Here is a 101638-nt window from a genome sequence, read left to right as displayed (position 1 = left end):
TCTTGTGAACACATATAATGGAGTAGTGTTGTAGGTTTGAAGGATGTCTGTGTGTCTTTCCAAGTTGAAATATGGGTAAGAGCTACTAAGATTTCTGTGAAGTACGTTTTGATTTGCAAAACACCATCATGTCTCTCTAACCACCTTGTCTGACAAAGTCCAGATAACTGTTGTTCTAGTATATTCTTGATAACAAAGTTTCAATTTGCAGACACATAAAAAAATGAAGTAACGGATTTCATAATGTGAACTGCGTTTCTGACATTCACTACTGTACTAGATTTTTACGGAGAATTGTTCAGGCCTTGGTTATAACACGGTACCCAATATGAATTAGTTGCTTGACCATTTATTTCTTTACAGCCCCTACAGCTTCACAGGACATTACGCTATAATTTTTTGTCTGTCCCTATGCCGACACATAAATTGAGGTCAAGATTTAGTTTCTTCATCATATTCAAAACGATCGTTCCCAGTGCTTTCCCAGAGAGCTTGCGCTCGTTTAGTGGGTCACCATCAGGTTTAGTCATATATGGGTCCGCATACACATCTACAAACAAAAGTTTTCTCGTATAACTCCATAAAAAATATACCGAACGCTGAAGGATAGTTGTTCAACATTGGAAATAACAGTGTTCTTGTTGAATAAAATTGAATAATATCCTGCTTGATGAATCTTTTTAATGATTGCTTTGATAATATATTGACCACAGCAGTTGATTATCTCATTTTGGGTATTTTTACCAATGTAAATTGCTTTTGCTGAGATAGTTGCCAGATGCATTTTCAAATTATAGTGTAGGATGCACACGATCATAACAACGTCATGGACAAAGTGGGTCGATAGACGATACCGTCCGTTGTGCTCTTTACTCAGTAGTCAGTAGCGTCTTAGAGAATATATAAACACGCCTGCATAGAGAAGACATTATTTTAACAGCCTGAATTAAACTACTGTTTCAGCTCTATATGATTAAGTTCGTCTCGAAGAACCTAGGTGTCGTTAGTGTCGGACAATAAGTATTCTAGCGACGGTTTGCAAGTAGCTTTGGATCAATCCCTCTAAAGTCTTCTAGACAATTTGTGTCATATAGACAGCACTTGACACAAATATTACTGTTAGTAGTTATTTTTATACACATTACCGAGGCTAGCGCGCCCTAGATGTTAGCTGTTGTATTTTCATATGCACATGATATAACTCGTGGCAAATAGGTTAGCCGAAATACGCACCACGGACACACACAAAGGGACACATGGTGTCAGGGCCATTTCATGTCTATATGGCGAGAATTGCGCCATCCTTGAGTTTGTTGCCACAAGCCGGTTCTTCTTGTCCATATTTTCGTTTTACACAAGCACACTGTTTTTTTAGCAATACATGGCACTTTCAACCAAGGAAGGCATAGCGAGAGCGAGAGAGAGAATTAGATACATTTATTCATGTGCTTTAGATCAAACAATAGTATTTCTTTCCTATTAAATGTTGATGTTGCTGAATATCGCAACAAGGTAGATATGGTAAAATCTTAACGAAAATTTGAATGTTTTCTTCTCTTATTAAAAAGTTACAAAAACATTGTCATCTGGGATTTTTATGTCGAGTACAAAAATACTCTTTTATACAACATTATGCATTTATATGCCCTCTTACACGCTGTTGTAATCCAGATGCTGAGGTCAGACACGTGCTGTGCTGTGCTCATGCACAGAGTAGCAATATATAAGGAGGCCCGGCAAAATTAAAAATTAGATTTTTCATATTATTTGCAAAGTATAAGAGTAGTTATGTCTTTCTTATATTTCTCATGAGTCCTACGATTATAAGGAAGTCTGAATGGGTGCAGCGCACTGTAACATACACATATTTATATGTGATATTATTATAGAGGGATTCCGAAGTCCAATACTCTCAGATCAAAAAGTTTAGACATATAAAGCAACAATAACTTCTACTTTTATTTTTATAACAACAGATAAAGTTAACAGTTTTTTGGCGCTTTTAAGCCAAACTGAACGTTACTCAGAAGCCTGTGATCCGATTAAGACCAATTTTTTTTATAATTATGATTTTAAATTCGAGATAAAAATATATTAGCTTTAAGGCTGAAATGAATGGTGACATCACTACTTATAATATTATAATAAGTGTAAGAAACTTGTTCAATGTTTATACAAAGTGTATTTGTCCAAGACACCAGTCCAAGACAGTAGAATTCTTATCGCTAAGTTTATTTCACTGTCCAAGGCTGATTTAGCACTAACAAATAGCCCCAAGTCATCTGCAAAGAGATAAGTATATTTACACAGCTGTTATTTAGATTTCCTGGGAAGTAATTTATATAAAGAATAAATAATGTTGGCCCCAGTATTGAGCCTTGCGGCACTCCAAAGTTTAGTTACAGAATATGAGCCGTGACCTATTTGTCAGATAAGAGTTCAAAAGATCTAAAGCTAATTGATTAATTAAAACCATAAAATTTCAGTTTATTGACTAGAATACTATGTTCAACAGTATCAAAAGCCTTTGAAAGGTCGTAACTTCTAAAGTTAACAAAATCTTTTTTGTTCAAGGCCATCAAAACAAGCACCTACAAGAGCCTGTACCGCTTTTATGGTACTGCAATTAGAACGGAAACCAAACTGAGTCACTAAACAACTTATTTGACTCTAAATAATCTTCAGTTTGTTTATGTGTACCAACCGTTCAAAGACCTTCGACACTGCCGGAATAATAGAAATAGGTCTATAGAAGCAATGCTTGCTCATAGGACCTTTCTTATGAACAGGAATAACCTTACTAATCTTAAATATATCAGGAAAAGTTCCACTATTAATACATTCATTATACAAGTAAATCAAGACCTCACAAATATGTTCGGCAGCAGCTTTTAATACATTTGTGGATTGATACCAAAATCATCAAAACATGTGCTATTGCTTAGACTAAGAATAGCTCCATAGGTTTCCTTCATCTTAATTTCCTTAAAATTAAAGTTAAAATTTATAGTCTCTGAGTTACAGGACTTCTCAAGATAATACAAATAATCATAGGTACTATTACCAATGTTTCTTCCACAGAAGAGACAAAAAATCATTAAAAGTGTCAGGTTGAAGGAAATAAGACTTAGGAACTGGCCTGCTGTTGACTTTGGCTGACTTCTTTACTATGCCCCAAGCAGCTTTGCTTTTATTTTGGGATCTGTCTATTATATTATTGTTATGACTAAGTTTAGCTCTATTAATCTCACTCTTGTAAACTGCTTTGAGACTTCTATATTTTGCCTTCACATCCTTATTATCATTGGTATTTTGAGTAATAAAATATAACCTATCCAGCTCAGACTTAATTTTAACAAGACCATCATGATACCATTTAGTACATGAACTTTTAGCTTTTAATTTCAATTTTTTTAATTAGAGCATCACAATTTAAGGCTCATAAAAGAAGGTCAAGAAACATTTTAAACTTGATATTGATACTTAAATTTAGCCTATATACATCTAACCAGTTAATTTGGCTAAGATAATGCACAAAAGGATACCCCAGACAAGCTCAAAGATCTAGTTAAGTGTTTTAAGATGAGACCACTTCCCGTAGATCCATCAGTCTCGATATCTGCAACAAAGAAGATGTTGTGACCAGAATCGGGATTATGGAGCACTGACGATTGTCCTCTATCAGGACGTGAGAAAGATAGTAGGTTGTCAATGCAGCTACCCACAGTTCAACAAGAGTTGGTATTTGGCCGCGTGATATCCGACACAGTCACATTCAATCCAAAACTGTCAATTAAGTTTAATAGTTCATGGGTCTCTTCACTGTCTGCCATAAAGTTTATATTGAAGTCCCCAACTACAATAATGTTCATTTTGATGTCATATAAAAAAGCAAAAAACATCATGCAAATTTTCATAAAAAGAGGCTAGACTACCTGCAGAAGATCTATAAATCGCAACAACAACCGTCTTAACACTGGTAGCACAACAGCTGCCAACTCACAAGTCATCTCCTCCGAGTAGCCAAGAACTTGGTCCAAAATGGAGAACTCAATACCTTGCTTGACACAAATAAGCACTCCACCGTGCAAGTGATGTTCCCTTTCAAAATAGCTTGCAACACTATACTCTGGAATTACCAAATGCTGGACTTCAGAGGAAGCTAGCCAATTCTCCGCAATGCACAAGACATCAGAATTAAGTTGGTTGTTCAATAGTTCAATGCTACTAAGTTTATTCGTTAAACTACAAACATTCCAAAAAGTCCATTTAAAATTAAAATTACACCCAATTATTGTATCTGCATCACAGGAGGTAACTTTCAGGTTAGGCCTATGAACACAAAGTTCAGTTACTATTAAATTGTTAGCTACTAGACTTTTGCTCCAGAACATCACCTAAAAGTGAAAGATCTATTTCCCTCTATTTGTCCCTTGACTGGGATCCAAAAAAGAAGGTACTGAATCACTTTTATGTGGGTACATAAATCGACTCAAATAGGTTCCCATTTGCCAAAAGTCCGGGTCATAAACCTTGTCCCAAAGAGAGGAACCCCGATTTGAAAGGGAACTGCGGCCAGGGTACCTGGTTTTTAATTTTGTTATGACAAAATTACCACCATCAGAACTGTCTTTCAGGTATTGCCTTAGATCTTCACACTCCATATCTTCATAAAATCTTGAAACGAAAACGTCTGTTTTTTTCAACAATTTTTAATTTCTTACTGTTAACAGTAGCACTACCAGTCTAAAACAGACATATTTTACCTATCCTGGGCCTACTCTGACCCGACATTTTGTAATTAACCTCAACAAACAGGTTATTTGCATTCTCCTTTCTTGTTTCAGAAGACTCGGGCTCCCTTGCATCATAATCAGACGGTTCCTCACCACCACGGACCGTCGAAACCGAACTCAAAGCTAAAGAATTAATCGATCCTGGGGCATAGAGTTATTTCCATGTAGCTCAGCCTGCCCTTTTCCAGATTCACAGCCAGTGCCAACCACTGCCGACTTGATAAACTTGTGTTTTACATTTTCAGAAGTTATTTTCTTTCTTACCGAAGCAGGTGGTAGCAATGCATTTTATTGTGTGACTTTCCTAGCAGACAAGAAATCAGGTTTATTCCCTGCCATAGTAAAGTTTTGTTTACGAACTGTACCATCAATTTTAACATTACTGTCCTCATTAAACTTGTCTATCACAGTCAAAGAACTTAAATTATCAGAGCTAGACCTTAAAACACTAGCATAAGTCAAATGGTTAGAATAATTTGTTAAAATGTCACCAATGGCCATATGACTGTTCAAGATAGAAACAAGTTTAGCATTTTCAGCCCTCATTACACCCAACTGAAGTTCACGTTGATTCTTAGATCAAATATCTGATCTATCAAAACATTCACAATTTACGTGAAAATTTTCAGAAACAGTTTCTGAAACGAAGGTTACTCACTGTACTGTTAAGTTGCTCCTGTAGTTCATAACTATTATTACACAAAAAATTTGGCTTTTCGCCTTTTGAAAAGGAGTATTCACTTTTTGACTTTCCACCACATTCAAAATAATACCATTTCGCACAGTTTCCCTCTTACTTAATTCCCCGAGAGCTATTTGTCACTCTTTTAGGGCAAACTCCACAGACTGGATTTTGACTCGCCTTCATCTATCTTGGTGGTAGACAAGCAAAAGATGGTAGTGGCATGGCAGTACGGTACATATTATACGAGATGAACATACCCTTGACCTTGTTCCACCCAATTGTGATAATAGACTATGCATCGTAAATATAGACCGTTAAAAATAGTTCTTATAGATCCATATTAATGACTACCTGAAGGTTATATCTGAATAATAAAACATACTTTACTCTGATTATTTGTTTATTTATAAAGTCAACATTATTTCTCTTTTATGGTAAAGTAACTGGGTTTGCTGATAATACAGCTTTATCTTATAGCGCCCCAACTAAACGACTTATACATACAAGATCTATACGATCTTCGATTATGGTTAAGTAACAATGGACTTGCATTAAATGCTCAGAAATCATATATACATTTTTCATTAACTCAAACTTTCAATTATGTGGAAAGTACAGTTAAAAATAATTAGAACATATCTACTGGCAGTTCTTAGAAAATTTTATTTTATTAGACAACTTTGTCATGACGATGTATTAATAAAAATGTATCATGCATTTGTTCACTCTAAATTAAACTATGGACTGTCATGCTGGGGCAGTGCATTTTATCACATTTAAACAAAATGACAACTATTCAGAAATCATTTATCAGAATTATTTTTCTGAAAAATATTTAAGCTAAAAATATTTCCACTGCGGCATTTTTGTCTTTAAAGTGTTATGTTCATTTTTCCAAATTAGTGGTAATCCAAGAGTCACTGTTGCTCTGTAAACAAGACGTGGAGAATATATTATCAGACAAATGGATACCATCAGACCAACTAAAGTGAATAGCTTTGTGTTGCAGAAGTCTTTTATATCCCTTGGACCCAAGTTTTTCAATAGTTCACTCGTTTACATTAAAAGTTCACATACAATGAGAACCTTAAAAAACCATGTCAAGGTTTGGCTCTTGAATCATGATATTAATCAATTAGAACAATTGTTTACTGTGTTACTCTAGTTACTACCTACATTTTATGAAAAAAATAATAATAATAACAAGTAAAATAATATGTTCCTCTAAAGAAAATCTATTGTAAAACAAATTTGTATAAGTAAATTTACTTTTGCGTAAATTATTTTTGCCTCAAAAGTAGTAGAGAGACACAACCAAATAGTTATGGCTAAAAAAAGGATAGTGTGAGGGAGACGGAGGTGATCAGAGATGTTACATGCAATAATATTACGTGTGATAATAGTATACACATGCTTTATATGTGATAGCATGTTTTCATATCGTATGTGTGGTTGAGGCTTCATGGGTGTCTGTAATAGTAACTGTGCGCGGGTGTGTGTTGTATGTGTGTGTATTTCTGTGGCTACGCTAACAGGAGACACCAGTAAAAATCAAAATTGAAAATATAAAATATTGATGACTCCCGCACAAAAACAGAAGAACTTATCTTCTCTTGCATGTGCAATTTATTCTCTCAACAGTTCTGCAACAGCTTATATTTCTGGTTCATTTTATGAATTCTATTGTATCATTTTTTTTTAAGAATATAAACATATATTGCAATTAACACTTTATTTGGCCAAAAACTAGGTATAGGAAAATAATATTATTGTTTTGTTAAAATTCATTGATTGTGAAGAGAAAATAAATGTTTTAATTTCATATATATATATATCCAATAATCCAGCATATTTGATAATTCAGCATGCATCAAGTACTAACTGTGTTAGGTTTACTGTGCATTAATTAAATGGAATTGTATAAATCATAAGGTGGCATAAATAAAATATTAAACTAATATTGAAGAAATGGATTAAGTGATAGGACAAAGTTTTTTTAAACTTAATTAAGTGACTATTCAAAACACAATGATAAATAAAGAAATTGAAACTATTGTTAAAATTACGTCAAAGGTGGGATGATGCGGATACTTAAGTATGTAACACATTGAATACAGTAATTGTTAAATAAATTAGGAAAATGAAACCAGGATGAAAACAATGCAAAGAATTTTATTAAATACACATTGGCAGTCTGCTGGCAGACAGATAAGAGGCACTATAACTTATCCAGGAAGTACGGCTGGCCGTTGCGCTGGGCTCGCGCAGTGAGTATCTCCACACCAGTGTCAGTCACGAGCAGTGTATGTTCGAATTGGGCTGACAACATTCCATCAGCTGTCACTGCTGTCCACTTGTCGGGCCACAGCTCATCGCGCCAAGTCCCTAAATCATCATCCGGGTGTAAGGTATGGGAGTAATCATATAATAAAATACAACATTTATATATTTTTATATCTCTTAAAGAGGATATTATCTTTATCATTAGTTTCATCACATTTTATTTAGCGCGTTTAAAAAACGAAAAATATTAGTAGGCATACATTGAAATACATATATTCACACAATTGTTATATAAACAAGTTTTTTAGGATGGAAAAAATAATTTTACAATGGAAAATTAATACATATGATATACCATTTTATTTTGAACAAACTACGTGTTTGTTTAAGTAGGTTTTAACATAAAAAAGTTATGATGTAACACACTGGGAAATAGAAATATAAGCGACTTTCAGTTAAGGTAAAATTGCAGGTAATTTTTATGCACAGAAAGAAAATAATTTCTTTTTACAATGATTTATTTGCACACAAACAGTATAGTAACATAAGTAGAATTTTATTAAAGTTGAAAATTTGTTGGTGCATCCATGGACGTCAGTCTTGGAGGATGAAATCTGTACCATACAGTACAGTTTTTAGCGACAATTGGTCCATGACTAAGCCCCTTTGTTGGAATCAGACAAGTACTTGTGTCTAGTATTTGTCAGTGGACCGTCAGCTGGATCAGAACCATGGCCAAATGCAGTTAGCGGACCGGGTTGATACTTTCGTTTTATGTTTAATCATTGGGGCCTGACCATCTCACCTATCCCTACCTACACCACCCTCTGCTAGCTTCAGGCTCAAGCTGATTAATTTGTTCAGTTTACGAAGATCTCTGAAGCATCCAGATTAAAGTAATTAGCGTGCCTGTGCAAATCTCCAATAGTCATCAATTGCAAGTCGCTGCCTGATTCCAAAATTTTATTTTAATATTTAAATTGTAAAAAAATAATAATTTTCCTGGTAACTTGATAATCTTGAAAATGTTAGATATTAAAATGACAAGTTTCCTGTTTAATGTTGATCAATGTGTAACACAACTGTTTAGCTTCAGGAGACTTTCAGAGTAATTTTAAACTTTTAGATTTATAACCTTTTGGAGTTTTGAACTTTTAATATTGTATAGCTTTGATATATTTAAATATTTATTACAATTTTAACAAGTATTTAATGTTAAAAAATTTTAATTTTCAATCTTTTTAAAGTAATGTTAAATAGTAATTAGTCATTGATCAATATTTGTAAAGAAGATTGAGATTGATTTTGTGAAGAATTTTTATTACAAGAAATTTTTATTTTGGAAGATAGCCAGGTTTTTTATTTAGTTTTTTGTGTGTGAGTGAATTTTATATTCAAAACAAGATATACTGTAAAAAACCTGTATTTTTGGAAAAAAAGGCTGAATGATAATAAATGCAAAGTTAAAGTGACTTGACTCGATATCCAGCAATTAAACTTACAATTGATCCAAATTTAAATGAATGTGTATTGTAATTCATTAAGAACACAGTACAAAATATATACACAATGCAAGTCACTAGCCATTGATTTATTAATAAGCTGATATAGTACAGCATAAGCATTCTAGTGGAAAATAATGTTCTACCTAATACAGTTGAAATAGAAATCATCGATTCAATAAAATTATGTTAACCCACATTCTTCAGAAGTGCGGTGATCCACACTCAAAATGTCCAATAAATACGAAATTTGTATAAATAGTAGACCCTTATTAACGACACTACAACCAGTGTCAGATCGGAGATTTATGTTCAGACCTTGTATCCTGTTATTTTACCCTTTCAGTGTTAACGTCCAGGTAACCAGATGTTTTAGAAATATGCATAAATTGCCAACATCCTGTTTAACAGACGTTTTTAAGAAAATATATAATACATAATATTTTTATGTGTATTTCATATCAATCCGTATTAAAAAATAAAAATACTTTCTGTTAAGTATTATATAGTGCACAGATACAGCTGATCCAATTAGAAACGATAATGAAAGTTTACGATCAGGTTGTCAATGACGTCTTAGCTAAGACGCTTTGTTTTCATAGTTGTTAGTCTTCTGTTTTGGCGAGTGCTCTGTTAGAACCAAATTGTGTGTGTGTGTAATTTAGGCGTGTAATGAAATATTATAAATCGTTCGAGGTCCCCACTGAGTGCAAATACTCTTACAAGAATAGTGAAGGAATAGTACCAGGAGGAATAGTAGAGTTGTAGGAGGATGACAACTTTTTAACTGATATTTCTGTTATCCTTTAAATATTTGTAAATAACCAAAATCATGTCAAGCCTATTCTATTGTTGTTCTATCCTAAAATCACTTATAACAAAAGTAGTAAAGTTAGTAAAGGACATGGACATTTGCCAATCAAGATATGCCTATGAACACTAAGGGTCCTGAAATAAGCACAGGACTGTTGGAGGTGGAATTAAAGAAAGAGAACACAATTAGGTTGAGCAAAATTATGAGTAAAATATGCTCAACCAATAACCAGTGTTCAAAAATTGTTATACGAACACCACTTTTATGAGGTGTTTGTATAAAAAAAATGAGTAATATACAACTTACAAAAAATGTTTAAATTGTATGTTTGAATTTACAATGTTTTATAACAAAGACAGATTTAATATTATTTTTGAATTTCGTCTGAACAAATGCTTGAATAAAATATAAAGTAAAATAATAAATAAAATAATTAACACCTTATAATAGATAAAATAACTCATACTTCTGACATACCCTGTGATATCATTGGCTCGATGGTGAAACAATGACCTGCTTTCATGACACCCACTGCTTTATTTTCTGAAAAATAAATAAACACTTCAAACACTGGAATGAGAACAGAAGAACAAGTATTTTTCTTTAGTCATGATGAATGTTTTGAATCCCAAGTTTATTTCGCAGTGATACTCTCCTGGTCTGAGTGCTAAGCCACAAAATAGTTATTTTTACTATTATGATATTATAACTATCAGTTTTATTCTAATTTAATTTTTGGTGAAAATTATCTTTCATAAATAAAAATTATTGGTAAATGTATTAGTAAGAGCAAAACTCGAGAATCGCTGGACCAACTTCCTCAAACATAATTCTAATTCAACAGAAACTTAACACCTGCTGACACTGTCCGCTGAAGTTTGTGAAAGAGACTGAAACATGTTTACAATATATAATCTTGAAAATGTAACAACACTTCTATTTTAACCTTTTCTATAATCACTGTTGAACACAGAGTTTATCAATATAGAAAAAAATTTCAGTGAAGACATTCTTCTAACTGTAAGTTTTAGAAAATATTAAGTATACTTTGATGTAACACTTAATCAGTAGTAGTAATGCGGATAGCAAAGACAAAGTTACTACATCACTTTTACTCCAGATTGGGCCAGTAACAAACAAACAATTTATTACATTGAAAATACTCTTAAACACTATTATAAAACCTGCTTTTATAAACAAAACTGTGAATGTTTGCACATAACGTACTCCAAACTGGTTGACCTCTTTGATATTGTTATCATTTTTACAGTAGCCTAAGGAAAAACAGAGTAATAGACACTAATATTCCTTAACGAGCCATTCTTTCCGACATAACAGTCCAAAAACAACATGACTTCTAACACACAAAAACTGTTATAAACAACTATTTTGTATGTTGCATGAACTTAATGAGGATTTAGTTCTTTTCCCCTTATACTAGAAGTAGATTATAAGCACTGGAGGTAATTCTTTGACTGAAAGAGGCTCCTCAAGCCTATGTCAAATCAACCATGCCAACAGGATATCTTAGGACTGGAAGTAGATTACAATAGCTAGAAGACACTTTTTGACCAAATTCTACATATGTAATAAGTATTCTTAATTTGGACAACAAGGCAAAATAAACTATGGCACCAGAAATACCTTAAACAGGAAGTAATAGACACTTTTGTGCTGAAATAGGCTTTTTAGACTTACGTATTGTATATTTTCTTTACCAGAGCAACAAAACAAACTCAATTATGGTGTTGGAAATGTAATTCATTATATTCAATATAATTCAGAACTAATAGTGCCCCTATAAGTGCAAAACCTGAAATAAGAGCCAGGTTTTAAAAAGGCCTCTGAAGCTCTTAAACCATGCATACTGAAAGAATAATATGTATGTAACTACTGTTTCAAAATTATCTTATTATATACATAATTAAAAAACTGCAGACTTCAACTTTAGTAGCATTCATATTTAGAAATCAATTCAAGTTATTTCATTGGTAATTTAAAAACGGTTTCATTTTCCAACTTCAGTAACCCAAAAAACTGCTCTATAAACCTAATGTCTATTTAATCTCAAATGGATCAGGAGATTGGAATATCTTCTAGTAATCATAACTTATCTCAGGTGTGTTTGATGTCATTCAAAAAGGATACACCTGTGGCATCCCTGTTATTTAACAGGAAATTGTGTACAAAGTTGTGTGTACTAGTGGTAAATTACAATATAAGGAATAAAAATTGAATATATTTTGGTATTGTGTTTTTAACATCAATATGTAAAAAAGTGTATACAAAACCAAAAATGCCATATTATTTATGATAACAAATAATGGTTTTTACAGATTGCTTATGCCATGATATGCTAACGGACTCAAAGGGTTAAACCTATTTTAATAATTCTGAAATAGACTGTTGAACAATAAACAGATTAAAATTATATTATAAACAATATATAGTATAAAAAAAGTGATGGTATATGATACTGACTGGCGTAGTGCGGTATACTAGGCGCTGTATGAAACAACTGATGGATGCCATGGCCGCAGTAACTCCTCACCACAGAGAACCCATGAGCTTGAGCGTGTTTCTGAATCACGTTGCCAATCTCACGGTACTTCTCTCCCGGCCTCACTGAAACCAAAATTTCATTAATGCCTACTTCACAAAGCAGTTCAGCTTAGGCTAGAATTTGTGAACATATGTATATAACACCTATAATACATAAAGAATACAAATAACAAAAAATGTATAAGATTGTTAAAGGTAATAAGGCAAAGAGGAGTGAATAGAAAATAAAAAAACCATGCAAGATAGAAAAAATTAAGATAAGGTTACAAATAGAATGAAGAGAGTACAAGACACAGAGGTAGTTTAAAGGTCTAATGGAGTGTGGGAGTGATGTTATGTAGGGAGGACCTATGTGGTAAGATTATTTAAATAATAGGAAGTATTATAACAGACTCCATAGATAATACAACAATATGAGTTTCTTTCTTATTATTACATATTGTGTTATTATAATTGTTCTTACATATTAGGGTGTAAAAATAATGTAATTTCTTTAATCACTCCACTCTTTCCCCACCTAATAATATATGGTTACGGTTTTGACAATTTTAAACATGGCATTACATTTTTGTATCAAAAGATGTTTATACAAGTAAAGAATTGAAGGTACTTTACGATTAAACAGAGGCCACCGATAATAAACGGGATTTAGCAACTTTGGGTGAGCAGTTACACAACAACTACTAATGGTTAGAATAGGTCAGATTAGGCGATTTAGGTTTTTAGTCTTTTTTCAGTGTTCAGCGGATTATTTTAGTGGTGTACCCGGTCTTTCTTTTTTCGAAATCCATTCTACAAGGGATTTCGTAAGTAAGTAGAAATTTTATAGTCGAATTACAATTTTTATAAGGGAAATTTGTTGTCCACTAATGTTAGCTCTCTTTTACAGGGATTATTGTACTATATTGATACAAAAAACTCAGACGAAATCGGAATGTACTGAATTAACCTGTTGACGAGTGCGCACGGCATTTGCCGTGCTGCTATGACGGTCCATACTGAGTACCTCACTGACCAGTGACAGACTTTTATGGAGTAAAATAAACAAAATCTTTTAAATGTTAATAAACTTGTTTATTATAGTTTAAATGCATATAAAAATACATTGTAGATTGTTAAAAGCAGTAATCTCGTTTTAAAACTTTACTAGTGTGTGATACTGCTCAAAACAAGGATATATACAAAGGGCGACATCACATGTTGAACATTCATAGCTGGTTTCTATTCTTCTTTGTCCAGTTCGAGTGGTGTGTTTGCACACAGCACTGCCTGAGTAGTTTACGCCTCTTTGTGTCATTCTGGGGGAGTGGCCTTATAAAATGGCGACCTTGGAGGCGTAGCGGGTCTTGTGTCCCGTCACCGTAAAATAGTTTTAAAAGTTATCACCAGGTGGCATCACAATACAGGACTAGCAACACTGTACAGAGACACTATTAGGAACAACTTAAAAGTTCCAAAAATCTGCTAGACGTCACAGGAAGTCAGTGAAAACGAACTGACAGTCATTAGTCTGAACGGAAAATGCCGTGCTCCCTCATATGGGACCAAACGGCAAATGCTGTGCACACTCATTTGGGTATGTTTTGCGGCACTCGTCAACAGGTTAATAATGCAACATTGCAAGAGAGTACAAGTTACTTTAATATTAGTTAAAGACTACTTTCAATAGAAATTTAATATTTAACAGAAAATAGTTTACTTACAGTTTTCACTTTTAGTCTGTGCCAATAGTAACAGAAAGTGACACGAGGAAGTCTTCAGTAACTTTTAATCCTTTTTTAGTTCAGTTTCCAATTGCTTACATAGCTTCGCTTTATTTAAGCAATTGGAAATTAAATATTTAACATCTCATATAAAGATTATTTTATTAACCCTTTGAGTGCCACGGGTACTTTCCGAAGGCATATGCATAAAGTGCCACTCTGTTTTTCGCATATTTGTAAGCTTTTGGGAAAAAAGCTGTTGTAAAATAACTACCAAACAGATTTCCATCATTTTGTTGTTGTTTTTTTTTTCTTATTAAATGCAGAATATGATACATATCGTTACAAATAAAATTTGATTTTAAAAATATAAAAATTTCAGTATTTATAAAAAAAGTGTTTTACTTTTGTATAAAAAGTTAAGTTTCGACCTAATGTGTGTGTATACGGTATTTTTAAGATTTTTTTTCTTTATACCATGATAAAGGCCATATGATTATAAATAAAACCCATGTGTAATATCTTATTCTAGAATTTTAAAAACATGGCATTATATGTATTAACAAAATGCTGCCCGGTACCGACATTTTATAAACTGTACTTCATTTGTCAGAGTTTAGAAATTACTTAGTAATGATGTAGTTTTCCCAATAAATCTAATAAAACATTAATACAACACAAATAATTATGATTAGTAAATTTAGAAACTAATACTTGCTAACATATTTACATAAAAGTTTACATTTACTAAATAATAACCCTAATAATATTTACACTGAAAAATTCACGTTTTTCGCTTGAACACAACTCAAATCATACATTACTTTTGTAAAGAAATACAGTAAAATACTATATAAGTTACTATTTTATTTTGTATTTACTCAAATGCTTGGTTATCGGCACATAAACAACAAGAAAGGCCGTTACGCAACACGGTACTCGTCCGCTACGTCACGTGACTGTAAGACAGAATCATCGTACAGGTACTTATCACAGCCCACTATTTTTGGACGAGTTTTCCTTATCAGAGATCAAAATAAACTTCATTATACGTTCCTTCTTCCATAATGAATCGAAAAATACTCGATGAGTCATACTTCTTATCTTGAAATCGTCTCCAAATAGACACACACGAATGACCTGACATTTCCGAATAATGAAACGTTGTTCTTATAGTTTTTGATTTAATTGATTGTCGTAATAACTTGTACATTCCAAAATAGGTTAAATAAAGTCAGTTGTTTTTAACAATGTAATTTATTTTGTCCCCGATAAGGAAAACTCGTCCAAAAATAGTGGCATCTTGATAAGTACACAAACAACATAAGTTTCACAGATAAAATAGTAGAGAAACAACATAAAACTCGTATTTATTGATAGTTTGGAACCTATTGAATACAGCCGTCTGATTATTTGGCCAAAATAATCTTGTACTATATAAAATACTATCGAAATACAAAACGTCAAAATTGGCGACGCTGGCACTTTATGCACTTTTTGTAGCGTCAAAATTAGCGACGCTGTGGCACTCAAAGGGTTAAATGCCAATTTTAATCATGAAGTTTTAATTAACTGCTTTTTAATAAACAAATTTTTAAGTAATTAGAGAAATTATTCTAAAAGTAATCCTGACTATATATACCCATAACTAATACATAATTTTAAACTGGAATCATAAGCGCTGAGACTAATAACAAAATTATGTCGAGATTTTGTGGGTTTTTCCGATCTCTACACATGTACATCCTTTCCTATTTTTGTATTAAAAATTCTATTATGTTCTCAGTATCATTAACTACTGGAATAAGTTTTCTTAACATATTCACGACGACGTGTACCTCATCGGGTACATGCGAACTTTCACAACTGCCGTAGTGTACCCGTTCGGCATCTGTAAAGTGCGTTGTGCGCCCAATGGGGTACGCGTTGCTATGCATTTCATTATTGCGTTTTTATTGTTTGCCTATCTTGGTGGTTTATTAAATTTGATCCCACACTTAATAAATACCTCAGACTATTGTGTACCCCGTTGGGTGCACGATAGCTTAATTTTAAGGTAAATTAATTGTAACCCTTTGAGTACATAGGGAAAAATTTTAAAAAACATAATAAAATAATTGTTTTTATACAAAATTGTGAAGCCTACATACCTTTCTCATTATACTTAAAGACGTTTGAAGTTAAAAAAACTTATTACCATTACTACATTACAATTTTGTGTATAGATCCTCTAAAACTGGGGAAGCATGTACACAAAGTTACCAATGTTAATCGCTTTGTCCAGACACTCCCACGTGACCTGGACCAGTTTCTTGGCTGCTGGACTCACATCTCCCACCAAGAACGTCTCGTTGAGGTCTCCATGGAAGTTACGATGATACACTGTCACGTCCACTGCAATATAAAATACTCAAATTACTGACTCTCCTCTATACTTGAAAATATATAGTAACACAATATTTTCTTAATACTTCTGTAAGTTTTTTTACTACACATAATTTGACATTATATAAACTAGACGTTAACTACATGTTTTATTGATAAAGAGAAAATTTGGCAAATACAACAATTTTCCACTAGCAAAATATAATATTATTATTGACTAACCATTACAGATATCACCGTTGGCAAGAGGCCTCAGGTCCGGAATGCCGTGGCAAATTACTTCGTTAACAGAGGTACAACACGATCTGGGGAACTGATAGTAGTTGAGTGGTGACGGATAACAGTCCCGTTCGATACAAGCTTCATGGACGACTCTGTCTATCTCATCTGTTGTCACACCGACATCGACCACCTTGGCCGCTTCGTCTAGCACCTCTCTGCCCAACTAAAAATAAATTGCTGGATGGCTTATAGATTTCTGTGAAAGGGAGAGGTTGTCTTGCCTCAGACTTAAACCTATTTTAATATTGTAGATACAACAGACTGATTGCAAGTTATTTCATATTATATTTGTTTATTTCTTAAATAATACTGTGTTGAGTTGATTTTATAATTTATATTTCAAAGTTAAATAAAAGAAATTTATAAAATTGTAGTTCAAATTAAATAAACTTGCAGGATTGTTAACAAATACATACAACCATACAGAAAATATCCTACACAAATAAGATAATATATTACAAAAATAAACATAGAACACAACAATGTATTTTAATTGTGTAGATTTAATTTGTCATACATATTAAGAAATCCAAAAAACTTTAATTACTTACTTACTGAAAATAAAAACATTTACTTTATAGTCAATTTATTAGTACATTTGAAAGATCAATAGAAAACCTATATTGAGGTTAACACGTAAAAGGTTGCAAGAGGGTAATTTTATCATGCTCACTTTTCATCATATTTTTTGGTTTTACTTCAGTAGGAAATCTCAAAATATCTTGTGATTAGTTTGACTAACCGTGTCTCAAAATATAGTACTTTAATTTAACTGCAAACAAAACTGTGTCAATAAAACATAGATTGCAAGTATCGTGAAATTTGCTGTAAAATTTAGGCAACGCAGGAGGTCAAGTGATAGCTAATTGCAGGTGCTTTTTTAAGCATGGAAATAAAAAGATTTGTTTGTACTTCAAAAGAAAATATGTCTAATCAAAGAACAACTAGCAAAATGTAAATTCAGTTTATAAGTGAGTGATTGTATTTATAAATATAAATGTTTGTATAATGGAATTGTGTGAAGGGGACAACAAAATGTTAATAACTTTGAAAAGATAGTTACAGAACAGATGTGAAGATGTTGTGAAGAAATATATGAAAAGAGATCAGACGAGTTCCTAAACACTGATATTGTTAATCACAATAATACTACAGAATTTTGAAAATTGCTACAAACTGCTGCAGGTGCGACTCTAGCGTGTTAACAATAAAAAAACAGTCCAATGCCTATATAACTGTACTGTTCAGTATTGCAGTACATTGTTGCATAACATATCTAATTACTTTTAATAAGTTGCAGTAATTAGAAAACTTACTAAATTGACTTAATTCAAAGTTAAATTTACTTAGGCTTCATATGTAATTTCTATTACCACAGATGCCATGGTTAATCCCCACAACATACAAACTCTCTCTGAATAATGAAGAGTATACTGTATCTAAATTGAAATAAAAACAATGAGTTTATTCAGTTACAAAATACAATATAACAAATTACATTCATTTCAATATTTAATAAACCTACAAGCACTTGAAACATTTTGAGATCTGAAGTTTATAACTGTATTATAACAACCTAATATCTCTTACCTTACAAGCGACTCTCATGCCCTCAATCTCTTCATCTGACAGTGTTTTTATTTGAGCAACTTGTTTGACCTGCTGTTCCGATACGGGTAGCCCTGTGGGATGAGTGGCGTAGTCAGGGCGGGGGATGTGGGATGGCACACACCGTGCAGGCGTCTGGGGGAATGGCCGCAGTTTTCCCGTAAATTTTTGATGTGGCCATGGGTCGTACTGGTCCGGATATCCTGGACCTTCTACACCCTCACCTTCTGTAACACGGGCGAGTACTGACTTCCTTCCATAGGAAAAGAAAAAGTGGGATGGTGACAAATTAGATTAGTAATGAAATTAAAGTAAGTTTATAATCGTATTTATTCATTAATTGCAAACCCAGATAAAAGTAAACGGCCATACTTGTGGTGTTCTAAGAAGGGACCTGATTGAATGTCAGAAGTCATTTTAGAACAGGACCTGATTGAATGTCAGAAGTCATTTTAGAACAAAGTTTATTTTTTTGTTCAACAATGAGTTCTCTGTTGCAAGCATAAAGCATTACAAAGTTTTGTAAATACTCAACTAACATTCATATTTTAAAAATTTGCATTTTAAATAAATTTAAAAAAAGTGGTGTAATTTTGATTTGATAGAGGGATAAAGTGGATACATGTATCATTGCTTAAAAGGTGTGCCAAATAACCCAAAACTGTGTAGCTCCCCTAGTATATTATATATAGCAACTAGTGGAATATTTGACAGATATATTAAATTTGACATTAAATAACTTGAGCAAGTAATTAAAATCTGAAATAGTTCTTCCAACTCAGTTGAAAGAAGTATTTTTGGGTTTTTGGGGGACAGATATCAATCTACAAACCACTTAATATAGTGCTTATATCTACAAACTTTAGAAAGAGGGTAGTTTGGGCTCTGGTACACAAAATCTACTTAAAATTAATTAAAATATAATCACATTTTGTTAAGTGTTTTATTGAGATGATTCAAGGAATAGCAGAATTACAGACACTGACCATAACTATGTATTCAGGTAACATGTTCACATACAACTTTTCTGTTGTTACGGCATGTTCAGGATTATGATACTGGATTTATTATGTTAGATGCATGCTTAACCCCTAAAAAAAATCAAAACAGTTGTATTTACAACTTTAATAAACTTTCCTTTGGTGGTAAGCATTTTTTTAAATAGAGGATTAATCTCTTACTACTGTTAATGCTACAACATTTTAAATATATAATAACTCTAATTAACTAGCTGGTAATAAAGAACTTTAACTGAAATGAACAGAAGTTTGGCTCTATTCATAAAATAAACTTACTTGCAATTTTGTGTAACACTTTGTGATCTTTCCAATTTCCTTTGAAGCATTCCTGTAAAAAGTCATAATAATGGTATTAGTCCAACAATTTATTGATTTTTAAAATTTAATCACCAATCAAGGCTATTTTGGGAATAGAATTTTGTACTTATAATTATAAAGATAATAACAAATATTGTAGAAGATATCTTTTTGAAAAGAATGGTGTTTGTGTGAAGACTCAATTTAACCCTAATGTCAGCGAAGCATAAAATCGCTAGATTCTCATGAAAATAAAATGAGGCCGCCACGCATAAACAGTGTAAGATCAAATTATTTAATAATAATTTTTGAACCTCTTATGACTATAGTAAAAACATATAAAAAATCCAAATATTTTAAAATGGTCAAGCAACCATTATTGGATCAGTTCATATGAACTGACCCTTTAGGTATTGTGAATATTTTATTGCATAAATATTTCCCACAACTATTATAATCAAGCATATTTCGTGCTAAATAGAAATTAAATCTTAAAATTTGTTGTATAATAATAAAAATGTTTTTTGCAAAGATCTGTAGAAGGGTAAAATAAAATTTCCGCAACAATCAGTGCAGGCTGCGGTAACCATGCTAAACCTCCATAGAGGATTACTATGTTAGCTTCATTCGACACCTGAATTTAACATTTTTAGTTTATTAGGTCGTTTCAACACATGATTATCATAAATGTTAATAAAAACAGTTTAGTAATTGTAATAAATTCAAATTGAAAAAAACCTGAAGTTGATACAATACTTGTAAAAAAGTATTTTTCCTTAGCTTATTTGGAAATTAATATTCTGGAACTACGACGATAATGCTTTACTGTATTTTAATGATGAAAAACAATAAAGACTAGGCCTATGGTATAAGAAATACATTAATTTGTTTCTTAAAATTTTCTATAGATAAATAATGTAACATAATAATGCAATAATGTTTTTCTATTAAAAATAATGTATTGCTCACCACTGTAATAGTTAAACATATTTATTTATAACTATAATGTAGCTATGGTGGGAAGGGTTGATTTAATACAGATTTTGAGTTCAGCTTAATTTCACCTTCCATTTAATGCAGTCTGAAATTTGCTTAGATGGACATTGATTCCACGTTTCAGGAATGACAGCATCAGATTTCAGACACTGCAATAGTGGAAGGTTAAAATGCTGCCAACTCAACATTTGTATAACTAATTATGCCACTGCAAGGCTGATTATGAAACCTCAAATTTAACTCTCTATGGCTCTGCTATTAACAGCTGTCGTTGTTGGATTTGGAATATTCAAAGAACACCCCTCCAGGCACAAAGGACCTGCAGATAATGGACTGATCCATTACAACAGGTTAGAGACATGAACACTGTACTTTATAGAGCATTAGCATTAAAGAGATTTAAAGACTTTTCCGATAAGACAAGAACTTTTCTGATTCATGTTCAGCGATGATTTTACATGGAAATAGGCTAGTTACAAAAATACTGATTCCTCCACAAGTACCTATTAACTGCATTGTGAAAAGTTTACAAAATTGGATTGTTTAATCCTCCTAAGGAGTTGAAAAGGGAGTAAAAATGCATGTCATATACTAACCGTAGGGCCTAGAAACATACATATAGGCCTCAATAATAAAGGAGACATGGGAAATGGGCTAACTACCAGAGCCAGAGGGTTAAGACTAATGGCCTTAATCTTTTTTTTAGACAAAACAAAATGTTTGTTAGTGTCCTCAGTCTAAGCTACTTCATTATTTTGGAGTACCCATTACCAAAGCCTGTTTGAAATCACTCTCAAGTCATATCTGTAGACTACTATTAATATTCGGGAGGATGAATAGCATAAGGTAAAACATCAAAATAATAGTTACAGACACTGACAGTTAACTTCACAAATACTTAAGTTAAGAAATGCTTAACCTTTATATTATTAAAACATTTTTTAATATTTTATCAATATATTATGGCTACTGAATAGAGGCAACCTTTTTGCAATGCTATCATTAACAAAACCTTATGGTATTGTCAAAAATGGGTTATTTTTATTCTAAAATCTGTTCAGTAAATATTACATTGATCTGTTTATAGAACATAGGCTTATCTCAGAAAGTTCATAATCCTTGCTTAGGTGTACTAAAAATAGAACTAAGCCTAGGTTCTGTAAATAAAGCAGGTTAAGGCAAAATACCTAGTGTTATAAAGAAAGTGTATGTTATGAAAACTAAAAAATTACCTGTGAACAAAAATATGAACCTTGAATTCCTAGTTTAACACAAGTTGGACACTGTAATTTCGCAATTTCATTGCACCCGGGTGATTCACATACTCTAGATGCAGCCGAAGCCATTTTAATACCTCTACGGCTCTACCTCTTCACTTCTAAAAGTTAAAAGTAAATTCTCTGATTCTTTTTTTAACATATTGTAACGTCTTTAATACTTCTATGGAACATAGAAGATATAAACACAAATACCCACTCAACGAAAATGCAGCTCGACATCTTAGACTTTAATGTTTCGTTAGGTTTTATGTATATATATATATATATATATATACATACATATATATATACATACATATATATATATATATACATACATACATATATATATATATATGTATATATATATATATATATATATATATATATATATATATATTTAACCGAACGCACACACAGACACGTATATCTATATGTATTGTTTAAATATCTTTAAAGTTAATTGTATTTTCAGTGCGTGAATTTCCTAATTCACAAAAACACACTGTAGTCCACCCTCTGTACAAGAGAAGAGCGAGGAACGTTTGTAGTAATTTCAGACCTATTTCGCTCGTTACAACCTTTTCTAAGATATTTGAGAGAATGTTTCTGGATATATTGTTGTCTTTTCTGGCGAGGAATGGAGTTCTTTCTGCAAGTCAGTTTTGTTTCATTAAAGGAAAATCAACCTCTGACGCAGTTGACTCTGTTATTTAATTTTTGACACAAGCTCTAGACTCGGGCAATTCAGCTATGGGATTGTTTTTCGACTTGACCAAGGCCTTTGATATGGTTAATCACAACATTTTGCTAAAAAGACTCCACCTACTTGGCATTAGAGGTGTATCATACTGTTGGATTTCATCTTACCTACGTGGGAGGACGCAATCAGTTCAGCTTCCTTTTTTGGACAGCTATAGCTGTCAAAGAACAGCCTATTAAGAGGAATCCCGCAGGGTTCAGTACTAGAACCAATCCTGTTCCTCTTGTTTGTGAATGACCTTCCAAACTGCATCTCTGGTCCCAATGCCAAAATTTGTCTTTTTGCAGACGATACATCCCTCGCAGTGAAAGCCCCAAACCACTTGGACCTCATGACTCTGGCTTCTGAAGAAACACAAAAAATATCTCTGTGGTTTCAGCATAACCAACTCGTAGTAAATAACGTGAAAACTCAAATGATTAATTTTTGCATCAGAAGTTCTCAGGATTTGGAGGAAATTACATTCCGTTTGGGGGATGTTTCTAGGCGAGAGAGAGAGAGAGAGAGAGAGAGAGAGAGAGAGAGAGAGAGAGAGAGAGAGAGAGAGAGAGATTCTTTATTTACAATCTTAAAGATTGAAATTGTGTCAAAAATTAATACATTCAGTAAAACAGTCTTATTTAGCGAGATCACCTCCAACAGGTAAATGTTCACCACAGTAAGTATGCGCCACTTTCTGAAAGGCTCTCGACAGCTCTCCTTCCAGTTCAGGCCAGCCATTACTCTTAGTGCTCTCTTTTGCAGGACTAGCACACGTTGGATGTTATGGAGAGAGGTGCTTCCTCAAAGCTGGATCCCATACCTGAGGTGACTTTCGAAGAGGGAGTGGTAAGGGATTTTAAGGGCTTCTACTGTACTAATAGATTTAATGCGTCTCAGAGCGAATATAGCACTGCTTAGTCTTCTGCACAGCTCGTCCACGTGATCAACCCATGACAGTCTGTTGTCTATAATTAAGCCAAGATGTTTTGTAGCTTCGACGACCTGAAGACCTTGACACCCTCTGATCTCGTCTCTCTTGTTGCCCATATTCATTTGCTTGGTTTTTCCTTCATTGAAGACGAGGTCATTCATGGAGCAATATTCAATGGCCAAGTTAAGTGCAACGTAGGATTTCACTTCTATATCTTCTATGGTTTTGCTTGAGGCAACGAGCACAGTATCATCGGCGTACATGATTGATTTGATGAATGGAACAGTGTATGATGGAAGGTCATATGTAAACAGAGTGAATATTACTGGCCCCAAAACAGACCCCTGGGGTACGCCCCTTGTAACAGGTAGCAGTTGTGACCTGCATGTAGTAATTCTCCCATTCACTTTCTTCTTCAGTTCAACAAGTTGGGTTCGGCCTGTCAAATAGCTCTGGAACCATTCTAAGGCGACACTCTGAAAGCCAAGTTCTTCACGCTTTGTCAAGACAAGACTGTGGCTAAGGCAATCGAAAGCCTTACTTAGATCAAGGTATATACTGGTAATGTTCTCCCCATCTTCGAGCTTATCCACAACCTATTCAACCATCTCGACTAGAGCTGTGACAGTGGACTTATACTTTTGCAAGCCATGTTGGCTATTTAGACTGATCCTGTTGCTTTCCAGGTGATTTGCGATTCTAATCAGGACAATCTTCTCGATAAGTTTAGAAAAGGTAGACACTAAGGAGGTAGGTCTGTAATTCCCCAACTCATGTCTACTACCTTTCTTATGTAATGGAATCACTTTTGACGTTTTCATCTTGCTCGGAAAGATGCCCTGAGACAAACTTAAATTGACTATATACAGCAGAGGTGTCAACAATTCTTCTTGGCAGTGCTTGACCATAATAGAGGAGAAATCATCTAGGTCCGATGAAGTCTTGCTATTTAGACTGCTAATAGTGTTGAGCAATTCTTGCTGAAAGGTAGGAATCAACGCTGTCATTGGGGTTGCCACATCAAGTTCTGTATGCTGTTCACTACGGGGTTTCCGGTCTTGAATGATCTTAAGAATCTCCTCAGCTACAGATGAGAAGTGGACATTGAAACAATTAGCAAGCTCCATAGGATCTTCAACTCTGAGTATGTCTCTTACCATCAGGTATGTTACGTCCTCAGGTTCTTGTTGTTTGGACTTCCTTTCGCTATTGATCACATTCCAGATCGCCTTGGATTTTATCAAGGACTTGGAAATGTAGCTGGCAGTAGCTTCACGTCTCAGTGACCTAAGCTTAAGGTCATAGCCTTTTTTTAGGTTATTTGACATTAATTTGTCTTCTTCTTTTCCACTTAAAATAAATCCGTCCGTAAAATAAAACCTATCAAAGTTTTCTAATACCAGAGTGACCTTGGCTGCTTACTATGGGCTTATCTACCCATTTCTCACGTATGCGGTAGTCATTTGGTGATGTGAAAGTGTACTTACAAAATTCGTTTTTAAACTCCAGAAAAGGGCGTTAAGGGCGGTTTTTGGGAAACCGTGTAGAACTTCTTGTAGGTCGCTTTTTAGGGAGGCAAAAGTTCTAACATTCTCATCGATATATATCTTATACTGTGTGACATTTGTTCACAAAAACCTCCACCTTTTCAACTCTCACAATCCCCAACATCGTCACAATCTACGCCACTCCAGTATAATTACCATTCCTGCCCATAGAACAAGTTTTTTTAAAAGACATTTATTAATCAGCGGCATTAAACTATATAACGCACTCACAGACTCTATGAAAACAAAAACAAGTCCTTCTTTTGAGAGGGAGGTCAAGCGGCATTTGGTACAGCGGGCTTATTACAGTGTCAGGGACTTTGTCGAGTTCTCTGGTCAGACTAGCTTATATTGAGCTTTATGTTAAGACTAACCACCTATGTAAGCTTTAGTTTATTTTATTTTTATTGACAAATACTTTAATTCTATTTGAATTAATATGACGTTTTTATATTTAATTTAATTAGGCTATTCTGAAAATCACTTAATGTAATTAACTATTACATATTATTGTTGACGCTATTTTGCAGTGATATACTGTCTGACAATAAAGAATTTATGATTTCTAATAACAATATTACAGTGTTAGCCTGGTGGTGAAATGCCGCGCGCGCGCGCTTATGTGTATAAATGAACGTTTGCTTAGTGTTTTTATGAATTTTCGTATATCTAAGTATACTTTTCTCAAACAAAAGTCTATACATATGTACATGCATAAAAATACTAAATTGACAAGGAAGGTTTACTTTCATTCTAAAATAAACAGTACAAAATTTATTCACGGCTGATGTTTCATCAGAAATTTCAAAGAAATGTAGCTAGGAATTAAACAGAAGCATTAATACCAGTTAAACATATGTCAAAATAACCCCTTTCCTTTTATGAAGATCTCATTGAAAGCTAATCTTCATCCTTCGTATGAAAATACTGAAAATGTCATATGATTAACGTTCGCAGAATACAATGTTTGTATACTCTTTCATTTTTCTTGGCGACAACATGAATACTTATAAGACAAATTTAAGCAGGGTAATTTACTCAACAGACGGAAATCGGGACTCCTAATGGACCAATGTTTACCATTTTTAATATCGACGTAAGGGCAATACAATACAAGTAAAGCTTCACACAAAATTGTTAGCACTTCACTCGAGAGTTGCCTTGCGCATAAACACACAGAAATTGGATGTCTTTAATTAGCGACTGGCGGAAGAGGCTTCAGATATTAGTTAGAAAATAATTGACTGTTCAATAATATTGACCACATTACGCTAAAAGAAGTGGCTCTTAATTTACTTTTAATATATATTGTTTCAGACATCAGTACACATTCAGCGTGATCACTGTATTTTAAAATACAGATCTACAGAGTTTAATCCTGCGTTTTAGACCTCATTCTTACTGAACTGTTTATATTATAGTCTTATAAATCTAAATGGTCATACCATTTCACCTTACTGAGCTCCCACGTTCACTCCTTATAAATCACCTCATCCTCCATATTCATCAAGAGTCAACCTCTTCCCGACTTAAAGGTCTCAAGTAAGCCGTAAAAGAGGATGGACTGCTCCTGGACTTACAAGGTTTAGTCAAACGTAATCACAAATCCATGCTTAAGTGGTATATAATGGAACAGATATACAGTGCTTTAAACTTAACCATATAAAACAGGTTCTGAACTCGAATTACTTTTTCACGCTTTGGAACAATTAAGCACATGTAGATGTACAACAGTAATAAAATTCTGAAACAAACTTTACTAAAACATCCAGCCACAACTACGGATGTTGTGGTATACATTTGATGTATTACCTCGGCAAATGTATATCTCGAGATTTAGATTAAAATATTAAAACTGTTCAGTTTATGCTTAGAGATGATGCGATATCTTTTGTATGTTAGTGTGTTCACTATTGTTTCATAAATCCAGACGGAAAATTGTCATTGAATATTCCTTCGAGCCTCCTTTTGGGTCATGTAGTTTTTAATATTTCGTGCTCCCTAACTGTCGTAATTTCTTTTTGCAATTTGTTGTTTTCTTTGACGTATACTCATCTAAATAAAATATTCAGACCCAATGATTCCAGTTTTTAAAATGTATTAATTCACTAGTCATTAAGTTGCAGACAGCCCTTTTGTTTTAGAGACTTCGACGGGTGAGTTTTAATTTGAGAACGAAACCAAGGAGATGGCTCCCGAAACAAATTATTAAAAATATGAGTGCCCGTCATATAATCTAGCATTTCACCAAAGTAGTCCATTTTGGAACTTTATGCATCCCACCCATATCTACGTACTGTTACTTTATTATTATAGAACATGGTTTTCCTAGCTTTCTAGATCGTTGTACGATTTTAATCAAACGTGTGACCTGGTAAATACTGAAATTACAACTTCTACTGTAAAAATATTATTGATAAAATTAAGTGATAAACAACCAATGCAGCGTTATTGCTATTAAAAAGTGGATCTTATAATGTTGATCTATTTACAGCGCAAACCATTAGTTTTTATTTTATGAGTTTGAAGCTACCATATATATCTTATAAAAATAATGCAGAAAATAAAATAAAGCATCTATCGCATAAATGAAACAATTTCAGATACCTTAGATAGAAAAGTTTTCTTAGTAAAATATAACACTGTATAGTATATGTTAAAAAGGTTAAAATCAAATTTTTGAGATTGTGATTATAAAATGTTCATTAATATTATTATCTTAATTTTTTAATACGACACGTATTAAATAATGCTGGCTTTTAAGAACGTTGTAATATCCCAAGGAGAAAACCGGATACTGTGAAAACACCACATGCAATTTTTGTGTATACTGCAGGATCTCATGGAACAAACCAACTTCCTTTGAACGGTCCGTCAATCTCTAAGTGTACTGATTCTCTAACTCGTGTAAGTTTTTGTATTTTAGTTTATATTTAATATAGTTAATAGTTTAACAATTATTTTACAATTAAATTGGCGAGCATTGTTATTATATTTTCACTAATTTCCCTATGGAAGAAAAGATGAAATCTTGCGGATGGAAATCGATATGAATAGCCTATAACCTCAGTAATTAAAATACTATCTGATAAAAGTTATTTTTTGAACGTAGGCCATATTAATATCCTACTACAGAATTGTGTTTTAATGGCATATACGATTACCACCACATACTGTAGTTCATTTAACAAAATCAGAATAAGGTTAAGGTTGGTGAGGTGAGGTTAGGTTGATATTTTAAATCTCAAATCAAGCAGAGTGGCCGTTGTTTACAAATCTTACTTCACACGTTTAGTTTTAATTGCAAATGAAATTTGCTTAAATATGATGAATTTCTAGTTACTTTAAATCTAAGGATGTTAATATTTTAAAAGTAATAGTGATCCATAATATAGGACTATGATATTAGGGTAATGAGGATTTGCATATCCTTTAAATCACTTAAGTGTTGGGTGTCTTAATTTTTGGCAGTGAAGACTATACTATATGATTCATTTTGAAATGATAGACGTTTGATAGTTACATTCATTTAACCAAACAATTATTTGTGCAATTGTGTTATGGATTATGTCAATGAATTTTTTTACATTTAACCTATTTTAAATATCAATACTATCAATTATGACATTTGATAAAAGTCTGCAATTTTTTAAGAAACGCCAAATAAATTTGTTGCCAACTTTTCGTGTTGCCAACAAAATCCTCGAGTTGCAGACAGAATTGCCATTCTGAATTTCCATTCAGAGTCGGTAAATATTTCAACTTTCTTTTGATCTTTGTCTGCAACAAAAGTAAACGCCAAAAGTTGCCAACATTTTAGTTGCCGACTTTTATCTGCCTCCTTGCGCAGGCGCGTGCGCAGCGACTCCACTGGTCTCTCGTTGCGTCTGTCTCTGAACCTAACCTACCTGTATTCGTGTGTTCTATTCGTTGTTCTCCTATTTGTGCTTTTGTGGTTGTGTTGTGGTTCAGTTGTTATATTATATATTCAGTTGTGGTTCAGTTGTGCTGATGATGGAGGATGCTGCTGAAGGAGCCTTCGACGAATTGGTTTGGTCTAAGGACAAAGTATTGAAACTAATACAAATGTACAGGGAAAGGCAGCTTCTTTGGAACGCCACAAACAGCTTCTATAAAGACAAAAATAAGAAAAATTATGCTCGACTGGAGATCGCTGATGAACTAATTGCAACGAAAGCAGATGTCAAAACAAAAATTCGAAATTTAACAACTCAATTCAAGTTGCACAAGAAGCGCTTTCTGTAATGAAGAATTTAGGAGACAAAATAAAACCAAGGGACGAGTTTGATGCTTTTGGGGAGTACGTCGCTGGCCAATTACGTAAATGTACTGATCTACGGCAAATGGCAGTGACAAAACACAGGAATAACCAGGCACTATTTGATCTGGAAATTGCCAACCTTCCCTCGAACCAGCCAACTCCTAACATCTCTATGCCTTCAAGAATGTCATATGAAACAGATGAATTTGTGTCTTTGCTTGATAATTTTCTTTCTGACGATACAGAAACTCCAACTTACACTTTGACTAATTTGTAAATAACTTTATATAACTATTTTGTTAATTTGATTGAATAAATACAATTTTTTAAAGTAATTACTGTACTTACTTTTATGTTGTCCTTCAGCACATCTATTAATGCCTCGCACACTTGTGGAACAAACTCCGAAATAGCACTTTTGGAGATTTAAATAAGTAACTTAGGCTTGTGTAGGAATCACCACTGGCTAAAAAATGTATTTTCTTTTGCGGGAAGGGCAAGTCGATAATTAGTGTCTTTTCTGACAATCCTTGGTACAACTGAAAGTAGCAAATGTTCAAAGTCACTACTTGCCATTCTTAAAAAGTTCTTGAAACTCCCATCGGTTTTCAGTTCAGCTGACATTGGATCAGTGTCATCATTTTTCAAATCATCCAAAAGCGCACTACCACTATATCTACTTCAACCCAGAATCTTCTTGGCGTTGGTTGCGTAGCTAAAATGTAGCAAGCACTTGCAGCAGCAACCACATCCTGCACTTTCCACATCTTGATAGAAACTAGCCTAGTCCCTAAAAAGGTTGCAAACAGTGCAAAATAGCGCACACTAAATTGTTGGCAATTTTTGTGTTGCCAACAATTAAATCTGCAACTAAAAAGTTGCAAACATTCCTAAAAATTGCAGACTGCGGTGTGAACGCGCCTTGAAACTAGTGATGTCATTACCAGCTGTTGTTGTTTCGTTCATGTAGGAGAAGGCTAGTGACAACTACAACAACAATGGTGATGAATATGCAAAAATTGGCTCAAAATGTTTTTTAACACTAAGAAATGTTTTAAATGGTCTGGCTATAAGAGAAGGAGCTTGCTCCTTAAATCTGAAGTATCCTGTTTGTAGTGAGGGGATGAAAACTAGAATTAAAGGTGGAAACTAAATAGTGTTTCGTTTTAAGAAAAGTCAGAACAAACACAATGTTGCAAAAAACACTCTTTAGATGACTTTTTGAACATTCTTAATTTGGTATTATGAATATATCGAAAATCATGTACTATTTTAGTTGAAATCAAACAAACTATGCCATTTTACGGGTAGAGTACGATAAGCGGACCCGGTTTTTTATACCGAAATTGGCAAACGAAATTACTTAATCATAACCATCGATATAATCAATCGATAATGATTAATTATTTTGAACCATTAACTTAAATAATCTACATCAACAGCTGTAAACACTTTCAAATAATACTCGTAATGTAATGTTTCAATTATTTATAAGTAACATTTTAATATTAAAAATGACAGTCAATTTTAGAAAACTAAATGATATTGCTTTGAAAGGTGATAAGACATGTTTTTTGTGTGACCAACATGTTGGACTCGTACCGAAAAACCCATTATGTGAAGTTTGTGGGAAAGAAACAACTGTAACTGTGAGAGGAGCAAATATGGTCGTCTTCAGTTTTCCTAATTTTGGTTAGGCTGTAATAATTTGTTTGATCAATGTAAATATTACATTCATATTTTAATTTAAAACATATGATTGTTATTGAAGACTATAGATACTTTTATATCGATTGATAGTGTAGGATTTGAGATACAAATATTAGTTATCGATGATTACATTCTTCGATATAAAAAACCGGGTCCGCTTATCGTACCCTACCCCATTTTACTTAATGAATGTAGTTTTGACGGCATCAGAACCTGCAGAAATACCATTTCAGAAAGTTTAATCATAAGTATTACGCTGCTCAAACGTAGTTTAACCCTATGGCTGGCGCGCATTTGAGCATTGACTGGCACCCTGTTTTGAAGCTTTGTGCAGAGTTTTTAATTTTTTATCCTGTACAATTAATTATTGGAGAATACAAAAAAGTGTTATACATCAAATTACTCTGCAGAATATGTTGTACAATATAAACATAATTATAATTTGACTTACCTGAATAATGGTGGATGTTTGATGGTCAGAACTCAAAACTTAGTTTTTCAAAAAACCCTTTTTTATATTATGCCATTAAAAAAAATTCAAAATTAATTTTATTTAAAAATCTAAAATATGCAAAATGTTCACTTACTTATGCACAAAAAGAAAATACATAGTTATAAACACTTTTATTTACAAATAAAATTACCGAACAGCTGATTGGAACACTAACAGTTGCAGAGTCGCATCACGCGGAAGTAGTCTGGAGCTTTTAGCGGCCAGTAAAAGAACAAATATTCATATATATATATATATAAGTGAATACATTATTAGAAGGCTTGGGATCTTGTGATTAAAGTGATATAACTTTTATGCGATTCGAGCGGTAATTATCGGAACTATGACGTAATTAGTAGACGATGTTTAATGAGTTGTATATTACGAGTCTGCCAGTTCACAGCGGGAAAAAATGAGTCGTAATTTACGACATTGCCAGCCGGAGGATTAAATAAACTTATGTTATTTTATGTGATATGAAACGAATACATTTATTTTACATATAAATGGGTAGCTTTTCCATATTAACATTTTTAAAGCCTCAAACATAGTTCTGTACTTTCTCATTAAACAGAGGTCACCTATTCAAAGCAGGCTGCGGCTGATGTGGTTAGACGGTTTAGGTTTACTAACGTAACCTAGTCTAACATAACCCCTAATCTAACCTTCGTACCTAATCTAACATAACACCTTTCCTAGACTAGTCTAATCTAACCCCCAACCGTTAGTATAAATTGTGTAACTGCCCACCCAAAATTGCTAAATTCCTTTTATTATCAGTGGCCTCTGTTTAATCAGAAAGTACTCATAGTTCACCACAGTACTCAATCAAAATTTATTCAAAGTAAAAACATATATAGAAATAAACTAAAAATTAAAATCATGTTTTTCGCTATTGACTAATGGTGGCAAGAACAGTTATGTGTCTTCTTTGTTTCAAAAAATAAAAATCAAGTTTAAGGTAAAATAACTATTATAAAAGAAATTATATTGAAATTTCAATACTTACGTGATAAAGATAATTTAAAAAGAACCCAAAATCACGTGTAATAACCTAATATTGTACCATAAACAAAATCTTTATAAATTGTTGGTTGCTAGAGATTATTTTTACTAATACGCATGGTTTCAGAAAAAAATCTATTTAAAATTTATTTTTGTTCACAAAACTTCTTTTTAAATTGTTTTAAAGGCAATTGAATTGTCCATCTGAAAATTTATACATGTAAGATGTTTATATAGGTAAAAAAAATTAAAAATCACTTTAGGTAGTGACTTTTCTACGGAAACAAAATAAAAATCTAGTTTAAGGTGAAAGAGCTAACATAAGAACATTTATTTTTAAATCTTAATACTTTTATGATAAAGATAATTTAAAACACCCTAAAATCATGTGTAATAAACTAATATTGTACAATAAACACAAATATAAAAATTATTCAAGTGCTAGAGGTTTGTTTTGCTGAAAAGCTTAGGGTTTTGAAAAATATTCATTTAAGTTTATTTTTCAACATAAAAAGTTTTTTTTTTAATTCTTTTCGAAACTTTAATACCTTAATGATAAAAGCCATAACAATGCAAAATCATGTGTAATATAACAATAATTACTAAAACGAAACTCAAAACATAAACATAACCTTATTCAAGCAATTTTCAAAGAAACTCTACAACACTGTCTTTATGGAAACTCGGAAGTGACTGTCATCACTTTTTTTATTAATTTTAATATCTAATGTAACTTAAAACATTTCAAATTAATAAAAATGCACAATTATATAACCTCGAAAATGCTCCGCTACTCGTCACGACACGCGATCGCGATCCAACTGAGAAAGTGTTGTATTTTAGTTAGTTGTTTACGTCACCTAACAGCATTAATAAGTAGAAATAATAGTTGAAAATTTTAGTTTAGTTAATGTATTGACCTTTGGTATGATATCAGACAGTATGGGATAAGTCATAGAGATACTACAAATGAAATAGGAATCGTCTCATTCCGATATTCCAGCACTCTTTGCGTAGGAACGTCTCGTCTCTGAGTGAGACCTTTGGTGTGTTGTTTCATCGTCTCGTAACAAGATCCCTGGCACTAAAAGGGTTAATATTTTTACTTTTATTTCTACGATTGAAAATTAGCAGACCATATTGTTCTTTGAAATATCTCCTACGTTTTTTGGTTTCAGTTCTTTAAATGGTCACGAATATTGATGATTCCATATCATTCGATAATCGTCATCTAATTGTGTTAGAGCGCTTTTGGTCTTCCGATCATATGTTAGTTTGCTTATTTAAACGCATATGTGACAGATACGGCCAAATACAAAATAATTGAATCGGAAAAAGTAAGCGCTCTGTGGTGTAATGGTAGCACATTCACCCGGCAAGTGAGAGATCCGGGTTCGACTCCCGGCGGAGCAAGTACTTTTTGTGATTCAATGTTTATTGAAATTAAATAAGGCTATTGCCATTTATACTGTTTTATATTGAAGAAATATTGTTCTACGCTAATTTAGTAATCAGTAGAAGCAAAATGTCAAATAACTATTCATGTCTGGGCGTGGTCGGTATAATCCCATAGTACCACTTTTTGTTTTGTTTTGCTCTAAACAATGTGCTTTAAATTAATACTGAAAAAGAAATTTACTACAACATGCATTAAAAATATAAAACCAGAAAAACTTTTACTTACATAACATTTTATGATGAATTTTTCAGTTTGGTGTAAATATAAGGCCAGTAAAAAATCCTTGTTCCATAAATTGAGTATGTGTTTGAATCTCCACATAAAAAAAACATTTTACATCTATCTTCAAAAATAAAGGTTTTGTCATTGTTTTTCAAAAATAACGCGTATTTGGATTTTTCGCACATCTTGCTAAACACTGTTTTTACTTTATAAAATTATGTATTAGGCAAATATTGAGAAAAAATAGCCTATTTCAAGTTTAAAATTACACAATTAATAAACACTTATAGCCTATTTAAAAGTTTTTTTATTTGAATGAGAAAAAAATTAACACATGAAATGGTAAACAATATGGGTGGAGTCCCCTTTTGCATGTTTTGCAAGCAAATGTGGCCTTTTTCCTCCAGCCTGAGTACTTTTCTTACTACAGACAGAGCAATTAAGTTATTTTTTATTTGCCAATTTGTTCAAGAACATTGTCCAATCGGGATCACCACTGCCGTTATTAGCCGCATTACCCTCCCTGCTGTTTCCAGGTGAAGTATACAACATAGGCCTCCTTTCTTGGAGGGCCAGCCATTCAGTGGAAAGTTCTACTAGTGCCACAGTGTACTCTAGTCTAGGAAGGGGTTTGTCAGTATTTTTCTTATAAATTATATAAGAATTGAGTACCATGCGCCCAAAGATATTAAAAGTAACTTTCCTCTAAAACCGGAGTGCTTTCCTCTCATCAAGGTATGAATTTAACATTTGGTCCCCTCCCATAAAATCATTATATCTCCTTATAACTTTTGGCTTATTAGTAATTTTGATGTGATTTCCAAATTTTTTGCTCCTTTTTTCATCTTAAACTGTGCCATCTGTAGTTAAAACTAATACTTGTTTTGTCTGGGACTGCTTTTCTCTAAATGCTAATAAAGTCATCTCATTTTTCTTGAAGTACTTCTTTTCTCCCACTTTGAACTTAGGTTTTACTGAATCAGGAAGTCCTTTGCGGTTTATACGCATGGTACCCGTCAAAAATGTACATTTACTGTAAAGATATTTAGCAAGCTTTAGAGAAGTAAAGAAATTATCACAGAAAATGTGATAGCCTTTATTTAATAGACCAGCCATTTCCAAAAGCCTTTTCACAACAAAATAGCCCAATCCATTAGATTTAATTTCATCTTTGTCACTGCCATTCACCTCTTTATAGACAAAGAAATTCAAGCAGTAGTGGGTGACCGAGTCACATAGCATCCAAAGCTTTATTCCCCACCGATGTCGCTTCTTTGGTAAGTACTGCCTCTGCTGACTGTGCGATTTGGAACTTATAGTACTCACGTCAATCGCAAGGTTCTGACCGGGGGAAAAATGAAATTTAAAAACCCTATTTACATGGTCAATCAGTGGTTTGAACCGAGCGCACGCATCATAATCTGGCTCACCTGGTTTTGCAAGCGGAACTGTGTCGACCGTATGCAAAAATCTCAATATTGCTTGAAATCTATTCTTGGTAAACGTTCTTGGTAACCAGGCAATGAATTGACTAGAACTGGTCCACCAGTAACTGTAAATAGTTGGCTGTTTTTTTATACCCATATTTATTAGTACTGCTAAAAAGGCCTGCATCTCTAAGAGAGACACAGGTTTCCAGGAGTTTGCCCGGCTGTGTGGTTTCAATGGACTTTTATTTATAAATTCTGTGGCATACTTATTGGTTAATTTTACAAATGTTTCTAGGAGGGCTGTTGTAAAAAAAGTTTGAAATAATTTGACGGGGAGGAGTTACGAGGAGGAGCATGTTTTAGACCCGTTAGCTTATCAAATGAAAACTAATGGCAAAAACTAATATTCCCATCCATTTCTACCTCATCCCATCCCATACCATCCTCAGAATCTGAAGAGGAGGTTTCAGACAATTGATAAAGGCCTACATTACTTGGCCGACCTCTTGGCCTTGTTTGTAGGTTAAGCCTAGGTCTAGGGGGACTTTCAAAGTCAAGTCCTATGTCTGGGGCATCATCCTCAGATGACGAAAGATCATTATGAACATTTGCTCTAAATAACAAGTTATCTAGTATAGGCCTACTATTATTTGAAGTTGAAGGCAACTCAGGGTGATAATCCGGGTCACTGTCTGTGTTCTCATAACCTAAACTAGAAGACTCTTCACTCTCCGTTTCACTATCACTCACAACAACATCACTATCGTCTTCTAACACTCTCTGTAAAGTGTTTTCACTAAGAGGTGATGCACTACGCTTCATTTTGTAAACATTTTACAACAATAAACTAAACAACAACAAGTTAGCTCGGCGAAACTGCGTAGTTGGTTAGTAAACAACAGACGACAGCTGACTCAGACTAACGACGTCCACAGCCACTTGTATTTTGTTTTATTTATAACACTAATGTAATGGAAATACATTCAACTGAATGGTTTTTATTAGTTTATATCTTTATAAATACAATTATAACAAAATTAGGATTGTTTAGATATTTGTTGTATTTTTTACGAATATTTTAAAACACGTCCGTGTAGTCGGACGCTGGCTTTTCTTGCATATTTTATGTACGTCCATGTTGTCGGACACTGGCTCTTCTTGCACATTTTATGTACGTCCGTGTAGTCGGATGTTGGCACTGAAAGGGTTAAATAAAAACTAATTAGAATTTTTGAAAACCCCTCCTTATTTTTGTTGAGAGCACTAAAAAGAATAACCATAATTGTACCAATGTGAATAAAAACTAGGATATTGGGAAAGCAGGTTTTATTGAAGATAAAGTTTACTCACAAAACAATCAACTAAAATAGGCCTGCACCATACTCTGGATTTGCATAATTCATTTCTTCATCTTCCAGCTTCCTTTTGATATTTCTCTTTGCCTTTTTTGCCTTCTTTTTGAGCTCCTCAAAAGCTCTTTCCGCATCTTTTACTCGCCTCACATCTTGAATCTTGTTTTTATAGGCCTAACACCCAGTTGGATCCCGCTTCTCCACACAAGTTTTCCAAAACACTGACTTTACTTAAAGCCCCCTTATTATAACATAACACAGCACAGCATCTAACACTCCAAGTTTTATTGTCAGTCCATTCATAAATGTAGTTTTAGGTAGCCTATACCAAACCAGTTGATTATAAGCTTCATTACAATTCTGTGTCATACTGAGCAAACAGCGATTGAGTAGGCTATTATTAGTGAGGTCTGTATAAACAGGTGTGATGACTTCCATTACAGCTGATGGCAAGGAGTTAGTGTGTTCAGGACATGGAAGTCCTCTTGCTGCTGCTCTGTTATATTTGCACCATGAATCCCCACCAATGCGGCACATACCATGTTGTGGTTCAGTAACAGTTTTGCCTAAGGTAGATCTTATTGCATTACCATAATACTGTTGTAATTTTTGAATTGTGTCATCAGTCCACCTGCCACATCCACCCAGAGCCTTACCATCAGACAGTGTTTGTAAGTATGTCGCAAAAGTCTTAAGACGTGTGCCTAAACGCTTTTGAACATGTGCTACACATCCAAGCCTAGTTATAGCCACACTATCACCATATGGTTTGTGGGCCACTATAATATCATAGGCCTTGCTGTCTCCATCCCCCAAAAATTGGGTGTACCTAACAGGTATTTTATGTTTGTCAGACCACTGGAAGATTTGCTAAACACCGGCAGCCTCCATACTGCCACTTGTCCCTTAGTAGTTTTCCTAAGCAATTGTCATAATCTTTTTTTTTTCATTTTTACAAACTGGACAGTACTTACTAAAAGACAAAACATCCAAAACTGCTATTTTCCACACTAGTCACTGTAATAACTCCATGTTTGGAACTGTGTCCGCGTTTTTGCCACGTTCCATCTACTGCAACGCAAATGTCACTATTTCCACCATTTCCTACCACTTTTATCATGCGTGGCAGTTATCATGGAATCAGTACTTGCTTTTTCAATACTTTTCAAAAGTACATTGTTGTTTCTGAACAACTTACAAGGTGGTGGAGGGCATATTCATGACAACATTTTAGCCGGCGCTTGGCTCTTTCTGATACTTCGAAGACCATACACACTGGAAGGCGCAAGTTCTCATAATGGGAAGAGCTTGTATTTTCGATAATATAAAAGATGTCTTTTCATCCCATTCACAACAGGACAAAACTAACTGGAAACAATGCCCTTACGTCTAGTTGTACGGTACCTTACGGTCCTGAACAACTACGACAAACTGCAAAGTTAGCAATTTATTTACATAATATTTCTAAGTCTACTAGGGTGTTACATTTACACATTTCCTCTTGAACATACTCAGATTTGTCCCCTGTCATAGTCAGATATTTCAACTTTCTTTTAGATACACTATTTTTAGACTCAGGACTTGATGGCCTAGGCCTAGGTGTACTTTCTGTACTGGGCAAGTCTGTTGACAATGAATCATTAGATCTAACCCTTTCTTCAGTCTGGGTAAAAGAATTTCTATTTCCAACAAAACGTCTTTTATTATACTTTTTTATCGAACGCATCTGAAATACTCAAGATAAACTATATGAGTTCACAAGAATTACTGCTTGAAGAAACAGTAATAGATTGTACAGAACATAAACACAAACAAGATGTAAGCAATAGTAATATGTGTCAGATGTCAGACTACAGACTGCCGATAAATTTCTATATTGTAAACAGAGTAGCCAACCTACAACACGAAATTGTAATTGTATTATTAGTTTGTATACTAAGACGTCTATCGTGCCGTCTGTTTACATATACGATTCTTAAGATTTCTTTATGTGGTCACATTTCTTCTAACAATTAACATTAATGATATTAAATTATTCCACTTATTTCACACTGTCATCTGTATTCTGTACATTCTTGTTTTAAATATATTCTTTGATAGATGTCCTTATTAATTTAATTAGATTGAGATATGGGTGGTAAGACTAACTAATGTCTCAAAACTGAATGGATCAACTGCAAAAGTAGTTAATTCTAAACCATTTGTACTTAGGTTTATTCATTTTATTAATTTGTGCAGATCTGGTTTCAACATAAATTAAAATTTATTTCTCTTTCTAGCCAGAAAATAAGCCATTTAATCACTTGCTCTTTTAAGGTGTTGGAAATTGGTGCTGGGTTGATAACTATTGCGCCATATATTGTAATATGGTGCATTATCTATAACTACAGCACATCCAGTTTTCAAGTTAAAAATTAATTTTTCATTAACCCACTTTTCATAGTTGTTAATTCACATTTTTTTATAATCACCAGTTTCACTAGATTTGAAAATAAGAAGTACATGTGGTATAAAACCATTGCCAGCGTGTAGAACTTTTACTAGCGGTTCAACTTTTTTCTGCAAAAGTACTACTATAAAAATAGGTTGTGTACATGCCCATGATTGGGTAGCCTGCTTCCCTGTCACCATTCAATGTTCTCAAATATTCCTCTTTTAAGTTATTGATGTTAATGACGATTTTTTTAACTATTTTGAGTTTTTCGCACCTAAATCCAAGCTTTTTAATTATCCCTCTAAAAGTAGATTCACTTGTTTTAGTTTATTTTTTGTCTGGCTGTACGTTTTCCTTTACAAGTTGGTCGTGCGTTTTCATTTTGATGGATTAAATGTGTACTGTTCTATGAGTGCACTGATCAAAATCATCCAAATTAGCTTTATTTGTCTTTCTAGGCCTTTTTTTTTCTTGGAATGAAAAAGGTTTTTGAGTCACTGTGTGATTTGTCTTCTTTAGGCTAATTATGCTAATTATTGACGTACAAAACAATACCACAAGCTTTTCAGACACATTCAGATGTTCTTTTTAAATATATTTGCATACATTGTAAACTAATTGTGGACTGTGCATTATCTTTATTCCTCTTTCTGCATTTTTGCAGGCCCATTGTTACTTACATAAAAATAATATTTCCTTAATTAAGAAAAAACAGTGTAGCTTTAGTCGGCTTCTAATGTTATTATACTAGCTAGTTACACTACAGTTCTGAGAGTGAACAGCGGTCGCACCGACAGTTGCGGTGTGGAAGGGAGTGACTTGCGCATGTACATCATGCTTCTGTTCAAGTGACAATCATAAATAAGTTCAATTATCTATACAGGTGTTTTGACATATGTCAACACTGACATTGTGATTGATATATCACTACAATCTGCAAGAGCTGGAGCAGATTTTAGTAGTATATTTTGTATTGCTAGTTTTACAATGATTTGTATATATATATATATATATATATATATATATATATTTATAATTTTTAGCTACCATCTGTATCTTAGGCTTGCTCTAGCATTTTTTGAACTAATATCAAGTACACCTCCATAAACCATGAACAACATTGTACATTTTCCGACACTAGATAAAATTTGTAATATTTTTCTAGGAAGTTTGGTCTAAAAAAAATCAAGCTTAACGATTCTGTATTATTCACACATGATATATAGCATAATATCATATATAATTGTGCTCATATATTTATTTTTATGTTTTCAGATTACTGTAATTTGGGTTTTAGGTGTTAGTGTGAAAAACATACTTAAAATGGACGATTTCATGTGAAGTTTAAAAATTGCCTAGTAGGCTGGGGAATAAAATTTGGTGTATTAGAAGAGGCGCTTAAAGATAAAAAAAATCCTGAACTGCTATGATTTATTTATTTATGAGTATTTCACCAGATATGTTTTTCTAGCCCTTTATATACAGTGATGTCAGTATATTAACTGATACTGTGATATAGACAGGTAAACTGTTGTCAGTTCAGAAGAAGATGCTTTAACATTGTATATTAAAGTAGTAACTTAATGTTCTGTGTTTGTTTGATGTGCATATACTGATAAGAGTAAATATTTTATAGGCCCCATGGCGCCAAGAAAAGGAAAACAACAACAGGAGCAGGTACAGGTTTCACTTGGTCCTCAAGTGAGGGAAGGTGAAATCGTGTTTGGAGTCGCCCATATTTTTGCCAGTTTTAATGACACATTTGTACATGTGACAGATTTGTCTGGGAAGTAAGTATTACATCTTAATGTAAACAAAATAAAACTTGTATTTAATTTCTTCTGTTTTCATTGAAGATTAATTTGTATATTGTACTCAAAATTAAAATCTAAATCATATATCAAGTAAAGAAATCAGGACCAAATCATTCAAAACAAATCTTTTCCTCCTATCCAGAGCATAGTTGATGAATTTATAGAGCATAACATTTTATCAATAATAGAATTTACAATTTTTTATATTAAATTTCCTAATTATAGAATTATTTGCATAGCTCCAAGGTTATATACATTATTTGATTTATTTTTGATATAAACAAGTTATTAAATTGTAGAAAGACGTCAGTAAATTGAAATTGTCGACATTGCTTACACAACTTAATTTTGTAAATATCAGTAAAAATGTTGAAAAAAAAAATTGTATCCCTAAATGATGGCAAATATCTGGAAAAGTTCTGTTTCGTATACAATTATTCCATTGTCAAATTTTCACAAATTCTTTAAATTTACAAAAGTTGTATTTTTATAACATAACTAAAATTTGTTATTTCTTCCACTTCAATTATAATTTTACCATTACTAATAAAACATTATTAAATATTTCAATTTTAGGCAATACGTAGAGTATACAATAACAAATCTTTAACTACAAAAAAACCAATGTTAATGTGACCATAACATTACTACCCTTAAAATTAATATAACAACAAAGGATTTGATCAAATAGTGTTTGGTGTAATGTTTGTTGGAAATTAAGACAGTTTTTATGTTGCAATATGTCATGACTTTATTGTCTGCAACTATCTTTCTCCAGTAGTTAATTTCTATAAATATTTAAATAGAAATTTTGACTTAATATTCATTCTTAAATCTAGTGCAATTTCTCCTCTTAATTTGTTTTAAATTTTAATTAAATCTTAAGGGAGTACTAAATACTAGTCCATGAACCAAATTGACAATTTAAATTCAAATACTGCATAGTAAATTATTTTCTCTATATTTACTAAAAATTTGTTAGTTTTATTACTTTTAATACAACCTGATCTGATAAAACATGATTATTTCTTTTTTGACACTGTAACTGAACATACATATAAAGTACTTCACATTTATTTTTATATAAGAAATAAATAGCTCTAGATATTTTAATTGTATGTGTAACTATTTAATCATAAAAAATATTTTTTTACTATCATGAAATTGTATATTTACTAAGTAACTTAGGTATGCATGCTAGAATATTAATACTTATTATGTTTTCAAAATAGTTTTAATGAAATGCAACTGTGAACGATTTATAATGGTTAGTTTAATCTGGAACACCACCTTGGTTCACCAAAATTATGTTGATTTGAAGCACATTGGTGAATCTTTTAAATAAATATTCAATTAAGAACCTAACAGCTCTCTCGCTACATAAAACAAAATGAATGTCATTTTAACCAATTCGTAGCTTATGTTTTAATTGTATTGGTTGTAGTTAATTTATGTTGTAATACCATGGTTTACTCTTTTCTATTTTGTCTAATGTTGGTGTGACAATTATTATAGAATGTCCTATTTTTATAAAGACTTGTATTGGACAATTGGAAAGACTTTGTAACTTTCAATGTATTGGATTAATACGTATTCTGTAATATGTCTTTGTCATGATAGCCTTGTCCAACACATGACTCACAGAGTAATAACAAATACACACATATATACATATATATTTTCATGTAGTTTAGAAACCTAAAATGTTATGGTATTCCAGAGAAACAATTGCCAGAGTGACTGGTGGCATGAAGGTAAAAGCCGACAGAGATGAGGCATCACCCTACGCTGCGATGTTGGCTGCTCAGGTTGGTTTATTACTAAGGTTTTTATTGTTAGTTAAATAAAAAAACAATCTTACAAAATGATTTGTATTCACCTTCAACTTAGGTTTCTGTATATTATATATATGCGTGGTATTTGTGGTGTAATTTCCATAGTTTTGTATGTTTCCTTTAACAAATAATTTAATCTATACCTTATCACGATATGTACGTGAAATATTTTTGTGGTGTTATTAAGGTACTGTTGTTGGTCAATATTGATATGCATTAAGCAAGTTGTGAAACAAGAATGATCCAAGACATTAAGGTTATAACTTCCTAACCTACTAATGAACTAAATCTCAATACATTTAAATGGCACTATTATCTTTTTATATTTTACAATACATTATGTTGCCTAATAGTTTTACCAGACCCTAATTAATTCAATTAGTAATTCATAAATATGTAAGTATCAATTAATTAGCAGAAGAAATTAAATATGGACTAGTTGTGTTTTACATGTGATATATAGTTACAAAAACGAACAATACAGTATAACCGCAGTGTTGGTATTTTACACAAATTGTAATAACTGACAACAATAAAATATATCACCACAGTGTAGTTGGAAGAGAGAGAGAGAGAGAGAGAGTTCAATTGTGTTGCTGTTTCTCAAAATTTCAAATTGAAAATGCATTTTTAGTTTTTAAGATTTTTTTGTTTAACACTAAATAGTATGTTGAATTTGTAATGGTCTACATGTTATTATAATATTTACGAAAATTTAGAAGATTTATCAATCTTTAAATTTTGTAAGATTTTAAAACAGTTAAAAGCATCTTAGTGGTTTTAAAAAGTGTATATGTATAGCGTGTTAAATAAAAGCTCATGACCTGTATAAAAGTTATTTGTATGATTGCTGAGGACTATAGTAGGTTAGCGAGTGAAATGGATCTAAAAAGAATGTGATCACACTGGATCTAGGATAAAATGAATAAATACCTTTATAAACAAAAGTATGCCTTGTGTATTTTTGTTTCTTATCATAAAAACTAATCACAATATTAATAATAGTCAGTTATAATCTTTTTGATTGGTAAATAGGATGACACGTCATTTAAATATTACGGATATTTATTTTAGTTATTACTTTTAATAATTTATCTTGGAATGTTTTTACGAGACTAGTAATTTTTCAATATAAAATCACTAGAATTCAGTTAGAATTGGATTCTTACAACATTGGTTTCTTGCAGGATGTGGCTGAAAAGTGCAAAAGTCTGGGAATAACCGCTCTTCATATCAAATTGAGAGCTACTGGTGGCAACAAAACAAAAACTCCTGGTCCTGGAGCACAGTCTGCCTTGCGAGCTCTTGCACGTTCTAACATGAAAATTGGGCGGATCGAAGATGTAACACCTATTCCATCTGATTCAACAAGAAGGAAGGGAGGTCGTCGTGGTAGGCGATTGTAATTACCAGGAATTTTTGTTTATTGTTTGGTTGTTCACATATGAATAAATTTTCTTGGTAATTTTTCTTTGCCTTTTTAATTTACACCTTTTGTATAGAAGTAGAATTACTGTCAGAAACTTGTACGGTTAAATTTATTTGTGAGGTTATGTTTGGTGACAGTAAATTTTTTCGTGAGGAAAGTTTCACCAAACTGCTTGGCTATGGAAAATGTTATTGAACAAGAGGCTGCTATGTAGCACCATCATCAACAAGGGTGCAACTGAAAAGTAATAAGACTGTTTTTGGCAGTTTTATTGAAATTTTTGGATCATACAACTAATACTGCTCAAAATAACCCTTGTGCTTCAAATACACCGCTGATAGCAGTTCTTCCATTGTTGGCAACATCCTCCGGGATCGCCTGAGCTCGTCCATCACAGCTTTTTGGATTGCTCCAATGGAGTCGAAACGCCTTCCCTTTAAACTTCCTGTTAACGAGTGGGAATAAGAAAAAGTCTTTAAAAGACATTTATTCCAAAAATCAATCTACGAGATTCGACATTAGAAACTTAAGAGTCGCCACATCATTAGTGCTCATTGTCAGAATATAAATCACCCATTCCATTACAAAAACGTTTTTGTCATATTTTGTGTTTGAAAAATTGTAAATAGATAATCTTACTAAAAGACAGTCGAAGTTTCTAAAATAGTATTTTGCTTGCAGTTAATATTAAATTTACATTTGTATATCGCCATAAGTCTGCTGCATATCTTCCTGGCATGTAAATTACTGATAATGAAAAAGTTATTATGTTGAACTTTGTGTGTGAATAACTGTAGATAGATAACCTAATTAACAAATTATCCTACTTCAGTAAACCATATTTTGCTTGTAGATCTGTATTTGCAAGTATGTGCGTAAATCACTGAATCTGCTGTGTATATTCGTGGATGACAGTTAATCTGCAGTACTTGAGGTACCTATCGCTGAAACGTGTTTATCGTTGTACCTTGTGTTTGAAAATCAGTAGAGTAGATAAATATCCTAATCAAAAAATTATCCTACTTTTGTAAATATTTTGCTTGCAGTTGTGTATATATGACATGCATCACCATGAGTAAGTATGCTGCGTATATTCACGGGCTGCAGCTGATCGGCAGTATCCCGATCACTGAAACATGTACTTGTGTATAATAAAGTGTAGTTAGATTACAAAATTGTAGTTTTTTCTCAATAATATTTTTTTCAGCTGGTATTTTTTTATTTTTGTAGTAAAAATTATTTTAATATTTTATAAGTATTAAAAAGCGATGAATTAAATTGATTGGTCTACTGAATACTAATTAATAATACACACAGTAAGATAATATTATTGTTGTAAAAAGTATTCATATATTTCGCAGTTTAATAAGCAAAATATGCCCTAAAATGTTGGTTTTGTACATAACTTTTGTAATGATTTGTAAAACAGAACTCAGATTTTTTTGCTTCAAAGGTCATCAAAAGTTACTTTTCAGTAGTAGACACCAGTAGTATACTATTGCCGTTTCTGGGACAAAGCACCTGAGACCGATTCTGGGACAAACCATGTGAGACCGATTCTGGGACAGAATTGTTAGAGAGCGGTTCAGCGACTAAGAGTGTGAGAGTGGATCTATGGTTTTGTGACGCTCCAGAGATGAGTATGGTCACCACCGCGCATCTCATCGCTCTCCCATCACCGCCACCGTGCAGACATCATGCGTGTGTTTATTTACCACAATTGTGAGTACGTATGTGTTTGTGATTTACTGATCAGATCTAAATAGACGATGTTGTTTACATGGTTGTTCTGGAGCAGTTGGTTGTTTTGGTCGAAAAGTGTGACTGTGATCTGTTGAATCTTTCGTAAACCACTCCGAAGAGGTATGTAGTGTTTTTCTTGAGGTGATTGAGATATTTTGTAGCCGTGTGGTACAGATAGAATAATATCTGGGCGCGCGGGCCGGTCGGTGGTAGGCTATGGTGCGGGGGGAAGAGGGATGTGTGAATCGCTCATTCCTGAAAACATCACGCCCGCACCACGGTGGCGGACTTCAAGGTCGGGCCAGCCGGAAGGGCTTGGCTGACTTGTGACTCATCTTTCCCTCCAAACAATATAATACCAGTGTGACATCTGTTGTCATAGAGTGAGCATCGTTAAACTTCAGTATTAACAGTGAGTTGTTCTAAGCTGTGTGTATTTACTGTGTGCAGTTAACTGTGAATAATTATTACGTTCAGTGTTTTTGTATTGTGTTATTTTGTTTTAGTAAGAAGCTTATTTCATAAGCAATATGTGTGACCGCGTGAAATCAAAACTGTAGAGTTTTGCACAGTCAAAGTCGTGAAATTGTCAGTAATGTATATACATTCATGAAAAAGAAGGCTGATGAAAAAACTTTAAGTATTCCCTTGGCAAAGGCCCGTGTCCGAACAGCAGTAGCTACAGGCGTCTCAGAACGTGAAATCTCAAGAATTAATAAAGAGCTTAAAAATTTAACCGTTAATAATGACAATGGTGAAAGTAGCTTTCTCACCCCAAACAAATTGAAAAGGAATCGTAAAAAGCCTATTACAGGATTGGATGACTTTGACAAAGCTCTGATAAGGCGAGTTGTGTACGAGTTCCATCTTCTAAAAAACAAGCTACCAACTGCATCTTTGTTACATGAAGAATTGAAACAGCGGATCGACTTTAAAGGATCAAAATCAGCCTCAACAACATTCTTAAAGAACTTGGTTTTCGATGGAGAAGGACACAAAATAACCGCAAGCTTTTGATCAAGACTAATGAAATAAGAGAAAAAATAATTTCGTATTTAAGAGCACTCAAATGTTACAGAGATGAAGGACGTCCAATTATATACTTAGACGAGTCTTATATACTGACAAGTCATTTGTCAAGTTCATCGTGGTCTGACGAATCAAGTAAAGGAATGCGTGTTCCCATTTTGAAAGGGGAACGGTTAATCATGATACACGCAGGAAGTAAAGCTGGTTTTGTTCCCAATGCATTGACAATGTGGAAGGCATCGAGTCATTCGGGTGATTACCACGATAACGTGAATACGGAATCAATGATGAAATGGATGAGAGAAAAACTTCTGCCTAACATACCACCAAGATCAGTTATTGTTGTTGATAATGCCCCCTATCACAATGCACAAAAAGACTAGCACCTACTTCAAAAAGTAAGAAACAATTGATGAAAGATTTGCTTTCTAAACATCAAATACCTTTTTCAGATGATTTGCTAGTCCCGGAGCTGTGCAGGGTTATTCTCCTAAATAAACCGAGGTTTGTGAGGTATGAGCTTGATGAACTAGTGACCAGCAGTGGAGGACATGTGCTTCGGCTCCCACCATACCACCCGGACTTAAACCCTATTGAACTTATTTGGGCTGAAGTGAAAAACTACGTAGCCAGTAGAAATATTCAGTGCAGTTTTTCAAGTATTAATTCTTTAGCGGAAGAAAAGTTTTCACTTATAGGTGCAGAGGAATGGGCCAGAAAGTGCGAACACGTGAATAAAATTGAAAATGATTATGCTTCAGCTGAGCCCCAAATCGACAATCTCGTGGAATCAATGATCATTTCACTCGGCAGCAGTGACAGTGAAAGCAGTGAAAACGTGCCAGATGACTTGAGCGGCATTGAAGACTTGGGTGATTTGAGCGGCATTGAAGATTTGGATTGAAGCGTATGTATTAACTTTGTCCATAATTTTATTATTATTTATTAACATGTTTTAAATTACTTCTGTCATTAAAAAACTGTGGAGAATGTTGAATACAACACTGTTCTGTTCTATTCTATTATGTAAGGATCTAGCTTTATATTTAAGCCATTTAAAGACAGTTTAAGATTTAAAATGTTAAAACTGAACTTTTATCCGTATTTTATCCTAGAAAATATATTAGGTGAGGTTTATAGGTAAGCCAAAATGTTATTGCTTTCACGCTAAAAGAACTGAAGACCATACTGAGACTGGGAGAAGCTCGCGCCGAGTGTTTATAAATATTAAGATAACGCTTAATTTCCCCCGGAATGAGGGGTCGTAGAAAAAAGTTTTTTAGACAAAAAATGCAGTTTAATCGATTTTCTAAAACTTTTCCACGGGAAGTTTGATACTGACCGGATAATAAAAAACTTCCTTGCAGAGCGAAAATTTCATGTCATAAAATTAACCAAACTAAAACTGTACTTGGTTTTTACTAATTTAGACATTATTATTTTAGAATTGACATTTTTTATACGTATTGGTTGGAAAGACAAGAATGTTCTTTAATTTGATATAACTTTTATTATGATAAAGTAATGGCAAAATGCTCATTTCATGTGTTGAATGGAATGAGTTTTGTGAAACGTTGCGCGTGACAGCGAAATAGAACCTCGAGCGAGCCGAACCTTAGTTGAACGGCTAGTAGTGCCAGAGCCGCGCGCCCAGACTAATTATTTCATCTGTACAGTTCGAGGACTTTAGCTGTGCGCGTGACCTTGAGTGTTTGGTGATAGACGGGAGGGGTGGCGGGGTAGCATTATGCACTGCGTCCCGAAAACATTTTCTGTGACTCATGGGTAAAACTCTCCTTTCGGGAATCGTATTGGCCTAAATAACTCACCACACTCACTACAATCAGTCTGTTTAGTGACAGTGCTGATTGTGGTGGAATTAAATAATAAGATAATAACGAATAATATCAATAATAGGATCCTTGTTTTTTAGTTGTTATAGTGTTGTTTAACGTGTTTTTGAAAATAACGTATTTGTCAATACTAATCTGCAAATCGAAATCGTGAGTTTAAGCGATTGTTGCGCCTTCATCTCAGCGGCTAGCACGTAAACGCAACCCGCCACACATATAGCGTTTATTTGTTGAAAGGGTAGTATTAGGGCCATACGAGCACAGCTAAATTCCTCCAACTGTACATTAGGGGAAAAGGAGTAGAGGATTGCTATCTCCAAATGTTTGTGAGAGTGAACATCATGATTGACAAGACTGTTGTTGACAATATTGCAGTGTATCTCAATGACATCAACGGCTCTGAGATTCGGTGGATTCTATGCAATTACATTTTCATTTGAGTTGAAGTAAGACGATTCTTTTTGTAAGTTTGTTGCATCAGATTTTTCAAAACCTAAGTGATCACTAACGGTTTTATCCAAGTAGAATTTAATTGGAGAATTAATTGATATTTTGTCACCATCTTTAAAGATCTTGAAATCGTCAGAATTTACACTAAGATTCAACGATTTTATGTAATCTCTGAAACTCTTTTCAAGTTGTTCAATGGTCCAGTAACCACATTGAAGTATCAGTGGTTTCGGAATGAAATGTATTCCAAGTCCCAAAAATAGACTTTTGCATGTTGCAACAAGTTGTATATGTTGTTCTCAGAGTAAAATCCAACAAGAGCCATATAATACTCTGCGTTTGAATCCAAGTGGATGGGGTGTTCTAGATGGAGAGTCAGTACAGACTCAGTTCCAGTTAGTTTGAGTAATGGCATGGTTGCAGTTTTTATATACTTATAATTCTATACAAGTTTTAGATGAAGTTACTTCCATCATGTAAGTTTTCAAAACTTCTTTCCATATATTTTTTATTTAGTTGTTGATTTTTTTCTGCATGATGTATATCTTGCCTTCTAATTCACTCAATTGAACTTTGACAACCACATCATATGGCTCCACTGCTTTGCTCACTTGACAATTCTCTGGTGGTTTTTCGGTAGGAAGCTGCCCCATATCTTTTCACCATTTACGGTACTAATGGGGACAATCTCGATCGCATTTATTATTTTTTCCGATTTTACCAAATGCGATTCCAATAATTTCTTGACTTCGGATAAATCTTGTGAGACTTTTGATACATCACTTGCAAGCTCAATTATCTCGTCAGGAGAAGGGTCTGAATTGGGTTGAGTTGGTATTGACCCAATTTCAATTTCGTCTCCAAATCTGTTGAAAATAAAACCACGGTTTCCATGCATTTTTATTGTTTCTTATATTACAAAGAATATGTTCCCAGTCCTCACCAGCTGAATCTCGTCGTAGAACCTCCAGGCACAGATGTCCACAGATAGGAGGATCGTCAAACCCCTGAATACGCTCTGAGTTATAAACCAACCCTTTTGGCCCCAAGTACTGACTACTTCTATTGGAGGATTGACATCGCCATATGAATCAAAATAGAATTTCTTTTCACCACGTTTCACATAACACATCCAGTGAGTACCACCAGATGAAAGGTCACCAAGATTTACAATACCACTTTCAATATTTGTAGGTTTGTCTGGAAGTAACTGTCGCATGAAAACACCTCTAAACCCATTAATGTTTAATATACCTGCTAATTTTTCTATTTCACCGAAAGACAGCGGGAAGATCTCTTTTTTTTATTCACAGACAACAATGCATCAAGCTTCCAACCAATACGTCGTTTTAACCCTCTACCCGTAGAGTCTTTTTCAATAATGGTGTCCAACTCCTCATCGACTAAACTCTTTAACCAAGGCATAAATTTTTCTCTCAGTAAAGGAGCCACTTTTCTTCTTATTAATGGAGAGATGAAGCGTTTACCTCCAGGAACTGACGAATCCACCATTTCCATAATTTCCTTCAAAAACCCTCCTTGTTTATTAGATACGAGTTGGTTGTAACTTAGAAGCAATTGTAAACCTTTTTTGTTCTTAACAGCTCTAGAAACGGCTTTGTGTTGCTCTCCAGAAAGAAGTATACGATCACTTCCGTGAGACAGCTGTTCATTAGATAATCTGATTACTGTAGATTTCCGTTGTTTGTACGCTGTACGAAGCTTACGTTTTTGAGCTTTGGATAGCCGAACTGTATAATTATGCTGACTTTCCATTCTATACGCTTTCTTATATACAAAACACTGACATGAAAACAATAATTGCCCCTACTAATGAAAAAAATAAAACATTTTTATTTTACTTTTTTTTGTTTTTTGCTTAGTCCGACCGATGTACGTGCTCTAAAAAACCCCCAGAAGAAACCATGTCCAAAATGCAGTAAGGAAATAACGGTTTCCAACATGGCTCGGCACCAAAAATCTCAGAAATGTGCTAGCAACCAGCGTGGTATGACATATAACGAACGTCTGAAAAAGATGGAAATCAAACCAGCTCCTAAAAGTAAAATGTGTTGGAATTGTGAAACACCAATAGTCATCCAACTGGAACCGTCACAAATAATCGAAACGCCATATCCGTTTGTCAGCACTTCATGAAGGTCCTCGATACAGGAGTGAAATATTACCCATTACGAGACAGACACCAAGACTGCCGGCACCTACTCCAGACATCAACATGCTGGTAAAGAAATACCCAATACGACCAAGGGAAGTCAAACAAGTACCGAAGGTCAATACAAACGACATAGCTCTTGAAGCGATGATTCGAAAACCGACTAGACCACAAAAGATTCCTACAGGTGTGAAAAAGATTATTAGTGAGACACCGACTAGTACAATTAATAGTGAGAAATTGATTAGTCCTACCATGGAAGAGACACAGCTTCTGTCTGAAACAGAATCACCTTCAACACCTCATCTGATTCCGGTACGTACTCCAGAGGAGTCACAGACAATACTTGATGAAATATCAGAAGTCCAAGATTGAAAACGTATGTGATTATGAACAAACGTGGGATCAAAGATCCAAAAATGTTTCTTGAGATATGCAAACCACTCGTTGTTGAAAAACTTCAGGAAGCTGTAAAAGAAAAACTCTTAAGGTAAACATGGTTTATCATGCTGAATTCAAGAAAATAATAAACGATGTGGAGGTGACTCAAGTCATGAACTTTAAAACAAAAAATGAAATTCTTTACTCGACAACGTCTCTGTCTGACTATTATAACTCAGCAAAACTTAAAATGTTGTTTGAGATGGAGGAGTTGGAAGCAAACGGTTCTCAATGGTCACTAAAAAGTGTGAAAGACTTGGAGATCAGAGTCAACCGATACGTTCCTTTTCACGGATCCAGCTATGTGGTTCTACCAAAACAGATTCAATCCAAAAAGGCTGTTGTTAATGTAAAAAACGAAGATCAGAAATGTTTTATGTGGTCTATTCTGGCAGCTTTACATCCAGTTAAGGTTCATCCAGAAAGAATCAGCAATTACGAACCTTTCAAACGAGAGCTGCTTCATGCACTAGCAACGTGCGAATGCCCCATGAAACTTGACGATATAGCAAAGTTTGAAAGACAAAGTGGAATTTCTGTTAATGTCTATGCTTATGATGACAAATTCGATATATTCCCGCTGAGAATAACTGATAACGAGATGGAAAAACATGTTAATCTACTGTTTATCAGAGAAAAAGCAAACACTCACTACTGCTGGATCAAAGATATGTCCCGATTGGTTAGTTCACAGATCTCACAAAAGGGACATAAGATGTGGATATGCAATAGGTGTTTGCAACACTTTACGAGAGAGGATTTACTCATCAAGCATAGAGAAGACTGTAACACACACGATGCTGTGAAATTGGAACTACCAGAGCCAGGAACTGTAATTAGATTTAAAGATTTCAATTGCTCAATTAGAGTGCCCTTTGTGTATTACTCAGACTTTGAATGCTGTCTAGCACCCATTTCAACATGTCAACCATGTAAAGTGGATTGTAATGGTAATCATCAGTCGTTCACTATTAAATATCAGAAACATAATGCCATTTCTTTCTGTATGTATGGGGTGTCAGAGGACGGCTTTTCCAAACCACCGATTAAATACTTTGGAGACAATGCTGCACATGTATTTGTAAAATCATTGATGGAGGAGTTGATAAGGATTAATGAACTTTACAAGAGTGAAGCAATAGTCCCCATGCAGTTGATGACAAAAGAGCAACAGCAAATGTTTGCATCTACTACTACGTGTCATATCTGTGGAAATTATCTTGGTGATGATCGTGTTAGAGACCATAACCATTTGACGGGTTTGTTTAGAGGAGCAGCTCACAACAAGTGTAACATCAATTTAAAAAAACCTAGGTTTATTCCTGTTTTCATTCATAATTTGGCAGGTTACGACACTCATCTATTCATTAAAGAGTTTGGTAAGTTCAAAAATCGCATATCATTGATACCCAACAACGAGGAGCGGTACATTTCCTTTACGGTCAGTGTGGAAGGTGGAATTGAACTACGATTCATCGATTCATTCAAGTTTATGTCACAAAGTCTCGATAGGTTGGCAAAGAATCTGACTAGATCTCAATTCAAACACATCTCAACATATTACAATGGTAAGGACCTCAATTTATTGCTACAAAAAGGAGTGTACCCTTACAACTACATGGACAGTATAGAAAAATATAGTGAAACATCACTACCTAGTTAAGAAGAATTTTACAATAGACTGAAGAAACAACACATAACAAATGAAGATTACAAACATGCGTGCGATGTATGGACCGCCTTTAACATTCAGAACATGAAAGAATATACAATGCTGTATAACGAAACCGATGTCTTGCTGCTTGCAGATGTTATGGAAAACTTCAGGGATGTATGTCTCAATATATACAAATTAGATCCTGCATGGTATTTCACAGCACCTGGGTTGGCTTGGAACGCAATGCTAAAAATTACAAAAGTCGAACTGTCCCTATTGACTGACATCAATATGGTACTCATGGTTGAAAAGGGTATTCGTGGTGGTATTTCACAGTGTTGTCATCGATATGCTAAGGCAAACAATCCCTACATGAAAGAATACGACAAATCGAAACCAAACAATTACCTCATGTACTTGGATGCAAACAACCTGTATGGGTAGGCAATGTCTGTAAAACTATCGTATGCAAACTTTCAGTGGAGCAGTACAGACATCGATGTAATGAAAGTTAGTGACGATTCACCCACAGGCTACATATTAAAAGTTGATTTGGAATATCCTGAAGAACTACACGACGTACACTCTGATCTACCTCTCGCTCCAGAACGTAAAGTCCCACCAGGATCGAAAATGGCAAAGCTTCTGACAACTCTCTACAGCAAAGAAAAGTATGTCGTACACTACAAAAATTTAAAGCTTTATTTGAGTCTGGGTATGAAACTAAAACATGTTCATAGAGTTCTTAGTTTCAGTCAAAGCAATTGGTTGCAACCGTACATTAATCTGAATACCATGGAGCGTACAAAGGCGAAAACTGATTTTGAGAAAGACTTTTTCAAACTAATGAACAACTCAGTTTTTGGTAAAACTATGGAAAATATGAGAAATCGTGTGGACATTCGTTTGGGTACTAAATCCAAATTAGTGGAATGATGGGTTAGCAAACCGAACTTTAAGAGTCGGACCATCTTTACAGAAAACCTAGTTGCTGTACATTTTAGTAAGAAAAAACTTTTGTTAAATAAACCTATTTACGTAGGTATGAGTATTCTAGACATATCAAAGACACTGATGTATGATTTCCACTACAATGTAATGTAAGAGAAGTATGGATCTAATATAAAAATGGTGTACACCGATACAGATTCCCTGATATATGACATCAAAACGAAAAACTTCTATGAAGACATGAAACATTTAATTGGATTATTTGATACAAGTGACTACCCCAACCCCAACCAATTTGAGCTTCCCCACGTAAACAAAAAAGTTCAGGGTAAAATGAAAGATGAACGTAATGGTCGAATCATGTGAGAGTTTGTAGGACTACGATCCAAGATGTATGCGAGCAATATAGAAGACAACCATTTCATAAAGAAGTCTAAGGGCGTGAAAAAAGCTGTAGTTGAAAATGAAATTACCTTTAGCAACTATAAAGACTGTTTGTTTAGTAACATCGAGCACTACAAAACGATGAATACAATTCGGAGTCAAGCACACAAACTCTACAGCGTAGAACTCCATAAAGTGGTACTTTCATCAAAGGACGACAAGCGTTTCGTACTCGAAGACAACATCCGAACCCTAGCATGAGGTCATTATAGAATATGCGAAAACTGTTAAATTGTAAATGTATGTAAGAGAACATACTATGGAAATTCAAGTGTATTGCAAAGATAAATTCGAAGACCAATTTTTACCTAGACCGTTACAGTGTCTTATTGTAGGACTGTCTGGGAGTGGTAAAACGAACTTGTTATTGAATTTCATTTACAACAAAGATGGAGTTCCGTTCAAGAATCTATACGTGTTTAGTCGTTCAATAGAATAACCTGCATATGTAGATCTGCGTGAACAATACAGTAGATTAGAAAAAAACCTTAGAAGACATAGCGTTTTTCTATTCATCCTGTCAAGATCTCATTTCTATCGATGACTGCAAACCAAACTCACTTGTGGTATTCGATGACTGCCTCCTAGAAGAGCAAACTAAAATCAAAGACTATTTCATTAGAGGACGTCATAAAGGGATTTCTTGTGTCTACCTGCAGAGCTATGGTCGGGTTAATATGCAGGTCATACGAAACAATGTTAATCTGTTGTGTCTGTTTACAATGAACAAGTACTATACAAAGAGAGTGTTCCAGGACTTTGTAGGCTCTGACATGACTTTAAACCAATTTGAAGCTCTCTCATAAGTCATAAGTCATAAACCTTTATTGTCTGTAAGCAAAACACATAAAGTACATGCAATAGACAACGTCAATGGCCATCAACATATAGATTGATGAAATACAAAACAGTACAGTATTTTGATTAAAATTTAAAGCATTTACAAAAAGTTATAAAGATTTAAAAAGTCACAAAGTTAACAAAGATAAAATTTACAAATTTACAGATCTAAGGCTAAAAAATTCATTTAAATCATAAAAAGGATTTAAGCTTAACCAATTGTAACATTTGAACTTAAATAGTTTAAAATCTAAGAGTTTACTTTCATTGTGCAACTTGTTAAATATTTTCAGACTTACAATATAAAAGCTATTTTTACATTTACTTAACCTACTGTATGGCACATCTAACTGGAGTTGATTTCTGGTATTGTGATTATGTACATCAGATCTATGTACAACTAAACCTAAATTAAATTTCCTCTTCATATACAATAAACATACATAAATATACAAGTTTATCACAGTCAAAATCTTACATTTAATAAATAATGGTTTACAATGTTCTTTGAAAGTTGCCCTATTCATTATTCTTAAAGCTTTTTTCTGTAACACTAATATCCTATTAACATGACAGCTATTTCCCCATAGAATTAGGCCATAGTTTATCACAGACTGAAAGAATCCAAAGTAAGCTGTTCTTACATAATTCTCTGGAACAATGCTCATAAGGGATCTTAACAAAAATATAACTCTGGACAATCTAATACAAACAAATTCTACATGTGATATCCAAGACAATGAATGATCAAATATCACACCGAGGATTTTTACGTTACTATTTTCTATTAAACTATGGTTAGTGTTTTTAAGGCTACAAAGTAGGTTCTGGGTTTTATCATTATTTAAAAGAAGGCTGTTTGCACTAAACCAGGAGCAGGCTCTTTCAAGAGTGTCGTCAAAATTTAATTTTAAGAGGCTTTCATCTGAATGCACACTTAAAAAAGTAGTGTCGTCTGCAAACATGATGGTTGATGAGGCAATGATATTAGTCTCCAAGTCATTAATAACAACTATAAAAAGGAGAGGCCCCAGCACAGACCCCTGAGGCACCCCAAAAATGACCTCGGAACAATTTGATCTCTTACCACCTACGTCAACAAACTGAGTTCTGCCTTTCAGGTAAGATTTGAAAAAATTTAGGTGGAGACCACAGATACCATAGTACTCCAACTTACCCAAAAGTATATCGTGATCTATACAATCGAAAGCCCTGCTCAGATCACAAGCAGTAATCTGGGCATGACTTCCGCCCTCAAAAGCAGAGAGAATTCCAGAGACCAAATGCTCCAGGGCATCTGTGGTAGACATTCCTTTGCGGAAACCAAACTGGCATCCCGACAAAAGTTGTTGGGATTCCAGAAAACGGTTTATCTGAGTTTTTACAACTGCCTCAATGATCTTACCTAAGACAGGCACTAGAGAAATTGGACGGTAATTTTTAACCTGACACCTGTCCCCTTTTTTAAAAACTGGGACAACTCTTGAGATTTTTTGAGAGCTGGGGAATACACCTTCTAGCAGGTAGGAGTTAATACAAATTACAAGTGGTAATAAGATTGCATTAACAACATACCTTACAATGTTAGCTGAAATACCATACACATCTTTGCTTTTAGAAGCTTTCATTTTCGACACAACACTAATCACATTTTCACTGGTCACATTTTCCCATTCGAAGAGTGAGGTGGGTCGCTTGGCTCGTTGCAGCAAATCCTCAGAAGAGGTTGATGGTGGCGGTATGCTGTTTCTTGCCTCGCTGACCGACTCAATGAAGTAGCTGTTGAAGTCCTCCGCGCTGATTGAATCATCTGCAATCTGCCGTCCCTGAGCTGACACCTTCCTGACCAAGGTCCAGGCAGCCTGACATTTGTTAGCTGAGAGTTCAATAAATTTCACGTTTGCATTCAGTTTAGTTTTATTTACCTCTTGTTTATATAAATTTCTGAGATGTTTGTAGGCCCTATGTGACTCTTGACTTTTAATGCACAAGTAAACTGTGCGATAGGCCATAACATTATCTTTCATTTTCTTTAGTTCCGGAGTGTACCAATTTGATGTTGATTTTGTTTTTCTAGCCTGTTTGTTCTTCTTTGTCAACATTTTCAAAGGGCAAGCTTCGTTGAACAACTCCAAGAATTTGGTAAAAAATAAAGCAAACTTGTCTTCAGCAGGCAAATGGTTTTCCTCGAGTAGTTTCACCCAATCCACACTACCTAAGAGTTCCGAAAAATTGTCCAGGCAACGAGAAGAAAGGTTACGGAATACATAATTTTTGTAGTTATTGGAGTCAGGAACAGATGATATTTTCAGACTTGTCTCTAGGCCACTATGATCACTAAAATCAACAGGAACTACACAGGTACTACTCAGCTCGAATGGAATATTGGTAAAAATGTTATCGAGGCAGGAATTAAAACGAGTAGGCTTATTATTAAGATATTTACAATCAAACTGCCTGAGAAGGTTTAATAATTTTCTCACACTAGGTTGATCTCGTGTAACATCAAACTTAGAGTTAACATCACCACCAATCAGGATGTGGGTTTTCATTCGGCTGAGATTTGTTAATAGCAGCTCTAAATTGTTCAAAAATATATTTTCATCACCAGCTGGAGAATGGTATATACTAACAACGATGAGTCTAGGATTTTCAACAGCAACACATTCAAAGTTTATTTCGTCACACAGCCACTCAAAATCAAGTACATTGCACATAAATTGTTTGTTTTCACAAGCAAAAATTCCAACACCACCTCTGATATGGTTCTTGCGACAGTACATTGTCAAAGGTATATATCCCTCCACTTGAAGGTAATGAGCTTCATCTGCCAGCAGCCAATGTTCACTGATACATAAAAAATCATATTTACTATCAGAACCCAGTAGACTTAGTAAATTTTCTTTGCTGTTTAGGCCCTGGATGTTCAAGTAAAGAACCCTTGTTTTACTCGCATCTTCTACTGGGTTTAGGCTATCTTTGACCCAGTGTCTACCTTTATTTGTGAGTTTAAATTGCGTCTGTGTTTAGGAAGATTAAAAGTACTTATTAGAGTACCCTCTGGCCAAAATTCTTCACTGAAAATATCCTCCCACAGATTTTCTGGTACCCCCACTTTGAAGGAACTATAAGTTGGATATTTTGTGGTTAATTTTTCTACCACATAGCTGCCTTGTTTATTTGCTTTCAAAAAGCTTTCTATGTCATTTTTTTCAACTGTCGGTTCCAATCTTGAAACAAATATAAACTTAGTCCTTTTGATTGTGCTGAGGTTATTTTTGGTAACTGATTTTCCAGTCAAAATCTTTTGGGTAGACCGGTTTATTAGCCTAGGTTTGGCAATCCCCTTATTTAGGTTATGTCCATTTAGAACTTGATTTCTTTTATTTACAACTGTTTTCCACGGATTTTGGTTTACACTAATACCAACGGAATCTTGAAGGAACGGAAAATCTTCGTTTTCTGGGCGTTTCAAATGAGTTTCACGTTCTTCATCGTATTTTACTGTGTTATGATTCCAAACAGAAGACACCGAATTTGAACACTCGATTTCCGATGAACAATTATCGATGATTGAACTCGAATTCGGGACATCGATTGACGATTGCACTTTCCTAGTGCTCGTTTTGGACGTCTTTGAGCAATTCCTGTTTGAAGCGTTGACAGAATTTAACTTGTCAACGTCAACGGTTTTACCGGCAGACGAAAACACTTGACCTAACCTCAAATTACTCTCAGTTATCTCGTCAATTTTATTATTTAATGCTAAATTGTCTTTTACCAGCCCTTTAACAACGGTAACTAAATTCTCAACAACTGATTGTAAATTTATAAGGTCATCCACATTCCAAACACTAGCAACTAACCTGTCGATCTTCTCGGCACAAGCTGTACAGTACCACTTCACATTTTCTGAAACTTCATTTATGAGTTTATATCTATGATCAGAAATGTCCACACAAGATGGGTGATACCACTTCTTGCAAAACCCGTCACAATAAAGTCCTTTTCCATTTCCAGGAATAATTAAATTGCAGACTGAACACGGAGCATCTTCTGGTTCACCCGCCATTTTTTCAATCCCTCTGCTTTGAGTGCTGGAAAACATCTCATGGATTCATATCTATTAATACAACAGCTAAACCACAAAAAAGGAAATATATGTGCAATTTAAAATGGAAACTAAGTGTTGAATAATACTTCGTTGTAAAACGTTACAGCAAACTTGATTTGACGTTCCAGTATAAACGTGATTTAGCGTTCTCCAAACGTAATTTGACGTTCTAGTGTAAACGTAATTTGACGTTCCAGTGTAAACGTAATTTGACGTTCTAGTGTAAACGTAATTTGACGTTTCAGTATAAACGTGATTTGACGTTCCAGTGTAAACGTTATTTGACGTTCTCTAAACGTAGTTTAACGTTCCAGTATAAACGTGATTTGACGTTTAAGTGTAAACGTAATTTGACGTTCTAGTGTAAACGTGATTTGACGTTCCAGTATAAACGTGATTTGACGTTCCAGTGTAAACGTAATTTGACGTTCCAGTGTAAACGTGATTTGAAATTTTTGAAGAATAACTGAATCTATTACTATAAGTATACAACATGGCGAACAAACTAGATGCAAAAGAAGCAAGGCGACTTGAAAAAATTCAGAGTGTCTTGGCTGCAAAGTTCAAACGTGCTGAACAGGATGAATTAAAAAACTTCTCAAACAAAAATACTATATCTTCAAATGCTAATGAGACGTCTACCAATCGTAACATATCAATAACACATGATCAACCGCTCACTGTTTCTAAAGCTATAAAGTTGGAAGAGTTCAACCGGAAATTACAAAGTGAGTTTGCTCAGACCCATTTCAAAGAGTTAGAAGATGTTCGTGAAAATGAGAAAAAGTACGAACCAATCACCAGAGCCATTAGGGAACAACAACATAGAGAATTGGAAACACAAAAGATACGTAGTCAAAACCGTATGAAACAGTTGGTAAGATTTCAGCCTCAAGCATCAGATCGTCGAACGTTTGAGGATGTAGATTACGATGATGAGCCAGAAGTACAACCTCAAGAGCAATCGATGGAACAGTTGATGGATTCTAAATTAGTTTGGTTCTCTAGGAGCCCGATACCTTCCAAAATCCAACGGCAAACAGTTTGGTATTTGGTACGATGAAAATCTAGAGCATCCGATGATCGGTTCCGAACCGATTACATTTGATTATGATGACATTATATTAATCAGCTCTGAAAAGAAATACAAAGGGACTGAGGGTCTTTGGAGATTGCTGATGAAAAACAATATAGTAGAGAAGTATCTGTACACTGATGAAGACTGGAACTCTTACAAGGACATTGGTGAGGACAAGCTCGCTTTTCCAAAGAAACAATCCCAAAATTAGTCCCAAATCAAGTCAAGGACTAAAGTGGAAACATATGATAAAACCTATTTGGGATGAGTTGGTGAATGGAAAAGTGGCAACAGTTGATTCAGGGTTAAAGGTTTACAATGAAAATCCGGTCGAATATAGGTACATCAAGAACTTTAAAGACCTCATTGACAGATTACACTACATTCAAGCTCAGGAAGAAGCTGGGAACAACAACTTTCATAATGAAAAACTGTCTGTGGTTGATTTCCTTCACGATGAAATGGAAGACCTAATTGCTACACCTAAAGGGTTGAAGTATCTAGTCAGATGTTTGTCTGTTTTGCCTGAACATGTTATAGAAGGTAAAGGGCTTTTGAACGACATCATTAACAAGTTACCATTCGAGTTACATGCGCCCAAGAACTATAATCTTGATACGTACAACTACTGTGGGCCCGGCACCCTGCTTGACAAGAGACTTGCTAGGGGAGATAAGGGAATTAATCCCCTCGATGAAGCTTGTAAGAAGCATGATATATGGTATAGGGATCATAAAAACACAGAAGACAGGTGGGAGGCGGACAAAATATTACAAAAGAAAGCTTGGGAGAGGGTTACCTCAGGTGATGCTGACTTGAATGAGCGTATGGTCAGCCTAGCAACAACAGGAGGAATGTGGTTGAAACGTAAACTTGGTATGGGGTTAGGAACTTCAGGATGTATCTACCCTTTAGATATATAAAGCAATGAAAGCAAATATTTTTTACCATATATATAAGAGAGGATATATTAGAACAGTGATCAGTGGTAAAACCAATGATGGAGAAACTGTATATTGAATTTTCGAGCGGTATAGCAAGAAGTGAGTATAACTGTAGAACTGTAATGCCAGTTTCAGAGCTCAACTTCAATGCACCCAACAACAATACAACATTCAAACTGGATCATGGAGACGCATTTTATGATTCACGCATAATGTACCACATTCAAGGAAAGTGCAAAAATCTTATGGATCTGATTATCAAACTAACTCTACCGTCAAACTGGTAGACAACTTCGCGGCCTTCTTGTTTTCAAGAATAGAGCTGAGGAAACATAATACATTGATCGAGACAGTAGAACTCCCCGGCATCACCAGCACTATAAAGGGGATTGTTAGTTACAGTAACACCGAAAAACAAACGCTCTCAAGTAGTGGTTTCTCATCATCGTTTACAGGAGGTGGGAAGTTTGAGGCACTCGGTACACTTGGGCATTTAGGATTAGGGTTCTTTGACCACCTACGTTACCCGATGTACAAGGGAGGTTTTGAAATCACATTTACTAGGAATGAAGATAATGATGCGTTGTTTCACTGGAAAGGGGCAGGGTCCACAGCAACGGATCCTGGCGATGGGAACATTGTGATAAGAGTCGTGTGTGTTACAAGTCCCCATAGTCGATTATACCAGCACTTCCAAAATCCAGTTAATTGATAGTTTGAAACATTTGAGTGACAAGGATGCTTTAGTCTACAACTTCTTTCAATGGCAATGCATCGACAAAAGAGGGGTGTTCGGTTCATCGTTCAGCTTCGATATTACAAGTGTTTACAGAAATGTGTAGAATCCTAGATTTGTTATAATCGCACTTCACACAAACAGAACAAACACTCAGGCAAAAGATCCTAGTAGATTTGACAGCTGCAACATCAAAAATGTGTCTGTGAAAATTAATGGAGAAAGGTACCCTCAGGAATTGCAGAATTTTGATATTACTAATGGTATATACAGGATCATGTACGATCAGTACCTAGGGTTCCGAAAAATGAACTTCGGAGACAATAACGTGTTATTAAACCTGGAAGAATTTATTGATAACTCACCTTTGGTTGTAATTGACACACGTCTACATCAACCAACAACAGACAGATCTCGAAGTGACATTCAGATTGAATTAGATTTTGTAAAAGGTAGTCCATCTCCACAGGGGAGCAGCGGCACCACAGCATATGTTGTTGTATCTGAGGCACATTTCTCATATGGCATTACTCGAAACATAAAACGACGTATTGGTCGGAAGCTTGATGCATTGTTGTCTGTGAATAAAAAAAAAGAGATATTCCCGCTGTCTCTTGGTGAAATAGAAAAATTAGCAGGTATATTAAACATTAATGGGTTTAGAGGTGTTTTCATGCGACGGTTACTTCCAGACAAACCTTCAACTGAAAATCCCATAAGTTGTTAAATGCAGTCGGTAATACATTTTTTGTTGGCTAAGGACAGTAAATCAATTGATATTAATTGCCAAGTCTGTGAAGTTTATGGGAACGATGTGATTACTTAAGGGCGAGTGCATTAGTGGTGCATTAGGTTTAAAAATGGTCAAACTAATGTGCATGATGATGAACAAAGTGGACAGCCAGCATTGTGACTGATGAAATTGTCTGGTGATGTAGTTAGGTTACTATAAATTTTGTGCACAATGGGTACTGAAAATCTTAACAGAAATCTATAAAAATCAGTGTATGGCTGCTTTATTGACATTTTTGGACACATGAAAAGGATCATGTCCTGCTGCTCGATTGAATCATTACAGGAGACGAGGCCTCAGTAAAACACGTGAATTTACAAAACCAAATTACAGTCTATTGAGTGGGGGCACACACACACACACAACATGGAGCTGTGGAAGTGTGCAACTACCTGGTTGAAGTCTCAAGGGGTAGAATTTCATAACGCTAGAATATCAAAACTAGTTTACTGCTATGATATTGCCTAAATTTGTATAGTGACTATGTAGAAAAATAGTATTTTAGAGTCACTATCAAATGTATGTAATACAATTTTTTTCTAGTGGTTTGTTTTTAGTTTATATCAAAACGTAATATACTTTCTTGATAGCCCTCGAATTAAATGTTTCAGAATTATGGATGAATGTAATGGGTTGGTTAAAGAAAGGCTTTTTATATAATAAAACGTTTAATATTATACCTAATAAATTAATAGTACATGACGGACGGAGTTTAATTTTCATGTATAGCAGTATTGTTACAAAGATGAATAAAAATATAATAATACATTAACAATATAGTATCACAAAATAAACATACATGTAAGTGGCAATTGGAATGTTAATCATTCATATTTATTGAGCAGGCTTATAGTAACACCAACTCCATCTATATAAGAACGTTAAAAAAATATTTATACATGAAATAAAACTTAATTTAAGTAAAATATTATGGGTCAATAATTTGATTAAATTATTTAAAAGCTTATAAAATAAACATATAATATTATAGTAATTAACTCTAGATCTGGCAGTCTATATTGGCAGGTCCACTTTTGCTGCTTTTCAAGCTATATAAAAAAAAGTAATAGAACCTTTTTCATACTTAACACGTATAATATATGTAATAGTCTTGTATAACAATGTCTGAATATTTAAGGAGAAGAATGGGAAAATAAGCTTAGATTGTATTAGTAAAAGTGTATAACTAGTGGAATCAAAGATTGAATAATAACTAAACTAGAATTTAAATTAGGCTGTAAAAAAATTTAAAAGTATGTGTCTATAAGAATCATAAATAAAATTTACATTTAAAATATTTTATTTTAGGTACAGTAAAAACCAACAATACCATAAAAGCTCCTTTTGATGTTTTTTTGAAAGATAACTAAATAATATGGTTGTAGTTACTTTAAATAACTCTTGCTATAATCTTTTTAATACTATTTTCTATTCTCCAAATTTTATAATTCACCCTTGTAAAAAAGAGCACTATAAAAAAAGCATGGATTTTCTCACTCAAGAACCGATGTGACTGAGGTGGCCCAAGATTTGAAAAAGATATCCAAAAAAAAATTCAAAAATGAGTTCAAACATCCTTAAAAAATGAACTTATGCTTTATTTTTATGAAACTAAAATTAAAACATGTTAAACCAAGCTAAAAAATCATTAGAGGAAAACGAAATACTCTAGAATAAATTTGTTTGTTAATGCTGTTATAAATTAAACATATAGTTTCCACCAATGATTCTTAGAGGACGATTCCAGTTCTATAATGAGATCAATGGTAAAAACTGATACCTTACTTAAATGTTGAAAGTCTTGTAATATACAATTCTTTATCTTACATGTAACAAGTGTAGGTTATAATTAAAATAGGTTGATACTAAGTAAAGTTAGTGAGCCTATTATGTATATTGAGAGTAACTGCTTGAACAACAAATGTATTTTATCAATCAGTGTTCTAAACTAAACAAAAATACTTCCATAAGATTAACATTGGAACTTCGGAAGCCAAAGAGCATATTTTGAATATTTAAGTATTTATTTTTTACGCTACAAAACAGGCAAAAGTCCAATTAAGTCACAGAAGTTCTACAAAATAATATAACAAAAAAGGGAACTAGAGTAGCAGCAAAATAATAACAATAACATAAACACACGATAAGAACTTTCAACTGATACCAAAATGTATATATAAAGTAGTATTTTTAGATACCTAAAAAGTCATACAAAAATCAATAAATTCTTTTAATAATGAACATACCAATGCTGCTACTTCAATCGTTTAACAAATACAATTATTACCAAAGTCAACAAAATATACACCGTCACAATTGGTAAAAAAATAAAGTCTCTAAGATTAGCAACTTTTTTAACTAAATACCAACATAAAAATCAGAACAAACTTTTGTTGAACGAATTAGATGTTTTTTTAAGTACTTTTTTCCTTAGGTTTTATTATCTACAATGAATACATAAAATATTAAATGTTCTATACTTTATTAACTACGAAATAATTTGTTGGTATAATTGTTGTATTATTTGTTGGTATATTTAATAAAATGTAAAACTAGATTAAACCTTGTCTAAAATAACTATACAGATTTCTTAAGTTATGATTAGATAATCCCAGACTTGACATGCTAAACAAAGAGAGTAATTTCCTAACTGAAAATTCCTTGGAACACTCCAACTAAAAGAAAATAAACACAGTAAAATAAACTTTTACTTATAATTTCATTTTGTGCATTTTTAAGGTGAATATATCGAATTTAATTATTCTTTTAGTTTTGTTCTTTTTGTAAAAACTTATATCTACATTATACATATTATGAAGTATGATGTTGCTTAATCATATTAAAAGTAAAAACTAAATTTGTATAATTCATATTTAACTGTATACACAATTTATTTTACATTTACATTCACTTGGTGAGTGTGAATGTATGTGATTATAACATATAAAATAAATATATAGTTAATAAAAATAAAATGGGCTTTTTATTTGTAGTCTTTTAGATCTAATTTCTAGACCGTTCTCTTTAACCATCACCTGTACCTCATACAAAACTATTTTCACTTAAAGATAAACATCCAACAATGCTCTATGATTTGCTTATTGGTACTAAACAATAATCGGGCAAGATATTATCACTCGGTTTTATCTTTTTACAGTAAATTAATATCCATTCCTTTAGATATTATTACGTTATTATTTGGTCTACATGTATGTAAACTATAAATAAAAAACACCTTCAACCAATTTTGGAAGCTCTTTTGACAACTATTTCACAACATCAAGGCACACAACCTGAATCATTAATTCTATATGAGGTTCTAAACTTAAACGTTGTACATTTTGTACAGTTCTAAAAATAAAACTATATTTTTTTTGATTGAACTCTATATGACTAAATGTAACCACAGCATAACTTTGCCATCTTTGTATTAATTCTAAAACTAGAAACTATGATTTAATTTAAACTTGTATATAATCAAACTGTTAAAGTCCTCCTATGAACAGTTTTACTACCTGTGTAGAAATGTACAGGGTGACCGCCGGGAACCGGACGTTTTTGGAATTGCTAGTACACGCTCAGCCAAGATGGGAGAGGGGGGAGAGTGTGGTGAATGACTTCGCTATACAATGCCATTTCAGTAGCCATGGAGCAGTGGACAGTGGAGCATCGCATGTTTGCATACGACGCGTTTGTGCAAAATGGCGAATCTGTTACAACGGTACAACGGATTTTTCGCACTCATTTCAACCTTGGACGCCATGGTACGGTTCCTACCCGCAATACTATTCTCAGGTGGGTTTAAAATCTGAGAACGACAGGAGTTATTTTAAAGAAAAAATCTCCTGGCCCAAGGAAGACCGTAAGGACGCCGGAAAACGTCGAGAGGGTGAGACTAGCCCTCATTCGGAGCCCAAGTCGTTCAGCAAGAAGACATGCAAGTGAACAAAGGTTAAAGCGTGAATCAGTGCGGAAAATTTTGCAAAGTTCATCCCTATAAAATGTGTGTTGTTCAGAAGCTATAGGAAAGAGATTACGCTCAGCGAGAGGACTTCGCCGTTCACATGCAAGTGTTGCTCGAAGATAATGACAGCACAATAATCATTATGAGTGATGAGGCACATTTTAATTTAAATGGAGAAGTTAACAAGCAAAATCCTGTCTAGAGGTCTAGACAGAAATGAACACGTTTATTTTCAACAAGATGGTGCCACACCGCATACTGCTCGCTTGTCAATGGCTGTGGTCCGTCGGATGTTTCCAGGAAGGCTCATTTCCCGTTTCGGCGACATCCAGTGGCCCCAAGGTCACCAGACTTGACGACTTGTGACTTTTTTTGTGGGGGTACCTCAAATCACAAGTCTGCAACAACAAACCTCGCACCTTGGCAGAGCTAAAGGATGCAATCAAGACAAAAGTGGCAGCAATTGATCAAGAGCTTCTCGAACGTGTACATGCGGATTTTCTTAAAAGGTTAGGAACCTTTAAGAAAATGGACACCATCTATTTGACGTTATATTCCATAAGTAACATTGTTCCCTAAATGGCATGTAATTACAAACATTTCTATGTAATAAAATAAGTTTTATGTTAAAAAATAAGTGGTTTATGCTTATTTAAAAAAACGTCCGGTTCCCGGTGGTCACCCTGTATAAGTAAGGGTGTTATGAAAAGTATATAAAGAAGATACATTTTTATATTACTTATTTCTACATAACTTCACTGAAGATGCCTCCCAGAACCCAAAACCACTTCTGTTCTAAGTTTATATAAATATAGTACATAACACGGCTTCCAAAAATAGCCCAAACTAGTTCAAACTTGATACTAAAATTGATTTTGTAAATATCTAGTAAGTTACTAGAACACCAGCTTGGAACACCATTTTGTTCCAATATGGTGGCCGTGACTTTTAAAAATGTATCACTGTTATATAAGGACCAAGTGAAAAAAAGTGTTCTGGAATGCTTACAATACTTCCTACACTTATTCTAAGAAGTAATTTTGTTGTATCTTGAATGGTTTTTGAGAATCAATTACAGATAAATGATTAACATAATTGTGACATTCACATTTTGTTATTAGTTTAATAGCTCTAATACCAATAAAATAGTTATGGACCTTTTTTCAGAAGAAGTACACCTGTATGAACATTTATAAAATGTTTAACCATGTTTGGTTAATTCTTTTAGAAGATTTAATTTTTTTATAATTTACAGTATATACGATAAAACTAGTATATGAAGGATCTTCACTTGCGTTGTTACTACCTAATAAACTATCTGGTCAGCTATAATTCTCTTAACTGATCTTATTCAAAGTTGAATTTTATATGACCAAAACCTCTCTTACCGCTGCTGCAATACAAAACCAGATATAATTACCTAAAAAAGAGAAAATATAAAAATGTAGTCAAATTGACTTTGATTGCTTGATTTTGTTCTGCAACAATAATGTTCATATTGAAACTAAAAAAGTAGAACTACATTAAAAGTATAGTATTCCCCAAATGTTTGTTTTACATCAGATGTCCAGCGGTTCCAGAGCCAGAAGTAGTCTTTGACGTCAGACATCTGGTGTTTGCCATATTGAGGGTTAATCATTTACATATATTACAAACAATACTTGCATTAATTACCCAAACAGAGTTACAAATCGTTGTTCTGGATGAACCGGTTCCCTTCAGAGTGTTTCCCAACATATCGGAATCTACATTTCCCATACATGCCTGAAAAACATACAGACTACAATGAAATAATTACTAGAAGATACCAAATTGGATCATGTCAAAACAATCTTTTTATTTTACTTAGTAATTCAAGAGAGATGATGATCAACTTTCATAGGATTAACACAATGTATTTCAAATAAAACACCTACTGAGGTGGAAACAATACTAGAAAATATTACTTACATCCTTCCATTTGTAATTTTGTCTTTCTTGGGTAAATTAACTCTTAATATAAAGTAAACGGTCATACAACTTTAAGTTGGCAGTCTGTCTTTTGGTGTAATATGTTATTATGTAAAATTATACAGTAATAAAGTAGACTCTCACTTATCCGGCAGATATCAGACCTCGGTATTGCTGGATTATTGGAAGGCCATAAATAAAAATGTACAAAATGTGTGTTTTACTACACCGGATACTAATCAAAATTACTATAACAGTACTTGTGTACTAAATTTAAATGAAAAGCATTAAAACATTTTCTTTACACATTCTTTTTACCTATTTAAAAATTGGATTTTATCAGTGCTGTACCACACTAGAATTAAATATAATTGTAACTTATGGTAGGTCTATTCCATTAGAGTAAAAAATACTTTGATTTTCTTTTGTTGGCTTGAAAAGACACTTTTAATACTTTCTCTTGAAGTCTCTTTAAACAAGAATATCACTAGTAGACACAAGTTGCAAAGGCATTCATAGCAGCATTGTTGCTGCAATCAACACCATATTCATTTGTGAGGTTACCTGAATGCCCCACTCTACACCCATCAAAATACGCCGGATTACTGGAATGCCAAACTGACGCAGTGCCTGATTATAGAGGGTCTACTGAATATAAGTCAGAAATTAAAATGTTGTTACCTGTTAAATCAATAGCTGTTGAGTTTATATTTAAAAGAGAAATGATATAACCTATTCAGTTTCATTATTTAGAATCAAAATACTAACAGTGGTACAAAACAAAAGGTTCCTGTTGAAGGAAGTGAATTCCTTCAAAAAATTGAACATGAATATCAAAGTTTGACAACAATGGTAAAAGATGTCACGATAAAGGAATTTTCGAAAGGAATAAAGGATTCTCGAGTAATTTTGACGTACAACTTCCTCAGATTTAGAAGATTAACAAAAATTTAATGTGCATGATTAAGTTTATGCCTTACGAGTTTATGCCATAAGTTTTTGACATATGATGAAGAGAATAAAACACTAAAAACGTAGTGTACTAATTTCATAACATTTGGAGCATAACAAACCTTGATGTTCTCTTCCATCCCTGTTGGCTGGAGGAAGTGGAGAGTATGAACTGGAACAATCATCATCACACTGTCTCTCTGTCTGTAACATACAACCATACGGTGGTCAAGTGAACTACTCAGTACAAAAATAACTTAACGGTCTCTTCCATCGCTGTTGTCTGCCAGACAATCTTCTTCACAGAATCTGTCTGACTGTAACATACAACCATACGGTGGTCAAGTGAACTACTCAGTACAAAAATAACTTAACGGTCTTTTCCATCGCTGTTGTCTGCCAGACAATCTTCTTCACAGAATCTGTCTGACTGTAACATACAACCATACGGTGGTCAAGTGAATTACTCAGTACAAAAATAACTTAACGGTCTCTTCCATCGCTGTTGTCTGCCAGACAATCTTCTTCACAGAATCTGTCTGACTGTAACATACAACCATACGGTGGTCAAGTGAACTACTCAGTACAAAAATAACTTAACGGTCTCTTCCATCGCTGTTGTCTGCCAGACAATCTTCTTCACAGAATCTGTCTGACTGTAACATACAACCATACGGTGGTCAAGTGAACTACTCAGTACAAAAATAACTTAACGGTCTCTTCCATCGCTGTTGTCTGCCAGACAATCTTCTTCACAGAGTCTCTCTGACTGTAACATACAACCATACGGTGGTCAAGTGAACTATTCAGTACAAAAATAACTTAACGGTCTCTTCCATCGCTGTTGTCTGCCAGACAATCTTCTTCACAGAGTCTGTCTGACTGTAACATACAACCATACGGTGGTCAAGTGAACTATTCAGTACAAAAATAACTTAACGGTCTCTTCCATCGCTGTTGTCTGCCAGACAATCTTCTTCACAGAGTCTGTCTGACTGTAACATACAACCATACGGTGGTCAAGTGAACTATTCAGTACAAAAATAACTTAACGGTCTCTTCCATCGCTGTTGTCTGCCAGACAATCTTCTTCACAGAGTCTGTCTGACTGTAACATACAACCATACGGTGGTCAAGTGAAACTATTCAGTACAAAAATAACAACGGTCTCTTCCATCGCTGTTGTCTGCCAGACAATCTTCTTCACAGAGTCTGTCTGACTGTAACATACAACCATACGGTGGTCAAGTGAACTATTCAGTACAAAAATAACTTAACGGTCTCTTCCATCGCTGTTGTCTGCCAGACAATCTTCTTCACAGAGTCTGTCTGACTGTAACATACAACCATACGGTGGTCAAGTGAACTATTCAGTACAAAAATAACAACGGTCTCTTCCATCGCTGTTGTCTGCCAGACAATCTTCTTCACAGAGTCTGTCTGACTGTAACATACAACCATACGGTGGTCAAGTGAACTATTCAGTACAAAAATAACTTAACGGTCTCTTCCATCGCTGTTGTCTGCCAGACAATCTTCTTCACAGAGTCTGTCTGACTGTAACATACAACCATACGGTGGTCAAGTGAACTATTCAGTACAAAAATAACTTAACGGTCTCTTCCATCGCTGTTGTCTGCCAGACAATCTTCTTCACAGAGTCTGTCTGACTGTAACATACAACCATACGGTGGTCAAGTGAACTATTCAGTACAAAAATAACTTAACGGTCTCTTCCATCGCTGTTGTCTGCCAGACAATCTTCTTCACAGAGTCTGTCTGACTGTAACATACAACCATACGGTGGTCAAGTGAACTATTCAGTACAAAATAAACTTAACGGTCTCTTCCATCGCTGTTGTCTGCCAGACAATCTTCTTCACAGAGTCTCTCTGTCTGTAACATACAACCATACGGTGGTCAAGTAAACTATTCAGTACAAAAATAACAACGGTCTCTTCCATCGCTGTTGTCTGCCAGACAATCTTCTTCACAGAGTCTGTCTGACTGTAACATACAACCATACGGTGGTCAAGTGAACTATTCAGTACAAAAATAACAACGGTCTCTTCCATCGCTGTTGTCTGCCAGACAATCTTCTTCACAGAGTCTGTCTGACTGTAACATACAACCATACGGTGGTCAAGTGAACTATTCAGTACAAAAATAACTTAACGGTCTCTTCCATCGCTGTTGTCTGCCAGACAATCTTCTTCACAGAGTCTGTCTGACTGTAACATACAACCATACGGTGGTCAAGTGAACTATTCAGTACAAAAATAACAACGGTCTCTTCCATCGCTGTTGTCTGCCAGACAATCTTCTTCACAGAGTCTGTCTGACTGTAACATACAACCATACGGTGGTCAAGTGAACTATTCAGTACAAAAATAACTTAACGGTCTCTTCCATCGCTGTTGTCTGCCAGACAATCTTCTTCACAGAGTCTGTCTGACTGTAACATACAACCATACGGTGGTCAAGTGAACTATTCAGTACAAAAATAACAACGGTCTCTTCCATCGCTGTTGTCTGCCAGACAATCTTCTTCACAGAGTCTGTCTGACTGTAACATACAACCATACGGTGGTCAAGTGAACTATTCAGTACAAAAATAACAACGGTCTCTTCCATCGCTGTTGTCTGCCAGACAATCTTCTTCACAGAGTCTGTCTGACTGTAACATACAACCATACGGTGGTCAAGTGAACTATTCAGTACAAAAATAACTTAACGGTCTCTTCCATCGCTGTTGTCTGCCAGACAATCTTCTTCACAGAGTCTGTCTGACTGTAACATACAACCATACGGTGGTCAAGTGAACTATTCAGTACAAAAATAACAACGGTCTCTTCCATCGCTGTTGTCTGCCAGACAATCTTCTTCACAGAGTCTGTCTGACTGTAACATACAACCATACGGTGGTCAAGTGAACTATTCAGTACAAAAATAACTTAACGGTCTCTTCCATCGCTGTTGTCTGCCAGACAATCTTCTTCACAGAGTCTGTCTGACTGTAACATACAACCATACGGTGGTCAAGTGAACTATTCAGTACAAAAATAACAACGGTCTCTTCCATCGCTGTTGTCTGCCAGACAATCTTCTTCACAGAGTCTGTCTGACTGTAACATACAACCATACGGTGGTCAAGTGAACTATTCAGTACAAAAATAACTTAACGGTCTCTTCCATCGCTGTTGTCTGCCAGACAATCTTCTTCACAGAGTCTGTCTGACTGTAACATACAACCATACGGTGGTCAAGTGAACTATTCAGTACAAAAATAACTTAACGGTCTCTTCCATCGCTGTTGTCTGCCAGACAATCTTCTTCACAGAGTCTCTCTGACTGTAACATACAACCATACGGTGGTCAAGTAAACTATTCAGTACAAAAATAACAACGGTCTCTTCCATCGCTGTTGTCTGCCAGACAATCTTCTTCACAGAGTCTGTCTGACTGTAACATACAACCATACGGTGGTCAAGTGAACTATTCAGTACAAAAATAACAACGGTCTCTTCCATCGCTGTTGTCTGCCAGACAATCTTCTTCACAGAGTCTGTCTGACTGTAACATACAACCATACGGTGGTCAAGTGAACTATTCAGTACAAAAATAACAACGGTCTCTTCCATCGCTGTTGTCTGCCAGACAATCTTCTTCACAGAGTCTGTCTGACTGTAACATACAACCATACGGTGGTCAAGTGAACTATTCAGTACAAAAATAACTTAACGGTCTCTTCCATCGCTGTTGTCTGCCAGACAATCTTCTTCACAGAGTCTGTCTGACTGTAACATACAACCATACGGTGGTCAAGTGAACTATTCAGTACAAAAATAACTTAACGGTCTCTTCCATCGCTGTTGTCTGCCAGACAATCTTCTTCACAGAGTCTGTCTGACTGTAACATACAACCATACGGTGGTCAAGTGAACTATTCAGTACAAAAATAACTTAACGGTCTCTTCCATCGCTGTTGTCTGCCAGACAATCTTCTTCACAGAGTCTGTCTGACTGTAACATACAACCATACGGTGGTCAAGTGAACTATTCAGTACAAAAATAACAACGGTCTCTTCCATCGCTGTTGTCTGCCAGACAATCTTCTTCACAGAGTCTGTCTGACTGTAACATACAACCATACGGTGGTCAAGTGAACTATTCAGTACAAAAATAACAACGGTCTCTTCCATCGCTGTTGTCTGCCAGACAATCTTCTTCACAGAGTCTGTCTGACTGTAACATACAACCATACGGTGGTCAAGTGAACTATTCAGTACAAAAATAACTTAACGGTCTCTTCCATCGCTGTTGTCTGCCAGACAATCTTCTTCACAGAGTCTGTCTGACTGTAACATACAACCATACGGTGGTCAAGTGAACTATTCAGTACAAAAATAAACTTAACGGTCTCTTCCATCGCTGTTGTCTGCCAGACAATCTTCTTCACAGAGTCTGTCTGACTGTAACATACAACCATACGGTGGTCAAGTGAACTATTCAGTACAAAAATAACAACGGTCTCTTCCATCGCTGTTGTCTGCCAGACAATCTTCTTCACAGAGTCTGTCTGACTGTAACATACAACCATACGGTGGTCAAGTGAACTATTCAGTACAAAAATAACAACGGTCTCTTCCATCGCTGTTGTCTGCCAGACAATCTTCTTCACAGAGTCTGTCTGACTGTAACATACAACCATACGGTGGTCAAGTGAACTATTCAGTACAAAAATAACAACGGTCTCTTCCATCGCTGTTGTCTGCCAGACAATCTTCTTCACAGAGTCTGTCTGACTGTAACATACAACCATACGGTGGTCAAGTGAACTATTCAGTACAAAAATAACAACGGTCTCTTCCATCGCTGTTGTCTGCCAGACAATCTTCTTCACAGAGTCTGTCTGACTGTAACATACAACCATACGGTGGTCAAGTGAACTATTCAGTACAAAAATAACAACGGTCTCTTCCATCGCTGTTGTCTGCCAGACAATCTTCTTCACAGAGTCTGTCTGACTGTAACATACAACCATACGGTGGTCAAGTGAACTATTCAGTACAAAAATAACAACGGTCTCTTCCATCGCTGTTGTCTGCCAGACAATCTTCTTCACAGAGTCTGTCTGACTGTAACATACAACCATACGGTGGTCAAGTGAACTATTCAGTACAAAAATAACTTAACGGTCTCTTCCATCGCTGTTGTCTGCCAGACAATCTTCTTCACAGAGTCTGTCTGACTGTAACATACAACCATACGGTGGTCAAGTGAACTATTCAGTACAAAAATAACAACGGTCTCTTCCATCGCTGTTGTCTGCCAGACAATCTTCTTCACAGAGTCTGTCTGACTGTAACATACAACCATACGGTGGTCAAGTGAACTATTCAGTACAAAAATAACTTAACGGTTTCTTCCATCGCTGTTGTCTGCCAGACAATCTTCTTCACAGAGTCTGTCTGACTGTAACATACAACCATACGGTGGTCAAGTGAACTATTCAGTACAAAAATAACAACGGTCTCTTCCATCGCTGTTGTCTGCCAGACAATCTTCTTCACAGAGTCTGTCTGACTGTAACATACAACCATACGGTGGTCAAGTGAACTATTCAGTACAAAAATAACAACGGTCTCTTCCATCGCTGTTGTCTGCCAGACAATCTTTTTCACAGAGTCTGTCTGACTGTAACATACAACCATACGGTGGTCAAGTAAACTATTCAGTACAAAAATAACTTAACGGTCTCTTCCATCGCTGTTGTCTGCCAGACAATCTTCTTCACAGAGTCTGTCTGACTGTAATATACAACAAAACGATCAAATGACACTATTCAGTATATAAAAAAACTTATGGTCTCTTCTATCTCTGATGGCTGGCCAACAGTCGCCTTCACAGTGCTTGTCTGCCCATAACATACAACAATATGGTCAAGTAAAACTATTCAGAACAAAAAAAAACCTTATTGGTTTTTTTCAATTTCCATTGGCTAGCCAACAGTCATCTTCACAGTGTCTGTGTGACTTTTATATACAACAATAAGATCTAGTGGAGTTATTCAGAACATAATAATCCTTGATGGTCTCTTCCGTTCCCGTTGGCTGGAGGAAGTGCAGAGTAATTAGTATGCAGATATGGAGAATGGACAGTCCTCTGATGTTGAAACAATGAAAATGTTTCGTTTTGAGCATCTTTGTAGTTGACTTTCTTTGGATCTCTTCAGATGAACATGACTCTGGATTCCAGGAGTCAAGTTTGATACAGTGTCAGATACCAGACGCAATAAAAGGAATGTAAACTGGAAAAACTCAAAATTCAAAACAAATCTTGATTGTTTGTTCCAGACCTGATGACTGGTGGAAGTGGAGATTCCACTGGCTTTAGAGGAGAGGCACTACTTGTGAATTTGAAGACTAGTGCAACACAGTACAATTATCAATAATCAAACTATTTCTAATTTAAAACTCTTCCAAATCTTGATTTGGATTTAATTTAACAAGTAACTCTAAATATGTGATTTAACCAGTTTATAAAACAAGTTAATAAAGAATGGGGTCTAAGAGCTTTAACTCCATTGAACCTCAAATCCTTGCTATTTTGAAAAACACAATTTTTTGGACACCTTTAATATTTTTTATTAACCCATTGGCCTACTAGTATTTCCAGCCTCTCAACTCCACAGTAAATCCAATTAATTTGGCCCAAAATGGAGAATTTTACTTAAAATTCCATTACTCTAGTTGTACTGTTTAGATTTTAATAAAACTTGGGATATTTAATAAAAGTATCCTAAACTATATTTTCCACAAAAAAAAAATTAAAAAGTTAATGTTAATTTTGTTAATTTATGTTAATTTTGTTAATTTATGTTAGTTACAAAATAAACACTTTTTATTTTTTACTGACAATTATTTATTATTACAATTTTTTAAGTATACAAATACCGTCGACTTAAAAATAGTAAGTTAATGTTAATTTTGGTTAATTTTAAGTTAATTTAAAAATAAAAATCTTTTTTTGGAAATTTCGTAGACAAATTTATTTTGTTTTATTGTTTTAAATATTTTATAGCTGATTCCAAGAAAATATCATATAATTTTTAATTTCAGTATTTGTAAATTTTTAATTTTGGGTTAATTTTGTGTTAATTTCTACATAAATTGCATTTTTGTGCAAAATTACTTATTACAATATATTATTGTTACATTGCCATAGTTACTAGAATAAATGAAGAAACATACCTTTTACTTTCATGAATAATTGTCCAAATTATCTTCAGCTCCAAACCTTTTACTATACACTATATACATTATACACACACACAAAATTGTATGACTTTTGGGCCTAGAACTTTTGAAGTGTATGGTACACTTCAAAGCACTCAATGTGGAGGCCTACTACACACTGTTTGCACTGGATCCTGCTTTCCTTTCTCAGTCCATGCTCTTTGCACACTGCACACCTTTTTGTAGGGAATTCCTTCTGCGGTGTTGGAGGAATGGACTGTGGAAAATGCCGGCCCTTTAGTCTCATAGGATTGCTTGTAGATGGTCTCCCAGGTGATGGCCTAGCTCTCTGTTCCAATGATGCAAGCATCTGTTCTGCGACACCAATTTTAAAATCTACAAAGTGTGGCTTTTTCCCTCCTTTTATTTGGTAATATGCTACATACGCATTGAAGAGGCACATGTCAAACATATAAAAAAACAGTTTCTTATAGCCCTTACTGTACCGTCTAATGACCGGGTCATAGGCCAGTACTTGATCTTGACGGTCCACAGCCAACATACCATTGTTATAGTCCATGATCATCTTAGGCTTCATTATTTCCCACCGTTCTGGACGTTTCCTAGTTGGGATGGTAAACCTGCCAGTTGGTTGGTAGTCGATGTCAGTATGACATGTGCTGATGCAGTAGACCATTTTCTTGTCCATCCATTTCACTACTAGTAACCCACCAAGGCTTCTGCGTTGTGCCTCACCAACTTCTAGCTTTCCTGTTTTGAGCTCATTAGGCATGTTTTTTCTACTAGGTCGAACAGTGCCTACTGCATAGGTATTGTGTTCTAAAAGCCTAAGAAATAAATTCGGTGACGAATACCAATTGTCGATGTGGCAGCAGTAACCTTTTTCCAAATATGGTTGTAAGAGTTCCATTACAACTTCCTCACTTACCATCATTCCTTCAGGAACAACCTTTTTACCAGTGTATATTTGGAAACCAGAACAGTACCCACTTTTTGACTCGCAAATTTTAAAAAACTTTATACCAAATCTTTTGGTTCGATTGAATTGGACATAAGATAGCCTCCCACGAAATTTCATCAAACTTTCATCAACTGATACGTCTCTATCGGGGGTGTAGTTTTCTTTGAAAATTTGGTTGAAAAAAGTTATTATAGGTCTAATTTTTTTCAACTGATCGTCTTCAATAGTTTCAGTCTCATCATTATTATTTGCTAAGTGAAGGAACCTCATTAGAAGCTGAAACCTTTTGAATGACATAACTTCTGTAAAGATACATGTTTCAATTACTTTCCTTTTCGTCCAATAACTTTGGAGTGTTGGTTTTTGCACTACAGCCATAAGTATGATCAGAGCAAAAAATGCTTTCATCTCGTTTACTGTGCATTCAACCCATTTATTATCAACCTTTTTTTTCTTTGTTTCATCAGCAAAGCATTGGGTAGCATACACATTTGTTTGCTGAACAATATGCTCCAAAATCTCAATAGTAAAAAATTTTTCAAAACAATCTAGTTCAGTTTTTATTTGGTCAAGATTTCGAATATTTACTCCTACCTGATTGCCTAAAAACACAATATTTTTAGGTTTGTTTCGCTCGTCATTCCATATTGGAAAATTCCATAATCCAGTTACACCAGAAGCCACACTGCTAATAACGTCTTCAACATTCCGTAAATGTAAATCATTCATAGGATCATTGGCATTGTTTAGGCCTACGTCCATTTCTTCAAAATCAATATCTGAGAGGGCATTGTCAGACTCACCGTCGCTAAATTCTTCATCACCATCAATCCTACACTCTTCTTCCACATGATTAGAACCGATTTCACCATCAGATTAATTTAAAATAAATCCGTCATCGTCAATATAACGATCAATTTCACTACTACGTAAAGCTCCATGTCGCGCCATTGTACACACGCTTAGTTTGTTTACTCGAGTCAGCTGTTTACTTGTTCCGATCGTCTATTTATGTTCCCCTTCCCCAACTGCAGTGTTGCCAAACTGTAAAGTTAAATTATTCAATTCCCATTATTGCATAGAACACAGAAACGAAGTTAGGACTGAATGGTGCTGACATCTTGTAAGAAATAGGCGAACTACTTGGTGGCGAGATGGTTTCGTCAAAGTATTTTACCGTGCATAGCGCTAGCGGCGAGATGGTCTCGTCGAAGTAGGCTAATGGGTTAATTATCTGAACCCTTTTATTATTATAATTGAGCTTTTACTTAATTTGCTTACTGTTGATTACTTTTGCTTTCATATAATATTTGTAAAATGCCTGCTATTTGCCAAATGCTTGAATATCAGCTACCACCCCTTTAAAATTTCATTACTCTACTACAACTTTTAAATTTATATTTACACTTTTTACTTTTTAGCCTCTGCTTGTAATTCAATTTTTAAGATATTTGAATATGTTGTAATTTCCATAAATAAATATTCCATTTTCTTCATTTTGTAAACATTATCACAAAAGAGTGTTGTAATTAATTTATTTATCTCTTTAATTTTTAGTCTACAACTGGTTGCAAAACTATGGAAAAATATTTAAAAAAACATTCATAATAAATTTATGAGAAATGGCACCAACATAGAACAGAAAATCAACTACCAACATTTCTTGGTTATTTTGCTTGATTACAGCATTACTTATAATATCAAAACTGTTGTGAAACGTTATCATTTCGAAACTTCAACAATATAATGAAACAACATAAATTTGTATGCAAAGTTCCAACTGCACATTTGTGATTTCAGACCTTACTGCTGATATCTTCATCCTTGTTAATCCTGTATAACCAGAAGAGTTGTGGTGTATAAGTGATTTCAAACCTAACCCATTGTTATCTATATATATAAAAATGAATGTTTGTATGTTTGTCCTTTATGGAATCGTGAACTATTGGACCGATCATGATGAAAATTTGTACGTATATGTATTTTTCCACGGAGAAGGTTTATAAGCTATGCCCATCCCTTTCCCGATTCAGGATTCCGCCCCACTGGTTACAGAAATACCCATAAGAAATGCATTGCAGCAAACATATGTTAACGTCTTTTCAAATTTTTAATCAGCTGTTCTTTGTAAACATATATTACACTTATAGTTTTAAAGCATAGAGTAAGCTTAAGAGAAACGACAAATTTTGTTTAAACTGTTTTTTGCAATCACTGTTAAACATAGACTTTACTATCCAGATAATACAATTCAAATTTGACGTAAAAATTCACCTTTAACTGCAATATTTATTTAATATAAACCATGCTCATGCTTGATCAGAAGAGTAATGCAGATATCATAATTACTATCTTACGTTGGCTACAAATATAAAGAATGTTATAAAATCAACCTTAGTTGTTTTTTTTGACAGAAGTATGGTTCTCAAAACTCCGTGTGTACATATTCTCTCGATCGAGACAACAAAGCAAGCTCAATCGTGGCATCGGAGATATAACTAATTTAATCTAAAATTTATTATAGTAAAAAAAAAAATTTACTAAGTAATATAAGGACTTCGGTTCTTAAGATTTGCGTGCGAAGCCGTGGGTAACAGCTAGATAGAGGCAGGAATATGGTACATACCTTCATAATACGCCCAAGAGGCTCACGATGGAACGACTATCAATTATCTCAGCAATGTTTAGAATGTGATAGAAAAAGAATAAGTGAATATAGTGTACTGTTTTCAACGGGAAATTGCGTGCGAAGCCGCGGGCAACTTTTGCAAAAAATTATTGAAATGCGCAGCAAAGCGCGCCGGGCCCGCTAGTATGTTATAAAAATAACATTGGCATCTGAAATGTTGGCATAATCTTATTTTATTCTGTCTACTTCAGTATGACAAGTGTTTACCGAGCAACAAAACAACAGAACCTTCAGTTTCTGTAAGTTTATTTAGCAATAAAATTGTGTTCAAATGGTTCTGAAACAATGTATTTGTAGCAAAACAAATCACAGACCAACACTAGCAGTCAATTAACTGCAATCAACAGAGGTCTCTAGTGTGTGTCTTTGTTATGCAATCTGCCAGTGAAGAGCACAAGCAACTGATTGAATGGCTCTTATTTGTTATATAAATATATTTCTGCAAAGGTTGAACTATTGACTATCAACAATAATAACGTTATAATACAGCCAATTAATATAGAAATAATGTCACATCGAGACTCACATTGGTGATAGCTGGTCTGATGACCTTCATGAACCTCCCGCGGCGTCGAGCCTCCTCCCTCTCCTCCTGAGACACAGGCCGGGAATCCAGGAACTGCAACCTTGGCAGGTGATGGAGAACATAGTACCTAACAGAAAAGATCAGTATTAGAAAGAATAACGCTATCTTGGATAATTTTTTGAATAGCCCTATACCTTGTATATAAACACAAAATTTGATTTTTCTAACTTTTTATTGACACTTATTGCATTCAGCTTAATTCCAGCATTTATGAGATGGTTCTTTCCTAAATCTGTTATGCATCTCAACTCTTCAATGTATTTTTCATTTATATTATATAAATTTATAGCGAACATAATATGAGGTACATCATAAAAAAATATTGCTTATAAGTTTTTCAAATATCTGGTGTTGATATTTGATCAAAAGGTGGATGAGTGAGAAAGTATAGTGTCCCCAAGATATATCAAATGCGACATAAATCATGTGATCCACTAAGGAACTATTCAATTTTGTTAGTACATCATTAACAGTTTTTACGAAAAATGGTCTAAATAAATTTTTATTCACATTGGTATGGCCCAAACATATGAAGTTTCCCATTTTATTTTACAATTACTAAATGTGACATAACTGATGTTATTGTGATGTAACTGTTTGTCCAACAGTTTTATGATCTCTTGCTTCTGCATTTATCAATCTCATCTATGACTTGATCCCAGATATATAAAAGGAATTTAACTGCATCAATTCTAAATTTGAGATTTTTTATTAACTGAATATTTTAGTGCATAGTCTTTTTTGCTTTTAATTCACTTACATTCATAATATTTTCCCATCTCTTTTTTAGGCTATATCTACATGTTTACTTGTCAGCACCTAATATTAGTAAAATGTTTTCTGTTAGCGACCAAGAACTTTAATGTAGCAAGAATCTTACTAAGCAATCCAATTCTTTCTTCTCTAAAACTACAATATGTTAGTGTATAGCATAAGGCATTTTGTATTTGTTAAACTTAGTTCCGTTTTCAATTTTCTGGCAATATTCCTTGTTATTATGTTAAAAGCTACTTTTGAAGTGTAATTTCTTTGAAAGTCAATTTACCTGGTTTCACATGTACATACCAATGATAATTACAGCTCCTTTAAACATTTCCCCAATACTGAAACTATTCTACATTTTTTCAATGTTCTGCTCTTTCTTGCATTGACAGTACATTTTAAATGTTAAGGCAGGATAGAAAACTGATTGTTCTCCAAATCAACATTTAGAAAAATGATTTAGTTTTGAGAATTTTCGACAAATATGTTGGAAAACATGATACTCAGACTATGTGGATTTCCACAATTGCTACATTAAATAACGCCATTGTTTATGAAGAGGCTTTTCTAGAAACGTTTCTGCTGATTTTGTTTATTGATACAATTTGTATGGTTTTTATATTTCATACACCGTTTATAGTTCGTGATATTCAGTTAAGTGAACGATTTTTCTTTGTCATGTACAAATATGATGGAGACATTGCATTGGCAATGGTTTTGCATCTACACCTGAACACCATTCTCTAAATATTAACACCATAGATTCACCAGATATGATGTCCTCATCTAAAGGCAAATTTCCACGCTGAGTCAGAAAATAGAAGAGACAGAATAAAACCAGATATTGTTATGGATCATTTATAATAAATAAAAAGCAAGACATGAATACAACATGTTCATTTATTAATAATAAGACCACAGCATGGGAGGGAAAGATCTTATACAATTATCGAGAGTCATTAACTTAGGGAACAAGGAGTAATGACATAATTAATATTACAGTTAGTTATATGAGCAATATCATACATATCCCTGGCTAATCAATTAAAATTCATTATTAATTTGACAAAAACTCTTAAATACAATCCAAATGAAACCAAACAAAATTATTTTCTAATTAGAGATTATGACACTGGTTTAACCCTTTGAGGTCTCAATAAAAATTGCTTCGACTGTCCTCAGGTCGTATTTAATTTCTGTTAGTTTACAGTTCTTTGACAATACACAAATGCAAGTTTTAAATCCCTTTTTCTGCAACTTTTGTATTTTTTTCTTTTTATATATCAATGTAAATAACCTAAAAAGAATGTTTACATTATTTTATAGTATTTTTTTATAACTTTAAGTAACATTTAAAAAATATAAAAAAGAAGTATAAAAATATAAAAACATAATTTTTATTTTTTTATACATATGTAATAAACCAAAATTACATGAATACAGGTGAAAAGGCACTAGGATCTCATCAGATACATGTTATTCATTATATAATATTATATATAATACATTATATATATTATAATTTTGCCTTAGTCCAGACCTAGGCCTACTTTGGGCAACATGTCTAGCTCTTTCTCTTAGTCTACTAGTTTGTAGCCTAGGCCTAACTCTATTATTTGCATCTCCTTGCCCTACTTCTATCACATTATCCACGAATTGATCAAATTCTTCCCCATCATTACCTAGTTTCCAATCTAAACACATCACTTTCGTCGTCTAGGTTACCGGCGACTAGGTTACCGTCATTTACCACAATGTTTTCAGAAGAATTTTCACTATGATTCAACTAACAATCACTATCACGGTCTTCTTCAATAATCTGTTTTTCATTTTGGATACTAATTTCACTGAAAATACTATCACAATCATCTAATATTTCGTCATCGTCAGTAAAACTTGTACTTGGACCAGCCATATTTGTAAACACGGCGCAAGTGCAGACGTCAGTTGTATTGGTCTTCTATTTTCACTTCCAATGCCTCCTATATCGTGAATAAAGATCGACGTAGCATTCACGTAACCAAAATAGAAGTCCAAAGTACCAAATAACTCAAATACCAAACAGCAATAGGTTAGAAATGGACAAACATGCAGTGGCATTATCCGGTCGACCTATTGTCGACATACGAGCGTTCAGCGAAACTGCCGCGGTCGACCTATAGTCGACGACCGACCGCAAAGGGTTAAACAAATAAAATAATAAAACACACAATTAAACTCAGTTAAAACCAATTAAGTTACATAATCTTTTAAGTACTTTGGTGATGAGATTGTTGTACATGATCTTGTACAAGTCTTAGTTGACAGAGGGTACTTTACTAGGCTTGTTTGATTTTGAGAAATAATTTAAAAAACAATTCACATTACTGTTTTTTCACTGGACTTTTAACAAGGACTATTATCATAAGTTGATTTAAATTCAGTTTTATTAAAGGACTTTGTCAGCACCATCCTCCATTCTCATTTCTTACAATATAGCTTGTAGGATATATATTGTGGTTATTAACTGTACTTCTGAAACCAAAGCATTGTTTTTTTGTAACCAACACATCACTCCCTTCCTTAAACACACTTGTTTTTATAAGTTTTTTAGTAATAATAATCTTTTTCCAACTATTTTACAATATTTACAGGTTTTTTTTACTTTAGGCTTAAAAGAGTTATTGTTCGCAGCTTGTTTTTGATTGGTCTATAAAGAAAGAGTTGAGAGGGAGTTATATTCAGATTCACAAATGGCGTGTTCCTATACTCTAATAAAAAGAAGGAAATATCTTTGTTACTACTAAGCCATGCATAATAAGTTTTTACAAATTGAAACAGCTTTTTCGGTAAAGGCCATTTCTTTTTGCATGGTATGGACTACTGTTTATAGGCTCTAAATTCCAATCATTAGCACAACTTAGAAATTTCTGGCTATTAAACAGGACATTCATTATAAGACATATAAGATATCTGGTTTGCCACATGTAGAAAACGTTGATTTAAGCTTCTCAATTTTGAACTTGCTGATTTAGAACTAAGTTTTTCTAGTTCAGTCCAATTGAATATGCATCAGCAACTGTCATGTAAGGTTTTCTGGCAAGATCAAATCAGTCACACGAGTTTCTCTCCCAAGGCCTACTCGGTTGTGGGAAAGTTTACTAAGCTTCTTTACAATTTTTCAATCTAAACCTTTCACATAACTTAAAGGCTAACATAAACTTTTCTAATTGAGAACTCATACCAAGCCAAAAAATTAATGGCTATGTTAAAGAGAGTATCTACAAAAAAGTCTTCCTCCTGGACCTTCGGTATGACAATCATGAACTTGCTTTTTCGTTTGATACACAACAGCAAAATGATTAAGATTTTTACACAGAATACACCTTTTTCCATAGACTGGACACTTATTTTTACCATGTTCTCTGCTACATATTGAACAGCTAAATTAACTAGGCCTATGTTGACTGGACTTAAAAGTTACAATAGGTAAACTGTCTTTTACAAAATCTGTCCTTGAGGAAGCAATTGAAGTAGACTTGTGTGTAGAACTGAGAGTTTTCTTCATAATGCTAACTTAATCAGATTCGATAACCTCAAAAGTTATTTGAAGATTCTGATCTCGAACAGTAATGACAATTCTGACTCTTACTGTGTCCTATTCTTGAAAATTACATAACTACTTCCAAAGGTCAGTAATGGTCAGTATAAATAGAGTCTCATAAACCGGCAGCTATTCTTGTGCCCTCTTAAATTAGGATGTTGTGTACTACAAGGCATTTTTGAATGGTTCCATTCTTGGCAGCACTTTATTGTTTAGGTAGTGATGTATCACATATCTTCCAGTTTGAAATGTTATGACATAACAGCAAGGAAGACAATTGCAGCAATAGGCTGATTTTTTTTGTATACAAAATCAACCCAAATAGTAATCTCCAGAAGTAAATAGCGGCAATTTGTTTCATACTGCAAACTAAATATTCAATAATACTATTATAACTGTATAGATTATAAAACAAATGAACTCAAAAATGAAATTAAGGTTACCCTAAAACAGATGACAATAATCATGTCATAGGAAATCCTCTAAAAAAATATGTATACAAGTTTCTTAAGGACAGGACTCTGAAGAACAAAAAACAATTATTGTTGATGCAAATTCCAAATCGAATACACAAAATATTTAAGACAATCAAGAGAATATTGTTACCTGTACCGCTGATAGTCCTCGTCATCCTTGCTGTGGTCAGACAACTGGTTTGGACACGCCAGATTGCCCAACAAGCTCAGGTACTTGATATTAGGTGTATTGTGCTCTATCTTGGTCAATAACAAATCCAGGTTTGTGATCTGCAAGATTTTGACTTGTACAAATTACTAAACAGAGAGAATATTTATGTAGATGCTTATTACTTTGTAATATTATTTTTAACGTTCAATATAAACTTTAATTTATTTGACTCCTGAAACTATATATATATATATATATATATTAGAATAATGAATTGTGAACTAAACTTAAAATTTTGTAACTATATATATATATATTTTTTTATATATATATATATATTATTTCCATAGAAAAGAATACATTTAAATTTATTGAAAACAAAGTGAACCAAAAAGATGACAAACAAGAATTATACAAACAATGCGGAGTATACAAAATTAACTGTAGTGACTGTGAAAGCTATTATATTTGACAAACTTACAGAAATTTTAATAAAAGGTTTAAAGAACATATAAGTTACAAGCTTTGAAAACAAATAACATGTCTACAATAAAATCAAATTTCGCTAAACATTTATTAGAAACTGGTTATAACTACAAAAATATTGAAAAGAACATGGAAATATTTTTTTTGGATATTAAAAGGAAAGGAGAAAAGTTAAACACGAAAGAAGAATTACATGTTTATCTAAATTATAACAAAGATCCTCACAACATATTAAATATATATAACTAAAAAGATGATCATATATATATATATATATATATATATATATATATATATATATATATATATAAAGTGTTGAGTGTTGTGGCTTCCATAAGTTAGCATGCAAAATTTTAAGTCTATAGCTGATTTCATTAGGCTACACACACGTATTACATGTCACATTTGCAAATTTTATTATTCTGCAATTTTCTTGTTGTCATAAAAAAGACTTATGTAAAAATGTTTCCTGACACTCAGCCATATTCAATAGAGAGACATGCACCATCATAAAAATTGATATTGCTTTTACAGAAATGAAGCTTCGTGCAAAATTTGAAGTCAATAATGTGAGTTCGTTCTCAAGATATTGTGTGGAAAGACATACATAGACAGAAATTACATTTTTCCAGTCTCTCAGGAAATAGGCTTTGCTAGTGCTCAGCCAATAAAATCCTAAAAAGGAACACTGTAAATTTACAGTATAATCCTGCTAGTCTAAACATTGCTAACCTAAACATCTAATTCAATTTGTACAAAATTAATGAAAATAAATTAAAAATTTCTCTGTACCTAAACAAATACATGTATTTACAAAATTCAAGTTACTTAGCTTTCATAGAAAAGGGGCCAAAATAAATTATATTTTAGGTTTAAAATATAAAAAATATAATGAAATCTTATTATGATCAAAGGCAATGTTCATAATCAAGAACATTGCCTTTGTTGTGTATTAAAACAATAGAAACACAGTGATGATTGTGTATTCCAATGGTAAAGGTTCACAATCCTTTCCAAATATCCATCATTAATAATATATTTTAAACAAAGAATTGAAATTTTTATCACAGTCAGGAGAGAAAACTTATTGGATGACAGCAATAGCAAGAACATACAGGCAGATAAAGGAAGCTGTGGTCATGAAATAAGGAGACTGGTGAGGTATCCATGAGCTGTTCATACGAATGTTGGTACATTCACCTCAGATTGCAGTAGAGGTTAACCGTATGGTTTTATTCAGTATATAGCTCACATCAGTTGAACTTCTAGCACTTGTTGTTTTTAAAATTATGAAAAAAGGTATGGATATAAATACAAATTTAAGAGCTCAACACTTCCAATAAATATTCAAAATGTGGTACAATTTGTAACATAAGATATTAAAGTTTCTACTTTTAATTCATGATTTTCTCACACTATCATAATTTTTGACCTCACAATACTTTAATTAACTATATATCTCATACCATTTTTTATTTCCAAAGAAGATAAGTGTGAATTTAACTTACGTTATTTTTGTTGAGCGAGAGTGTATGCAGAGAGGAGAGGGGAGGCAACATCAGCGAGTCTCCAAGCTGATTGTTATCCAGTACAAGGTGAGTGAGGTGACGGAAGTTACCGAGCTCCTGCAGATTTGTAAGTGAGTTGTAGCTCAGGTCCAGTTCAAATACTCGCTCACCATATAACTTCGATAGTATGGGAGGGATGCGGTGAACATCTTGTCCTACATAACTCAGCTGCAACAATATTAAAAACTGTAGTTCAGGTCCAGTTCAAATACTCGCTTACGATATAACATTGATAGTACTGGAGAGATATAGTGGACATCTTGTCCTACTTAATTCAGCTGCAAAAATATTTAAAATTGTAGCTCAGGTTCAGTTCAAATACTCGCTTACGATATAACATTGATAGTACTGGAGCGATGTGGTGGACATCTTGTCCTACTTAACTCAGCTGCAAAAATATTTAAAATTGTAGCTCAGGTTCAGTTCAAATACTCGCTTACGATATAACATTAATAGTACTGGGGAGATGTGGTGGACATCTTGTCCTACTTAACTCAGCTGCAAAAATATTTAAAATTGTAGCTCAGGTTCAGTTCAAATACTCGCTTACGATATAACATTAATAGTACTGGGGAGATGTGGTGGACATCTTGTCCTACTTAACTCAGCTGCAAAAATATTTAAAATTGTAGCTCAGGTTCAGTTCAAATACTCGCTTACGATATAACATTGATGGTAATGGAGAGATGTGGTGGACATCTTGTCCTACGTAAGTGAGGTGCAGTAACATTGACAATTAAATTTATTTGTTAATGAATTATAAGTCATTTATTAACACAATACATAATTAAATCATTTAATAACATTCAATATACAGCACAATATACAGTAATAGATAGAGAACATTTTCTATTTGTACTTGTAAATACAAATCCAAAACAATACGTGAATAATAATTAGAGAATATTATTGTTATTTTCAATATATACCATATTCATAAGAACAGGCATAAGTGGTTCTAAAACTAATGAGACCTAAGGAGAAACAAAAGATTATTTTGTCTTCACATAAACTTAATTATTACAAAAATCTTCAATCTTCTCAGTTAATAACACACACAAAACATCTTGAACTGACGTTAGATGACTCTCTTTCCTGGAGCTATCATATTGATTCTTTGTGTCATCAGCTGAGCACAGCAGTGATTGCCCTAAGAAGAATAAAATCTGTAAGTACCCCGGAAGCCACCCGTACAGCTTATCATGCAATGTTTGAGAGCAAAGTCCGATATGGAATTGTACTATGGGGAGCATCCTCAAACAACAACCTTCAACGAGTCATGGTTCTTCAGAAACGGGTGGCAAGAATAATGGCTGATATTGCACCGTGGAAAAGCTGCAGAGATGCATAAAAAAACCTAGATTTACTGACCACCACACTCTTTACATACTTGAAGTCATCATGCTTGCTGCTAACTTAAACTTGACAAGAAACTATCGTCACGGTCGAACCACAAGACATGGACTTGACTACAACTTACCTGCTCACAGGACCACTCTGTTCACAAAGAAACCCTCATATGCTGGAGCTAGACTATATAATGCTTTACCTATCAAGCTCAAGACAATTAAAGAAAAAAAACTAAAAACAGGACTGTATTCCTGGCTTGTGAAGAAATCAATTTATACAATCAATTTATCAGTGAATTCCTTGAACATGCAAATAGCCGCAACAACTATTACAAACTTACAAGGAACTAAAGACAATTTATTTCCATTACATTGTATTGATTTTCATTTACATTATTATGTATTAGACACCTGTTCTAAACTTGTTGTTTATGAATAAAGCTTTCTGTATTCTGTATTAACAAGTGTCTATACAATTACAGCATAATAATTACTGGTGTCATATTGGCTGATATTAATCAATAGCTTTTTTACACTTTTCTTGAAACAATTAATTTTAAGAGATTTAAGATGAGAAGGAAGAGAGTTGTAGAGTTGAATGCCTGTTTCAGCAAAACAATTTAAAGTGGTTTTAAGACTACATTGAGTATAAGAGAATTTGAGTTTCCAGTCATATGGTTATGTACAGATCTATTTATAGGTATGGCATGAAAATTTCTTTCTTAATAGCACGTTTTGTGTAAAATTAATAATTTTTTTGTGTAACAATCATTGCCCCATACAATAATTCCATAAGATAAGAAACTATGAATGTAGGCATAGTAGACAGTGATGAGGATGTTTGTAGTTACAATATATCTTGCCGAATTAATATAAAAATTAATGATTTTGATCATAATCAATTATAAGAAAATCCAGTTAACACATTTACTCCCAAACGGCACATACATGTACAGGGCGAAGTGAATGCAATGACCACACTAACTGCAAAAGACTTAACCAGTATAGTAGCCACCCGAATAGGACTATACCCATTGACTAAAGTTAAAAAAATTGAACATATTTTTTACACAAATAATGAGTTATTATATATAAATTCAAAAGCAAGTAATTTATTTTAATTTTAGAGCACTTTTTAGTGGCACATGCATGTGATACATATAAATCTGATGTTTTCTTGAAAATTAGAAGGTAGCTTATATGAATAAAAAACAAAATTATCCAAATTATAGTCATAGCAATCTTTATTGTACAATACATTCATATTTGAACAGGTGTACTGTCAAAACTTATAACTATAATAATGCAAAAGATATTTTAATTTTTTTAAATCACATATTAAAAACTTACAGAATTAACCTTAACCTAATTTAAAACTTTGTCTACTAGAAAAATAAGACTCCCGGCCGGCCCAAAACCCATGACTGCAGATAATGTATACTATTGATCGTGAATGGAAGTTTAGATAGTCTTGCATGTTATAGAAACAGTGATCAAAAAGGAAAGTTTTATTTATTTCAGAAAAAAAATTTGGTCAAAGTATTACAAACTACTGATCACTACCACGTTCTAATGTCACATGTTGTCCTTTAGGCCTTCCCATAATTGTTTATATGTTTCAAAACACTATGGATAATTAAATTACCCAAAGGAACACATTGCTGTACATTTAGGTTAGCTTTACTGCAAAACAACAGTCCAAATGATTGAACTGCATTAAAAACTAAAGCAATAGGTGTACCAACTCTGAAGACTATATTTACTGTCCATATATTGACGAAGCCAGAAACCAAGCGGCACATAGGTTTTGGTACACATCTCTATAGGCAGCATACACAGTTGCTGAGTTTTACTATGCACCGTTATGAAATAAATCAACAATGATTTAAAGTCAGTGGCACATATTTGTAACAAAACGTGTAGTACAAGTACATGCCAGCTAGTCTATATTTTTGTATTGCGAGGACAAATATGTTAAATGTTTGTAAACCTAATATTTAAGGTAACCTCCCAAACGTCAGGGGCAAAAATTTCTTCAACTTCCTATCAGCAGTAAGAGCAACAATGGAGAGTTCTGTAGATCACTATCTTATGTAATTAATATAGTTAATTTACCTATGGGAATTCATTAATCAAATACAACAATGGAAGTTTTGAAGATCATTACATTGTGTAATTAATTAATATTTTACAGCTGAGGTTGATAAAAGCAATGAAAACTAAACAACTATGGCAGATACCTGAGCTATATTCCCTAGCAGAGAATGCACATTGAGGGTGAAGCAGACATGAGATAGGACACAGTTCTTATCAGTGGCTGCAAGAGCCAAACTTCGTTTAGGAGTTCCTTTACCTTCACTGTCACATATAGCAGTCTGACCTTGAGGAGACGTCACTACAGCCAATGTGTAAGTAAATGTGCAAGAGAAAGATTCAGAGACTGGCATTTTTCCTAACTGTTCAATATTACAAATCACAACTAACTCACTCGTGGATATTAAACTAATTTATTTATTGAGGAAGAAATTTTTAATAATCAATTTAGAAGCATTTTGGTTACAATTGTGCTTCTGAAATATCTCAAACAGTTTTATTCCTTATTTCCAATGCACTTGCGCACTGAAAGTGCAACTAAATGATAAAAGTAGATATTAAATACAGTATTCAACAATAAACAAGGTTAAGTAACACATCACTAACTGGTCAAAAATTTATTTAATCTGCACTGTGTAACTTTGACATTTCATCACATCAATTTTAACACTAAGAGATATAGTTGTCAAATTGTACGGATTCACTGACTATTGACATGAACTGCACAGACAACCAAGGCTAATTACGATGCACCAGCCCTGCAAGCCTGACACCGAAACGCAATCCCAAGGTGGGGAGAGGAAGCCAACTAAGTACAGGGGTCCCTACGACAACAGTCAAAAGTGCTCCAAACACATTGATTAATTCACTCATCATTGTATCAACTCACATTCCTCTGTACATGAAACATGTTTTTAATCCCATTGTAAAATACAATACAAAACGTTCTAAAACCCTCATTTCTTCCCAAAAGTTTCAAATATCTCAATATGGTATGGCAGGTGCTTTGTAAACAATTCTTAGTAATAATAATTTTAAACAATACAATCTTAATGCTAAAAATTTTACTTTGTAGTTAATAAACAGTTCTTTTAAAAATATTCCTTTAAAGAACAGTTTTTTTTATCAATAGGTTCTTATAGTTCTTCTAAATTATGAAAAATGAATCGTTTTGTAGCCATCTAGAAATTGATTTCTATGCCCATGTACAAAGTATTTCCCTCATTAGTCATAGTCCTATGAATGGGCATAAATAAAAAGTGTTTGTGAGAACGTGGTAACGTATTTGATAAAAGACCTTTCTTGAAATGCACAAAAGACAATATTTAAAAATTAGTTTATGAGAATTATTTTTGAAATGTTATTAAATAGGCTTTATGAGAAGAATAGATAAATTACTGTAACAAATGTCTTTTCAAATAAACTTGTTCTATTACTATTAACTACATTACACCTAATCTCAATGCCAATGTCTACAAAGAATGGACCCTAAATATGCAAGGTATACAATTTTACATATTCCTCAAGATATACAATTAGTAAGAACAGATAGGCTGAAACTGAAACACACGTATATTTTTAATGTAGTTTATCCCAAATAAATTTTATGTAAATAATTCCAAAAGCTTATGTTTATAACTTTATTTTTGTGATGTATTATGGATTAAAAACACTGACAATATTATTACTATCACTTGAAAAATTGAGATATGTTATAAAACCTGTTTCTAATGTTAACTACTGAAGTTAGAAAACAGCTCATAAAATCAGAAGAAAACCCATCAGGGGGTAAATTTCTTCTTAAAGTTAACAGATATTTCAAGTTAATATACAAAACTACAGCCTATTATTTTTACTGGTAAAACTAATGTCTTAAAACCAAAACATTACATAATCATACACACATAGATCAATAATACAGCCATGCATATAGGACAAACCTTTCCTGGCTTTCTGCTAGAACAGCAACTCCTTTTAACTAAGCCAAAAAATAAGAAGGTTTGCAAAATTCTATTATCGAACATTTGTGGACATATTAAAACTTTGTATTATTACAAATTTGTTTTATGCAGTTTTCACGATTTTGTAACTCTTTTCTATAAATAAATTAAAGTTGTTTTTGAACAATTCTTTGTGAATAACTCTGTGTATATCACAGAAAAAGTAGAGAATACCAAAAGCAGCATGTCTTAACTTTGTATGTCTTAAGATTTATAAAAATTTTCAGTCTTGTGAAATGATATGTAGAAAATTCATAGGCTTGAATATTTGTAAAACAAATTTAAAACAGTTTTAAATGTACTTTGGAAGTCTTAAATTTACAGTTGAAAAAAACTTAACTAGACAATCTCTAAAGAGATTAATGAGTTCTAAGTTTTTTATAGAATTTTTCTGATCACATAGTTGCAGTAGTTAAAATTATCTATAAACCTACCAAGATATTTACCCAAAAGCAGTTTGATATGCAGTGGAAAAGGTTTTAAGAGTTACATGTACCTTTGTTAAAATCAATTCATTAAGCAGAAAAACAACTTTCTTGCAAATTTAAACTACTGCCTCACTTTATGTGAGTGTAGAATTTATAATCACAACTATTTATTATCAGAAACATTTCCAAGAAAGGAAAATATGCTTTCAGAAGTAAAGTATTGCTTTGTTGCTCAAATATCAAAGCAAAGCTGACAACAACAAACTGTGCAACCGATAAGACAATGAAAACACCTCTTCATCTAGATTACACTGGATGACTGCTTTGTAAACCGGAAAAGCTTCTTTTATGGTCTAGGTGTCACAGACTTTTTTTGTATCCCTTCAGACAGACGGGGACTCCAGATTCCAGGAGTTTAATCTGAGACTGTGTCAGATTTCAGAAGCTGCAATAAGCAGAAGGTGAAATGGAGCTAAATTTAAGATTTAGATTGTCTATCTCATTGTCATACTTATTCTTTTACTTAATTACTGTTATAAAAGAAATTTCATTCACGTTGAACATGGCGACACTTCTTTTACGAGTTGATTGGTCATCGATTTCGTGAATAATAAACATAGTTTCAGCAGAAGTTTTAGTAACCTTTAGTTCAGGTTTTAACTTACATTGTCCCTTCAGCCCAAGGCACCCCTAAGGTTAGCTATAGCAATTCTCTTTGTTATATTGGGAATTATTATCACATCCTGTCCATCAACTCAGTAGGCCACACTGAAATACTAGTGCTTAAATTCATTTTATTGATGATTATACTACTAGTGCATTGAGTGGAGTCAAACGTCAAAATATGGAAATGAGTATCTTCTGTTGATATCCAAGACTGTATCTGCTTAAGACTAATTGTGTTCTTATTCTGTAAATGAATAATTTTTTAAATCTACTTTTAATTAGAATAAACTATATCTAAAATTACATATCATCTGATACTTTTACAATAAAAGAATAGATAACCAATCAAAAAATTTTTAATTAAAAAAGTATGAAAATTATTTTTAAATAACAGTAATTTAAAGAATCGGAGCTCAAATACTGCAATTCAATTTGAGTAAAAGTGACTCACATGCTGTGATTTACACAATTTCCGACTTCGAACATGACCAGCCACTACTACGTGTGGCCTGCTGAGCTGAAAAACTTGTGATTTCACCACAGCTCTTAAAATCATCGCTTAGGGTTGCACTTAGTAGACCGTCGAGGCCAACTACATTCAATGCCGATCTTGTTTCTGATAATACCTTTGCTAAATGCCTGAAAGTCAACTTTTATTGTAGTAGCATTCAGTCATTAATTCATGTTGATCAAGAAGTCTAATTATTTGTTTTAATCAAGTCAGCAGAATCAGTATTGCAATTAACACATTTACATTTCCAAGACTATTCCATCAGCAGTCCTCTTATATTTAGTTGTTAATCTGGCACACTAAGAGTGAAACCATTGTTTACATTCACCCTTGCACTCCTTATTAACTATATAATGCAAACAAGTACACATTGACAATAAAATACTCTGCTGTGGGCTTAAACAATGTACATTTAAGATGGGATTCATTACGCCTTAAACTCAGCAACCAATCACGCACCATTTGTTGTTATACCATGTAAGATTAAAACATGTAAACATGCACTGTTCTACCTGTCTTGATGACCCGGCTTTGTCTTGACAAGAAACATACAAAATTATCTCTGACACATTGTCTTTTAATAAACAGTTTAGTTTTTTAATTATATCTTGCTATAGACAAGAAAATAGCTGAATATTATTTCCTTAAACCTATTTTCAATGTAAAAAAATATATGTTGTATTTTTTATGTGTTTTTTGTTGTGTTCTTGTAAATAACTTGAATTTCCAACGAAATTAATCATAAAATGTTTGATTTTTCATCCTATCAAAGTTTCCTGACGTGTTCCAGATGTGGTACATAATATTCCACGGCATTTTTACAAACCTGAAATCACCAACCACAAAATATAACCGTAGTTGTTAACTCACAAATATATGTACACTGATGGGCACACTTTAGTAAATAAAGTTATGAACCCATATGGCTAAACTCAAAGTGCATGTGTATCTGATACAGTACACACAATCAGAAATATGTGAAACTCTAAATTTCAAAACTGTTAGATCCAAGTTATACAAATTCATGTTTATACTAGCCACAGAACTGTGGTCATAGACAAAAATATGACAACTTGTCTGAAAAACAATTCAGAAAAACTTTTAAATGAATTTCAAAAAATATTTAAAGCATAACGTCTCTCACTATCAGATCTTTTAAAACACAAAAATGTCAATGAAAATTAAAAACATGATACTCACAATGCTGTTTTTTGACTTTAGGAAACTACTGATAAAGATCTAAAACCAACTTAGCGATACTCCTGAAGATGTAAACTATCATTAACAAATTTTAGTGGAGAAACTAGGCCTAATTAAAAGAACCAGTTTATCATCAAAATATGGGAAGAATAATCCTTTTTATAAATTTAAATTCTTATTTCCCTAATCTGGCACGAATGACTCTATGGATTTAAAAATGTTACCTGTACCTGATATGTATCTTATCAAAGTATGTTTTTTGATTATCGCTAGCAGTGCAGGGCAGAACCGAACCGAAGCACGTGAATGTCGTAGAGATTTATTCATGTCATTGTGTTTCTATTGAATAGACCTTTAAAATGCCATGTTACAAGATAGTGGTAGCAATTTGAAAATTTAAAGTTACCCCCTTCTACAATTTCTACAATTTTTTTTCCTCAAAAAATCCACAAAAGTATTGTGAAGGTTGTATGTTGATACCTCAATTAAGTCCTGATACACCTGGATATATTCCAAAGAAGCTGATCAGATTTGAGGGCTCCTGTTCTCTAACGTCCTTGGGGCTGATGAGATATGCTTCCAGGAATCTTTTCCGAATTTTTGATATGGCAGGACAATTTAGCCAAATATACTCCACTGATTCCTCCTCTTCTCCGCAGAGTCTGCATTCATCAGTCTGGCTAAGGCCCACCCTCATAAGATGTTTCCTTAGGGGGCCATAAAAAACTATGATTACAATATCCAAAAGAAATTTGTTTTTACCAACTTCTCATAATCGTGTGTGTAGTGTACTCGAATAAACTCCCATGCTCAATAATACAATATATAGCTTTTTTCAAATTTAGGCTATGTTAAATTTTGACTGGCATTACTGTAACTGCATCAACTAATGTTAATTAATAGAGCCTAAAATTAACTTAGACATTACATTTTAAATTTTTGGTAGATATATTTTTTGAGATATCTGAAACTGGACATTTGTACTTTATGCATGTTTGTTAAAAAGTTCAATCCTCTGGACAACAGCACTTTAAGAATGTTCTTCATATGTCCATTTACACAGACATTTTTACTGAAAGCTGGGTTAAAAAATGGTTGCACTTTACTTTAACCACGTCAGCTATGACGGTCTCAAACCACTTCTATCAATTTCTTAAAATAGAAATAATATGTTTTTATTCCAAGAAAATCTTTTAGGCAGTTGCGATCCATGATTTCACAATAACTGATAATGTTTGAAATTTAGGTTATATCTCAAATAGTCCAACAATCTAGGAGACTGAGGGGAATCGTGGTTTCTGGTTAGGGAGGACAATGAGGGTAGGAAAGAGGTGAAGGGGATAATCATCACCAACAAAGTAGGAGAAATATTAGAAGTTCGAGCATTTTTGCAACAGTTTTTACCTCTATGTTGACGTTTATTCCTCTGTCCTCTCCTGGGTCATTCCATATCAAATGAACAGATGGTATAAACATGACATTTGAAATTTTGAGAATCACTTACCAAAAATATGAACTATTTATACAAATTTTTCAAAATTTTCAAAAATGCACATTTTTTATAAAGTAAAAATGTTTAATTTGATTTTTCCAAAGAACTTTTTATGACAAAATATATTGTATTGTACATCAAAGAGCATTTAAAACAGTAAAATAACACCACTCCCATCTCTCTAGCTCGATTAGGAGAAAAATTATGGTGATTTCAATATCCGGTTTTTTGGTGGATATCGAGAAACTTTAGCCTACATAGCCGTAACTGAGAAAATGTCTGAAATATTTTGGGGGGGGGGGGGAGAAATTGACAATTTTTTATATCTACATGAGGAATACCTTCATAGCAAATTTAATCAAATTCTTAGGTGGTCGAGTAAATTTTTTTAGTGTGTTGATTTTATAATGACCCTCCTCTGTTCCTGTTTCTAGACATTTTTTCAATATGTTTTACCTATCTTGCAAATCATTATTAAATAATTATTTTTAGCTATTTTGTGATTAGTCAGACTTTTCTGCTTTGTATATTCCAAAATAAAGACTTTGTGTTTTGGTGTTGTCATTTACCATTTTGTGTTGGCATCTATTTCAGTAAAAGTTTTATTCTCCAATTAGAACAATGGACTTTTCAAAAATATTTTGACTCATAACAATGAACAATTCGGAAATTGTGTCCTTCTTAGTTCAGTATGGAGTTTTGAACAGGTTCCCTATGTGATAGACCAGCTTCATAACTTTCCCAGAGCAGCCGAGATGTATTCTCCTTTTCATGAAATATTTTGCAAGTTTCTATTATTTTTATATATTTGGAGCGGCACCACCAAAGCCCGTACTGTTGGTCAGGGGTGTTTCTATTGTAATTTCTGTGATTATTTAGGCTTTACTCCCTTTTATATCTATTGTTCTAAAATATTCATTTATTTTCTTATTTTAAGTTGAAATTTTAACAAATAGTGTGAAGCGGCTAAAGTAAGGTAAATATTGTTTGTTAATCTCATATTGATATAACAAAACAGATCTGCATCAAGTATTCTCCCCCTTACCACTTACAGGAAATTTTAACTCGTAGTTTGAGAATTAATTAGTTTCTACACTTAAATTCCTGATAATTTTACAAATCTAAAAATACATAAAAAGTACTTTAGATCACTCTGTATGTACCAAAATTGGGTAGGGTATGATAAGCGGACCTGGTTTTTTATATCAAAGAATGTAATCATCAATACCTAATATTCGCAACTCAAATCCTAGACTATCAATCAATATAAAAGTATCTATAGTCCTCAATAACAATCATGTTTTAAATTAAAATATGAATTTAATATTTACAGTGATAAAATTATTATAACCAAAATTAGGAAAACCGAAGACAACCATATTTGCTCCTCTCACAGTTACAGTTGTTTTTCTTCCACATAATAGGTTTTTCAATACGAGTCCAACATGTTGAAGTCATGAAAAACATATCCTATCATCTTTCAAAGCAATGTGATGTAGTTTTCTAAAATTGACTGCCATTTTGAATAACCAAATGTTACTTATAAAAAATTGAAATATTACATTACGAGTATTATTTGAAAATGTTTACAGCTGTTGATATAGATTATTTTAAGTTAATTGTTCAAAATAATTAATCAGTATCGATTGATTATATTGATGGTTATGATTAAGTAATATCGTTTGCCAATTTCGATATAAAAGGGTCCACTTATCGTACCCTACCCCCAAAATTTAATATTCACCCACATTAGAAAATGTTGAAACTAATGACAAAAAGTCTATAAAACAACATGTAACCCTACAAAATTTATTTTGATAATGCATTTTTTATGAAAAAATAAATAATCAAATAAAATTATACTACTGAAGGCCTAGGAGAAACTTTTAAAATATCACTATTTGAATTAGGTTAAAATTCCTCTATTTCAAACAGCATAAGACATTAATTTGTTAATAACAATGAAAACACATCAAATTATGCTTACATTTCCGTTATAAAACTTCATAGGTCCTAATGATTCAACCATTCTTTGTGTATCTGATTCCATAACACAGTTTTGTTGCGAGTTATATAAAATTGTTTATTTTGTCACATGTACTGCTTACTTCCCTAACCTAACAAGTGACCTGTTTCCAAACATCAAGACTCAAGACTAACACTTTTTTCTCTCTATTATGCTTAAAAGCCGAGTTTAGGATGTCCCATAAAACCTTAATAAACACTTTATTTTTGGTTAACTTAGATTTCCAGGTTTAAAATAAAAATCAATCGGTCCTTGTGGTTTCTTGTAAAAGTATGATAATAATGAGTTTTAATACATTTATGCATAAGAGTGATATATGGTTTGAATTTAGTTTGTCTCATCTTCACTTGGTGGTTTTATT

At 33.7% G+C, this 101638-nt stretch overlaps 3 protein-coding genes across 4 annotated transcripts; 1 reads left to right on the top strand and 2 right to left on the bottom strand.

Annotated features, from left to right (window-relative positions):
* Positions 1 to 7635: 7635 nt before the first annotated feature.
* Positions 7636 to 22324, bottom strand: LOC124359408 (methionine aminopeptidase 1-like). The gene is made up of 8 exons (XM_046812126.1): positions 22165 to 22324; positions 19916 to 19967; positions 18603 to 18847; positions 16953 to 17175; positions 16608 to 16739; positions 12562 to 12705; positions 10558 to 10623; positions 7636 to 7866 (listed from the first exon to the last, which is right to left on the bottom strand). The coding sequence occupies exons 1-8, from the start codon at positions 22276 to 22278 to the stop codon at positions 7700 to 7702; spliced, it is 1143 nt and encodes a 380-aa protein (XP_046668082.1). The 5' UTR covers positions 22279 to 22324; the 3' UTR covers positions 7636 to 7699.
* A 5841-nt stretch (positions 22325 to 28165) lies between these two features.
* LOC124359407 (40S ribosomal protein S14) lies at positions 28166 to 44919 on the top strand. Its single transcript, XM_046812124.1, has 4 exons — positions 28166 to 28321; positions 41438 to 41591; positions 43336 to 43423; positions 44638 to 44919. Exons 2-4 carry the CDS (start codon positions 41443 to 41445, stop codon positions 44854 to 44856), a joined length of 456 nt encoding a protein of 151 aa, XP_046668080.1. The 5' UTR covers positions 28166 to 28321; positions 41438 to 41442; the 3' UTR covers positions 44857 to 44919.
* A 20991-nt stretch (positions 44920 to 65910) lies between these two features.
* Positions 65911 to 101399, bottom strand: LOC124359406 (leucine-rich melanocyte differentiation-associated protein-like). 2 transcript variants are annotated; one of them, XM_046812123.1, is made up of 6 exons: positions 101239 to 101399; positions 89452 to 89679; positions 87437 to 87576; positions 82426 to 82552; positions 71113 to 71194; positions 65911 to 69853 (listed from the first exon to the last, which is right to left on the bottom strand). In XM_046812123.1, the coding sequence occupies exons 1-6, from the start codon at positions 101299 to 101301 to the stop codon at positions 69774 to 69776; spliced, it is 720 nt and encodes a 239-aa protein (XP_046668079.1). In that variant the 5' UTR covers positions 101302 to 101399; the 3' UTR covers positions 65911 to 69773. The 2 variants fall into 2 exon arrangements, with proteins under 2 accessions (XP_046668079.1, XP_046668078.1); XM_046812122.1 differs by lacking the exon at positions 101239 to 101399 and adding an exon at positions 93101 to 93346.
* Positions 101400 to 101638: the final 239 nt, after the last annotated feature.

Source organism: Homalodisca vitripennis, chromosome 4 (genome assembly GCF_021130785.1).
Source record: "Homalodisca vitripennis isolate AUS2020 chromosome 4, UT_GWSS_2.1, whole genome shotgun sequence".
In the NCBI taxonomy this organism is placed as follows: Eukaryota; Metazoa; Arthropoda; class Insecta; order Hemiptera; family Cicadellidae; genus Homalodisca; species Homalodisca vitripennis.
This window is presented reverse-complemented; position numbering and strand designations above follow the sequence as displayed.

What these genes read in the sequence shown, in the direction of transcription:
- LOC124359408 (XM_046812126.1), bottom strand. Translation starts at nt 22,278, where the DNA reads ATGGCTTCGGCTGCATCTAGAGTATGTGAATCACCCGGGTGCAATGAA. An exon ending in CAACGGTGATATCTGTAATG is followed by an intron (nt 16,740 to 16,952) that starts GTTAGTCAATAA and finishes TTTATATTGCAG; the next exon opens with TGGACGTGACAGTGTATCAT. An exon ending in TAGTATACCGCACTACGCCA is followed by an intron (nt 10,624 to 12,561) that starts GTCAGTATCATA and finishes TTTATTTTTCAG; the next exon opens with AAAATAAAGCAGTGGGTGTC.
- LOC124359407 (XM_046812124.1), top strand. Translation starts at nt 41,443, where the DNA reads ATGGCGCCAAGAAAAGGAAAACAACAACAGGAGCAGGTACAGGTTTCA. An exon ending in GTGACAGATTTGTCTGGGAA is followed by an intron (nt 41,592 to 43,335) that starts GTAAGTATTACA and finishes ATGGTATTCCAG; the next exon opens with AGAAACAATTGCCAGAGTGA. An exon ending in CTGCGATGTTGGCTGCTCAG is followed by an intron (nt 43,424 to 44,637) that starts GTTGGTTTATTA and finishes GGTTTCTTGCAG; the next exon opens with GATGTGGCTGAAAAGTGCAA.
- LOC124359406 (XM_046812122.1), bottom strand. Translation starts at nt 93,307, where the DNA reads ATGCCAGTCTCTGAATCTTTCTCTTGCACATTTACTTACACATTGGCT. An exon ending in TCTCGCTCAACAAAAATAAC is followed by an intron (nt 87,577 to 89,451) that starts GTAAGTTAAATT and finishes AAAATCTTGCAG; the next exon opens with ATCACAAACCTGGATTTGTT. An exon ending in GGATGGAAGAGAACATCAAG is followed by an intron (nt 69,854 to 71,112) that starts GTTTGTTATGCT and finishes TATGTTTTTCAG; the next exon opens with GCATGTATGGGAAATGTAGA.